Here is a 144,179-nt window from a genome sequence, read left to right on the forward strand (position 1 = left end):
CATCAATCGAATGTTCGACACAGATCATTCGAATGTTCGGCACCCATCGATCGAATGTTCGACACCGATCATTCAAATGTTCGGCACCCATCAATCGAATGTGCGACATCGATCAATCGAATGTGCGACACCGATCAATCGAATGTGCGACACCCCTCAATCGAATGTTTGGCACCTATCAATCGAATGTTCGACACCCATCAATCGAATGTTCGAAACCGATCAATCGAATGATACCCATCAATCGAATGTTCGACACAGATCATTCGAATGTTCGGCACCAATCAATCGAATGTTCGACACCGATCAATCGAATGATACCGATCAATCGAATGTGCGACACCCATCAATCGAATGTTCGGCACCGATTAATCGAATATGCGACACCGACCAAACGAATGTGCAATACCGATCAATCGAATGTTCGACACCGATCAATCGAATGTTCGACACCAATCAATCGGATATGCGACACCCAACAATCGAATGTTCGACACCAATCAATCGAATGTTCGACACCGATCAATCGAATGTGCAGTACCGATCAATCAAATGTGCGACACCCATCATTCGAATGTTCGGCACCCATCAATCGAATGTTCGGCATCGATTAATCGAATATGCGACACCGACCAAACGAATGTGCAATACCGATCAATCGAATGTTCGACACCGTTCAATCGAATGTGCGACACCCATCAATCGAATGTTCGACACCGATCATTCGAATGTTCGACACCGGTCAATGGAATGTTCGACACCCAACAGTCGAATGTGCGAAACCCATCAATCGAATGTTCGACACCGATCAATCAAATGTGCGACACCCATCAATCGAATGTTCGACACCGATCATTCGAATGTTCGGCACCCATCAATCGATTGTGCGACACCAATCAATCGAATGTGCAGTACCGATCAATCGAATGTGCGACACCCATCAATCGAATGATCGGCACCCATCAATCGAATGTTCGAAACCGATCAATCGAATGATACCCATCAATCGAATGTTCGACACAGATCATTCGAATGTTCGGCACCCATCAATCGAATGTGCGACATCGATCAATCGAATGTGCGACACCCATCAATCGAATGTTCGGCACCCATCAATCGAATGTTCGACACCCATCAATCGAATGTTCGAAACCGATCAATCGAATGATACCCATCAATCGAATGTTCGACACAGATCATTCGAATGTTCGGCACCAATCAATCGAATGTTCGACACCGATCAATCGAATGATACCGATCAATCGAATGTGCGACACCCATCAATCGAATGTTCGGCACCGATTAATCGAATATGCGACACCGACCAAACGAATGTGCAATACCGATCAATCGAATGTTCTATACCGATCAATCGAATGTTCGACACCGATCAATCGGATGTGCGACACCCAACAATCGAATGTTCGACACCAATCAATCGAATGTTCGACACCGATCAATCGAATGTGCAGTACCGATCAATTGAATGTGCGACACCCATCAATCGAATGTGCGACACCCATCAATCGAATGTTCGACACCAATCAATCGAATGTTCGACACCGATCAATAGAATGTGCAATACCGATCAATCGAATGTTCTACACCGATCAATCGAATGTGCGACACCGATCAATCGGATGTACGACACCCATCAATCGAATGTTCGACACCAATCAATCGAATGTTCGACACCGATCAATCGAATGTGCGTTACCCATCAATCGAATGTTCGACACCAATCAATCGAATGTTCGACACCGATCAATCGAATGCGCAGTACCGATCAATCGAATGTGCGACACCCATCAATCGAATGTTCGGCACCCATCAATCGAATGATCGACACCAATCAATCGAATGTTCGAAACCGATCAATCGAATGATACCCATCAATCGAATGTTCGACACAGATCATTCGAATGTTCGGCACCCATCGATCGAATGTTCGACACCGATTATACGAATGTTCGGCACCCATCAATCGAATGTTCGACACCCATCAATCGAATGTGCGACACCGATCAATCGGATGTGCGACACCGATCAATCGAATGTTCGACACCGATCAATCGAATGACACCCATCAATCGAATGTTCGACACAGATCATTCGAATGTTCGGCACCTATCAATCGAATGTTCGACACCGATCAATCGAATGATACCCATCAATCGAACGTTCGACACAGATCATTCGAATGTTCGGCACCCATCGATCGAATGTTCGACACCGATTATTCGAATGTTCGGCACCCATTAATCGAATGTTCGACACCGATCAATCATATGTTCGACACCGATTATTCGAATGTTCGGCACCAATCAATCGAATGTTCGACACCGATTATTCGAATGTGCGGCACCGATCAATAGGATGTGCGACAACAATCAATCGAATGTGCGACACCGATCAATCGAATGTGCGACACCCATCAATCGAATGTTCGCCACCGATCATTCGAATGTTCGGCACCAATCAATCGAATGTTCGACACCGATTAATCGAATGTTCGGCACCCATCAATCGAATGTTCGACACCGATCAATCGAATGTGCGACACCGATCAATCGGATGTGCGACACCGATCAATCGAATGTTCGACACCGATCAATCGAATGACACCCATCAATCGAATGTTCGACACAGATCATTCGAATGTTCGGCACAAATCAATCAAATGTTCGACACCGATCATTCGAATGTTCGGCACCCATCAATCGAATGTTCGGCACCGATTAATCGAATATGCGACACCGACCAATCGAATGTGCAATACCGATCAATCGAATGTTCGACACCGATCAATCGAATGTGCGACACCCATCAATCGAATGTTCGACACCGATCATTCGAATGTTCGACACCGATCTATCGAATGTGCAGTACCGATCAATCGAATGTGCGACACCCATCAATCGAATGTTCGACACCGATCAATCGAATGTGCGACATCTATCAATCGAATGTGCGACACCGATCAATCGAATGTGCGACACCGATCAATCGAATGTGCGACACCGGTCAATGGAATGTGCGACACCCAACAGTCGAATGTGCGAAACCCATCAATCGAATGTTCGACACCGATCAATCGAATGTGCGACACCGATCAATCGAATGTTCGACACCGATCATTCGAATGTTCGGCACCCATCAATCGAATGTTCGACACCAATCAATCGAATGTGCAGTACCGATCAATCGAATGTGCGACACCCATCAATCGAATGATCGGCACCCATCATTCCAATGTTCGGCACCCATCAATCGAATGTGCGACATCGATCAATCGAATGTGCGACACCGATCAATCGAATGTGCGACACCCATCAATCGAATGTTCGGCACCCATCAGTCGAATGTTCGACACCCATCAATCGAATGTTCGACACCGATCATTCAAATGTTCGCAACCAATCAATCGAATGTGCGACATCGATCAATCGAATGTGCGACACCGATCAATCGAATGTGCGACATCGATCATTCGAATCTTCGGCACCAATCAATCGAATGTTCGACACCGATTATTCGAATGTTCGTCACCAATCAATCGAATGTTCGACACCGATCAATCGAATGATACCGATCAATCGAATGTGCGACACCGATCAATCAGATGTGCGACACCCATCAATCGAATGTTCGGCACCGATTAATCGAATATGCGACACCGACCAAACGAATGTGCAATACCGATCAATCGAATGTTCTACACCGATCAATCGAATGTGCGACACCGATCAATCGGATGTGCGACACCCATCAATCGAATGTTCGACACCAATCAATCGAATGTTCGACACCGATCAATCGAATGTGCATTACCGATCAATCGAATGTGCGACACCCATCAATCGAATGTGCGACACCTATCAAGCGAATGTTCGACACCAATCAATCCAATGTTCGACACCGATCAATCGAATGTGCAGTACCGATCAATCGAATGTGCGACACCCATCAATCGAATGTTCGACACCCATCAATCGAATGATCGGCACCCATCAATCGAATTTTCGACACCCATCAATCGAATGTTCGAAACCGATCAATCGAATGATACCCATCAATCGAATGTTCGACACAGATCATTCGAATGTTCGGCACCCATCGATCGAATGTTCGACACCGATCATTGAAATGTTCGGCACCCATCAATCGAATTTGCGACATCGACCAAACGAATGTGCAATACCGTACATTTTACATTCTCAAGGTAACAATGCATTAACCGGCGATTCTAAATGAACACGATAGATGTCCCAGTGCGGTAAATAGTCCTCCAGGTTCGTAAGAAAAATAGTTTAAAAAAAGATCTCAGGACATATCAGGTACTTAAAGTTTCAGGTCGTGGTGATTGAGGGCGCTATTTAAGAAAAGAAAGATAAAAGGTCAATGCTACATTAACAGATTGTACATTTTACATTCTCAAGGTAACAATACATTTACCGACGATTCTTAATGAACCCAATAGATGTTTGAATGTCCCAGTGCGGTAAATTATGCTCTAGGTTGGTTAGAAAAATAGTGTAAAAAATATAGTAAATTTCATGACATCACGGGTACTTAAGTTTTCAAGTCATGGCCAACGAGGGCGCTATTAGAAAGATGAAAGGTCAATACTATATTAACAGATTGTACATTTTACATTCTAAAGGTAACAATACATTTACCGACGATTCTTTATGAACACAATAGATGTTTGAATGTCCAATGCGGTCAATTTCCTAAAAGTGGGTAAAGAAAAATATTGTTTAAAAAAAAAAAATTCAAGACATATCATGTGCTTAAAGTTTCAGGTCATGGTGATTGAGGGCGCTATTCAAGAATAGAAAGATAATAGGTCAATACTACATTAACAAATTGAACGTTTTACCTTCCAAAGGTTACAATACATTAACCGACGATACTTAATGAACACAATAAATGCATGAATGTCCCATGCGGTCAATTTTTCTCCAAGTTGGTTAGAAAAAAAGTGTTAAAAGAAATATAAAATATTTCATGACATCTCGGGTACTTAAGTTTTCAGGTCATGGTGATCGAGGGCGCTATTCAAGAATAGAAAGATAATAGGTCAATACTACATTAACAGATTGTAAATTTAACATTCTCACGGTAATAATACATATACCGACGACTCTAAATAAACACAATATGTGTTTGATTGTCCAATGCGGTCAATTATACTCCAAGTTGGTAAGAAAAAATAGTTTTAAAAAATATAAAAAAGATTTCATGACATCTCGGGTACTTTAGTTTTCAGGTCATGGTGATCGAGGACGCTATGCAAGAATAGAAAGATAATAGGTCAATACTACATTTAAAGATTGTATATTTTACATTCTCAATGTAACAATACATTTACCGACGATTCTAAATGAACACAATAGATGTTTGAATGTCCCATGCGGTCAATTTTTACTCCAAGTTGGTAAGAAAAAAAGTGTTAAAAGAAATTAAAAAGATTTCATGACATCTCGGGTACTTAAGTTTTCAGGTCATGGTAATTGAGGGCGCTAATCAAGAATAGAAAGATATTAGGTCAATACTGCATTAACAGATTGTACATTTTACATTCTCAAGGTAACAATTCATTTACCGACGATTCTTAATGAACACAATAGATGTTTGAATGTCCTATGCGGTCACTTTTTCTCCAGGTTGGTTAGAAAAATAGTGTAAAAAAAAAAAAAAAGATTTCATGACATCTCATGTACTTAAGTTTTCAGGTCATGGTGATTGAGGGCGCTATTCAAGAATAGAAAGATAATAGGTCAATACTACATTAACAGATTGTACATTTTACATTCTCAAGGTAACAATGCATTAACCGGCGATTCTAAATGAACACGATAGATGTCCCAGTGCGGTAAATAGTCCTCCAGGTTGGTAAGAAAAATAGTTTAAAAAACGATCTCAGGACATATCAGGTACTTAAAGTTTCAGGTCATGGTGATTGAGGGCGCTATTTAAGAAAAGAAAGATAAAAGGTCAATGCTACATTAACAGATTGTACATTTTACATTCTCAAGGTAACAATACATTTACCGACGATTCTTAATGAACCCAATAGTTGTTTGAATGTCCCAGTGCGGTAAATTATGCTCTAGGTTGGTTAGAAAAATAGTGTAAAAAATATAGTAAATTTCATGATATCTCGGGTACTTAAGTTTTCAGGTCATGGTTATTGAGGGCGCTATTTAAGAACAGAAAGACAATAGGTCAATACTACATTTAAAGATTGTACATTTTACATTCTCAATGTAACAATACATTTACCGACGATTCTAAATGAACACAATAGATGTTTGAATGTCCCATGCGGTCAATTTTTCTCCAGGTTGGTTAGAAAAAAAGGGTTAAAAGAAATATAAAATATTTCATGACATCTCGGGTACTTAAGTTTTCAGGTCATGGTGATTGAGGGCGCTATTTAAGAATAGAAAAGATAATAGGTCAATACTACATTAACAGATTGTAAATTTAACATTCTCACGGTAACAATACATTTACCGACGATTCTAAATGAACACAATAGATGTTTGAATGTCCCATGCGGTCAATTTTTCTCCAGGTTGGTAAGAAAAATAGTTTAAAAAAAAAAGATTTCATGACATCTCGGGTACTTAAGTTTTCAGGTCATGGTGATTGAGGGCGCTATTCAAGAATAGAAAGATAATAGGTCAATACTACATTAACAGATTGTAAATTTAACATTCTCACGGTAATATTACATATACCGACGATTCTAAATATACACAATATGTGTTTGAATGTCCAATGCGGTCACTTTTTACTCCAAGTTGGTAAGAAAAAAAGTGTTAAAAGAAATTAAAAAGATTTCATGACATCTCGGGTACTTAAGTTTTCAGGTCATGGTGATTGAGAGCGCTATTGAAGAATAGAAAGATAATAGGTCAATACTACATTTAAAGATTGTATATTTTACATTCTCAATGTAACAATACATTTACCGACGATTCTAAATGAACACAATAGATGTTTGAATGTCCCATGTGGTCACTTTTTACTCCAAGTTGGTAAGAAAAAAGTGTTAAAAAAAATTAAAAAGATTTCATGACATCTCGGGTACTTAAGTTTTCAGGTCATGGTGATTGAGGGCGCTATTCAAGAATAGAAAAATAATAGGTCAATACTACATTAACAGATTGTACATTTTACATTCTCAAGGTAACAATTCATTTACCGACGATTCTTAATGAACACAATAGATGTTTGAATGTCCCATGCGGTCACTTTTTCTCCAGGTTGGTTAGAAAAATAGTGTAAAAAAAAAAAAAAAAAAGATTTCATGACATCTCGGGTACTTAAGTTTTCAGGTCATGGTAATTGTGGGCGCTATTTAAGAATAGAAAGATAATTGGTCAATACTACATTAACAGATTGTACATTTTACATTCTCAAGGTAACAATGCATTAACCGGCGATTCTAAATGAACACGATAGATGTCCCAGTGCGGTAAATAGTCCTCCAGGTTGGTTAGAAAAATAGTTTAAAAAAAGATTTCAGGACATATCAGGTACTTAAAGTTTCAGGTCATGGTGATTGAGGGCGCTATTTAAGAAAAGAAAGATAAAAGGTCAATACTACATTAACAGATTGTACATTTTACATTCTCAAGGTATCAATACATTTACCGACGATTCTTAATGAACCCAATAGATGTTTTAATGTCCCAGTGCGGTAAATTATGCTCTAGGTTGGTTAGAAAAATAGCGTAAAAAAAATATTAAATTTCATGACATCACGGGTATTAAGTTTTCAAGTCACGGCCAATGGTGATTGAGGGCGCTATTCAAGAATAGAAAGATAATAGGTCAATACTACATTAACAGATTGTAAATTTAACATTCTCACGGTAATAATACATATACCGACGACTCTAAATAAACACAATATGTGTTTGATTGTCCAATGCGGTCAATTATACTCCAAGTTGGTAAGAAAAAATAGTTTTAAAAAATATAAAAAAGATTTCATGACATCTCGGGTACTTTAGTTTTCAGGTCATGGTGATCGAGGACGCTATGCAAGAATAGAAAGATAATAGGTCAATACTACATTTAAAGATTGTATATTTTACATTCTCAATGTAACAATACATTTACCGACGATTCTAAATGAACACAATAGATGTTTGAATGTCCCATGCGGTCAATTTTTACTCCAAGTTGGTAAGAAAAAAAGTGTTAAAAGAAATTAAAAAGATTTCATGACATCTCGGGTACTTAAGTTTTCAGGTCATGGTAATTGAGGGCGCTAATCAAGAATAGAAAGATATTAGGTCAATACTGCATTAACAGATTGTACATTTTACATTCTCAAGGTAACAATTCATTTACCGACGATTCTTAATGAACACAATAGATGTTTGAATGTCCCATGCGGTCACTTTTTCTCCAGGTTGGTTAGAAAAATAGTGTAAAAAAAAAAAAAGATTTCATGACATCTCATGTACTTAAGTTTTCAGGTCATGGTGATTGAGGGCGCTATTCAAGAATAGAAAGATAATAGGTCAATACTACATTAACAGATTGTACATTTTACATTCTCAAGGTAACAATGCATTAACCGGCGATTCTAAATGAACACGATAGATGTCCCAGTGCGGTAAATAGTCCTCCAGGTTGGTAAGAAAAATAGTTTAAAAAACGATCTCAGGACATATCAGGTACTTAAAGTTTCAGGTCATGGTGATTGAGGGCGCTATTTAAGAAAAGAAAGATAAAAGGTCAATGCTACATTAACAGATTGTACATTTTACATTCTCAAGGTAACAATACATTTACCGACGATTCTTAATGAACCCAATAGTTGTTTGAATGTCCCAGTGCGGTAAATTATGCTCTAGGTTGGTTAGAAAAATAGTGTAAAAAATATAGTAAATTTCATGATATCTCGGGTACTTAAGTTTTCAGGTCATGGTAATTGAGGGCGCTATTTAAGAACAGAAAGACAATAGGTCAATACTACATTTAAAGATTGTACATTTTACATTCTCAATGTAACAATACATTTACCGACGATTCTAAATGAACACAATAGATGTTTGAATGTCCCATGCGGTCAATTTTTCTCCAGGTTGGTTAGAAAAAAAGGGTTAAAAGAAATATAAAATATTTCATGACATCTCGGGTACTTAAGTTTTCAGGTCATGGTGATTGAGGGCGCTATTTAAGAATAGAAAAGATAATAGGTCAATACTACATTAACAGATTGTAAATTTAACATTCTCACGGTAACAATACATTTACCGACGATTCTAAATGAACACAATAGATGTTTGAATGTCCCATGCGGTCAATTTTTCTCCAGGTTGGTAAGAAAAATAGTTTAAAAAAAAAAGATTTCATGACATCTCGGGTACTTAAGTTTTCAGGTCATGGTGATTGAGGGCGCTATTCAAGAATAGAAAGATAATAGGTCAATACTACATGAACAGATTGTAAATTTAACATTCTCACGGTAATATTACATATACCGACGATTCTAAATATACACAATATGTGTTTGAATGTCCAATGCGGTCACTTTTTACTCCAAGTTGGTAAGAAAAAAAGTGTTAAAAGAAATTAAAAAGATTTCATGACATCTCGGGTACTTAAGTTTTCAGGTCATGGTGATTGAGAGCGCTATTGAAGAATAGAAAGATAATAGGTCAATACTACATTTAAAGATTGTATATTTTACATTCTCAATGTAACAATACATTTACCGACGATTCTAAATGAACACAATAGATGTTTGAATGTCCCATGTGGTCACTTTTTACTCCAAGTTGGTAAGAAAAAAGTGTTAAAAAAAATTAAAAAGATTTCATGACATCTCGGGTACTTAAGTTTTCAGGTCATGGTGATTGAGGGCGCTATTCAAGAATAGAAAAATAATAGGTCAATACTACATTAACAGATTGTACATTTTACATTCTCAAGGTAACAATTCATTTACCGACGATTCTTAATGAACACAATAGATGTTTCAATGTCCCATGCGGTCACTTTTTCTCCAGGTTGGTTAGAAAAATAGTGTAAAAAAAAAAAAAAAAAAGATTTCATGACATCTCGGGTACTTAAGTTTTCAGGTCATGGTAATTGTGGGCGCTATTTAAGAATAGAAAGATAATTGGTCAATACTACATTAACAGATTGTACATTTTACATTCTCAAGGTAACAATGCATTAACCGGCGATTCTAAATGAACACGATAGATGTCCCAGTGCGGTAAATAGTCCTCCAGGTTGGTTAGAAAAATAGTTTAAAAAAAGATTTCAGGACATATCAGGTACTTAAAGTTTCAGGTCATGGTGATTGAGGGCGCTATTTAAGAAAAGAAAGATAAAAGGTCAATACTACATTAACAGATTGTACATTTTACATTCTCAAGGTATCAATACATTTACCGACGATTCTTAATGAACCCAATAGATGTTTGAATGTCCCAGTGCGGTAAATTATGCTCTAGGTTGGTTAGAAAAATAGCGTAAAAAAAATATTAAATTTCATGACATCACGGGTATTAAGTTTTCAAGTCACGGCCAATGGTGATTGAGGGCGCTATTTAAGAATAGAAAGATAATAGGTCAATACTACATTTAAATATTGTACATTTTACATTCTCAAGGTGACAATAATACATATATCGACGATTCTAAATGAACACAATAGATGATTGAATGTCCCATGCGGTAAATTGTCCTCCAGGTTGGTAAGAAAAATAGTTTAAAAAAAAAGATTTCATGACATCTCGGGTACTTAAGTTTTCAGGTCATGGTGATTGAGGGCGCTATTTAAGAATAGAAAGATAATAGGTCAATACTACATTTAAAGATTGTATATTTTACATTCTCAATGTAACAATAAATTTACCGACGATTCTAAATGAACACAATAGATGTTTGAATGTCCCATGCGGTCAATTTTTCTCCAGGTTGGTTTGAAAAATAGTGTAAAAAAAGGATTTCATGACACTTCGGGTACTTAGGTTTTCAGGTCATGGTAATTAAGGGCACTATTCAAGAATAGAAAGATAATAGGTCAATACTACATTAACAGATTGTAAATTTAACATTCTCACGGTAATAATACATATACCGACGACTCTAAATAAACACAATATGTGTTTGATTGTCCAATGCGGTCAATTATACTCCAAGTTGGTAAGAAAAAATAGTTTTAAAAAATATAAAAAAGATTTCATGACATCTCGGGTACTTTAGTTTTCAGGTATTTAAGAACAGAAAGACAATAGGTCAATACTACATTTAAAGATTGTACATTTTACATTCTCAATGTAACAATACATTTACCGACGATTCTAAATGAACACAATAGATGTTTGAATGTCCCATGCGGTCAATTTTTCTCCAGGTTGGTTAGAAAAAAGGGTTAAAAGAAATATAAAATATTTCATGACATCTCGGATACTTAAGTTTTCAGGTCATGGTGATTGAGGGCGCTATTGAAGAATAGAAAGATAATAGGTCAATACTACATTTAAAGATTGTAAATTTAACATTCTCACGGTAACAACACATTTACCGACGATTCTAAATGAACACAATAGATGTTTGAATGTCCCATGCGGTCAATTTTTCTCCAGGTTGGTTAGAAAAATAGTTTAAAAAAAAAAGATTTCATGACATCTCGGGTACTTTAAGTTTTCAGGTCATGGTAATTGAGGGCGCTATTCAAGAATAGAAAGATAATAGGTCAATACTACATTTAAAGATTGTAAATTTAAAATTCTCACGGTAATATTACATATACCGACGATTCTAAATATACACAATATGTGTTTGAATGTCCAATGGGGTCAATTTTTACTCCAAGTTGGTAAGAAAAAATAGTTTTAAAAAATATAAAAAAGATTTCATGACATCTCGGGTACTTTAGTTTTCAGGTCATGGTGATTGAGGGCGCTAATCAAGAATAGAAAGTCAATAGGTCAATACTACATGAACAGATTGTAAATTTAACATTCTCACGGTAATATTACATATACCGACGATTCTAAATATACACAATATGTGTTTGAATGTTCAATGGGGTCAATTTTTACTTCAAGTTGGTAAGAAAAAAAGTGTTAAAAGAAATTAAAAAGATTTCATGACATCTCGGGTACTTAAGTTTTCAGGTCATGGTGATTGAGGGCGCTCTTGAAGAAAAGAAAGATAATAGGTCAATACTACATTTAATGATTGTACATTTTACATTCTCAATGTAACAATACATTTACCGACGATTCTTAATGAACACAATAGATGTCCCAGTGCGGTAAATAGTCCTCCAGGTTGGTAAGAAAAATAGTTTTAAAAAAAATTTCAGGACATATCAGGTACCGACGATTCTTTATGAACACAATAGATGTTTGAATGTCCAATGCGGTCAATTTTCCTAAAAGTTGGTAAAGAAAAATATTGTTTAAAAAAAAAATTCAAGACATATCTTGTGCTTAAGGTTTCAGGTCATGGTAATTAAGGGCGCTATTCAAGAATAGAAAGATAATAGGTCAATACTACATTAACAAATTGAACGTTTTACCGACGATTCTAAATGAACACTTATAGATGTTTGAATGTCCCATGCGTCATTTTCTCCCACTTGACGGGTTGCACACTTTGCTGCCATGTCGACAAAACGACCAAATTTCCAGAAAGTTGACGTTTAGACGAGATAAAGAATATCGTCCAATGCATAAATATCCTGCAAATTGTCGAGTTGCACATTTTTACGTGATCTCGACATAATGACCAAATTTCCAGAAAGTTGACGTTTTGACGAGACAACGAATCTCGTCCAATGCATTAATATCCTGCAAATTGACGAGTCGTACATTTTGACGTGATCTCGCCCAATGCATAAATTTCCTGCAAATTGACGAGTTGCACACTTTGACGATATATCGACAAAATCACCAAAATCCAAGAAATTTGACGAGACCAAGGGTATCGTCCAATGGGTCATTTTCTCCAAATTGACGAGTTGCACCCTTTGCTGACATCTCGACAAAACGACCAAATTTCTAGAAAGTTGACGTTTAGACGAAATAATAAAGAATATCTTGCAATGCATAAATAACCTGCACATTGTCGAGTTGCATATTTTGACGTGATCTCGACATAATGACCAAATTTCCAGAAAGTTGACGTTTTGACGAGATAACGTATCTCGCCCAATGCATAAATTACCTACAAATTGACGAGTTGCACATTATGACGTGATCTCGCCGAATGCAATAAATTTCCTGCAAATTGACGAGTTGCACATTATGACGTGATCCCGCCAAATGCGATAAACTTCCTGCAAATTCACGAGTTGCACACTTTGCTGCCATTTCGACCATCTCGTCAAAATTGGCGATAATTAACGTTTTGACGAGATAACGTACCTCGTCCACTGCATCAGATATCTGCAAATTGATGAGTTGCACATTTTGACGTGATATCGCCTAATGCAATGAATTTCCTGCAAATTGACGAGTTGCACATTTTAAAGTGATCTCACCCAATGCAATAAATTTCCTGCAAATTGACGAGTTGCACACTTTGCTGTCATCTCGACCATCTCGTCAAAATTGACGATAATAAACGTTTTGACGAGATAACGTACCTCGTCCACTGCATCAATTATCTGCAAATTGACAAGTTGCACATTTTGACGTGATCTCGCCCAATGCATAAGTTTCCTGCCTATTGACGAGTCGCACATTTTGACGTGATCTCGCCCAATGCAAAAATTTCTTGCAAATTCACGAGTTGCACATTTTGACGTGATCTCGCCTAATGCAATGAATTTCCTGCAAATTCACGAGTTGCACATTTAAAAGTGATCTGGCCCAATGCAATAAATTTCCTGCAAATTGACGAGTTGCACATTATGACGTGATCTCGCCGAATGCAATAAATTTCCTGCTAAATGACGAGTTGCACACTTTGACGCGATCTCGACATAATGACCAAAATTCCAGATAATTGACGTTTTGACGAGATAACGAATCCCGCCTAATGCATAAATTTCATACAAATTGACGAGTTGCACATTTTGACGTGATCTCGCCCAATGCATAAAAATTTCATGCAAATTGACGAGTTGCACAATTATGACGTGATCCCGCCCAATGTGATAAACTTCCTGCAAATTCACGAGTTGCACACTTTGCTGCCATCTCGACCATCTCGTCAAAATTGAAGATATTTGACGTTTTCACGAGATAAAGTATCCCGTCCACTGAATCAATTATCTGCTAATTGACGAGCTGCACATTTTGACTTGATCTCGCCCAATGCATAAATTTCCTGCAAATTGACGAGTTGCACATTAATGAAGTGATCTCGCCGAATGCAATAAATTTCCTGCGAAATGACGAGTTGCACACTTTGACGCGATCTCGACATAATGACCAAAATTCCAGATAATTGACGTTTTGACGAGATAACGAATCCCGCCTAATGCATCAATTTCATACAAATTGACGAGTTGCACATTTTGACGTGATCTCGCCCAATGCATAAACTTCCTGCAAATTCACGGATTGCACATTTTGCTGCTATCTCGACCATCTCGTCAAAATTGGCGATAAATAACGTTTTGACGAGATAACGTACCTCGTCCACTGCATCAATTATCTGCAAATTGACGAGTTGCACATTTTGACGTGCTCTCGCCTAATGCAAAAATTTCCTGCAAATTGACGAGTTGCACATTTTGACGTGATCTCGCCTAATGCAATGAATTTCCTGCAAATTGACGAGTTGCACATTTTGACGTGATCTCGCCTAATGTAATGAATTTTCTGCAAATTGACGAGTTGCACATTTTAAAGTGATCTCACCCAATGCAATAAATTTCCTGCAAATTGACGAGTCGCACATTTTGACGTGATCTCGCCTAATGCAATGAATTTCCTGCAAATTCACGAGTTGCACATTTTAAAGTGATCTGGCCCAATGCAATAAATTTCCTGCAAATTGACGAGTTGCACATTATGACGTGATCTCGCCTAATGCAATGAATTTCCTGCAAATTGACGAGTTGCACATTTTGACGTGATCTCGCCTAATGTAATGAATTTTCTGCAAATTGACGAGTTGCACATTTTGACGTGATATCGCCTAATTCAATGAATTTCCTGCAAATTGACGAGTTGCACATTTTAAAGTGATCTCACCCAATGCAATAAATTTCCTGCAAATTGACGAGTCGCACATTTTGACGTGATCTCGCCTAATGCAATGAATTTCCTGCAAATTCACGAGTTGCACATTTTAAAGTGATCTGGCCCAATGCAATAAATTTCCTGCAAATTGACGAGTTGCACATTATGACGTGATCTCGCCGAATGCAATAAATTTCCTGCTAAATGACGAGTTGCACACTTTGACGCGATCTCGACATAATGACCAAAATTCCAGATAATTGACGTTTTGACGAGATAACGAATCCCGCCTAATGCATAAATTTCATACAAATTGACGAGTTGCACATTTTGACGTGATCTCGCCCAATGCCTAAACTTCCTGCAAATTCACGAATTGCACATCATGACGTGATCCCGCCCAATGCGATAAACTTCCTGCTCATTCACGAGTTGCACACTTTGCTGCCATCTCGACCATCTCGTCAAAATTGAAGATATTTGACGTTTTGACGAGATAACGTTATCCCGTCCACTGCATCAATTATCTGCTAATTGACGAGTTGCACATTTTGACGTGATATCGCCCAATGCATAAAAATTTCCTGCATATTGACGAGTTGCACATTATGACGTGATCCCGCCCAATGCGATAAACCCTGCTAATTCACGAGTTGCACACTTTGCTGCCATCTCAACCATCTCGTCAAAATTGAAGATATTTGACGTTTTGACGAGATAACATATCCCGTCCACTGAATCAATTATCTGCTAAATGACGAGTTGCACATTTTGACTTGATCTCGCCCAATGCATAAAAATTTCATGCAAATTGACGAGTTGCACAATTATGACGTGATCCCGCCCAATGTGATAAACTTCCTGCAAATTCACGAGTTGCACACTTTGCTGCCATCTCGACCATCTCGTCAAAATTGAAGATATTTGACGTTTTCACGAGATAAAGTATCCCGTCCACTGAATCAATTATCTGCTAATTGACGAGCTGCACATTTTGACTTGATCTCGCCCAATGCATAAATTTCCTGCAAATTGACGAGTTGCACATTAATGAAGTGATCTCGCCGAATGCAATAAATTTCCTGCGAAATGACGAGTTGCACACTTTGACGCGATCTCGACATAATGACCAAAATTCCAGATAATTGACGTTTTGACGAGATAACGAATCCCGCCTAATGCATCAATTTCATACATTTACATTTTGCTGCTATCTCGACCATCTCGTCAAAATTGACGATAAGTAACATTTTGACGAGATAAAGTACCTCGTCCACTGCATCAATTATCTGCAAATTGACGAGTTGCACATTTTGACTGCAAATTAACGTGTTGCAACACCTTGCTGCCATCTCGTCATTACGTCGGTTATCTTCAATTTTGACGAGATGGTCGGAGATGGAGATAGCAGCAAAGTGTGCACATCGTGAATTTGCAGGAAATTTATCGCATTGGGCGAGATCACGTCATAATGTGCAACTCGTCAATTTGCAGATAATTGATGCAGTGGACGAGTTACGTTATCTCGTTCAATTTCGCTATCACGTGAAAGTGTGCAACTCTTTAATTTTAAGGAATCTTATGCATTGGGGAGAGATCACGTCAAAATTTGCAACTCGTCAATTTGCCGTGAATTTATATATTGAGCAGGATCACGTCAAAATGTGCAACTAGTCAATTTACAGGAAATTTATTGCATTGGGCGAAATCACGTCAAAAAGTGCAACTCATCAATTGACAGGAAATTTATTGCATTGGGCGAAATCACGTCAAAATGTGCGACTCGTCAATTTGTCGGAAATTTATGCATTGGGCGAGATACTTTATCTCGTCAAAACGCCATTTATCTTCAACTTTGGTCATTTTGTCGAGATGGCAGCAAAATGTGCACCTCGTCAATTTGCAGGAAATTTATCGCATTCGGCGAGATCTCGTCATCATGTGCAAGTCGTCAATTTGCAGAAAATTGATGCATTGGACGATATCCGTTATCTCGTTCAATTTCGCTATCACGTGAAAGTGTGCAACTCTTTAATTGTAAGGAATCTTATGCATTGGGGAGAGATCACGTCAAAATTTGCAACTCGTCAATTTGCCGTGAATTTATGTATTGAGCAGGATCACGTCAAAATGTGCAACTAGTCAACTTGCAGGAAATTTATTGCATTGGGCGAAATCACGTCAAAATGTGCAACTCGTCAATTTGCAGGAAATTTATCGCATTGGGCGAGATCACGTCAAAATGTGCAACTCGTCAATTTGCAGGAAATTTATCGCATTGGGCGAGATCACGTCAACATGTTGCAACTCGTCAATTTGCGGGGAATTTCTTGCATTAGGCGAAATCACGTCAAAATGTGCAACTAGTCAATTTACAGGAAATTTATTGCATTGGGCGAAATCACGTCAAAAAGTGCAACTCATCAATTGACAGGAAATTTATTGCATTGGGCGAAATCACGTCAAAATGTGCGACTCGTCAATTTGTCGGAAATTTATGCATTGGGCGAGATACTTTATCTCGTCAAAACGCCATTTATCTTCAACTTTGGTCATTTTGTCGAGATGGCAGCAAAATGTGCACCTCGTCAATTTGCAGGAAATTTATCGCATTCGGCGAGATCACGTCATCATGTGCAAGTCGTCAATTTGCAGAAAATTGATGCATTGGACGATATCCGTTATCTCGTTCAATTTCGCTATCACGTGAAAGTGTGCAACTCTTTAATTGTAAGGAATCTTATGCATTGGGGAGAGATCACGTCAAAATTTGCAACTCGTCAATTTGCCGTGAATTTATGTATTGAGCAGGATCACGTCAAAATGTGCAACTAGTCAACTTGCAGGAAATTTATTGCATTGGGCGAAATCACGTCAAAATGTGCAACTCGTCAATTTGCAGGAAATTTATCGCATTCGGCGAGATCACGTCAAAATGTGCAACTCGTCAATTTGCAGGAAATTTATCGCATTGGGCGAGATCACGTCAACATGTTGCAACTCGTCAATTTGCAGGAAATTTATCGCATTGGGCGAGATCACGTCAACATGTTGCAACTCGTCAATTTGCGGGGAATTTCTTGCATTGGGCGAGATCACGTCAAAATGTGCAACTCGTCAATTTGCAGGAAATTTACCGCATTGGGCGAGATCACGTCAACATGTTGCAACTCGTCAATTTGCAGGAAATTTATCGCATTGGGCGAGATCACGTCAACATGTTGCAACTCGTCAATTCGCGGGGAATTTCTGGCATTGGGCGAGATCACGACAAAATGTTGCAACTCGTCAATTTGCAGGAAATTTATGCATTGGGCGAGATCACGTCAACATGTTGCAACTCGTCAATTTGCAGGAAATTTATCGCATTCGGCGAGATCACGTCAACATGTTGCAACTCGTCAATTTGCGGGGAATTTCTTGCATTGGGCGAGATCACGTCAAAATGTGCAACTCGTAAATTTGCAGGAAATTTATCGCATTGGGCGAGATCACGTCAAAATGTGCAACTCGTCAATTTGCAGGAAATTTATCGCATTCGGCGAGATCAACGTCAACATGTTGCAACTCGTCAATTTGCAGGGAATTTCTTGCATTAGGCGAAATCACGTCAAAATGTGCAACTCGTCAATTTGTAGGAAATTTATGCATTGGGCGAGATACGTCATCTCGTCAAAACGCCAATTATCTTCAATTTTGGTCATTTTGTTGAGATGGCAGCAAAATGTGCAACTCGTCAATTTGCAGGAAATTTATCGCATTGGGCGAGATCACGTCAACATGTTGCAACTCGTCAATTTGCAGGAAATTTATCGCATTGGGCGAGATCACGTCAACATGTTGCAACTCGTCAATTTGCAGGAAATTTATCGCATTGGGCGAGATCACGTCAACATGTTGCAACTCGTCAATTTGCGGGGAATTTCTTGCATTGGGCGAGATCACGTCAACATGTGCAACCTGTAAATTTGCAGGAAATTTATCGCATTGGGCGAGATCACGTCAAAATGTGCAACTCGTCAATTTGCAGGAAATTTATCGCATTCGGCGAGATCACGTCAACATGTTGCAACTCGTCAATTTGCGGGGAATTTCTTGCATTAGGCGAAATCACGTCAAAATGTGCAACTCGTCAATTTGTAGGAAATTTATGCATTGGGCGAGATACGTCATCTCGTCAAAACGCCAATTATCTTCAATTTTGGTCATTTTGTTGAGATGGCAGCAAAATGTGCAACTCGTCAATTTGCAGGAAATTTATCGCATTGGGCGAGATCACGTCAACATGTTGCAACTCGTCAATTTGCGGGGAATTTCTTGCATTGGGCGAGATCACGACAAAATGTTGCAACTCGTCAATTCGCAGGAAATTTTTCGCATTGGGCGAGATCACGTCAACATGTTGCAACTCGTCAATTTGCAGGAAGTTTATCGCATTCGGCGAGATCACGTCAAAATGTGCAACTCGTAAATTTGCAGGAAATTTATCGCATTGGGCGAGATCACGTCAAAATGTGCAACTCGTCAATTTGCAGGAAATTTATCGCATTCGGCGAGATCAACGTCAACATGTTGCAACTCGTCAATTTGCAGGGAATTTCTTGCATTAGGCGAAATCACGTCAAAATGTGCAACTCGTCAATTTGTAGGAAATTTATGCATTGGGCGAGATACGTCATCTCGTCAAAACGCCAATTATCTTCAATTTTGGTCATATTGTTGAGATGGCAGCAAAATGTGCAACTCGTCAATTTGCAGGAAATTTATCGCATTGGGCGAGATCACGTCAACATGTTGCAACTCGTCAATTTGCAGGAAATTTATCGCATTGGGCGAGATCACGTCAACATGTTGCAACTCGTCAATTTGCAGGAAATTTATCGCATTCGGCGAGATCACGTCAACATGTTGCAACTCGTCAATTTGCGGGGAATTTCTTGCATTGGGCGAGATCACGTCAACATGTGCAACCTGTAAATTTGCAGGAAATTTATCGCATTGGGCGAGATCACGTCAAAATGTGCAACTCGTCAATTTGCAGGAAATTTATCGCATTCGGCGAGATCACGTCAACATGTTGCAACTCGTCAATTTGCGGGGAATTTCTTGCATTGGGCGAGATCACGTCAAAATGTGCAACTCGTAAATTTGCAGGAAATTTCTTGCATTAGGCGAAATCACGTCAAAATGTGCAACTCGTCAATTTGTAGGAAATTTATGCATTGGGCGAGATACGTCATCTCGTCAAAACGCCAATTATCTTCAATTTTGGTCATTTTGTTGAGATGGCAGCAAAATGTGCAACTCGTCAATTTGCAGGAAATTTATGCATTGGGCGAGATACGTCATCTCGTCAAAACGCCAATTATCTTCAATTTTGGTCATTTTGTTGAGATGGCAGCAAAATGTGCAACTCGTCAATTTGCAGGAAATTTATCGCATTGGGCGAGATCACGTCAACATGTTGCAACTCGTCAATTTGCGGGGAATTTCTTGCATTGGGCGAGATCACGTCAACATGTTGCAACTCGTCAATTTGCAGGAAATTTATCGCATTGGGCGAGATCACGTCAACATGTTGCAACTCGTCAATTTGCGGGGAATTTCTTGCATTGGGCGAGATCGCGACAAAATGTTGCAACTCGTCAATTTGCAGGAAATTTATCGCATTGGGCGAGATCACGTCAACATGTTGCAACTCGTCAATTTGCAGGAAATTTATCGCATTCGGCGAGATCACGTCAACATGTTGCAACTCGTCAATTTGCGGGGAATTTCTTGCATTGGGCGAGATCACGTCAAAATGTGCAACTCGTCAATTTGCAGGAAATTTCTTGCATTCGGCTAGATCACGTCAAAATGTGCAACTCGTCAATTTGCAGGAAATTTATCGCATTGGGCGAGATCACGTCAACATGTTGCAACTCGTCAATTCGCGGGGAATTTCTGGCATTGGGCGAGATCACGACAAAATGTTGCAACTCGTCAATTTGCAGGAAATTTATGCATTGGGCGAGATCACGTCAACATGTTGCAACTCGTCAATTTGCAGGAAATTTATCGCATTCGGCGAGATCACGTCAACATGTTGCAACTCGTCAATTTGCGGGGAATTTCTTGCATTGGGCGAGATCACGTCAAAATGTGCAACTCGTAAATTTGCAGGAAATTTATCGCATTGGGCGAGATCACGTCAAAATGTGCAACTCGTCAATTTGCAGGAAATTTATCGCATTCGGCGAGATCAACGTCAACATGTTGCAACTCGTCAATTTGCAGGGAATTTCTTGCATTAGGCGAAATCACGTCAAAATGTGCAACTCGTCAATTTGTAGGAAATTTATGCATTGGGCGAGATACGTCATCTCGTCAAAACGCCAATTATCTTCAATTTTGGTCATTTTGTTGAGATGGCAGCAAAATGTGCAACTCGTCAATTTGCAGGAAATTTATCGCATTGGGCGAGATCACGTCAACATGTTGCAACTCGTCAATTTGCAGGAAATTTATCGCATTGGGCGAGATCACGTCAACATGTTGCAACTCGTCAATTTGCAGGAAATTTATCGCATTGGGCGAGATCACGTCAACATGTTGCAACTCGTCAATTTGCGGGGAATTTCTTGCATTGGGCGAGATCACGTCAACATGTGCAACCTGTAAATTTGCAGGAAATTTATCGCATTGGGCGAGATCACGTCAAAATGTGCAACTCGTCAATTTGCAGGAAATTTATCGCATTCGGCGAGATCACGTCAACATGTTGCAACTCGTCAATTTGCGGGGAATTTCTTGCATTAGGCGAAATCACGTCAAAATGTGCAACTCGTCAATTTGTAGGAAATTTATGCATTGGGCGAGATACGTCATCTCGTCAAAACGCCAATTATCTTCAATTTTGGTCATTTTGTTGAGATGGCAGCAAAATGTGCAACTCGTCAATTTGCAGGAAATTTATCGCATTGGGCGAGATCACGTCAACATGTTGCAACTCGTCAATTTGCGGGGAATTTCTTGCATTGGGCGAGATCACGACAAAATGTTGCAACTCGTCAATTCGCAGGAAATTTTTCGCATTGGGCGAGATCACGTCAACATGTTGCAACTCGTCAATTTGCAGGAAGTTTATCGCATTCGGCGAGATCACGTCAAAATGTGCAACTCGTAAATTTGCAGGAAATTTATCGCATTGGGCGAGATCACGTCAAAATGTGCAACTCGTCAATTTGCAGGAAATTTATCGCATTCGGCGAGATCAACGTCAACATGTTGCAACTCGTCAATTTGCAGGGAATTTCTTGCATTAGGCGAAATCACGTCAAAATGTGCAACTCGTCAATTTGTAGGAAATTTATGCATTGGGCGAGATACGTCATCTCGTCAAAACGCCAATTATCTTCAATTTTGGTCATATTGTTGAGATGGCAGCAAAATGTGCAACTCGTAAATTTGCAGGAAATTTATCGCATTGGGCGAGATCACGTCAACATGTTGCAACTCGTCAATTTGCAGGAAATTTATCGCATTGGGCGAGATCACGTCAACATGTTGCAACTCGTCAATTTGCAGGAAATTTATCGCATTCGGCGAGATCACGTCAACATGTTGCAACTCGTCAATTTGCGGGGAATTTCTTGCATTGGGCGAGATCACGTCAACATGTGCAACCTGTAAATTTGCAGGAAATTTATCGCATTGGGCGAGATCACGTCAAAATGTGCAACTCGTCAATTTGCAGGAAATTTATCGCATTCGGCGAGATCACGTCAACATGTTGCAACTCGTCAATTTGCGGGGAATTTCTTGCATTGGGCGAGATCACGTCAAAATGTGCAACTCGTAAATTTGCAGGAAATTTCTTGCATTAGGCGAAATCACGTCAAAATGTGCAACTCGTCAATTTGTAGGAAATTTATGCATTGGGCGAGATACGTCATCTCGTCAAAACGCCAATTATCTTCAATTTTGGTCATTTTGTTGAGATGGCAGCAAAATGTGCAACTCGTCAATTTGCAGGAAATTTATGCATTGGGCGAGATACGTCATCTCGTCAAAACGCCAATTATCTTCAATTTTGGTCATTTTGTTGAGATGGCAGCAAAATGTGCAACTCGTCAATTTGCAGGAAATTTATCGCATTGGGCGAGATCACGTCAACATGTTGCAACTCGTCAATTTGCGGGGAATTTCTTGCATTGGGCGAGATCACGTCAACATGTTGCAACTCGTCAATTTGCAGGAAATTTATCGCATTGGGCGAGATCACGTCAACATGTTGCAACTCGTCAATTTGCGGGGAATTTCTTGCATTGGGCGAGATCGCGACAAAATGTTGCAACTCGTCAATTTGCAGGAAATTTATCGCATTGGGCGAGATCACGTCAACATGTTGCAACTCGTCAATTTGCAGGAAATTTATCGCATTCGGCGAGATCACGTCAACATGTTGCAACTCGTCAATTTGCGGGGAATTTCTTGCATTGGGCGAGATCACGTCAAAATGTGCAACTCGTCAATTTGCAGGAAATTTCTTGCATTCGGCTAGATCACGTCAAAATGTGCAACTCGTCAATTTGCAGGAAATTTATCGCATTGGGCGAGATCACGTCAACATGTTGCAACTCGTCAATTCGCGGGGAATTTCTGGCATTGGGCGAGATCACGACAAAATGTTGCAACTCGTCAATTTGCAGGAAATTTATGCATTGGGCGAGATCACGTCAACATGTTGCAACTCGTCAATTTGCAGGAAATTTATCGCATTCGGCGAGATCACGTCAACATGTTGCAACTCGTCAATTTGCGGGGAATTTCTTGCATTGGGCGAGATCACGTCAAAATGTGCAACTCGTAAATTTGCAGGAAATTTATCGCATTGGGCGAGATCACGTCAAAATGTGCAACTCGTCAATTTGCAGGAAATTTATCGCATTCGGCGAGATCAACGTCAACATGTTGCAACTCGTCAATTTGCAGGGAATTTCTTGCATTAGGCGAAATCACGTCAAAATGTGCAACTCGTCAATTTGTAGGAAATTTATGCATTGGGCGAGATACGTCATCTCGTCAAAACGCCAATTATCTTCAATTTTGGTCATTTTGTTGAGATGGCAGCAAAATGTGCAACTCGTCAATTTGCAGGAAATTTATCGCATTGGGCGAGATCACGTCAACATGTTGCAACTCGTCAATTTGCAGGAAATTTATCGCATTGGGCGAGATCACGTCAACATGTTGCAACTCGTCAATTTGCAGGAAATTTATCGCATTGGGCGAGATCACGTCAACATGTTGCAACTCGTCAATTTGCGGGGAATTTCTTGCATTGGGCGAGATCACGTCAACATGTGCAACCTGTAAATTTGCAGGAAATTTATCGCATTGGGCGAGATCACGTCAAAATGTGCAACTCGTCAATTTGCAGGAAATTTATCGCATTCGGCGAGATCACGTCAACATGTTGCAACTCGTCAATTTGCGGGGAATTTCTTGCATTAGGCGAAATCACGTCAAAATGTGCAACTCGTCAATTTGTAGGAAATTTATGCATTGGGCGAGATACGTCATCTCGTCAAAACGCCAATTATCTTCAATTTTGGTCATTTTGTTGAGATGGCAGCAAAATGTGCAACTCGTCAATTTGCAGGAAATTTATCGCATTGGGCGAGATCACGTCAACATGTTGCAACTCGTCAATTTGCGGGGAATTTCTTGCATTGGGCGAGATCACGACAAAATGTTGCAACTCGTCAATTCGCAGGAAATTTTTCGCATTGGGCGAGATCACGTCAACATGTTGCAACTCGTCAATTTGCAGGAAGTTTATCGCATTCGGCGAGATCACGTCAAAATGTGCAACTCGTAAATTTGCAGGAAATTTATCGCATTGGGCGAGATCACGTCAAAATGTGCAACTCGTCAATTTGCAGGAAATTTATCGCATTCGGCGAGATCAACGTCAACATGTTGCAACTCGTCAATTTGCAGGGAATTTCTTGCATTAGGCGAAATCACGTCAAAATGTGCAACTCGTCAATTTGTAGGAAATTTATGCATTGGGCGAGATACGTCATCTCGTCAAAACGCCAATTATCTTCAATTTTGGTCATATTGTTGAGATGGCAGCAAAATGTGCAACTCGTCAATTTGCAGGAAATTTATCGCATTGGGCGAGATCACGTCAACATGTTGCAACTCGTCAATTTGCAGGAAATTTATCGCATTGGGCGAGATCACGTCAACATGTTGCAACTCGTCAATTTGCAGGAAATTTATCGCATTCGGCGAGATCACGTCAACATGTTGCAACTCGTCAATTTGCGGGGAATTTCTTGCATTGGGCGAGATCACGTCAACATGTGCAACCTGTAAATTTGCAGGAAATTTATCGCATTGGGCGAGATCACGTCAAAATGTGCAACTCGTCAATTTGCAGGAAATTTATCGCATTCGGCGAGATCACGTCAACATGTTGCAACTCGTCAATTTGCGGGGAATTTCTTGCATTGGGCGAGATCACGTCAAAATGTGCAACTCGTAAATTTGCAGGAAATTTCTTGCATTAGGCGAAATCACGTCAAAATGTGCAACTCGTCAATTTGTAGGAAATTTATGCATTGGGCGAGATACGTCATCTCGTCAAAACGCCAATTATCTTCAATTTTGGTCATTTTGTTGAGATGGCAGCAAAATGTGCAACTCGTCAATTTGCAGGAAATTTATCGCATTGGGCGAGATCACGTCAACATGTTGCAACTCGTCAATTTGCGGGGAATTTCTTGCATTGGGCGAGATCACGTCAACATGTTGCAACTCGTCAATTTGCAGGAAATTTATCGCATTGGGCGAGATCACGTCAACATGTTGCAACTCGTCAATTTGCGGGGAATTTCTTGCATTGGGCGAGATCGCGACAAAATGTTGCAACTCGTCAATTTGCAGGAAATTTATCGCATTGGGCGAGATCACGTCAACATGTTGCAACTCGTCAATTTGCAGGAAATTTATCGCATTCGGCGAGATCACGTCAACATGTTGCAACTCGTCAATTTGCGGGGAATTTCTTGCATTGGGCGAGATCACGTCAAAATGTGCAACTCGTCAATTTGCAGGAAATTTCTTGCATTCGGCTAGATCACGTCAAAATGTGCAACTCGTCAATTTGCAGGAAATTTATCGCATTGGGCGAGATCACGTCAACATGTTGCAACTCGTCAATTTGCGGGAAATGTCTTGCATTAGGCGAAATCACGTCAAAATGTGCAACTCGTCAATTTGCAGGAAATTTATCGCATTGGGCGAGATCACGTCAACATGTTGCAACTCGTCAATTTGCGGGAAATTTATCGCATTGGGCGAGATCACGTCAACATGTTGCAACTCGTCAATTTGCAGGAAATTTATCGCATTCGGCGAGATCACGTCAACATGTTGCAACTCGTCAATTTGCAGGAAATTTCTTGCATTGGGCGAGATCACGTCAAAATGTGCAACTCGTCAATTTGCAGGAAATTTATCGCATTCGTCGAGATCACGTCAACATGTTGCTACTCGTCAATTTGCAGGAAATTTATCGCATTTGGCGAGATCACGTCAACATGTTGCAACTCGTCAATTTGCGGGGAATTTCTTGCATTAGGCGAAATCACGTCAAAATGTGCAACTCGTAAATTTGCAGGAAATTTATCGCATTCGGCGAGATCACGTCAAAATGTGCAACTCGTCAATTTGCAGGAAATTTATCGCATTGGGCGAGATCACGTCAACATGTTGCAACTCGTCAATTTGCGGGAAATTTCTGGCATTAGGCGAAATCACGTCAAAATGTGCAACTCGTCAATTTGCAGGAAATTTATCGCATTGGGCGAGATCACGTCAACATGTTGCAACTCGTCAATTTGCAGGAAATTTATCGCATTGGGCGAGATCACGTCAACATGTTGCAACTCGTCAATTTGCGGGGAATTTTTTGCATTGGGCGAGATCACGACAAAATGTTGCAACTCGTCAATTTGCAGGAAATTTATCGCATTGGGCGAGATCACGTCAACATGTTGCAACTCGTCAATTTGCGGGGAATTTCTTGCATTGGGCGAGATCGCGACAAAATGTTGCAACTCGTCAATTTGCAGGAAATTTATCGCATTGGGCGAGATCACGTCAACATGTTGCAACTCGTCAATTTGCGGGGAATTTCTTGCATTGGGCGAGATCGCGACAAAATGTTGCAACTCGTCAATTTGCAGGAAATTTATCGCATTGGGCGAGATCACGTCAACATGTTGCAACTCGTCAATTTGCGGGAAATGTCTTGCATTAGGCGAAATCACGTCAAAATGTGCAACTCGTCAATTTGCAGGAAATTTATCGCATTGGGCGAGATCACGACAAAATGTTGCAACTCGTCAATTCGCAGGAAATTTATCGCATTGGGCGAGATCACGTCAACATGTTGCAACTCGTCAATTTGCAGGAAATTTATCGCATTCGGCGAGATCACGTCAAAATGTGCAACTCGTAAATTTCCAGGAAATTTATCGCATTGGGCGAGATCACGTCAAAATGTGCAACTCGTCAATTTGCAGGAAATTTATCGCATTCGGCGAGATCAACGTCAACATGTTGCAACTCGTCAATTTGCAGGGAATTTCTTGCATTAGGCGAAATCACGTCAAAATGTGCAACTCGTCAATTTGTAGGAAATTTATGCATTGGGCGAGATACGTCATCTCGTCAAAACGCCAATTATCTTCAATTTTGGTCATTTTGTTGAGATGGCAGCAAAATGTGCAACTCGTCAATTTGCAGGAAATTTATCGCATTGGGCGAGATCACGTCAACATGTTGCAACTCGTCAATTTGCAGGAAATTTATCGCATTCGGCGAGATCACGTCAACATGTTGCAACTCGTCAATTTGCGGGGAATTTCTTGCATTGGGCGAGATCACGTCAACATGTGCAACCTGTAAATTTGCAGGAAATTTATCGCATTCGGCGAGATCACGTCAACATGTTGCAACTCGTCAATTTGCAGGAAATTTATCGCATTCGGCGAGATCACGTCAACATGTTGCAACTCGTCAATTTGCAGGAAATTTCTTGCATTAGGCGAAATCACGTCAAAATGTGCAACTCGTCAATTTGTAGGAAATTTATGCATTGGGCGAGATACGTCATCTCGTCAAAACGCCAATTATCTTCAACTTTGGTCATTTTGTTGAGATGGCAGCAAAATGTGCAACTCGTCAATTTGCAGGAAATTTATCGCATTGGGCGAGATCACGTCGACATGTTGTAACTCGTCAATTTGCGGGGAATTTCTTGCATTGGGCGAGATCACGACAAAATGTGCAACGCGTCAATTTGCGGGGAATTTCTTGCATTGGGCGAGATCACGTCAAAATGTGCAACTCGTAAATTTGCAGGAAATTTCTTGCATTAGGCGAAATCACGTCAAAATGTGCAACTCGTCAATTTGTAGGAAATTTATGCATTGGGCGAGATACGTCATCTCGTCAAAACGCCAATTATCTTCAATTTTGGTCATTTTGTTGAGATGGCAGCAAAATGTGCAACTCGTCAATTTGCAGGAAATTTATGCATTGGGCGAGATACGTCATCTCGTCAAAACGCCAATTATCTTCAATTTTGGTCATTTTGTTGAGATGGCAGCAAAATGTGCAACTCGTCAATTTGCAGGAAATTTATCGCATTGGGCGAGATCACGTCAACATGTTGCAACTCGTCAATTTGCGGGGAATTTCTTGCATTGGGCGAGATCACGTCAACATGTTGCAACTCGTCAATTTGCAGGAAATTTATCGCATTGGGCGAGATCACGTCAACATGTTGCAACTCGTCAATTTGCGGGGAATTTCTTGCATTGGGCGAGATCGCGACAAAATGTTGCAACTCGTCAATTTGCAGGAAATTTATCGCATTGGGCGAGATCACGTCAACATGTTGCAACTCGTCAATTTGCAGGAAATTTATCGCATTCGGCGAGATCACGTCAACATGTTGCAACTCGTCAATTTGCGGGGAATTTCTTGCATTGGGCGAGATCACGTCAAAATGTGCAACTCGTAAATTTGCAGGAAATTTATCGCATTCGGCTAGATCACGTCAAAATGTGCAACTCGTCAATTTGCAGGAAATTTATCGCATTGGGCGAGATCACGTCAACATGTTGCAACTCGTCAATTTGCGGGAAATGTCTTGCATTAGGCGAAATCACGTCAAAATGTGCAACTCGTCAATTTGCAGGAAATTTATCGCATTGGGCGAGATCACGTCAACATGTTGCAACTCGTCAATTTGCGGGAAATTTATCGCATTGGGCGAGATCACGTCAACATGTTGCAACTCGTCAATTTGCAGGAAATTTATCGCATTCGGCGAGATCACGTCAACATGTTGCAACTCGTCAATTTGCAGGAAATTTCTTGCATTGGGCGAGATCACGTCAAAATGTGCAAACTCGTCAATTTGCAGGAAATTTATCGCATTCGTCGAGATCACGTCAACATGTTGCTACTCGTCAATTTGCAGGAAATTTATCGCATTTGGCGAGATCACGTCAAAATGTGCAACTCGTCAATTTGCAGGAAATTTATCGCATTCGTCGAGATCACGTCAACATGTTGCTACTCGTCAATTTGCAGGAAATTTATCGCATTTGGCGAGATCACGTCAACATGTTGCAACTCGTCAATTTGCGGGGAATTTCTTGCATTAGGCGAAATCACGTCAAAATGTGCAACTCGTAAATTTGCAGGAAATTTATCGCATTCGGCGAGATCACGTCAAAATGTGCAACTCGTCAATTTGCAGGAAATTTATCGCATTGGGCGAGATCACGTCAACATGTTGCAACTCGTCAATTTGCGGGAAATTTCTCGCATTCGGCGAAATCACGTCAAAATGTGCAACTCGTCAATTTGCAGGAAATTTATCGCATTGGGCGAGATCACGTCAACATGTTGCAACTCGTCAATTTGCAGGAAATTTATCGCATTGGGCGAGATCACGTCAACATGTTGCAACTCGTCAATTTGCGGGGAATTTCTCGCATTGGGCGAGATCACGTCAACATGTTGCAACTCGTCAATTTGCAGGAAATTTATCGCATTGGGCGAGATCACGTCAACATGTTGCAACTCGTCAATTTGCGGGGAATTTCTCGCATTGGGCGAGATCACGTCAACATGTTGCAACTCGTCAATTTGCAGGAAATTTATCGCATTGGGCGAGATCACGTCAACATGTTGCAACTCGTCAATTTGCGGGGAATTTCTTGCATTAGGCGAAATCACGTCAAAATGTGCAACTCGTCAATTTGCAGGAAATTTATGCATTGGGCGAGATACGTCATCTCGTCAAAACGCCAATTATCTTTAATTTTGGTCATTTTGTTGAGATGGCAGCAAAATGTGCAACTCGTCAATTTGCAGGAAATTTATCGCATTGGGCGAGATCACGTCAACATGTTGCAACTCGTCAATTTGCGGGGAATTTCTTGCATTGGGCGAGATCGCGACAAAATGTTGCAACTCGTCAATTTGCAGGAAATTTATCGCATTCGGCTAGATCACGTCAAAATGTGCAACTCGTCAATTTGCAGGGAATTTCTTGCATTGGGCGAGATCGCGACAAAATGTTGCAACTCGTCAATTTGCAGGAAATTTATCGCATTGGGCGAGATCACGTCAACATGTTGCAACTCGTCAATTTGCGGGGAATTTCTTGCATTGGGCGAGATCGCGACAAAATGTTGCAACTCGTCAATTTGCAGGAAATTTATCGCATTGGGCGAGATCACGTCAACATGTTGCAACTCGTCAATTTGCGGGAAATGTCTTGCATTAGGCGAAATCACGTCAAAATGTGCAACTCGTCAATTTGCAGGAAATTTATCGCATTCGGCGAGATCACGTCAAAATGTGCAACTCGTCAATTTGCAGGAAATTTATCGCATTGGGCGAGATCACGTCAACATGTTGCAACTCGTCAATTTGCGGGAAATGTCTTGCTTTAGGCGAAATCACGTCAAAATGTGCAACTCGTCAATTTGCAGGAAATTTATCGCATTCGGCGAGATCACGTCAAAATGTGCAACTCGTCAATTTGCAGGAAATTTATCGCATTGGGCGAGATCACGTCAACATGTTGCAACTCGTCAATTTGCGGGAAATTTCTTGCATTAAGCGAAATCACGTCAAAATGTGCAACTCGTCAATTTGCAGGAAATTTATCGCATTGGGCGAGATCACGTCAACATGTTGCAACTCGTCAATTTGCAGGAAATTTATCGCATTGGGCGAGATCACGTCAACATGTTGCAACTCGTCAATTTGCGGGGAATTTCTTGCATTGGGCGAGATCACGACAAAATGTTGCAACTCGTCAATTTGCAGGAAATTTATCGCATTGGGCGAGATCACGTCAACATGTTGCAACTCGTCAATTTGCAGGAAATTTATCGCATTCGGCGAGATCACGTCAACATGTTGCAACTCGTCAATTTGCAGGAAATTTCTTGCATTAGGCGAAATTACGTCAAAATGTGCAACTCGTCAATTTGTAGGAAATTTATGCATTGGGCGAGATACGTCATCTCGTCAAAACGCCAATTATCTTCAACTTTGGTCATTTTGTTGAGATGGCAGCAAAATGTGCAAATCGTCAATTTGCAGGAAATTTATCGCATTGGGCGAGATCACGTCAACATGTTGCAACTCGTCAATTTGCGGGGAATTTCTTGCATTGGGCGAGATCACGACAAAATGTGCAACGCGTCAATTTGCAGAAAATGTATCTATTGGACGAGATACGTTATCTCGTCATAACGTCAATTTTGGTCATTTTGTCGAGATGGCAGCAAAGTGTGCAACTCGTCAATTTGCAGAAAATTTATGCATTAGACGAGATCACGTCAAAGTGTGCAACTTGTGAATTTGCAGGAAATTTATTGCATTGGGCGAGATCACTTTAAAATGTGCCACTCGTCAATTTGCAGGAAATTCATTACATTGGGGCGAGATCAAGTCAAAATGTGCAACTCGTCAATTTGCAAGAAATTGATTGCATTAGACGAGATCACGTCAAAATGTGCAACTCGTCAATAGGCAGGAAAGTTATGCATTGGGCGAGATCACGTCAAACGTGCAACTCGTCAATTTGCAGGAAATCTATACATTGGGCGAGATCATGTCAAAATGTGCAACTCGTTAATTTGCAGATAATTGATGCTTTGGGCGAGATCATGTTAAAATGTGCAACTCGTGAATTTGGAGATAATTCATGCATTGGGCGAGATACGTAAGGTCTTTATAACGTCATTTATCTTCAATTTTGGTCATTTTGTTGAGATGGCAGCAAAGTGTGCAACTCGCCAATTTGCAGGAAATTTATTGCATTGGGCGAGATCACATTAAAGTGTGCCACTCGTCAATTTGCGGGAAATTTATCGCATTGGGCGATATCACGTCAAAATGTGCAACTCGTCAATTTGCAGGAAATTTATCGCATTGGGCGAGATTACGTCAACATGTTGCAACTCGTCAATTTGCGGGGAATTTCTTGCATTGGGCGAGATCACGTCAAAATGTGCAACGCGTCAATTTGCAGAAAATGTATCCATTGGACGAGATACGTTATCTCGTCATCACGTCAATTTTGGTCATTTTGTCGAGATGGCAGCAAAGTGTGCAACTCGTGAATTTGCAGGAAATTCATTGCATTAGGCGAAATCACGTCAAAATGTGCAACTCGTCAATTTGCAGGAAATTTATGCATTGGGCGAGATACGTCATCTCGTCAAAACGCCAATTATCTTTAATTTTGGTCGTTTTGTTGAGATGGCAGCAAAATGTGCAACTCGTCAATTTGCAGGAAATTTATCGCATTGGGCGAGATCACGTCAACATGTTGCAACTCGTCAATTTGCGGGGAATTTCTTGCATTGGGCGAGATCGCGACAAAATGTTGCAACTCGTCAATTTGCAGGAAATTTATCGCATTCGGCTAGATCACGTCAAAATGTGCAACTCGTCAATTTGCAGGGAATTTCTTGCATTGGGCGAGATCGCGACAAAATGTTGCAACTCGTCAATTTGCAGGAAATTTATCGCATTGGGCGAGATCACGTCAACATGTTGCAACTCGTCAATTTGCGGGGAATTTCTTGCATTGGGCGAGATCGCGACAAAATGTTGCAACTCGTCAATTTGCAGGAAATTTATCGCATTGGGCGAGATCACGTCAACATGTTGCAACTCGTCAATTTGCGGGAAATGTCTTGCATTAGGCGAAATCACGTCAAAATGTGCAACTCGTCAATTTGCAGGAAATTTATCGCATTCGGCGAGATCACGTCAAAATGTGCAACTCGTCAATTTGCAGGAAATTTATCGCATTGGGCGAGATCACGTCAACATGTTGCAACTCGTCAATTTGCGGGAAATGTCTTGCTTTAGGCGAAATCACGTCAAAATGTGCAACTCGTCAATTTGCAGGAAATTTATCGCATTCGGCGAGATCACGTCAAAATGTGCAACTCGTCAATTTGCAGGAAATTTATCGCATTGGGCGAGATCACGTCAACATGTTGCAACTCGTCAATTTGCGGGAAATTTCTTGCATTAAGCGAAATCACGTCAAAATGTGCAACTCGTCAATTTGCAGGAAATTTATCGCATTGGGCGAGATCACGTCAACATGTTGCAACTCGTCAATTTGCAGGAAATTTATCGCATTGGGCGAGATCACGTCAACATGTTGCAACTCGTCAATTTGCGGGGAATTTCTTGCATTGGGCGAGATCACGACAAAATGTTGCAACTCGTCAATTTGCAGGAAATTTATCGCATTGGGCGAGATCACGTCAACATGTTGCAACTCGTCAATTTGCAGGAAATTTATCGCATTCGGCGAGATCACGTCAACATGTTGCAACTCGTCAATTTGCAGGAAATTTCTTGCATTAGGCGAAATTACGTCAAAATGTGCAACTCGTCAATTTGTAGGAAATTTATGCATTGGGCGAGATACGTCATCTCGTCAAAACGCCAATTATCTTCAACTTTGGTCATTTTGTTGAGATGGCAGCAAAATGTGCAAATCGTCAATTTGCAGGAAATTTATCGCATTGGGCGAGATCACGTCAACATGTTGCAACTCGTCAATTTGCGGGGAATTTCTTGCATTGGGCGAGATCACGACAAAATGTGCAACGCGTCAATTTGCAGAAAATGTATCTATTGGACGAGATACGTTATCTCGTCATAACGTCAATTTTGGTCATTTTGTCGAGATGGCAGCAAAGTGTGCAACTCGTCAATTTGCAGAAAATTTATGCATTAGACGAGATCACGTCAAAGTGTGCAACTTGTGAATTTGCAGGAAATTTATTGCATTGGGCGAGATCACTTTAAAATGTGCCACTCGTCAATTTGCAGGAAATTCATTACATTGGGGCGAGATCAAGTCAAAATGTGCAACTCGTCAATTTGCAAGAAATTGATTGCATTAGACGAGATCACGTCAAAATGTGCAACTCGTCAATAGGCAGGAAAGTTATGCATTGGGCGAGATCACGTCAAACGTGCAACTCGTCAATTTGCAGGAAATCTATACATTGGGCGAGATCATGTCAAAATGTGCAACTCGTTAATTTGCAGATAATTGATGCTTTGGGCGAGATCATGTTAAAATGTGCAACTCGTGAATTTGGAGATAATTCATGCATTGGGCGAGATACGTAAGGTCTTTATAACGTCATTTATCTTCAATTTTGGTCATTTTGTTGAGATGGCAGCAAAGTGTGCAACTCGCCAATTTGCAGGAAATTTATTGCATTGGGCGAGATCACATTAAAGTGTGCCACTCGTCAATTTGCGGGAAATTTATCGCATTGGGCGATATCACGTCAAAATGTGCAACTCGTCAATTTGCAGGAAATTTATCGCATTGGGCGAGATTACGTCAACATGTTGCAACTCGTCAATTTGCGGGGAATTTCTTGCATTGGGCGAGATCACGTCAAAATGTGCAACGCGTCAATTTGCAGAAAATGTATCCATTGGACGAGATACGTTATCTCGTCATCACGTCAATTTTGGTCATTTTGTCGAGATGGCAGCAAAGTGTGCAACTCGTGAATTTGCAGGAAATTCATTGCATTAGGCGAAATCTCGTCAACAATGTGCAACTCGTCAATTTGCAGGAAATTTATTGCATTGGGCGAGATCACTTTAAAATGTGCAACTCGTCAATTTGCAGGAAATTTATGCATTGGGCGAGATACGTTATCTCGTCAAAACGTCAACTTTCTGGAAATTTGGTCATTATGTCGAGATCACGTCAAAATATGCAACTCGACAATGTGCAGGTTATTTATGCATTGCAAGATATTCTTTATTATCTCGTCTAAACGTCAACTTTCTGGAAATTTGGTCGTTTTGTAGAGATGTCAGCAAAGGGTGCAACTCGTCAATTTGGAGAAAATGACGCACTTTACGATAAATGTGGTCTCGTCAAATTTCTTCGAGATACGGTAGTATCTCGCCGAATGCATAGGTTTCCTACAAATTGACGAGTTGCACATTTTGACGTGATCTTGCAATGCAATAAATTTCCTGCAAATCGACGAGTTGCTGCCATCTCGACAAAATGACCAAAATTGAAGAACCAGGTACTTTTCCTGTTGCTCCCCAACGCGAAATCAGATGCCCTCTGAACGTGCGCTTTACGTCCACCATTGAAGGCGCTGGGAACAATCCATTTTGGGGTTAACCACGGGAGTGCTTCTCTCAGCGATAGAAGCCACTTCCGTAACTATTTACGCCAACTTTCGTTTCTGTCGCAAGCGCACGGGCATTGGGGTTGTGAGTTGAACATAAGGGGCTCACCATCTTACGTCCACTTTTGAGCTCCATCAGGTCGAAAACGAACAGGAGAGCTCCTCTCCGCGAAATGAGAACCCCTTTTGGACTTGGTATTTACCACCATCGTGACCGCAAACGCCTGCCCGATACGGCGTGCCCCTCTCGGCAAAGTCGTGTGCAATCGGGCAATTGGTGCCTAGCATGAATTCTAGTCTTAACGAGAGTGCTTCCCTTGGCGAGGGCAGATTTTCCAGCGAATAGTCAGCCTTACGTTTGCTTTTAAAGACCAAATCTAACAGGGTGTTTCTCTCGGCGAAAGGAAACACCCGTTTGGAAACGGTGCAATCAATATTCAGCTTCAAGCGCAGCGGGGAACATGGCGATTTGCTCGAAAACCGGGTGCTCCTTTCATGTAGAAGCACGCTACCTTGAATTGGGGTCTTACCTCCTCTCTTGAGCACCACAAGAGGCGACAATAGGCCTTGTAAGTAAAAAGAACGGGTTTTCTCTACTCGGGTAGTAATACCACCCCCATAAACGGTGCCATCAACAATTTGCAGCCCTTCTTGTGGGGGGGAGGAAAAGTATTTTCTGCCAAAAACGAATGGGATGCTCCTCACAGGAGAGGAAACACCACTGCGGTGAACAGTCCTTACCTCCGGTTTCAACCCAACACGCGCCTTACCCTCAAAAATGCAAGAGAGCACTCTTCTCAACGAGAAATGATGACCCTTATTTAAATTGGGCTAACGACCCCATTCGTGTTAAATAAGATAGTTGGGAACATTCCATTTTATTGTCAAAAACTTTCAGTGTTTATTTGACCAAAATTGACGTTATGACGAGATAACGTATCTCGTTCAATGCATTATTTTCCTGCAAATTGACTACTTGCACATTTTAAAGTGATCACGCCGAATGCAATAAACTTCCTGCGAATTGACGAGTTGCACACTTTGCTGCCATCTCGACAAAATGACCAAAATTGAAGATAAATAACGCTATGACGATCTTACGTATCTCGTCCAATGCATAAATTATCTTCAATTTGACGAGTTGCACATTTTGACATGATCTCGCCCAAAGCATCAATTATCTGCAAATTGACGAGTTGCACATTTTGACATGATCTCGCCGAATGCATAGATTTCCTGCAAATTGACTACTTGCACATTTTAAAGTGATCTCGCCCAATGCAATAAATTTCCTGCAAATTGACGAGTTGCACCACTTTGCTGCCATCCCGACAAAATGACCAAAATTGAAGATAAATGACGTTATGACGACCCCACGTATCTCGTCCAATGCATGAATTATCTCCAAATTCACGAGTTGCACATTTTGACATGATCTCGCCCAAAGCATCAATTATCTCCAAATTCACGAGTTGCACATTTTGACATGATCTCGCCCAATGTAAAGATTTCCTGCAAATTGACGAGTTGCACATTTTGACGTGATCCCGCACCAATGCAATAAATTTCCTGCAAATTGACGAATTGCAAATTATGACGTGATCTCGCCCAATGCCATAAATTTCCAGCAAATTGACTACTGGCACATTTTAAAGTGATCTCGCCGAATGCAATAAACTTCCTGCAAATTGACGAGTGGCACACTTTGCTGCCATCTCGACAAAATGGCCAAAATTGAAGATAAATGACGAACTTACATATCTCGTCCAATGCATGAAATATCTCCAAATTCATCACGAATTGCACATTTTGACATGATCTCGCCCAAAGCATCAATTATCTGCAAATTGACGAGTTGCACATTTTCACATGATTTTGACGTGATCTCGCCTAATGCTATAAATTTCCTGAAAATCGACGAGTTGTTCACCTTGCTGCCATCTCGACAAAATGACCAAGATTGAAGATAATTGACGCTATGACGAGATAACGCATCTCTTCAGATGCATCAATAATCTGCAAATTGACGAGTTGAACATTTTGACGTGATCTCGCCTAATGCATTGAATTTCCTGCAAATTGACGAGTTGCACACTTTGCTGCCATCTCGACCATCTCGTCAAAATTGAAGATATTTGACGTTTTGACGAGATAACGTATCCCGTCCACTGCATCAATTATCTGCTAATTGACGAGTTGCACATTTTGACGTGATCTCGCCTAATGCAATAAATTTCCTGCAAATTGACGAGTTGCACATTTTGACTTGATCTCGCCCCAATGTAATGAATTTCCTGCAAATTGACGAGTGGCACATTTTAAAGTGATCTCGCCCAATGCAATAAATTTCCTGCAAATTCACAAGTTGCACACTTTGACGTGATCTCGTCTAATGCATAAATTTTCTGCAAGTTGACTAGTTGCACATTTTGACGTGATCCTGCTCAATACATAAATTCACGGCAAATTGACGAGTTGCAAATTTTGACGTGATCTCTCCCCAATGCATAAGTTTCCTTACAATTAAAGAGTTGCACACTTTCACGTGATAGCGAAATTGAACGAGATAACGGATATCGTCCAATGCATCAATTTCCTGCAAATTGACGACTTGCACATGATGACGTGATCTCGCCGAATGCATAAATTTCCTGCAAATTGACGAGTTGCACATTTTGCTGCCATCTCGACAAAATGACCAAAGTTGAAGATAAATGGCGTTTTGACGAGATAAAGTATCTCGCCCAATGCATAAATTTCCGACAAATTGACGAGTTGCACATTTTGACGTGATTTCGCCCAATGCAATAAATTTCCTGTCAATTGATGAGTTGCACTTTTTGACGTGATTTCGCCCAATGCAATAAATTTCCTGTAAATTGACTAGTTGCACATTTTGACGTGATCCTGCTCAATACATAAATTCACGGCAAATTGACGAGTTGCAAATTTTGACGTGATCTCTCCCCAATGCATAAGATTCCTTAAAATTAAAGAGTTGCACACTTTCACGTGATAGCGAAAGTGAACGAGATAACGGATATCGTCCAATGCATCAATTTTCTGCAAATTGACGAGTTGCACATTATGACGTGATCTCGCCCAATGCGATAAATTTCCTGCAAATTCACGATGTGCACACTTTGCTGCCATCTCCGACCATCTCGTCAAAATTGAAGATAACCGACGTAATGACGAGATGGCAGCAAGGTGTTGCAACACGTTAATTTGCAGTCAAAATGTGCAACTCGTCAATCTGCAGATAATTGATGCAGTGGACGAGGTACTTTATCTCGTCAAAATGTTACTTATCGTCAATTTTGACGAGATGGTCTAGATGGCAGCAAAGTGTGCAACTCGTCAATTTGCAGGACATTTATGCATTTGGCGAGATCATGTCAAAATGTGCAACTCGTCAATTTGCAGATAATTGATGCATTGGACGAGATACGGTATCTCGTCATAATAACGTCATTTATCTTCAATTTTGGTCATTTTGTCGAGATGGCAGCAAAGTGTGCAATTCGTCAATTTGCAGGAAATTTATTGCATTGGGCGAGATAAAGTCAAAATGTGCAACTCGTCAATTTGCAGGAAATTTATTGCATTGGGCGAGATCACGTCAAAATGTGGAACTCGTCAATTTGCAGGAAATTTTTGCATTAGGCGAGATCACGTCAAAATGTGCAACTCGTCAATTTGCAGATAATTGATGCAGTGGACGAGGTACGTTATCTCGTCAAAACGTTATTTATCGCCAATTTTGACGAGATGGTCGAGATAGCAGCAAAGTGTGCAATTCGTGAATTTGCAGGAAGTTTATGCATTGGGCGAGATCACGTCAAAATGTGCAACTCGTCAATTTGTATGAAATTGATGCATTAGGCGGGATTCGTTATCTCGTCAAAACGTCAATTATCTGGAATTTTGGTCATTATGTCGAGATCACGTCAAAATATGCAACTCGACAATGTGCCAGGTTATTTATGCATTGCAAGATATTCTTTATTATCTCGTCTAAACGTCAACTTTCTGGAAATTTGGTCGTTTTGTCGAGATGGCAGCAAAGTGTGCAAACTCGTCAATTTGGAGAAAATGACGCATTGGACGATAACCGTGGTCTAGTCAAATTTCTTGGATTTTGGTGATTTTGTCGAGATATCGTCAAAGTGTGCAATTCGTGAATTTGCAGGAAGTTTATGCATTGGGCGAGATCACGTCAGAATGTGCAACTCGTCAATTTGTATGAAATTGATGCATTAGGCGGGATTCGTTATCTCGTGAAAACGTCAATTATCTGGAATTTTGGTCATTATGTCGAGATCACGTAAAAATGTGCAACTCGACAATTTGCAGGATATTTATGCATTGGACGATATTCTTTATCTCGTCTAAACGTCAACTTTCTGGAAATTTGGTCGTTTTGTCGACATGGCAGCAAAGTGTGCAACCCGTCAAGTGGGAGAAAATGACGCATGGGACATTCAAACATCTATAAGTGTTCATTTAGAATCGTCGGTAAAACGTTCAATTTGTTAATGTAGTATTGACCTATTATCTTTCTATTCTTGAATAGCGCCCTTAATTACCATGACCTGAAACCTTAAGCACAAGATATGTCTTGAATTTTTTTTTTTTTTTTAAACAATATTTTTCTTTACCAACTTTTAGGAAAATTGACCGCATTGGACATTCAAACATCTATTGTGTTCATAAAGAATCGTCGGTACCTGATATGTCCTGAAATTTTTTTTAAAACTATTTTTCTTACCAACCTGGAGGACTATTTACCGCACTGGGACATCTATTGTGTTCATTAAGAATCGTCGGTAAATGTATTGTAACCTTGAGAACGTAAAATGTACAATCTGTTAATGTAGTATTGACCTATTATCTTTCTATTCTCGAAAAGCGTCCCCAATTACCATGACCTGAAACTTTAAGCACATGATACGTCATGAAATCTTTTTTTTTTTTAAACAATATTTTTCTTTACCCACTTTTAGAAAAATTGACCACATGGGACATTCAAACATCTATTGTGTTCATTAAGAATCGTCGGTAAATGTATTGTTACCGTGAGAATGTTAAATTTACAATCTTTAAATGTAGTATTGACCTATTATCTTTCTATTCTTCAATAGCGCCCTCAATTACCATGACCTGAAAATTTAAGTATCCGAGATGTCATGAAATATTTTATATTTCTTTTAACCCTTTTTTTCTAACCAACCTGGAGAAAAATTGACCGCATGGGACATTCATGCATCTATTGTGTTCATTAAGTATCGTCGGTTAATGTATTGTAACCTTTGGAAGGTAAAACGTTCAATTTGTTAATGTAGTATTGACCTATTATCTTTCTATTCTTGAATAGCGCCCTCAATCACCATGACCTGAAACTTTAAGCACATGATATGTCTTGAATTTTTTTTTTCTTAAACAATATTTTTCTTTACCCACTTTTAGGAAAATTGACCGCATTGGACATTCAAACATCTATTGTGTTCATTAAGAATCGTCGGTAAATGTATTGTTACCTTTAGAATGTAAAATGTACAATCTGTTAATATAGTATTGACCTTTCATCTTTCTAATAGCGCCCTCCTTGGCCATGACTTGAAAACTTAAGTACCCGTGATGTCATGAAATTTACTATATTTTTTACGCTATTTTTCTAACCAACCTAGAGCATAATTTACCGCACTGGGACATTCAAACATCTATTGGGTTCATTAAGAATCGTCGGTAAATGTATTGTTACCTTGAGAATGTAAAATGTACAATCTGTTAATGTAGCATTGACCTTTTATCTTTCTTTTCTTAAATAGCGCCCTAAATCACCATGACCTAAAACTTTAAGTACCTGATATGTCCTGAGATCGTTTTTTAAACTATTTTTCTTACCAACCTGGAGGACTATTTACCGCACTGGGACATCTATCGTGTTCATTTAGAATCGCCGGTTAATGCATTGTTACCTTGAGAATGTAAAATGCACAATCTGTTAATGTAGTATTGACCTATTATCTTTCTATTCTTGAATAGCGCCCTCAATCACCATGACCTGAAAACTTAAGTACCCGAGATGTCATGAAATCTTTTTTTTTTTTTTTTACACTATTTTTCTAACCAACCTGGAGAAAAAGTGACCGCATGGGACATTCAAACATCTATTGTGTTCATTAAGAATCGTCGGTAAATGAATTATTACCTTGAGAATGTAAAATGTACAATCTGTTAATGTAGTATTGACCTATTATCTTTCTATTCTTGAATAGCGCCCTCAATCACTATGACCTGAAAACTTAAGTACCCGAGATGTCATGAAATCTTTTTAATTTTTTTTAACACTTTTTTTCTTACCAACTTGGAGTAAAAATTGACCGCATGGGACATTCAAACATCTATTGTGTTCATTTAGAATCGTCGGTAAATGTATTGTTACATTGAGAATGTAAAATGTACAATCTTTAATTGTAGTATTGACCTATTATCTTTCTATTCTTAAATAGCGCCCTTAATCACCATGACCTGAAAACTTAAGTACCCGAGATGTCATGAAATATTTTATATTTCTTTTAACCCTTTTTTTCTAACCAACCTGGAGAAAAATTGACCGCATGGGACATTCAAACATCTATTGTGTTCATTTAGAATCGTCGGTAAATGTATTGTTACATTGAGAATGTAAAATGTACAATCTTTAAATGTAGTATTGACCTATTATCTTTCTATTCTTAAATAGCGCCCTTAATCACCATGACCTGAAAACTTAAGTACCCGAGATGTCATGAAATATTTTATATTTCTTTTAACCCTTTTTTTCTAACCAACCTGGAGAAAAATTGACCGCATGGGACATTCAAACATCTATTGTGTTCATTTAGAATCGTCGGTAAATGTATTGTTACATTGAGAATGTAAAATGTACAATCTTTAAATGTAGTATTGACCTATTATCTTTCTATTCTTGAATAGCGCCCTTAATTACCATGACCTGAAACCTTAAGCACAAGATATGTCTTGAATTTTTTTTTTTTTTTTTAAACAATATTTTTCTTTACCCACTTTTAGGAAAATTGACCGCATTGGACATTCAAACATCTATTGTCTTCATAAAGAATCGTCGGTACCTGATATGTCCTGAAATCTTTTTTTTAAACTATTTTTCTTACCAACCTGGAGGACTATTTACCGCACTGGGACATCTATTGTGTTCATTAAGAATCGTCGGTAAATGTATTGTTACATTGAGAATGTAAAATGTACAATCATTAAATGTAGTATTGACCTATTATCTTTCTATTCTTCAAGAGCGCCCTCAATCACCATGACCTGAAAACTTAAGTACCCGAGATGTCATGAAATCTTTTTAATTTCTTTTAACACTTTTTTTCTTACCAACTTGGAGTAAAAATTGACCCCATTGGACATTCAAACACATATTGTGTATATTTAGAATCGTCGGTATATGTAATATTACCGTGAGAATGTTAAATTTACAATCTGTTCATGTAGTATTGACCTATTGACTTTCTATTCTTGATTAGCGCCCTCAATCACCATGACCTGAAAACTAAAGTACCCGAGATGTCATGAAATCTTTTTTATATTTTTTAAAACTACTTTTTCTTACCAACTTGGAGTAAAAATTGACCCCATTGGACATTCAAACACATATTGTGTATATTTAGAATCGTCGGTATATGTAATATTACCGTGAGAATGTTAAATTTACGATCTTTAAATGTAGTATTGACCTATTATCTTTCTATTCTTGAATAGCGCCCTCAATCACCATGACCTGAAAACTTAAAGTACCCGAGATGTCATGAAATCTTTTATTTTAAACTATTTTTCTTACCAACCTGGAGAAAAATTGACCACATGGGACATTCAAACATCTATTGTGTTCATTTAGAATCGTCGGTAAATGTATTGTTACCGTGAGAATGTTAAATTTACAATCTTTAAATGTAGTATTGACCTATTATCTTTCTATTCTTCAATAGCGCCCTCAATTACCATGACCTGAAAACTTAAGTATCCGAGATGTCATGAAATATTTTATATTTCTTTTAACCCTTTTTTTCTAACCAACCTGGAGAAAAATTGACCGCATGGGACATTCAAACATCTATTGTGTTCATTTAGAATCGTCGGTAAATGTATTGTTACATTGAGAATGTAAAATGTACAATCTTTAAATGTAGTATTGACCTATTGTCTTTCTGTTCTTAAATAGCGCCCTTAATTACCATGACCTGAAAACTTATATTTCTTTTAACACTTTTTTTCTAACCAACCTGGAGAAAAATTGACCGCATGGGACATTCATGCATCTATTGTGTTCATTAAGTATCGTCGGTTAATGTATTGTAACCTTTGGAAGGTAAAACGTTCAATTTGTTAATGTAGTATTGACCTATTATCTTTCTATTCTTGAATAGCGCCCTCAATCACCATGACCTGAAACTTTAAGCACATGATATGTCTTGAATTTTTTTTTTCTTAAACAATATTTTTCTTTACCCACTTTTAGGAAAATTGACCGCATTGGACATTCAAACATCTATTGTGTTCATTAAGAATCGTCGGTAAATGTATTGTTACCTTTAGAATGTAAAATGTACAATCTGTTAATATAGTATTGACCTTTCATCTTTCTAATAGCGCCCTCCTTGACCATGACTTGAAAACTTAAGTACCCGTGATGTCATGAAATTTACTATATTTTTTACGCTATTTTTCTAACCAACCTAGAGCATAATTTACCGCACTGGGACATTCAAACATCTATTGGGTTCATTAAGAATCGTCGGTAAATGTATTGTTACCTTGAGAATGTAAAATGTACAATCTGTTAATGTAGCATTGACCTTTTATGTTTCTTTTCTTAAATAGCGCCCTAAATCACCATGACCTAAAACTTTAAGTACCTGATATGTCCTGAGATCGTTTTTTAAACTATTTTTCTTACCAACCTGGAGGACTATTTACCGCACTGGGACATCTATCGTGTTCATTTAGAATCGCCGGTTAATGCATTGTTACCTTGAGAATGTAAAATGCACAATCTGTTAATGTAGTATTGACCTATTATCTTTCTATTCTTGAATAGCGCCCTCAATCACCATGACCTGAAAACTTAAGTACCCGAGATGTCATGAAATCTTTTTTTTTTTTTTTACACTATTTTTCTAACCAACCTGGAGGACAATTTACCGCATGGGACATTCAAACATCTATTGTGTTCATTTAGAATCGTCGGTAAATGAATTGTTACCTTGAGAATGTAAAATGTACAATCTGTTAATGTTGTATTGACCTATTATCTTTCTATTCTTGAATAGCGCCCTCAATCACCATGACCTGAAAACTTAAGTACCCGAGATGTCATGAAATCTTTTTAATTTTTTTTAACACTTTTTTTCTTACCAACTTGGAGTAAAAAGTGACCGCATGGGACATTCAAACATCTATTGTGTTCATTTAGAATCGTCGGTAAATGTATTGTTACATTGAGAATGTAAAATATACAATCTTTAAATGTAGTATTGACCTATTATCTTTCTATTCTTCAATAGCGCCCTCCATCACCATGACCTGAAAACTTAAGTACCCGAGATGTCATGAAATCTTTTTAATTTCTTTTAACACTTTTTTTCTTACCAACTTGGAGTAAAAATTGACCGCATTGGACATTCAAACACATATTGTGTTTATTTAGAATCGTCGGTATATGTAATATTACCGTGAGAATGTTAAATGTACAATCTGTTAATGTAGTATTGACCTATTATCTTTCTATTCTTGAATAGAGCCCTCAATTACCATGACCTGAAAACTAAAGTACCCGAGATGTCATGAAATCTTTTTTATATTTTTTAAAACTATTTTTTCTTACCAATTTGGAGGATAATTGACCGCATTGGACAATCAAACACATATTGTGTTTATTTAGAGTCGTCGGTATATGTATTATTACATTGAGAATGTTAAATTTACAATCTGTTAATGTAGTATTGACCTATTATCTTTCTCTTCTTGAATAGTGCCCTCAATCACCATGACCTGAAAACCTAAGTACCCGAAGTGTCATGAAATCCTTTTTTTACACTATTTTTCAAACCAACCTGGAGAAAAATTGACCGCATGGGACATTCAAACATCTATTGTGTTCATTTAGAATCGTCGGTAAATTTATTGTTACAATGAGAATGTAAAATGTACAATCTTTAAATGTAGTATTGACCTATTATCTTTCTATTCTTAAATAGCGCCCTTAATCACCATGACCTGAAAACTTAAGTACCCGAGATGTCATGAAATCTTTTTTTTTTAAACTATTTTTCTTACCAACCTGGAGGACAATTTACCGCATGGGACATTCAAACATCTATTGTGTTCATTTAGAATCGTCGGTAAATGAATTGTTACCTTGAGAATGTAAAATGTACAATATTTAAATGTAGTATTGACCTATTATCTTTCTATTCTTAAATAGCGCCCTCAATCACCATTGGCCGTGACTTGAAAACTTAATGCCCGTGATCTCATGAAATTTACTATTTTTTTAACGCTATTTTTCTAACCAACCTAGAGCATAATTTACCGCACTGGGACATTCAAACATCTATTGGGTTCATTAAGTATCGTCGGTAAATGTATTGTAACCTTTGGAAGGTAAAACGTTCAATCTGTTAATATAGTATTGACCTATTATCTTTCTACGAGCGCCCTCATTGGCCATGACTTGAAAACTTAAGTACCCGTGATGTCATGAAATTTACTATATCTTTTACGCTATTTTTCTAACCAACCTAGAGCATAATTTACCGCACTGGGACATTCAAACAACTATTGGGTTCATTAAGAATCGTCGGTAAATGTATTGTTACCTTGAGAATGTAAAATGTACAATCTGTTAATGTAGCATTGACCTTTTATCTTTCTTTTCTTAAATAGCGCCCTCAATCACCATGACCTGAAACTTTAAGTACCTGATATGTCCTGAGATCTTTTTTTAAACTATTTTTCTTACCAACCTGGAGGACTATTTACCGCACTGGGACATCTATCGTGTTCATTTAGAATCGCCGGTTAATGCATTGTTACCTTGAGAATGTAAAATGCACAATCTGTTAATGTAGTATTGACCTATTATCTTTCTATTCTTGAATAGCGCCCTCAATCACCATGACCTGAAAACTTAAGTACCCGAGATGTCATGAAATCTTTTTTTTTTTTTTTTACACTATTTTTCTAACCAACCTGGAGAAAAAGTGACCGCATGGGACATTCAAACATCTATTGTGTTCATTAAGAATCGTCGGTAAATGAATTGTTACCTTGAGAATGTAAAATGTACAATCTGTTAATGTAGTATTGACCTATAATCTTTCTATTCTTGAATAGCGCCCTCAATCACCATGACCTGAAAACTTAAGTACCCGAGATGTCATGAAATCTTTTAAATTTTTTTTAACACTTTTTTTCTTACCAACTTGGAGTAAAAATTGACCGCATGGGACATTCAAACATCTATTGTGTTCATTTAGAATCGTCGGTAAATGTATTGTTACATTGAGAATGTAAAATGTACAATCTTTAAATGTAGTATTGACCTATTATCTTTCTATTCTTAAATAGCGCCCTTAATCACCATGACCTGAAAACTTAAGTACCCGAGATGTCATGAAATATTTTATATTTCTTTTAACCCTTTTTTTCTAACCAACCTGGAGAAAAATTGACCGCATGGGACATTCAAACATCTATTGTGTTCATTTAGAATCGTCGGTAAATGTATTGTTACATTGAGAATGTAAAATGTACAATCTTTAAATGTAGTATTGACCTATTATCTTTCTATTCTTAAATAGCGCCCTTAATCACCATGACCTGAAAACTTAAGTACCCGAGATGTCATGAAATATTTTATATTTCTTTTAACCATTTTTTTCTAACCAACCTGGAGAAAAATTGACCGCATGGGACATTCAAACATCTATTGTGTTCATTTAGAATCGTCGGTAAATGTATTGTTACATTGAAAATGTAAAATGTACAATCTTTAAATGTAGTATTGACCTATTATCTTTCTATTCTTAAATAGCGCCCTTAATCACCATGACCTGAAAACTTAAGTACCCGAGATGCCATGAAATATTTTATATTTCTTTTAACACTTTTTTTCTAACCAACCTGGAGAAAAATTGACCGCATGGGACATTCATGCATCTATTGTGTTCATTAAGTATCGTCGGTTAATGTATTGTAACCTTTGGAAGGTAAAACGTTCAATTTGTTAATGTAGTATTGACCTATTATCTTTCTATTCTTGAATAGCGCCCTCAATCACCATGACCTGAAACTTTAAGCACATGATATGTCTTGATTTTTTTTTTTTTTTTAAACAATATTTTTCTTTACCCAATTTTAGGAAAATTGACCGCATTGGACATTCAAACATCTTTTGTGTTCATAAAGAATCGTCGGTAAATGTATTGTTACCTTTAGAATGTAAAATGTACAATCTGTTAATATAGTATTGACCTTTCATCTTTCTAATAGCGCCCTCGTTGGCCATGACCTGAAAACTTAAGTACCCGTGATGTCATGAAATTTACTATATTTTTTACGCTATTTTTCTAACCAACCTAGAGCATAATTTACCGCACTGGGACATTCAAACAACTATTGGGTTCATTAAGAATCGTCGGTAAATGTATTGTTACCTTGAGAATGTAAAATGTACAATCTGTTAATGTAGCATTGACCTTTTATCTTTCTTTTCTTAAATAGCGCCCTTCATCACCATGACCTGAAACTTTAAGTACCTGATATGTCCTGAGATCTTTTTTTAAACTATTTTTCTTACCAACCTGGAGGACTATTTACCGCACTGGGACATCTATCGTGTTCATTTAGAATCGCCGGATAATGCATTGTTACCTTGAGAATGTAAAATGCACAATCTGTTAATGTAGTATTGACCTATTATCTTTCTATTCTTGAATAGCGCCCTCAATCACCATGACCTGAAAACTTAAGTACCCGAGATGTCATGAAATCTTTTTTTTTTTTTTTTACACTATTTTTCTAACCAACCTGGAGAAAAAGTGACCGCATGGGACATTCAAACATCTATTGTGTTCATTAAGAATCGTCGGTAAATGAATTGTTACCTTGAGAATGTAAAATGTACAATCTGTTAATGTAGTATTGACCTATTATCTTTCTATTCTTGAATAGCGCCCTCAATCACCATGACCTGAAAACTTAAGTACCCGAGATGTCATGAAATCTTTTAAATTTTTTTAACACTTTTTTTCTTACCAACTTGGAGTAAAAATTGACCGCATGGGACATTCAAACATCTTTTGTGTTCATTTAGAATCGTCGGTAAATGTATTGTTACATTGAGAATGTAAAATGTACAATCTTTAAATGTAGTATTGACCTATTATCTTTCTATTCTTAAATAGCGCCCTTAATCACCATGACCTGAAAACTTAAGTACCCGAGATGTCATGAAATATTTTATATTTCTTTTAACCCTTTTTTTCTAACCAACCTGGAGAAAAATTGACCGCATGGGACATTCAAACATCTATTGTGTTCATTAAGAATCGTCGGTAAATGAATTGTTACCTTGAGAATGTAAAATGTACAATCTGTTAATGTAGTATTGACCTATTATCTTTCTATTCTTGAATAGCGCCCTCAATCACCATGACCTGAAAACTTAAGTACCCGAGATGTCATGAAATCTTTTAAATTTTTTTTAACACTTTTTTTCTTACCAACTTGGAGTAAAAATTGACCGCATGGGACATTCAAACATGTTTTGTGTTCATTTAGAATCGTCGGTAAATGTATTGTTACATTGAGAATGTAAAATGTACAATCTTTAAATGTAGTATTGACCTATTATCTTTCTATTCTTAAATAGCGCCCTTAATCACCATGACCTGAAAACTTAAGTACCCGAGATGTCATGAAATATTTTATATTTCTTTTAACCCTTTTTTTCTAACCAACCTGGAGAAAAATTGACCGCATGGGACATTCAAACATCTATTGTGTTCATTTAGAATCGTCGGTAAATGTATTGTTACACTGAGAATGTAAAATGTACAATCTTTAAATGTAGTATTGACCTATTATCTTTCTATTCTTAAATAGCGCCCTTAATCACCATGGTCTGAAAACTTAAGTACCCGAGATGTCATGAAATATTTTATATTTCTTTTAACCCTTTTTTTCTAACCAACCTGGAGAAAAATTGACCGCATGGGACATTCAAACATCTATTGTGTTCATTTAGAATCGTCGGTAAATGTATTGTTACATTGAGAATGTAAAATGTACAATCTTTAAATGTAGTATTGACCTATTATCTTTCTATTCTTAAATAGCGCCCTTAATCACCATGACCTGAAAACTTAAGTACCCGAGATGTCATGAAATATTTTATATTTCTTTTAACCATTTTTTCTAACCAACCTGGAGAAAAATTGACCGCATGGGACATTCAAACATCTATTGTGTTCATTTAGAATCGTCGGTAAATGTATTGTTACATTGAAAATGTAAAATGTACAATCTTTAAATGTAGTATTGACCTATTATCTTTCTATTCTTAAATAGCGCCCTTAATCACCATGACCTGAAAACTTAAGTACCCGAGATGTCATGAAATATTTTATATTTCTTTTAACCCTTTTTTTCTAACCAACCTGGAGAAAAATTGACCGCATGGGACATTCAAACATCTATTGTGTTCATTTAGAATCGTCGGTAAATGTATTGTTACACTGAGAATGTAAAATGTACAATCTTTAAATGTAGTATTGACCTATTATCTTTCTATTCTTAAATAGCGCCCTTAATCACCATGACCTGAAAACTTAAGTACCCGAGATGTCATGAAATATTTTATATTTCTTTTAACCCTTTTTTTCTAACCAACCTGGAGAAAAATTGACCGCATGGGACATTCAAACATCTATTGTGTTCATTTAGAATCGTCGGTAAATGTATTGTTACATTGAGAATGTAAAATGTACAATCTTTAAATGTAGTATTGACCTATTATCTTTCTATTCTTAAATAGCGCCCTTAATCACCATGACCTGAAAACTTAAGTACCCGAGATGTCATGAAATATTTTATATTTCTTTTAACCATTTTTTCTAACCAACCTGGAGAAAAATTGACCGCATGGGACATTCAAACATCTATTGTGTTCATTTAGAATCGTCGGTAAATGTATTGTTACATTGAAAATGTAAAATGTACAATCTTTAAATGTAGTATTGACCTATTATCTTTCTATTCTTAAATAGCGCCCTTAATCACCATGACCTGAAAACTTAAGTACCCGAGATGTCATGAAATATTTTATATTTCTTTTAACCCTTTTTTTCTAACCAACCTGGAGAAAAATTGACCGCATGGGACATTCAAACATCTATTGTGTTCATTTAGAATCGTCGGTAAATGTATTGTTACACTGAGAATGTAAAATGTACAATCTTTAAATGTAGTATTGACCTATTATCTTTCTATTCTTAAATAGCGCCCTTAATCACCATGACCTGAAAACTTAAGTACCCGAGATGTCATGAAATATTTTATATTTCTTTTAACCCTTTTTTTCTAACCAACCTGGAGAAAAATTGACCGCATGGGACATTCAAACATCTATTGTGTTCATTTAGAATCGTCGGTAAATGTATTGTTACATTGAGAATGTAAAATGTACAATCTTTAAATGTAGTATTGACCTATTATCTTTCTATTCTTAAATAGCGCCCTTAATCACCATGACCTGAAAACTTAAGTACCCGAGATGTCATGAAATATTTTATATTTCTTTTAACCATTTTTTCTAACCAACCTGGAGAAAAATTGACCGCATGGGACATTCAAACATCTATTGTGTTCATTTAGAATCGTCGGTAAATGTATTGTTACATTGAAAATGTAAAATGTACAATCTTTAAATGTAGTATTGACCTATTATCTTTCTATTCTTAAATAGCGCCCTTAATCACCATGACCTGAAATCTTAAGTACCCGAGATGTCATGAAATCTTTTTTTTTTAAACTATTTTTCTTACCAACCTGGAGGACAATTTACCGCATGGGACATTCAAACATCTATTGTGTTCATTTAGAATCGTCGGTAAAATTATTGTTACCTTGAGAATGTAAAATGTACAATATTTAAATGTAGTATTGACCTATTATCTTTCTATTCTTAAATAGCGCCCTCAATCACCATTGGCCGTGACTTGAAAACTTAATACCCGTGATGTCATGAAATTTACAATTTTTTTAACGCTATTTTTCTAACCAACCTAGAGCATAATTTACCGCACTGGGACATTCAAACATCTATTGGGTTCATTAAGTATCGTCGGTAAATGTATTGTAACCTTTGGAAGGTAAAACGTTCAATCTGTTAATATAGTATTAACCTATTATCTTTCTAATAGCGCCCTCATTGGCCATGACTTGAAAACTTAAGTACCCGTGATGTCATGAAATTTACTATATCTTTTACGCTATTTTTCTAACCAACCTAGAGCATAATTTACCGCACTGGGACATTCAAACAACTATTGGGTTCATTAAGAATCGTCGGTAAATGTATTGTTACCTTGAGAATGTAAAATGTACAATCTGTTAATGTAGCATTGACCTTTTATCTTTCTTTTCTTAAATAGCGCCCTCAATCACCATGACCTGAAACTTTAAGTACCTGATATGTCCTGAGATCTTTTTTTAAACTATTTTTCTTACCAACCTGGAGGACTATTTACCGCACTGGGACATCTATCGTGTTCATTTAGAATCGCCGGTTAATGCATTGTTACCTTGAGAATGTAAAATGCACAATCTGTTAATGTAGTATTGACCTATTATCTTTCTATTCTTGAATAGCGCCCTCAATCACCATGACCTGAAAACTTAAGTACCCGAGATGTCATGAAATCTTTTTTTTTTTTTTTTACACTATTTTTCTAACCAACCTGGAGAAAAAGTGACCGCATGGGACATTCAAACATCTATTGTGTTCATTAAGAATCGTCGGTAAATGAATTGTTACCTTGAGAATGTAAAATGTACAATCTGTTAATGTAGTATTGACCTATAATCTTTCTATTCTTGAATAGCGCCCTCAATCACCATGACCTGAAAACTTAAGTACCCGAGATGTCATGAAATCTTTTAAATTTTTTTTAACACTTTTTTTCTTACCAACTTGGAGTAAAAATTGACCGCATGGGACATTCAAACATCTATTGTGTTCATTTAGAATCGTCGGTAAATGTATTGTTACATTGAGAATGTAAAATGTACAATCTTTAAATGTAGTATTGACCTATTATCTTTCTATTCTTAAATAGCGCCCTTAATCACCATGACCTGAAAACTTAAGTACCCGAGATGTCATGAAATATTTTATATTTCTTTTAACCCTTTTTTTCTAACCAACCTGGAGAAAAATTGACCGCATGGGACATTCAAACATCTATTGTGTTCATTTAGAATCGTCGGTAAATGTATTGTTACATTGAAAATGTAAAATGTACAATCTTTAAATGTAGTATTGACCTATTATCTTTCTATTCTTAAATAGCGCCCTTAATCACCATGACCTGAAAACTTAAGTACCCGAGATGCCATGAAATATTTTATATTTCTTTTAACACTTTTTTTCTAACCAACCTGGAGAAAAATTGACCGCATGGGACATTCATGCATCTATTGTGTTCATTAAGTATCGTCGGTTAATGTATTGTAACCTTTGGAAGGTAAAACGTTCAATTTGTTAATGTAGTATTGACCTATTATCTTTCTATTCTTGAATATCGCCCTAAATTACCATGACCTGAAAACTTAAGTACCCGAGATGTCATGAAATCTTTTTTTTTTTACACTATTTTTCTAATCAACCTGGAGAAAAAGTGACCGCATGGGACATTCAAACATCTATTGTGTTAATTTAGAATCGTCGGTAAATTTACTGTTACCTTGAGAATGTAAAATGTACAATCTGTTAATATAGTTAATATCTTTAATATAGTTAATATAGTTAATATCTGTTATAGTTAATATAGTTATAGTTAATATAGTTATAGTTAATATAGTTAATATCTGTTAATATATTGACCTATTATCTTTCTATTCTTAAATAGCGCCCTCAATCACCATAACCTGAAATTCTAAGTACATGATATGTCATGAATATTTTTTTTTTAAACTAATTTTCTTACCAACCTGGAGGACAATTAACCGCACTGGGACATTCAAACATCTATTGTGTTCATTAAGAATCGTCGGTAAATGTATTGTAACCTTGAGAACGTAAAATGTACAATCTGTTAATGTAGTATTATCTTTCTATTCTCGAAAAGCGTCCCCAATTACCATGACCTGAAACTTTAAGCACATGATACGTCATGAAATCTTTTTTTTTTTAAACAATATTTTTCTTTACCCACTTTTAGGAAAATTGACCGCATTGGACATTCAAACATCTATTGTGTTCATAAAGAATCGTCGGTTAATATATTGTTACCTTGAGAATGTAAAATGTACAATCTGTTAATGTAGTATTATCTTTCTTTTCTTAAATAGCGCCCTCAATCACCATGACCTGAAACTTTAAGTACCTGATATGTCCTGAAATCTTTTTTTTTAAACTATTTTTCTTACCAACCTGGAGGACAATTTACCGCACTGGGACATCTATTGTGTTCATTTAGAATCGTCGGTAAATGTATTTTACCTTGAGAATGTTAAATGTACAATCTGTTAATGTAGTATTGACGTATATCTTTCTATTCTTGAATAGCGCCCTAAAATACCATGACCTGAAAACTTTAAGTACCCGAGATGTCATGTAATCTTCCATGATGAAATTTCGGGGATTAATCGCTCATTGATTGAAGCCTGCATTGGACATATGTTATTAATGGTGAGTTGCAAACATTAAGTTGCACTGTAGGTAAAGGTGAATCACGTTTTTTTTTTAATGAGTAATCGGAAAGATTATGTGCATGTGTTATCGATCATTCGGCGTAAGCTAGGTCTTGTTATCACACTGTTGTTAACACGTGCACGTTTTTGTTGAGCGTCGGAAAATCGTTTCATTCATACTGGTTAGTAACTGTAATTTTAACTGTTTATTATATGATGCTTGGATGGCTTTGCCATGACATTTAAAGATAATTCTTGAATTATTTAAGCTACTTCTGAGAGCATGAAGCCACGATTAGGCGTTCATTGTAGGTAATTCTTTGCGGCGTACCACATAGAAATGTCCACGACACCAGTTGCTAATGGACGTCACCTCGCCAATGCTACAGTTCACTAATAAATATTCATGAGCCTCATAATATCGGCTTTATTGCACAGCGTTTATGATTTGTAACTTATTTAAATGATATATTTACTCGATTCGCGGTGGTATTCACGCTGTTTATTAAGATTTAGGCGCTGAACGTGTTTCTATGCAGTTAATTTGGCATTCAGATATGATTCAGATATTGTTAATTAGAACGCTAATTTGTTTGTTTTACAGGAAACCTACAAGCGGTGACACATTTTAACTAATTTAGCAGAGATTTGTGCCTATCTGTGTTAAAATGTTCTGTACTGGTTAAAGTGACGTATTTAACTGTTACGATCAAGATGTTGTTTCCACATTTTATGTAAATCCCTACCTTAATTCTGTCTCAGTCAGTTGTGATAGCACATTTTATTGTTAAATGTTCATGTAGTCCACAACCTCAAGGAGCAATTATTATTAGTTCTTGCTGACGTCATCGCTTTAATTATAATTGTATCAATAGTGTGTAAATTGCACTATGTGCCGGGTTTATTCACTTTGTTTTTCTTCTCTTTCTGTTTTTAGTTTTCACATTGATTTTTTAATAAACTGGAATATCATCAGTAAAGAAATCTTATTGTCACCGTTTCTGAGTCTGTAAATGCTACACTATCCTTCTAATGATGTTCGTCTGTTTGATGCTCTAAATTTCTTTAAGGAAATTAAGGCCTAGTTAATAGCAAAACGTATGCGAGACAGCGTTGTAACTTCATATTCCTAAGATACTGTGTCAATAAATAATGTATTTCCTTTCAATAGCTCAGTGTATTTTATTTTTACTCAAACGTTATATTTGTATCAAGGTATGCTGTATTGGCCCCAAATATGCCTGATATTAAATATCATCACCTTTTAGTCAAATTTCTTAAACTTTTTTTGTTATCAATCTGCAGGGAAATTTACTTCATTGGAAAATTCAAACATCTTTTGTGTTTGTTTAGAATGTCTGAAAACAGTTTGGAGAGTAAAGACATCCAGGAAATTGCTCTTTGAAAACTTGTAGCACTTATACCATGCTATAATTTGGGGCATATATACACACGTAGTATGGCAATATTAAATGTATAAATCTACAACAAATATCAGGAAATATGTTTGTGACATATACGTTTTATGTCCTTTAATACAATGTTTTACGTGAGCCAGTGCGTTTGAAGCAAAATATTTACCCTCATATTTGATACAAACAAAATCAAACAATGTACATAAATGATAATACTTGCGTACATTTCACGGGATCATTTCTTGCAGAAGCCTGTCTACGATCCCACAAGGGTACATCTGTGTCTCTCGAAGAGAGAGAAGTTGCAGAGACCATGAAGCATTCCCCACTGAAACCAGGAGGTACCAGCGTCACGTTAATCTTTGGGTACAAAGTTGAAAGGGGAAAGTTTTGATATCCATGTCTGTAATTACATGAAAGAAATAACTCTTTATGAAAATTTCAATAAAACTAGAAAAACAAATTATTTACAGAAAATCGGGGTAAAGAAAAAACTCAGGGGTACTTGTAGCAAACAAAAGAAAAACCCCGAAAAGCATCAGTATTAACTTTTTACTTCAATGGATAGAAATTCAATAAAATTAAGCTCTTCCCTATATACAGACTAGTACAGCCATATTAAAAGGAAATATTTTTATGATATACAATTTGTATTTCTCAGCTTGCCATTACCTTGAGTACTCAAAAGTGCCACAACAATTGAAGACATTTTTGGCCAAGCTGGTGTTGAGAGTAGTTAATGTATTGGTTCCCTAAAACATACTATCCTTCTAATGATGTTCGTCTGTTAGATGCTTTAACTTTCATTAAAGAAAACTAATATAGCCAAACGTATGCGAGACAGCATTGTAACTTGATATTCCCAGATACTGTGTCAATAAATAATGTATTTCTTTTCATTAGCTCAGTGCATTTTATTTGGGCTCCAAAATTATGTTTAAAGGTATGCTGTATTGCCCCAAAACACGCCAGATTTTCAAATATGGTGGTCACCTTTGGACAAACTTCTTAAACTATTTTTGTTATCACCCTGGAGGAAATTTCCTTAATGGGACATTCAAATATTTTAAAATTTTACAAAAACTGGTGTTGAAAGTAGATAACGTAATGGTTCCCTGAGAATGTAAACATTCATTAAAATTAAGCTCTTCCTGCAGACTAGTGTTATGTGACTGCTAGCTATCTATAAGAAGGATTCAACCCCTCGAGATTAACCAACATTCACGAACAAAAGAGAAGAGACGAAAGTTCTTCTTTAAAACTATTATTTAAGCAAAGGCCTAAATTAATTTAACACATACAACAAATTAATTTCATATACTTGCAATAGAATGAAGTCGCTGAGAGCAGGGCGTGGTTTCTGGTAGGTTGGCGAAAGTTGTTCTGTACAGTTGGCTAGTTAGGTTTGCAGAAGAGCGTGGTTCTGAAATTGACCACTATATATATTTTGTAGCAAAGTTCTACGTGAAAAGGTTCTAAGTAAAAGTTATAAACAACATAGTCCAAACCGAGCTCATCCAAATGAACGAGAAGAGAATATCCTCCAGGTAAATGGATGACGGAAAGTAAGTTAAACTAGCGAGAGATAGAGATATGAATCAGCATAGATGTATTCATTGCGTATGATACAGTAGCAACCACGTGGAATCAGGCTTGGGCAGAACAGAACGGCAATGTAAAATTCGGCAAAATAGAACGGCGTTGACAGATAATGAAAGATAGGCAACATGTGTAGTGAAGAGAAGACACGCTTCTTGTTGGGAGGAGTGAATTTAAAGCTACTGCCAAAGAGGAGCTTACACGGCGTAGCGATTACGTAACACTTGAATTGTATTAACTCAGCTACTGCAAATGAGGAGCTTACACGGCGTAACGATTACGTAACACTTTAATTGTATTAAAACAGCTATTGCTGAAGAGGAGCTAGCACGGCGTAGCGATTACGTAACACTTTAATTGTATTAACACATTCGTAAGGTTGACACAATCAATTAAACATAACTAGGTAATTTGTTTAAATGTATTAATTCCAGTGGCGTAGGAAGGTACTTTTGAGAGGGGGGGGGGGGCTGAAGACTTATGGCCGGCCTGGGGAGTGTGTCTAAGGGGAGTGGGTGTCCCCCTCCCCTTTGGAATTTTTTTGCATCTCCAGATGGACTCAGATGCAATTTGGTGCAATACAGCACACTTCAACACCCACTCCATTTTGTAAATAATTTTGCATTTTCACCTGGCCTTTGATGGTGCTCCAAATGAGATTTTTTATCTCCTTTGGAAATGAAAAAGGGGTTTTCTGACTTGCGAAGCCGGTTGGGGGGGGGGGGTGGTGGGGGGGGGGGCGGAATAATACTTCCGCCCCTCCATATTTTTCACTGGGGGGGGCTGGCGCCCCCAGCCCCCCGGTTCCTACGCCCTTGATTAATTCATTCACAAGGTACACAATTAAACTACGTACGACAGATGTACATTCCTTGAATAGAATGCACAGACCTCATAACACTTGTACAGCCATTTAAATGTATAAATCTACATCAATAATCAGGAAATCTCTTTTTTGACATTAGCAAATTAAAAAAAGTACTCCATAGGGCCACAACAATTGAAGAAGAATTTTTATAAAGCTGCAGTGTTGAAAGTAGTTAACGTATTGGTTCCCTGAGAATGTAAAATGTGGTCTCACGTTCGTTTGTTGTGTGATGCTTTTACTATCACTTTCAAGACGATTAAGGCCTAGTTGAATAGCAAACCGTATGCGAAACAGCATTGTAACTTCATATTCCTAAGAGACTCTGTCAATAAATCATGTTACTTTTCATTTTGCTTCTCATGTTATTTTGACTCCAACCTTATATAGGCCTATGTTTAAAGGTATGCTGCATTGGCCACAAATATGCCAGATTTTTAAATATGGTCACCTTTGGTCAAACGACTTAAACAATTTTTGTTATCACCCTGGAGGAAAGTTACCTCACTGGGCACCCGATACACATCTCTACATTTTGTACCACGGTAACAACTCGTTCGTGCTCGTAATTCCGCAGTATGTGGTATGAGATACATGGTAGATTACTTAACCCATACTATATAACTCAAAGAATTATCAGGAGTAAGTGCGTTTGTAATCAAGCAGTTCCGTCGTCTGTCAACGTGCTGGAGTTAGAACTACACCCGATATGTGATAAATTTCATTGTTATTATTGGGTAGCCTAAGCCATATGGAATAATTGTCAAAATGTTCATACTCAGTTATAGTAACAGTAGGCTATATAGCCTAGGATTAGCCTTATAGCTAGGTCATCCATAACTAGCTATACTGTAGAACAAAAATATATGCAGGCTCACTGCAACTTCTTAGGCCAGCTAGACTATGTATGCTCATGTAGTAAAATAGGCCTGGTAGTGGTAGTTCTTGCATTCAAATGTCTAGCAATATTGTTAGGGCTATATAATTATAACAACATTCTGTGAGTTAAGCATGATTTATGCATTGGCCCCAAATTATAGCCTGCTAAAAGTTCTAGGTTTCAAAATGGAGCCTACTAAGTACCTGGATCAGGCCTTTAGTTTTAAATTTGTAAGTTCGCAATGAACACACAAGATGACAATGTCCCAGCGAGGTAAAATTTTCCCCAGGGTGGTAATAAAACACTGATCAAGAATTTGGACCAATATTGGTAGTAGTTGGCATTGATTAAACTTAAAGCCCCATCTTGCATTTGGTGTAAACAAACTTCAGTGCCTGCAACCATACCTTTGATAATTCTTTCTTGAATTTTTGATGGTTTGCAAGTTCAGACCTGAACTAGCTGAAACAAGCTCTGTTTACAAACAAAACCATGTTCAAATGATATTTTGATCGATACAATCCCTGTGTGCATGTGCTTGAAAGCCCACTGGCACATTCTCTGCATGAGCACTGCACTGTAAATTAACACACCAGCTGGTCTCATTTTTTAAAGATATTTCCTCATACTTTGAATTATTGCCAAGATATGTGGAAACTGAATGAGAAGTTATGGTTCGAAATTGTGGACTATCAGTACTGAGGGAGTTTATTATTATTTGTTAAATATTGTACATTCAAACTCGTTATGTGGATTTCTAAGTTGTAACCTATATATGCATGTCCAGATAAACTGCTTAATGAAGTATGTCACCATGCATAATTGGCACCGGACAAGGAAAACAGATATTTGTTTCCACATGCATTGAGATCTGTAAGTGTTACTGTTATTTTGTCCATGCAGGTTTGTTAAACCAAAGCACCTAGTTGTTAGCCTAGGTATATCCCATGCACTTGCAACTCATAGTTTACATTTCTGAAATTTGACAGCCTCCATGGTGATATTAGACATTGAGGAAAGTTTACCTAGAACTCCAGTAATGTGTGGAAGGAGCAATTTTAATTTCAAATTATAGGGCATCTTCAAACTTGCATTAGCTCAGGGCACTTAATAATTGGGCATGACAAATTGAAAAGGGGAAGGGGCCTGGACACATTCCCCTGTTACCCTGGCAATCCACTGCCAGCTGTACATCACCCATCTATAAGTGATACTATGCATCATGATTTGATTCAGTGTAGAAGAGGATTTGTACAAAATTTCAGTTATAGAAATTAATGATCTGCTTAATTTGTTGCTATATTCCATTTACTTAATCATGAAGGATTTCATAGGCATGCCTACAGACTTTTTGGTGTGATTAAAATGACAAAAATGTATTTGTTCCTGGCACAGAAAATATGCAAAGAAATCCAAAAAAGCAGAAGCTTCTTTGTTCACTTACTACGGTGAACCCGGATGGAACAGTGACCAAAACGCCTTGAACTACTTTACTAAAAGTAGTTCATCTGTAGGTGCTGCTGAGAAGACATCATTAGACGAGACTTGTTCCAATAATGTGTTCCATCTTAAGGCTGACAAAATACAATAACCTGCCAGTATAATATAGAAAATCATAGGTGCACGTTGAATTGACCACTGCCTTATAGTGTTAATTAATTTGATATATTATATTTTCAACTTCTCCAGGTACTTCTCTTTGTTTATCCATTGTAAAAGGAATGGATGTCATGCTGCAATCTAACTAAGAGATGCAGGAGGTCTGTGCTACATGTAGGTATATCACTGGGACTATGATGTACTTAGGTGGCATACAAACTCTGTACATACATGAACATACACATGTGCAGGGCCCTTTTTTATTAAAAAATGGCATTTGTGGGTTGTGCCCTTATTTGGCGTTTCCACCATACACTACCACCTCTCCCTTGTTTTGGTATATATGTAAACACCCACACTTGTGCATGATGCCCAAATCAAATTGTAATGTTTCAACCATGTGGTTTGTGTGAGTAAGTGTTAGGAATTACATGGTTTGTGGTTCGCTTGCCCCATTAACTGTTATGGGTCTGCATTGTCAGTTTTATCCTATATGCTAACATGCACTCTGGCATCAAGATGTATCATGCCATGTCATAAGTCGTCATGACAACAAGCTATCCCAAACTTGTGCGTAATTGCCAGTCCCTTTGCTACACATGAGAGTTGTGATTTAAATAATTCTTATTGGCATTATTGTTGTTGACATTACCCTATTTCATTACCTCTATAGTTGGTGTTTCTACTGACACTATTGGGCAGTGGAGTTGTCAGGATCTTTCTGGCCCACAGAATTTCAACAAGATAGCAGGTTAGTTTCCGCACCTTCCTTTTGCTCATTTGTGATAATTGCATTTTTTAAGAATGGTACAGGTGCAGCTTTTCTCAAGAAAAATTCATTGAGGAAAGTAAACCTCCTTATATGTATAGCAGTTGATGTAAGGTAATGTAAATAATAGAACTCTCTAGATCAGGAATCTGTGTTTCTCAATAAAAGGACTTGAACAAATGTAAAAGTTACATTCAGATCCCAGTCTAATGACTGAATTAATTGGTTCAGAGTGGTACTCATATTCAATTCTTGGCATTACTCGCACATACAGGTTGGTCTTCTTGACCGGTGCTGCATATGAATCAATTTGAAGTCACCTGCAATTTATACTACATGTCATTGCAAGTGTAGGAACTGCTATACAGTTGACTAGTATACCGTTCAGTGTGGTGTTATCTTCATGCATTGTGCTGGATTATTACCACTGCGTATGGACATGCTGGTGTTGACAATGAGAAGACTTTAAACTGTATTAACAAGCGTTTTCTGCGTAGTCAAGTAATGCAGTCAAGTAATGCAGACACGGTATGTGTCTCAAGTTGCAAGATCTTCATGCATTGAACTGTAGCAGCTAGACATATTTTCCAAATAAGATTTCCAAAAATTGTCTCTTGAGTCTTCAACTTGTATTTGCCTGCAACTACAGGCAATTTAGCTGTCTTCGAGATTTAATATATCACAAAGGAATGATGGGCCAACTTCATGCATTTATCTATTTGGATGATGACTGCATGGATATGCAAAGTAGTAAATGAATTAACTCCATTATCTCTTTATAGACAAGGGATTGGCAACCCTCCTTTCTTTTTAGTAATATCATGTTCTTAGTTGACAGTCTCCAAATCCACATGGAAATATTGTCAAATTAACATCTATTAGCAACTCAGGTGTGTATTAGCTATGTTTTGTAATTTTCAAATTGTTTTACCTTTTTAGTCTTAAAGACAATGAATTATCCAAGGTCTTTATGATATTAAAACAAATCCACTTATTTTGTAATAAACACAGCCCCCTCCTCATCACAGGTGCAAGTTTTACTCATCTCCCTAGTCCAATTTGAATGAATGCAAATTTTTATTAATTTAATTCTTTCAGCCTCGAATTAGCCCTTACTGAGGATCCTGGACAAATAACTCTTCTAAATGCTCATATCACAAGGTTGGTACATTTTTACCTATTATTGAAGATCTCTTTTGCTGCATCCTAATATTATGTGCTGGGATGCCCATGTTGGTCAGTGATGTTCAAGTTTCAATGCCTACATATGTATAAGAATACTTTTGCTACTGTTGTCCACATTACCATGTGATGCACTTCATTGTTCTTACTAGCCTATATTGTAAGGCTGCTTTGGGAACTCCCTAGTATTGAAAACAACCCATGGATTTCAACCTTTTAAAAACCAGCCAACAGTTTCATCTTCACCTCAAACATGATAAATGACACCTCACAAGCTATAAAAAAGGTCAGCTTTTGTGTGCTTGCATGTTGACTGCAGCCATGCATAAAAGCTCTATGGTGTAGCACAGTTGCAAGTAATAGATAAGTATACATTTGATGACTGTTACTCAAGCGTGAAAGCACACTAATACCCCGTTCCCACGAACGCGGTCTTGCTTCAAGCAAGCATAGGTAGAGCTAAATTTGTAACCGCAGATAAGCCCTGCAATTTGAACCCGCGTTTCAACGAGTTAACTCCGGGCATAGCGGCAGGCTTGGAAAACCTTGGAAAACGTCCGAACCAGGTTATTGCAATAGAGAATATGAGCAGCGATCGACAGCTATGCAGTGAGTCTTTTCGACACGTGCATATATCATCCAAGCAGCGCACACCCGCTATTTTCTATCGGGGCTTTCCCGATACGGCCGAAGTTTACCACCTTTGAGAAAGTCAATGGGCAGGGAAATCATTGTTCGTATCTGAAGCGCAATATTTTGAGTGGTACGACTTTTCGCAGGGGTTAAGTAAAAAAAATCTTTCATAGTTTCCAAAATGAAATCAAATAACATGGAAAACCTAAAATAAAATCATATTATTTTATCAGATATGCAAGCTTTGTGTGTGTACAATTGTTCCAACAACTCTGGAAAAAAACTGTTTGCACACTTTACCCAAAAGAAATATTTAACCCCTAACACAAAATGGTTGGGTTGGGCTCAAGACATGCTGAAAGTGGTTTTGTTGGAACTAGATGTCCGCACCTGTTTGGACTTGACATAGATGTAAAAACTTTTGTTGGCAAGTTGCCAACAAGAAATTCCACTGCAGTGTATTTCGGGTAGTATTGCATCAAAGAAGTTACAGCGTGTAGACTGAAAGCTTTAAGGTGGCATATTTCCTGTTATTATTTTCTAATACAAGTTCGCAGTACTCGTAGTAAACGTATTGGTTTTGGTGTGCTTTTACGAAAATTTGGTTTATCGACTAGAATTTGTAGGTCTAGAACACTCCACCTTTGTTACTAGATCAATTCATGCTGGCTATATATACATTCATCTCAAGGGCGTAGGAACCGGGGGGCTGGGGGGCGCCAGCCCCCCAGTGAAAAATGTTGTGGGGCGGAACTATCATTCCGCCCCCCGCTTCGCAAGTCAGAAAACCCCTTTTTCATTTCCAAATGAGAAAAAAAATCTCATTTGGAGCACCAAATTGCATCTAAGGCCAGGTGAAAATAAAAAATTAAGATTACAAAACGGAGTGGGTGTTGAAGTGTGCTATATTGCACCAAATTGCATCTGAGGCCACCTGGAAATGCAAAAAAATCCAAAGGGGAGGGGGCCCCCTCCCCTTAAACCCCTCCCCCAGGCCGGCCATCGATCTTCAGCCCCCCCACTCAAAAGTACCTTCCTACGCCACTGATTCATCTCGCCTGGTAGGCCTACGCATAACTATTTGAAGAAAAAGTATATTGTGCATCCCATTATGATCAGATGTAAGATAATGTGGTAAAGTTATGACTCCTAAGCAGCGTTTATAATTTCCTACACTTTACAAATTGGCGGGAAATTAGTGCTAACCCAACGATGGTCGTGGGAATTCTTACAAGTGTATCACGTCATTTCTTCGTGTTTTGTTGTTGTAGTTTTTTGTTGTTGTTTATTTCGGGCCATAGTCTGAATGATGTGAAATGAAACTCGCCAGCCTGCCGAAATCCTGAAAATACCCCCCCCCCACCCCCCCGCAGTTAAACAACAGTATGCTATCTTTAAAAGAATTGTCTAGTAGCCCTTAGACGTTACCTTAAAAAACGATAAATAATTTTCCAAATATGCGTTTGACAGAGAAACAGATTTATAATCGTTTAGGGTGGATATTTCAAATATACTTGAACAGTGGAGAACGACGCCATTTTCGCAAATGCAGATTGCGGCATAACCCACGCTCCATACAGTTCCTGCAGTAATGACAACAAATACCTTGTTTGAGTACAGATTAATTTCTTTATTAATTTTCGGTGAAATTCAATATATATTATATATGTTTTAAAAATCATGGGGCCCTCATATATTTGTAGTGCATCAGTGTTTTCGTGATTTTTGTGCGAATACTTCATCGTTCGACCACATACCTCGCTCAGTCGACTTCTGCGACATATTGTACAGGAAAATATCGATGATAATCATAATAATAATAATAATAAGTGTTCAAACAATTATGCCTTAACAGAAAATACCGATTACCGATTATTTTTTTCATAATCGGGCCGATTCCAATTATTTGCAAAAAGAGAATATATCCCATTTATACGAAATCGACAACAAGGTATGTGATAGAAAAATTTATTGTTGTGTTTTTCCAGTGGCGTAGGAAGGTACTTTTGAGTGGGGGGGCTGAAGACTGATGGCCGGCCTGGGGGAGGGGTCTAAGTGGAGGGGGTGTCCCCCTCCCCTTTGGATTTTTTTTGCATTTCCAGGTGGCCTCAGATGCAATTTGGTGCAATATAGCACACTTCAACACCCACTCTATTTTGTAAATAATTTTGCATTTTCACCTGGCCTTAGATGCAATTTGGTGCTCCAAATGAGATTTTTTTCTGATTTGGAAATGAAAAAGGAGTTTTCTGACTTGCTGAGCGGGGGGGCGGAATGATACTTCCTCCCCACCATATTTTTCACTGGGGGGGCTGGCGCCCCCCAGCCCCCCCGGTTCCTACGCCCTTGTATTTTTCCTCTGTTTCCTTTGTGGGGCTATTTGGGAGAAGAAAAAAAATCCATCAAAAGTTTAAATGCAAATATTTGCAAGCCACCGAATATATGACGAAAAAAATAACCCATCAACTGAAATAGAAAACGCAGGTTTACTTCCGCTGTAGGTGCCCTTTCCTGTATTTCATGTATTTTTTCGTGTGTGGATAAAAATACTCACCACCAACGAAACCATTATACCGCTGAAAACTAATCAAAGTTTATAAATTTCAATCCATCACCACAACACGGTGTACGTAAAATACAACATTCCCTTTTTAAGACATAGCACATGCACCTCCAAACAACTGCCTATTTCCAACTGATTGAAAGTTGTAAACAAAGCTACGCATTTTTTTTGCGCCAACCGATGGTTAGGCTACATTTCCTATTGACTTAGTGTGGTTGTTAGGCTTACATGTGGTCGAAGGTTGCAGTATTTCATGGATATTTTAGTTCTAGCTAACTGTGTCACAAATTCAGCGAATGAAGAGATGCTTAGGCTAGATTTTCCCGTTGGCTAAGTGTGGTGTTTGGCTACCATGGGCGCGACGATAGCAGCAAAGTAATATTGTTTTGGTTCTTTTTCGTGCAAACCTATGGTTTGGCTACATTTCCTGTTGATGTAGTGTAGGTTGTTAGGGTAACATGTGGTCGAAGATTGCAGTTTTTCATGGATATTTTGTTTTTTTATTTGCGACACACCTTGAGCAGATAAACAGATGGCTTGGTAAGATTTCCATGGGGCTTAGTGTGAAGTTAGGCTACTATGTGGTCGGAGATTTGTGGGGATATTAGGTTATTGTCGCTGGTACTGAAATTGCTAGTGGAGGCCGTAATTTGCCAGTGACTAAGCGAGAAGTTCCAGGTGATTGTGCGCAACCCTCCTGCACTGCTTCAAATTTTTTGCGGGATTGTGATAACTGTTTGCGCGATTCCGGCTTCTACTGCAAACCCTAGCAAGTCACAATGAATTTTACACAGATACCTGATATGGCCAGGGCGATTTTGTTATATTTCTCTTTTCTTTTTCGCCCTCGCAATTGTGCTTCAGATGCGCCCGTCGCCCCGCTTATTGCCGACCATGGCCTATACTCAGCTAGTCAACATAGGCCTTATAATTTATATATCCAGCACATGCGAAATTGGTATTGTTACCATGCTTATTGTGCAGAGAAATATGAAGTCACTAACCACGAGGAAAGCAAAATCGGCGACCCTGGCAGCCTAATTTGATGAAATTACATAGTGAAAGATGTAAAGAGGGTGTCTTTATTTTAATGTTTCGTAGTAAAAGGACAAACCTAATAAATCAGTTGATATTTTCACCTTCCATATGTTTTTGAATCATGATATTTTCACCTTCCATATGTTTTTAATAAACGGTATTTCAAGTAATTTTTACCGATTCCGATTATGTTCCTATTCCGATTCAGTTATTCGATTGAACACTAATAATAATAATAATAATGGGCTTTCCGGTTATCTGGATGTCTTCAAGAAAGCAGTCAAACTTTATACTGTATGTATGCGGATCTAGGCGGGCAGCTACACTGTATGCCTTATGCCTTACGTAATTCCTTCATTCTCACTGCATCGGTCCTTTGTACACACAACCAATTTGAGAATAAACACACGCTGATGTCGATACAGAAATAAGCAAGCGGCGGAAACCACAACTGATAAAATCCATCGTATCTTTTACACCCCAAGGCAATAGTTTATTTATATTGGTCAATGTTTACCCGAGATTAGCAGTCCTAAGCCCACCTCTCATGAGGGGCTTGATCAAGCCCGGGCTTTCCCCGTTCCCACGGAGTAAAAGAGTGGATCAACTTGCCCTAGCCTCGATAGGTCGATCAAGAGTGAAGCAAGGTCGCGCTCGTGGGAACAGGCTAATTGAGACAGGACTAAAGGGGAAGCTGGGTATAACTTAAATAAACTAAAATTGTTTTTTCTCATCTTGAACTCAACCAACACACACATTTACTCAAAGACATTTTATTAAAGATCCAGGAAATTGCCTATTTAGACACAATGGCATACATACAATGTGTGATAGCATAGGCTGACTTGAACATCAGAGCATTTTGAGCAGTCCTATCATGATGATCTGTAACCGATGGGGTTGACTGGCCTACCTAGTGCCATGCCTGCTAATTAGGATGCATCCAAACACAAGTAAAATGCTAACAAATAGTACTCTGTTATGGCAAGCCATATGGGACAAACACCGCATAATATACCGGCGTATTAATATGAATATTTACACAAATTAATTCGAATATATACGCTTATATATTATTAGGCAATCATAAGTCTTAAATATATCCGCGCATTAATTCAAATACATATACGTATTAATTTGAATACATATAAGGCTTAATTCGAATATATACATGAATTAAAATCAAATATATCTGTGCATTAATTCAAATACATATGGGGATTAAATCAAATATATGCATGGATTAATTCGCGTATACACACATTTGCTGTGTACATACATCCGCGATAAATGTTTCCTTGGCGGGTTTAAAACATGAAACTGCATATGTACAACCTGAACGATTACGCTATTGACAAGATGGATGCGCTACCAGCAATTTTACGTGCCCAGAATAATATTAACGTAGCGATTGATGATATAGGACTCAATCGAAGCAGCTTTTTATCCTCCTTCGCTCAGCGGTAGGCAATGGTCATTTTAAATTACTCCAACCTTTGGCCTTAGTTTTGTTTATTATTAGTGAAAGCAGCTGTAAATTTGTAGGCTATGGTCTAGCTCCATGGCCACTTCAGTACTAGGCCTTACTACTACTACTGTGTACTATAGTTACTAACGTTGGGGCTTATGTTGTGGCAGTATTAATAATTCCATGGCTTAGCTACATCATGTAGCCTATGTGCTGTATGCTTATAGCAGACTTAACCCCCACCCTGAGAAGGCTATTAAGCCTCAAGTAAACATGCAGAAAATTAGAACACACACAGGTGTCAGCACTCATTAGGTTGGAGAAATACCAGTCTTGATAGTGGTGAATACACACTGATCAAGAACTTTAGAAAGTGAAAAGGATCAGTTACGGTGAATTAGTAGTATAGAGTCAGTAAGATAAGCACTAGTAGTAGTAGTATAGTAAAGGCTTCATAATTGACGCACCTTTGTAATTGACGCACTTTCAAATATTACTAGCAATGATATAGCTGGCAACCTAAACTTTTTGCAGTCAAGCAAAATTACAGTTTAATTAGTCTGAATCCATTCCTGCAGATTGCTGACCAAATTGTGTGTTTTTTTTTTAGCTTTCAACACCCTTCCACCAGTTTTGCATGTTTTTTTGGGGCATTTGGAAATCTTACACCCTAAAAATAACAACATTTATTCAATGGGACCTGACCTGTCTGAGCTTAGAGGCTCAGAGCATAGCAAACAGCATCCAAAGTCAATGGATGTGTATACTAAGGCCTACACTACAGTTAGCTTATTGACAAATGTGTCAACTTAGGGGTGTGAAAGAACTTAACACGGCAGACATTTTGTGGTCAAATTCTGCTCAATTGTACGTTCTGTAGGCACAGAACAATAAATATTTTTAAATCATTGGATTTCTGAGGAACTACATATGAAAAATGCATGCAGTTGAGTGATTTGGATTTTTCCTTGATAGACATCGTTGATCAAATCCTTAAGTGTGTCAATTATGATCGCACCATGCTACAGTACTAACCTTAGATGTCTATTCACTTCAGTTTGAGAAATTGTAATTAAGTTTTTAATGTAACTCATAGTCATACCAGCAATGGTCCATCTGTTCATATATCTGTTCAAAATTGTTCAAAATGATCAGGACTATATGCTTATATGCAATTACAGATTTTGATGAAACTTACACACAATGAACATTTGTGGATGGGCCATCAGGAGTGGTGAAAAATTTAGGTCAAAGGTCATTGAGAGGAGCTAACCAAAACCCTTAAATATACCAAGCTAGTTGTATATGCTCTTACAGCATATGTATATGTAACAATGTCCATCCAGGTGTGAAATTTATTTAAATGACAACTTCAAACTATGTGTGACTTTGGACTAACATGGATCTGTGAGTATTTGTATTTCAACAAACCATGACATGCAGGGACAGTATGTCATCTTATTGGCCCAACAGTTTTAATCCATTTATTAACTTCCAGGTTTCATGTAAACAGGACAGGGGAGAGCCCCAACCATCGATGCGTCGGCACAACATGAAGAGGCTTAAACATGGTCGCCCTGCAAAGGTTTATAAAATGAAGATCTTTGCTTTGTTTGATCCCAAAGCAACAGCAAGGCCTTCTTCATGGAAAGCACCGAATGCCTTGTCCAATGCTGGCTTAGGTTTGTTAAAATTAATCTTCAGAATTTAATGCTACTTGGACAACAGTTGTGTACAGTTTTTATGTTGGTAGTGATAGAACATTATATTTAGTTCTTGTGGTCAACAGTTAAAACCTTCAAATTGCAATAACTATAGCAACCATAAGTTGGAATTTCTTAACTTGCTATGGTGTTATTGGTAGGTAGCCTACACATGCTGGTCTCTGTTGCAATTCATATCATGCACATTTAGGAGAGCATGGCCTAGCAATTATTGGTTTGTTTACTGTTAGGCTTTCTTAAAAATATTCATATGAAACGTTTATATTGTGGTTTGACCTGGCCTCTGGTCATTTCCCTTTTAGTAAGTACTGTAAATAAAACCTCTTGCATATATAGAGTTAAAATGACTAACAACATGGACATAAACCAAAGAAGCTAATTCCAATCATCAAATAATTATTTTACATGTTATTATGCAACATCTGTTACAAATATTTCAATATCTGTAACCATGTTTATGCAATGCTTCCTCAATGATACTGTCAATTGGACACAGTAATTGTTTAGTAGTAATCCATATATGCATTGTTTGGATAATTAAGTTCAATGGTAATTTTTGAAAACATGCCCAGTACATTCTGTGCCTCCCATGTCAATGGGTCTCTTGTGATTTGGTCACAGGATTCCATGGGGGGAGGGGGTGGCAATCAGGAATTTGATTTTAAGGCATATTGTTGGGGTCAACAGTGGTGGAGAGATCTTTGTGAAACTCATAAAATTTATCTGGCAATTTGTATTCTGTATGTGTATGAGGCCTTTAGTATTTAGGACTGGAAATATTTAACATAATAACATTATAATGTCTTTTGCTTAAGAAATACTAGTCTTCTTTCAAATTCAAAATGACTTAAGCGGAAGATATATCACTTCATATTCTGTCATAATGAACTGCTTTGCTCATTAAAACAAAATTGTAACCTTTACCAAATTATTATCTACAAGAAATCAGGTGACCTTCTTTCACAAATACTAAACCTTTTCAAAGGTACGAACCGCAGCACCTTTCAATCCATTATAGACAGAAACTTACTGTAGGTAATTTTTCCCTCTTCCAATACCATTACATGTAGTTTGCTATTTCTTCAACACACTCTTCCCTCTTCCAACAGCACCATGTAAAGTTTTCTATTTTTTTCATCTATGACAGAAATTTCAATGATACATTGTTTTCAGGACATCCGCCAAGAGAAGGCACCATACCAGCTCATCTGGATAGTGATGAGTTCAAAAGTATAGTTCAAAATGTGTTCTGCCAATATCTGTACCATCCATAAATTCAGAAGTAAGTATATTTGCTTCAAGTTTTAACCTTATCAAGGTTCCAAAATATAAAGTTGAACAATTCCATGATCATGAATGTGGTGGTGGGAACTGGTGTTCCCTGGTTCAATTTGAAACCTGTTTGATTCATAGAACCATGTTGTAGATAATCATTACTTTATCAAATCTTATTCACATGACACAGTGACAATACTAATACCATGATATTTATAGTGATCATGCACTGACCATTAAAATTCCATACTCTTTTGGTATGTAGTACTTGATACACATGAACCAGACTTTCCATACTATTCTAGTGACTACACATGTGTGTCTGTTAAGTTGTGTATGTTTTAATGACACTGTGTTACTTGTCCATCATAGACCATTTGTTGGGTATGTTCAAGGACCCTCAATGGTGCAGATTGCTTGATGTTCCTGCAGCAAGATGAGGAATTTAATGAATCCCTTGCTGCAACAGAAACCAGGTTTTAATTTCTTAATGAAATAACTTCAGTAAAAAAATAAGCCTGTACTGTCTATGGCGCGAGAACGCGAAATATATTACTTACAAATATATATATATGCTGTACTTGCAAAATACATACATGGTTAACTTCAAAAATAAATTTTAGACATATTTACATATATGTATGCACATATATATTCCCTGAAATTATATTTATTCCCTTGTGGGTGTGAAGACTCTCGCAAAAAGAAACGTCTAATGCTGGTAATCTGATCTAGTTTCAAATGAGGTGTAACAGAAGTGTTAGACACCACCATTGATCCCAGAAAATACACACACAGCTTGCTACTGTCAGTAATTGGACACTAGTGTACAGTCAGTACATACTGCTGCTGCTGTTTTGCCATAGTCCTCATAGAACCGTTGGCATTCTCTTGTTTGCCTTTGCTCTTGCCACGGCCATTCCTCCATCTGTCCACTTCCTGATGTTATCGATCCATCCTGTTTTCCTACGTCCTGGCCTGGCCTTCCCTGCTACTTCTCCTTCTACTGTCATCTGAATTAGGCTATCTGATCGGCGCTTCCAATGTCCATACATAGACAGCTTCCTCTTCCTTAACTGGACAAGTAGACCTTCCTCTTCTGGAACTCCTACCCTTTGGCGGATCCATGCATTTGTCTTTCTATCTTTCCAGCTGACCTGAAGCATTCTACGCCACACCCACAGCTCAAGTGATTCTATTTTCTTCATGTCATTCTGTTTTAATGCCCAACTTTCTGCACCATAGAGAGCTACACTCCACACATGAGATTTCACCAGCTGTTTCTTCAGTTTCAGGCTGATCTCTTTTGCCTTCCACAATCCAATTAGTTGGCTGGTGGCATCTCTTGCAATTGCCAACCTAGTACAAATCTCTGGTGTAGAGTCTCCATCAATCCTTACCATTCAAAAGTTGAGCCAAGGTATTTGAAGCTGTCTACCTGGTTGATACATACAGCTGCTGTCAATACCCACAGCACAGTACATACAGCTGCTGTCAATACCCACAGCACAGTGTGCAAACGATACAGCGATGGACATCTCAGGTCCAGCTAAAGATAACAAGGTATCACGTTTCATTACTGTCTGCATTTTGTAGCGACACAAACAAAACGTCACTCATACATATTTCTTCTTACAAAGAATACAAATATATTTTTGCATAGAATATAATTTATTCTGTAGAATATATATACTTTCTGTAACAGAATATGAATAATTTCTGTAACAGAATTTATATATTTTGTTAGAGAAAAATATTTTTCTGTACCAGAATTTCAACATTTGAGAATATGCCCTTTAGAAAGACTGGCGTTCATTTTTGTCCACTGCCCACTTCTTCACATTTCAAGGTTATTAGTTTGGAACGTTAGCCGGTGTTACGTTATCAATTTTCCAAGCCTTGCTAAGATAATGAACGTGGAAAAGTCATTTGCACAGCTCAAATTTCCTGTGATCTACCGCAAGAGCCTATTAAAATGTCCAAGGCCGGTAAACGGTTGCGTCAGTGGTATTAAAGGGCGCATTTTCACTGAAAAAAAGATGTAATTTGTTCAATTCAACTCGGCTGCGCCTCGTTGAATGGAACAGATTACATCTTTCAACGAATGAAATATTTGCACTATTGCACGAATGGAAATCATTCATTATTTGTTTCATACAACATATTAATTAGATGGGTAAAATGCACTCATGCAACAAATTGTTTTGAACAGACAGGTTGCTCTGCTCTCTTACCATTGAAAAAAGTGCTACCAAAAAAGTATAACCCATGGTTCTATTTCATAGAGTGGAATAGAGTGGATTTTGCATGCAATCAACAAGCAATTGACCAATCAAATGACCAGAATACATTTAGGTGTTGTATAATATCACTAAATGAGTGGTTACAAATAAACAGTGTCACACATGAATAGGTGTACACCGTGCATCCAGACAACTGAAGAGTTTTCTCTGTGAAGATATATTTGCAACAGATGGCTAGCAAACTTAACTGTCTATTTTACCCAAGTAACCATAGAATGAAATAAATAATATCATGCAAACAGTGAGTTTGCTGCCATTATGGTCCAATTATATTTCATGACTCACTCATTAGACATTTAATTTAAATTCTTACCAATGTGCTGTTGGTACCAAATGGAAATTCTTTTCATGGCAATAAATCTATCCACATATGTCCTGAAGGGTATTGAACGGGTCCAATTGCAAAATAATAAGTATGTGTCAGTTGGGTGCATGCAAGTTTGTAGACAGGTCATTGAGCCCTGTCAAGCCGATTATGTCTTAAGATGGCTTCCTTATATATGGGATAGTACAGTTACAGATTATCCCAAGTTCCAATAATTGTTCTTTCATTTTGTGAGGATATTTCCTCAGTTTGGCAGTACTTAACATAAAATACAGTACCTTCTCCACATATAAGATCAACATGTACACTGTTAACTGGTGCAACAATCAATGTGCACATACATGTATGCAGTTTTGTGGAGCAATCTACAGGTATGTTATCATACAAAGCATGGGGAGTGTCATAACCAATTCAACAATGTACATACCAATTGAAAGATGTGTTAAATTGTAAAACCGCTTTAAATGACTATATCGGCTGTAACTTTCTTCTCTTTCAGGAACAACAGCTAGTTACACGTGAATCCACATCACGCCATCTTGCTCTGGTATGTGTTTGCTTATAAAGTGGATCTTTCCGTGGTAGAACATGGGACATTAGCAAGATATAAAATATTGTTTCAAGACTTGTTGAAACCCCAATATTCCTCACTGTTTCTATCATTTTTATAAAGTTACATATATCCGTTTCCATAAGTGGATCACAGTCAGAGATCCACAATATCATCTTTCCAGAAGTTCTTGAAAACTTTAACATTCAATCATACATTTATCTTTTATTTATAATGATCCGGATCAGATCCCCTGATGTTATCAGATGATCATCTCTTCAGGGGGTAAACTTATGCATTGATCTGGACGCATTACACTTGAGTTGTATTCTGATCCTCCCCAGCTATTCACCAGATGTTTGTAAAAAAATAATATTGGAAATGTGTCATGTGCTGAGCTGCTGATCGAATAGTATGTATACTCCAAAATGATCGTTGTCATGGTTGCATAGCCTTAGGGTAAGGTGACCAGACGTCCCCGATTTTCGGGGACAGTCCCCGATTACAGTGTGCTGTCCCCAATGAACAAGTGTCCCCGAAAATGTCCTCGATTCGTCTAAATGTTCAGGAATTTTGAAAATATCCCACATTATTAGTAAAATAATTATAAAAACAAAATTTAGTCAAGTGTGCAGGCGTAGAACGGAACAGGTGGGGCAGCGTAAAGTAGAAACACTGTTAAAAATATGCTACATCGATCTAGCCTAGCACTCTTTCGACCGTATAATTGACAACTACGGCGACACAACGACACTTATAGTGTGAGCATGAGCAACTCACAAGCTCTCAAAGAACCACGTGAAGTAAGTGAATTTCATCTAAAAAAAGCTACATTTTTGAAAATAAAATTGATTTAAAAAAGGTCCTAAGTATCACTATTTTACATCTAAGCACCTTAGGCACTTGAAAATTTTCCAAAGGGGAGGGGGACACCCCCTCCCCTTAAACCCCTCCCCCATATCAGTCACGCAATAAATGTCCCCGATTATAGTCAGGAAAATATGGTCACCTTACCTTAGGGTGGCAATACTAGACTATGCATGGCCCACACGCACGCAGTCTGCTTAGGATTTAGCACATGCATGATACAGGACTAGAATTTCACACGAGAATGCATGTGACGTAATGAGGTCACCGGATATCTCGGGTCACTGTTGATGCGGGAGTGTTCACATTGCAAATTAATCTTGACATCCGGATCAGATCCTAGTCTCTGCCATCATCAAAATAGGAGAATCAGATCCGGATCTGAACTACTGCGTTTAAGCTGCAACCGTGATCTGATCCGGATCTAGTGTAAAAGCACCCTAGTAGAACTGGCAAAATGCAAAAGAACATCTTTATGGAATGACCAGAATGATGTATTTCCAGTGAGGGCATTTGTGCATTCCCACACAAAAACTGATTAAAAAAGAATAAGCTATGTTGCCTTCATTTGTTGACTGTTTCTGTCATGTCATAAGAATGTCTCCAATTTTACTTTGTGTATTGTTTCATCACTTAATTTTGAAATCAAGTGCCGTCTCCTTAGTGGTGATATCCTTCAAAAGAAAATTTACAAAAGAGGATCCTGTGTCCGTAAGTAAATGTATCATTAATTGCAATGTGAGGTATTTCACATAATACATCACTCCAAGAACATGGCGACTAAGTGTCAAAAGATATGGCAAGATTTTTTATAGTATGTTTTTCAGTAAAGTGCAGATGGCATGAGTGATCACATGCAGAGTGCTAACCAAATTGCCATACATAATAGTCTCATTTGAATTGCTTTCCTTGTTTGCTAAATGAATCCTTGTGTATTTACCACATATATGCCTTATATACACTTTTGTTGTGTTTATTTCATGCAGGACTGGATTGGATCATCGCAAGGTACTACAGAAGACTTCACCATCAATATAATGAGGGGATATCAAATAAGGATAGCAAATTTGCATCCAACATACTACTAGACATTGGCATCATGCCTAGTAAATGTGTCATGGGTAAGTTTTAATTGCAAGCAACTTTCGTGATATCTCAATTTTTGTTATAGTTAACGACATCATTCAGTTCAACAATATGTGAATGAAAATGAAGTTGCATACTGAAAGAAGACATATTTATTAACTTGTTAAAATTATGAAGTAAAATTATGAATCAGTGAGTGCCATAACTGTTGCAGTCTTCCACTATGTGACAAGTTGCAATTAAGTAATATGAGTGACATACATATTTTATCCAGCATGCATGTTGTCTTTTTCTTTTGATACTACTGTATGTTGACATTCATTACACTGTATGGTTGAGGTTCCCCATCCCTGCTCCCCCAATTGAGTATATTGTACTGTCATTCATTGCACTATAAGGACACTGTGACCTTTTAATGGTCACATCCTTTATGGGTGTCACCACGATAACATCATAGCACCTAGAGTTCTTGAAGGAGTATCCAACAATATGGATGACCCAGCCACCAGTTCAATCATTTATTATATTGTTCTTCTGTCCATTGTTTTCTAACTTAAATATTTGATAATATGTCAAATCTTTGTATCTAGTCTACTGTTTCATATTCTATTTGTGGCTTACAGTCTCTTCTCTCACTTGGATGTACACTTACATCATTAGATTCAGCACGCTTCAAAGTCAGTTAGAACACACTACTGTCAGTCATAGTATACTACTTGTATTGTCCTCATGTTTTAGGTGCTCTTCCTATGTACATGTGCAGTCACTACCATCAGACATTAGATTCAGTATGCTTTAAAGTCAGTTAGAACACACTACTGTCAGTCATAGTATACTACTTGTATCGTCCTCATGTTTTAGGTGCTCTTCCTATGTACATGTGCAGTCACTACCATCAGACATTAGATTCAGTATGCTTTAAAGTCAGTTAGAACACACTACTGTCAGTCATAGTATACTACTTGTATTGTCCTCATGTTTTAGGTGCTCTTCCTATGTACATGTGCAGTCACTACCATCAGACATTAGATTCAGTATGCTTCAAAGTCAGCTAGAACACACTACTGTCAGTCATAGTATACTACTTGTATCGTCCTCATGTTTTAGGTGCTCTTCCCTATGTACATGTGCAGTCACTACCATCAGACATTAGATTCAGTATGCTTTAAAGTCAGTTAGAACACACTACTGTCAGTCATAGTATACTACTTGTATTGTCCTCATGTTTTAGGTGCTCTTCCTATGTACATGTGCATTCACTACCATCAGACATTAGATTCAGTATGCTTTAAAGTCAGTTAGAACACACTACTGTCAGTCATAGTATACTACTTGTATCGTCCTCATGTTTTAGGTGCTCTTCCTATGTACATGTGCATTCATTACCATCAGACATTACATTCAGTATGCTTTAAAGTCAGTTAGAACACACTACTGTCAGTCATAGTATACTACTTGTATCGTCCTCATGTTTTAGGTGCTCTTCCTATGTACATGTGCAGTCACTACCATCAGACATTAGATTCAGTATGCTTTAAAGTCAGTTAGAACACACTACTGTCAGTCATAGTATACTACTTGTATCGTCCTCATGTTTTAGGTGCTCTTCCTATGTACATGTGCAGTCACTACCATCAGACATTAGATTCAGTATGCTTTAAAGTCAGTTAGAACACACGACTGTCAGTCATAGTATACTACTTGTATCGTCCTCATGTTTTAGGTGCTCTTCCTATGTACATGTGCAGTCACTACCATCAGACATTAGATTCAGTATGCTTTAAAGTCAGTTAGAACACACTACTGTCAGTCATAGTATACTACTTGTATTGTCCTCATGTTTTAGGTGCTCTTCCTATGTACATGTGCATTCATTACCATCAGACATTACATTCAATATGCTTTAAAGTCAGTTAGAACTAGTGTTTGCACGGGTTATCCGGGTACCCGGGTACCCGCCCGACGTGATACTACCCGGTTCCTAATTTATTACCCGAATCCTAAGCAAAGTGAGATTTAAAAAAAAAAAAAAAATTGGCAAACCGATGGTTAGGTAGATTTTCCATTGACTTAGTGTGGTGTTAGGCTACAATGTGGTCAAAGATAACAGCAATAACGAAGGGGCCTGTTCGACGCGATACTACCCGGTTCCTAATTTATTACCCGAATCATAGGCCTACGCAAAGTGTGATTGTTTAAAAAAAATTGCAAACCGATGGTTAGGCTGATTTCCCATAGACTTAGTGTTGTTAAGCTACCACGTGTTCGAAGATAACAGCAATAACAAAAGCTTTCCATAGATATCTTATAACTGCGTCACAATTTCAGCTAATAAACAGATGGCTAGGCTAAACTCCCCCCATTGACTTAGTGTGGTGTTAGGCAACCATGTGGTCGAACGTAACAGCAATTACGAAAGGATTCCATGGATGTCTTATAACTGCGTCACATCTCCAGCAAACAAACAGATGGTTAGGCTTAGCTAGATTTCTCATTGACTTAGTGTGGTGTTAGGCTACCATGCGGAAGAAATTATTATTTATTCATTCGTTTATTTCAAAGAAGGAAAGGCTGACAAGAAATTTTACGCGATGTTTATGGATTATAGACTGGATAACTAAAAAATAGTAATCGCAACTGGCTTTTTACTAATCGTTTATTCCAAATGCGATCAAATTGCGCGATCTCGCGGCTAATGAGAACCCTGGGCCTGCACAATAGATAGTAGTAGTATTAAAAACTGTTTAAGAGCTAAATTGGATATCTATATGGTTTGATCCAATAGACGTGCACGAGCTAGCATAAGCAGCGGCGGCAGTGCGATGTTAGTAGTAATGCTAATTATAATTAAATAATTTATTTATTAACAAGTTAATGAAAGAAACAGAAGCATATAAAAATTATTGAGGGAGGTTTTATACCTTATCTTACACTAACTTATTTGAACATGAAAACATTGTCAGTAGAGAATATAATGCATTTATTACAGCATCCAATATGTAATATCTTGAAAATCGTGATACTGTACACGAGGGTAAACAATTTTTTCCGGGTACCCGGATACCCGACGGGTAACGGCCCTCGGGTACCCGGTTCCCGATTTTTGGACCCGTGTAAACACTAGTTAGAACACACTACTGTCAGTCATAGTATACTACTTGTATCGTCCTCATGTTTTAGGTGCTCTTCCTATGTACATGTGCAGTCACTACCATCAGACATTACATTCAGTATGCTTTAAAGTCAGTTAGAACACACTACTGTCAGTCATAGTATACTACTTGTATCGTCCTCATGTTTTAGGTGCTCTTCCTATGTACATGTGCAGTCACTACCATCAGACATTACATTCAGTATGCTTTAAAGTCAGTTAGAACACACTACTGTCAGTCATAGTATACTACTTGTATCCTCCTCATGTTTTAGGTGCTCTTCCTATGTACATGTGCAGTCACTACCATCAGACATTAGATTCAGTATGCTTTAAAGTCAGTTAGAACACACTACTGTCAGTCATAGTATACTACTTGTATTGTCCTCATGTTTTAGGTGCTCTTCCTATGTACATGTGCCGTCACTACCATCAGACATTAGATTCAGTATGCTTTAAAGTCAGTTAGAACACACTACTGTCAGTCATAGTATACTACTTGTATCGTCCTCATGTTTTAGGTGCTCTTCCTAGGTACATGTGCAGTCACTACCATCAGACATTAGATTCAGTATGCTTTAAAGTCAGTTATGCACACTACTGTCAGTCATAGTATACTACTTGTATTGTCCTCATGTTTTAGGTGCTCTTCCTATGTACATGTGCAGTCACTACCATCAGACATTAGATTCAGTACGCTTTAAAGTCAGTTAGAACACACTACTGTCAGTCATAGTATACTACTTGTATCGTCCTCATGTTTTAGGTGCTCTTCCTATGTACATGTGCCGTCACTACCATCAGACATTAGATTCAGTATGCTTTAAAGTCAGTTAGAACACACTACTGTCAGTCATAGTATACTACTTGTATCGTCCTCATGTTTTAGGTGCTCTTCCTAGGTACATGTGCAGTCACTACCATCAGACATTAGATTCAGTATGCTTTAAAGTCAGTTATGCACACTACTGTCAGTCATAGTATACTACTTGTATCGTCCTCATGTTTTAGGTGCTCTTCCTATGTACATGTGCAGTCACTACCATCAGACATTAGATTCAGTATGCTTTAAAGTCAGTTAGAACACACTACTGTCAGTCATAGTATACTACTTGTATTGTCCTCATGTTTTAGGTGCTCTTCCTATGTACATGTGCAGTCACTACCATCAGACATTAGATTCAGTACGCTTTAAAGTCAGTTAGAACACACTACTGTCAGTCATAGTATACTACTTGTATTGTCCTCATGTTTTAGGTGCAGACACTATTATCAGTCACAACTTATAGTGTCCTCACATTAAATAATCTCCTCTGTAGTACATTTGGGACACTATTGCCAGTCATAATTGTTCTTATTTAATTTATTTTGAATTTTAAAATTCTAAGCTTCATTTCATTTGTGGACATAACTGTCAGTGAAACTGTCCTTACTTATATTTCTCAGTATCTGTTGATATGTCAACAAACATATACTTATAATATTTATAGCTTGCTTTGCATGTTTGGGGTAACATGTGAGCAGGGGCAGTAGATGAAGAATCTTTTACATGGTATGTTTTATATTGCACTTCTGGACCAATTCATACATGGGTGTGTGCAGTGGCGGAGCTAGGGGTACTATTCAGGGGGGCGAGAATGGTCTGTAGGGGCGCTTTTTCGACACTATCTAAGCGGAGCGCCACCACAGATTGGCGCAGAGCGTACATAATTTTTTGAGTAAAGATACTCCCTAGATCGACGGAAATCCCCCTTCCTGGGCCTTGCTAATTTGCAGATAAACTAAGAATAAATAGGGGTTTTGTTAATTAATCCCTTTAAAAAATCCATCCAAACTATGACACTTTTTAGATGCTGCTTCTTTCAGCACCTTCCGTTTCCTATTTGCACATCCAGATGGTTTATATTTAGGCATTTTGTGATATTAGAGTTAAAACAAGAAACATGCCTATGGTATCCCGTTGTTCCGATTGTCGACTAACAAATAACCTACTGCACTAATCAACACACTGATCATGTAGCGGCATATAAGGTAGCCGCGGCGGAACGGGAAAATTGTTGGGGGGCTAAAATGTGGAGACTATCTAAGCGGAGCGCCAACATCGGTTGGCGCAGAGCGTACAATAAAATTTTGGGTTTTTCAAACCCCCCAGATGGCCGGAAACGGCACTTCCCGAGTGTTTTATGCTGCGAATACCTAGCCCTAAAACATGGGTCTCAAGCCTGCAATTTCTCAGATTGCACGTAAAAATCTGTAAAAACATTGTAATTTGTATATTCGATGGTGTTTTAAGAGAGTAGCTATTACTCGACGAGTCGACGTGTACTCGCAAAGACGTTTTTGAGTGTAGTAAATTACTACTTGCAATTAAATGCAATAATTACAAGGGCGTCGGGAGCTATTTTTGATTGGTACGGCGGTTCAGAGTGTGGCCAACTATCATAATTATCGGGGGGGACGTTTGGTAGGTCAAACAATGCTACGTGCCACCATGGTTGGCGCGTAGCGTAATTGGAGAAAATTTTGAAAATATGCCTCCCAGATTACAGGAAATGGCACTTCCCGAGCTTGAAAACAAGACCCCTGCCATGCTAGAGTAGTCACATTTAGCCTACTTGCCGTCATCATTATTGAAAATTATTGAAACATATACCTCCGAGATTTTTTTGTTTTCCACTTTTTAGTCCTACTTTTTTTTTTTTTTGCGTTGTGAATATTGGTCTGGCGTTCGCCGGACCTGCCTGTACCGGCTCCGACGCCCCTGAATTAAATAAATGTCACAAGAAAAAACAAAGCATTTCTTAATGTCAACAAATGGGTAATTCCAAAACCATGTGCAGTTGCCAACAAATTTCTATGACATAGCACTGTCATCATGTCATGTATACAGTACAGGTGAAATGCTAATATTGTGTTTTTGTTCGTTTAATAATTGATTGCGTTTAAACATAAAGCCATGTTCCACGCCTTGCTTGTACTCGTAGTGTAAACGCAAATGTTGATGAGTGTAGCGTTTAGCTTATTACCCTCTTATTTAAAACAGTAATATTCGATGAGGCATGATACAGACAATAATTATCCTATTTAATTATTACACCTAAACGTGTGCATCGGACAGATCGACAAGTATATGCATTAAAAAATGGGCAGATGCACGTTTCGGAGCCTTGGTAAATATTGGGGGGGCTTATCATGCATTTGCCCCCTCAACTTTTTCATTGGGGGGCTGAGCCCCCCCAAGCCCCCCCAGTTCCGCCACCACTGATATAACGTACACTGCATGCCAACTTAAAGTTTGGTGTTTATTAATATTTCAGCCACTGCGCTTGGCGTATTGTCTAAAACTACATGGAAACCCCGTACAGTTTTTAGAAATAGTTTTGCACAAAGGAAGTGCCGATAAATTAAAGACCGCAATTAGAGCATTTTGTCAGAAAATAACACCAACAAATGTGACAAATGTCAGTAGGTAGATAAGAGCGCAATAAAAAAGTCAATAATCGTGAATAAGTGAAAAGTGGTAAAAAGCTGAAAAGGGCGCCAGCAGTCCATTTGACTCCGTCCGGGGGGGGGGGCATCAGCCCCCTGACTGTACGGACCCTCCACCGGGTGTGTGGTCAGTATAATTGAATTTTTTTTTCAGTTGTATCATTTCCCCAAAATATCATGCATGGCCTACGTACGACAATAACAATTACAATGCAATTCCTGATACATATATATATATATAATATATATAGTTATGAATGCGGGCATATGTTTACATTGGTGGATGGTAGCTGGGGCCTATGTGTACCTTGGGCATATGTTTACCAACTTCTTGGTAAACAAAAGTCTGAGACATTACCATTTCAAATATCGTGCGTTATGTAAACAAGTTTCACTTCGAATGTAGTCAATATGATGGTATTTATCAGAAATTGACTAAGAAGTGTTTGTATGTTCTTGCTATAAAGATAAATTTTGGTGAAAATATGAGCCTCACTCAGCAGTTTATATAACGTTATTTTCGCATACTGTGTAGGTAGGGTATATGTCGACCGCAACTTTCCGCGCAATATATGGCAAAACTAGGAAATATATATCAGCGACATTCAGAAATTGTATTAAAGACACTTTAATGCTACCCTTGGTGACATTTCGGAATATCCTGGTCGTAATATAACAAAAATTGATAATTTTAGACCCTTGCAGTACGAGACTTGTAACGATATGGCGCCATCAACAGTTTACACACAGCGCAAAGGTTCGTACATGCACGAAGTAGGCTACGACTGTTGTACACAGACCTGTACGTAGTATTACATCATCTTCCCAGCAACGTAAGTATCTTATTTTAGCTGTAATTTTATCGGTGAAAGACTACTGATAAGGTGCTCACTTGAAACCAAGGCTTACGCATTACCTGTCTATCCCATATACTTCTTCATGTGAAACTTGTTGCCACTAACAGCAGTATTATTTGACCGAAACTGTGCATATTATTAGCCAGTTGTGAAGCATACCTTAGGCCAGCCTAAGCTAAAAGTATTACTAGGAGGTATCGAGTGTGCCTAGCAAGTACATATCTCATTCATTAGGTTACTCGTTTATATTTGAAGGTCATGAGTAGTCATGACCTATGAAAGGCGTACAGAATAAAACTGTAGCTAAGTGGCTGTGGGGTAGAGTTTTGGGGCTTCCTTGCTGTTCTAAAGAATGGTAGCCTAGTAGTAGCATGGTGGGCGCAAAATTGACACACTTAAGGATTTGATCAACATTGCCTATCAAGGAAAAATCCGAATTACTCAACTGTATGTGTTCAAAGGTGTAGTTCCTCAGCAATGTAATGATCTCAAAATATTTATGGTTCTGTGCTTATGTACTGTACAATTGAGCAGAATTTGACCACAAAATGTCTGCCGTGTCAAATTCTTTCATACCCCTAAATTGACACATTCGTCGATAAGCTAACCGTAGTGTAGGCCTTAGTATACATCCATTGACTTTAGATGCTTCTTGCTATGCTCTGAGCGAATAAGCTCAGACAGGTCAGGTCCCAGAAAGTAGTATTATCATATCGAGGTAATGTAGATTGTTTTTAAGGTGTAAGATTTCCAAATGCCCAAAAAATGTGCAAAACTGGGGGAGGGTGTTCAAAGCTTCAAAATTACCACAATTTGGTCAGCAGATGGCAGAAATGGATTCAAACTCATGAAATATGTAATTCTGCTTGACTGCAAAAAGTTTAGGTGGGCTGCTGTATCATTGCTAGTAATAATTGAAGGTGCGTCAATTACGGGGGTGCGTCAATTATGAAGCCTTTACTATATAAGTACTAGTTAACTTACATGTAATGTATTGTAATGGTGATACTGAGTGATAGTGATATGCTCTAAGTATCTAGTACTACGTACTACAGTACTGGTATGGTAGTCCTACAACTTACAAACTACGTGTAGGCTAATCAATTGCAAATTCAATTAATTCAATGCATAACTCACTATAAGAAAGTAAGTATCACATATAGTCAGGTGGCTTAGCAACAATTTTCAGGATTAACGTAACCTGCATGACAAAAGTACCAAATTTGACATGGAGTTTCTTTTATCTATTGATTTTATCCGTGGAACCCACTTGATCGGTTCCAATTTTCCAAGATGGTGGCCAAAATCCAAGATGGCCACCAGAAAAAAAGGAAATGTCATTTATCTGGCTGTAAAATTGGAGGTGAACAAATAAGGGGTCAATTCAGGTGTTTCCGGGGTCACTGAAACAGATGATGGTCATGGCATGTTGCTTGGGTAACCCATTTCCAAGACGGTGGCCAAAATCCAGGATGGCCGCCATCAGAGCTGTAGATGAAGTTATGTCAAAGATTAAGAAAAACTAGCCATTTGCAGGCAGCAATTAACTACTGCAAGGATAAAACAGATCACTTCATTGACATCTTGTTGGATAGATGAAGAAATAACTACAGGACACTGTTAACTTTTGTATCTATCCCAGTTAAACTTAGTACAAAGCTTTTTGTCAGAGTTTAACTTAAAGATGTTCTAGCTGTATTCCAAGTTCCAACATTCAACGTGCCAACTCTACAAGAGATATTGCTCAAGCCAAGCTGGACAATGATCTCTTGCAACCACTCAGAATCAATCAGTAAAACAACATTTATTATTTCATAGTCTTTGCCAAACTGAACTTTACCAGAAGAACACATACTAGTGAAACACTTAGGAAGAATGCTGGATTTCCAGGCAAATTTGAAGTCAGAGCTTTTTTGTCGACTACTACAGTCTACAGCTAGAATGTAATCTGATAAGCTTTGAAAGTGATAGCATGCTTAATATGTGGCCAGTAAGTACAGATCTTTAAGATACAATTAGTTGATTGGTTGTTATTTCTGTGATCATGGGAGATGTATACATCTCAATTGCTACACATACCAATTTTCTTGCAAAATTTTAAGGTTTTGTGTCATGTTATTTTGCAAAAATGGTCTTGATCCGGCTGCAATAGTCTCTTTAAAGCTTTGATATAAACTAGTGTTTGCACAAGTAACCCAGGTACCTGCCCAACCGTTCCGAACATACTACCCAGTTCTGACATAAAATGTAAAGATATAATTTTGTTCAAAATGTACAAGTTTGTTCAGGAAACTTATTGAAGCATTGCTTTTAATGTTTGCCACAATGCCCTTGAAAAATAATTTACAGTTACTGTAGAAATGTTGATCTGTCTTGAATCCATAGTCCCCATAATCACAAGCTGCCATTACATCAGAAAACACGTCTGATTCTTCTAGAATTGATGTTTGTTATGCCTAACGTTCGGTTGTAACATGAGAACAGGCCTCGGAATATGGCTAATATTTTTGATCAAGTAATGATGCAAAAGTAAGTGCAAACTTCCTAAGTTAAGAAACAACATTGGAGTAGTTTTTAGTTGTTATGATTTCTTTATGTTATGTTCTATCTGGTAATGTTCTACAGTAATTCTAGAGAAGTTATAAAAGAACCGTTAGGTACCTAACCCCCCCCCCCCCCCTCCTTTCTCCTTCATATCTCTACTAACATGAATTCTTTAAAGTGCATTGAATATATTCAAATCAATTGAGGTGTATTTGTTTCTCTTTAGCAAACAGGAAATGAAGACAAGGTCACAAAAAGTATTATCGATGAAGAACCTGTTACAGTAAGTATATTCTCTTTATTGTCAAGTGCAAGATGAAGTGCCTGAACCACCCCCCCCCCCTCACAATTCTTCATATCTCAACTAACATGAATTCTTTAAAGTTCATTGAATGTCATTTATATTCAAATCAATTGAGGTGTATTTGTTTCTCTTTAGCAATCAGAGAATGAGGAAGAACCAACAGAAAGTGATGTCAGAGATAACTCTCTAGTACCCGTAAGTTTTGTTGCACTTTGTTGCACTTGTTTTCCATTCTGTTGTTTCTGACAAATTTGTTTATAAGTCAGGTAAGTTGCAGACATTTATGGATATGATCGCACCTGTACACTAGCTCTTTTTACCACACAGAAAAAGAGATGCTCTGATAAGCCCTTTCTCTGAAGAGTTAAAGACTTTGTATTTCTTTGGAGGTGTGAGTGTGTGTGTGTGTGTGGGGGGGGGGTAGCATGGGATTGGCTGGTAATCAGTTTGTTCATGGCTGAGTGCCAGAATTTCGTGCTGGCTCACCAGTCAAAAGTTGACTGACTGCTGATTAAGTACACTGGTTTGAAACCACAAATATATTTCATATATAATACACTTATATTTAGTATTGCCCTTTATTTAAAATACTTTCATTTTACTTCATTCAAATCTACCAAATGAAATTTCTTCTAGGCAGTAACCAATGACAGTTTCAGCCTGGAATGTAATCCTTCTACTTTGTTGATCATCTAAGAAAGATTCATCAATAGAAATTAAGCTGTGTAAAACAGAGCAATATAAATCATGCTCATCTAATTAATACTGTAGTTTGTTTAACAGCCTTTACTGTACATTAACTTTGACAAAGTCTTGCTTTTATTTAACAGTTTTGATTGATTGATTAATTGATTATGTTTGACTATTTGAATATCTACTTTTATTGCAACCCCATTTAAAGAAAACATTTAATAAAATGGATAAATATTGGACTATGTAAATGTGTTAAAGACTGTAAGATATCTCTTTGCAATTGCAAAGCAAGAAAGCAAATTGAAAGTGCATCATGTGTCAATGGAGCAAATAGGATAGTGCATGACCCTAACCTGTTAGGATCACCTTAAATAAACTTAATTTTGACATTGTAATAATGTGTCAGAACTATTACATGCTTGCATGTTATTCCATACAGATAGCAATTATCCCCTATGCATAACTTTAACTTGATTCAGTCCCATGATGAAATGTTGAAAGGAATAGTATATCTTAAAGTATTCAGCAGAAAGCTGACAAGTCAATACCAAATAAATTTGAAAAGGCAAAAATGGTACTGCATAGAATCCAATATTTAAGCACTACACTGAGGTTGATCTGTATACATCTTATTGCCATTTATAATGCATTTGAGATTTCTAGTGGATAAATTTCATGTTCATAGTGTATATATATCTGATATCTGTAAATGTTTGTTCATCCATTCAATAACTTTTAGAAATTGTGTATGCCCAGTTAGAATACTCACTCTAAAACCACATTGAGAGTTGCCTCCTCTGTTGATTGCCTAATTTTGTTAATGCAGACAATACTGAATGTACAGAGGTTAACATTGACCCCTTTTTACCCTGTTTGTAATGGGGAGAAACATTGGGGCTGTAAAAATGATCCCTTGGCTTCTGTTTTACAACAGATGGCAAGGGGATGGGGAATGCCTTGTCCTCCATTGCTTTAGATAACCTGTGCATTAAGGTCAAAAGTAGCAATGCTGGACATTTCACTATTAATATAGCATACTTAATAATGTTTCCCCACTCCGAAACATCTCCCCTTTCTCTTCAATCTCCACCCTACCCCTCCTCTAAACCTGTTACGCAGACCCAATGCAAGATTACATTGAAAGTTTCCTCCCTTTTCGATTGCCTTATTATGTTATAGATAACATTCAATTTACGTCGAGGTTAACATAGACCCCAATTATCCATATTTGCAATGGGCCACAGGGATTCATTGTGGGCTATCAAATGTTCCCCCAGCTGGCTACCATTTAGAAGCAAAGGGTAGATTTCTTGGTAGTCCTGATTTATCCCCCCTCCCTCTTATCCTCCCCTCCTTGTTTGGCTAAACTACAGGAAATATCCCTACTCTACTTTTATTATCCAACCGATTTAATTTCACCCTCTCTATCTTCACCCATTCTCCATGCCCTAGTATGCATGAACCACTGTAAAATCAAATTGAGAGGTGCTTCCTTTATTGTCTAATTTGATAACTGCAATACTCAATGTATAGAGGTTAACATTGACCCCATTTTACACTGTTTCCAACGGGGGGAGCCAGGGGGGGTGGTGTTATCATTGGGGGCTGTGAAATGTACCCCCAGCTGGCATCTGGAAGCTGAGGGTAGACTTCTTGGTGATTATGTTTTAAAGTCTTCCCTGTGGATGCTGTGTCTTTCTCCCACCCCCTCCCCCCTCGTTTGTCTAAGCTACTGGGCATACTCCTGCCCTGTTTTTTCAAATGTCAGCGGTACCCAGACGAATTTAAGGCAGGAAAACCCAGGAATTCCCTGGAATATAAGCCAGGAAAAGCCTGGATTTAACCCAGGGAAATCCAGGGAAATTCCTGGGTTTGAAAATGGTAATTCGGACAGGAAAAGCCCGGTAAAGCCTGGTTTATATAACTCATTTAGAGCCAGGTAAAGGCCGGACAAGCCTGGATGGTTAACCCAGGTTTACCCCGGAAAAGCCAGGTCTCTAGTGTGTGAGTGAAGAGCCAGGAAAAACCAGGAAAAGCCTGGTATGCACACCCAGGAAAAGCCAGGTCCCTGTTTATATCAGTGAGGAGCCAGGAAAAGCCAGGTATACATACCCAGGATTACCCCGGAAAAGCCAGGTGTCCATGCTTACCCTATATAAATTATCTTGCTGGCTAGTTGGCAGTTACTTTTAGCTTATAGGAGGTTTGAGTGTGTTTGTGGTATAGGAAATTTTCATAACTTAAAATCATGAATTATATGTAAGGGTGTTTGCGACTGAAAATAAATGATTGTTCTTGATCAGAGAACTCTGGGTTTGGTGTGATGACCAAACACAGAACAAGACACATAAAAATGGAACACTCAACTGGATTGGATCAAAATAAATTATAATTATGAATAACAAACAATATACAGCTGATCTGGGCCCAGTCAAAGAATTAAATCAAATGACTTAGAGTCGTGAGGTGCACCCAAATGTTAAAGTAAATACACTTAATTTATAAATCTGTTCTGGTGAGTTGGCGTGCTGGTGACATCAGGTACAGATCTTCCACGACATCAGATCTTCCACGACATCAGTATAGTTGAACAGATTAAATTGTATGATAAATTTCCGATCCCAACAAAATAGTATCCTTTAATTAATAAGCAATAGTGTCCCAGGGTATCCTTTCAGTAAAATACTGTCAGTTAACCAAATGGTGTCCTGGAATATCCTTTATGGTAAAATAATATCCTCTAAGTAAATAATATCCTTTATAGTAAATAATGTCCTTTATAGTAAAATGCATGCCAGACTGTCTGCTGAATATCACTCCTTCCATAAAATAATAAGGACTACAGTAACTTGATTTTGTAAATTAAGGTTTAAAACAAACTATCCAGCATTTAAAACTATATTTCTCCTCTTTTACAACTGTCTTGCTCCAATACTCATGGCCAACTGCCTAACTTCCTATACCCTCACAAAACTCCTTTGTTCCTGTAATATATATGCACAGACCCTTTTTCCTGTGAGAGCTAATTTCCAGGAAGAACAACTTCCACGACATCAGTATAGTTGAACAGAATAAATTGTATGATAAATGTCCAATCCCAACAAAACAGTATCCTTTAATTAATAAGCAATAGTGTCCCAGGGTATCCTTTCAGTTAAATAATGTCAGTTAAACAAATGGTGTCCCGGAATATCCTTTACGGTAAAATAATATCCTCTAAGTAAATAATATCCTTTATAGTAAATAATGTCCTTTATAGTAAAACGCGTGCCAGACTGTCAGGTGAATATCACTCCTTCCAAAAAATAATAAGGACTACAGTAACTTGATTTTGTAAATTAAGGTTTAAAACAAACTATCCAGCATTAAAACTATATTTCTCCTCTTTTGCAACTGTCTTGCTCCAATACTCATGGCCAACTGCCTAACTGCCTATACCCTCACAAAACTCTTTTGTTCCTATAATATATATACACAGACCCCTTTTCCTGTGAGAGCTAATTTCCAGGAAGAACAAAGATAGTTGCTTAGCAACCCAGAAGAGAGAAATCTTAATCTCCCCGACCACAAAACAACTTACAAATATACTGTACAAATGTATAGCCCTCTGTACAGTGAGCACTGCACTAATAAACAAGTAAAACTATGGTACAAAAGAAAACTTTATGTAAGAGCTGACCATCTTACAACTAGCTAAATACTGGGTAAAAGGCAAGCATGGCTTTTCCTGCCTAGCCAGGACAGCATTCCACTCTCGTTTCCTGCCTATTGTGGACTTGTGAGGCTGGGTAAAGCCAGGAAAAAGGCTGGACTTTCAAAATCCTGGCTTTTCCTGCCTAGCCAGGACAGCATTGCCCTCGCTTTTCCTGCCTAGTGTGGACTTGTGAGCTTAGATGAAGCCAGGAAAAGGCTGGACTTTCAAAATCCTGGCTTTTCCTGCCTAGCCAGGACAGCATTGCCCTCGCTTTTCCTGCCTAGTGTGGACTTGATAGGCTGGGTGAAGCCAGGAAAAGGCTGGACTTTCAAAGTCCTGGCTTTTCCTGGCTACCTGAGGCAGGAATAAAGCTTGGATATCCAGGGAAACCCGGGGTTTTCTTGACTATTGCTTAAAAGCCAGGAATTATTTTCGTCTGGGCAGTGTTTAAAAAAACTTCTGTTATACCTCTACCTATATGTATATAATAATGTTACACACTACAAAATATCTTTGTCACATTTTTCTTCAATCTCCACCCATACCACTTCAGCCCAGGAAAACTGAACCAATGCAAATCAAATTGAGCAGTGCATCCTGTATAACTTTAATACTGTAATATGTAGAGGTTAACCATTGATCCATATTTGCAATTGGGGAGATCATTGGGGGCTATGAAATGTACTCCCTGCTGGCTTCCACCTGAAACCTAAGGGAATTGTGGACCTGATTTTATTTTAAATTTTTCCCTGTGAATAATCTGTCTTCTCCAGCCCCTTGTTTGGCTTAGCTACTACTGTAGGAGGTATATCCCTGCCCTACTTTTTTTCTACCTGATGAATTCATGGTAGTATTCTAGATACTTCTCTAACACCTTTTATCTCATAAGGTTACCCCAAGTGCTACATAATATCGTTGCCACGTTTTCCTTCAATCTATACCTTTACCACTCCTCCACCCCTCAGCTACGTAGCCAGGAATTTGAAAGGGGGAGAGCACTTTTTGCGACTGATATGGATTTTCAAAATTGTAGGCACGACTATCTGAGCGGAGCGCCACCATCGGTTGGCGCGGAGCGTACAAGAAAATTTTTGGTTTTACAAACCCCCCCAGATGGCCGGAAACGGCCCTTCCCGAGTGTTCATTCTGGTTCCATGGCCTCTTGCTAACTTGAGACACCTTATTCAATATCACTTTTAAACCAAAAAAAACAAACGAGTTAAAATAGTACGTAATTCAATACTACATAATCGTTCGGTATTTAAAATTATCAAAGTACATGTACAGAGTAGTCTTACTTTTCAACTGCTGATACTTGTAGATACATATATAGATAGGCCAGAAATGTCTTTGATACAACTATAGCCAGTAATTGTCTTTGATACAACTGTAAATGTTTAAGTTAGCCTAATATTAGAGAAGGCGAGAGCTATCTGACGATTGCCATCTGATGCAAATTTCTCAACTGTTTTCTCAACTGAAATATTATCTGCGTAAACGGGTTCTTAACTAGATGTTAAAAAAACTGACAAGATCGGATTCTAGACTTTTTCGGCGGGTAGAGTGTTGAATGAAACGGCATGCGATAGAAATGACAGCCTAAATTAGAAGACTAGGTCATCTAATTTAGCCATATTCTTGCTACGTTCATTTCAATAGTTATTCCTGTCTGGACTCTTAAACTCGTCCAGCAATCTTATGGATTTGAAATATGGGTGTTTTTAAAAAAGATAACTTGGCCAAAAAAAGTGTAGGCCCGGGCCTACAGTGCTACATACTGGCTACGCCCCTGATCACGGATATCATATTATCAGCAGATTTTGTTTCCTGTTTGAATTCTTTTACATGTTCTTTTACATAATATATCAGAAAGACAAACATAGTACTCTTTTACAATTTTTCCAGTAGGATGATTCTTGTTTATAGTCCAATGTCTGGACTTAAATACATTTGACGAACTTAACTGATGGACAATATAAACTTTCATATTTTGTAATATAGCCAGATATGCAGTGGCCTAAAAACAAATATCATTATCGTTAGCAGTGTAATAATTATTTAAAGGAAGTGCGTATCACGTACGATTGCTATAGCTTAGCTTCATAACATGCTGTTCGTGCACAACTTAGGACGAATCATAGAAAGGATGAAAACGAACGTTGTCGACGTTGTTGTGCATACAGTTCGTGACATTCCATAGAGTGCGGTTAGGTAGGCAATATGTATTTTATTACGCAGTGGCCAACTGTAGGCTTGTAATAGGCTATAGGCTAAATTTAGCTAATTGCATCTGCCAAACTAAGTTAGTAGTTGAATCAGTAGGCGTGAATGTTACTACGATTATAATCAAGTTAACGGAGCTGACGAGTATTCAAGATCAAAAGAGCACTGACAAAATACCATGCTAAAAAAACAACAGTTTAAAAAAAAAAATTGACACTGAAAGGGGGGAGCGGTCGCTCCCCCCTGGCTACGTCCCTGCCACCCCTGGTAAACTGTGAATCAATGCCAAATCAAATTGAGGTGCATCCTGTATTGATTCTCTAATCTTTATACTGCATTCCTAAATGTGTTAGAGGTTGACATTGACCCCATTTATCCATATTTGCAATTCAGGGAATCATTGGGGGCTCTCATCTGGAAGATAAGGGATGACTTATTGGCGGTCCTTCCACGTTGTATTTTTTTGTGGGTGGGGGAGGGGGGGGCATTCTGCCTTTACCTATCCCTCTGGCTAAGCTAAAAGGTTTGCCACACCCTACCATTTTCTCTGCCTGACTTGTACAATCAAATGACTTTTCAAATTAGGTATTAGTCCTGGGTACATATTTCATGTTTTATTTGTAGCCCCATTCCAAATTTCACCATTCTGTTCAGAACATCTCTACCCTGACCCCTCCTCCACCTCTAACATAGTACTAATGCAGATTGACATCTGTCTATGGAGTGCCTCATTTTGTTAGATCTGATAAAAGTCAATGTCTAGAGGCTGCATTGACCCCATTTTCCCTATTTGCACTGGTCCTTTGTGAATCATTGGGGAGGGGGCTGTAATGTTAAACAAACCTACTGGCTTCCATCTGGAAGCTAAGGGTATTCTTATTGGTGGTCCTGATGTTGCTTCCAACTTATCACCTGGGGATGTTCTGCCTCTGCCCCCTTCCCTTCCCTTTCCTTTTGATAAGCTATACTAGTGGTATATCTCTTTCCTCCTTTTTTGCTGCCTGACTGATAAATTAATGTTAAAGGTGGTATTTCTATATACTTACTAATACCTTTGGCTATGTACTTTAGTTACCCCAACCCAAAATATTTCTCTTCACTCTCAATGTATAGAGGTTAAAGATGTATCGGTCCCTAACTGTATGCTATATGATTTCAAACTGCACTTTTCCTGGAGGCATTACCCTCTAAACTTTTCCCATACTGCTAAATAAGCAAAGAAGATGACTGGATGTCCCAGCATAGGCGTAGGAGCCTAATTTGATTTGGGGGGGGGGGGCTGTAACGACTTGCCCGAAAAATATAACCAAATTTTTGCCACTAACCGATGAATACTATATGATATGCACATTAAGATGTTGAATTTTGGTTATATTTTCCGTGTTATTACCCTTCCATATTGGTTTTAATTATTGGGGAAGTCGTTACAATAATAACGATAATATTAAATAACAATATCAGTTTAACTATTGAAAAACACATTGCAAATTACTCTTCTTTCAGTAGGTGCCCGAAAAATTCTCAGCATATTGCCCGAATTTTCACACAAAAATCTTGGTTGGGGGGCTGCAACCCCCCAGCCCCCCGCCTCCTACGCCTATGTGTCCCAGTGAGGTAAATTACCTTCAGAGTGGTAATATGAAGAGTATAAAAATTTTGACCATATGCAATTATGGACCATATTTGAAAACTTGCATATTTGGGTCAATACCTTTAACATGGACCCTTTTTACCCTGATTGCAATGGGGAGAATCATTGGTAGAGGGCTGTGAAATATTTCCGTTCTGTCTTGAAACTAAGGATGGCGGGGGGGGGGGGTGGTTGCGGTTGCCTTGACCTCCATTGCTCTGGCTATCCTGTACTTTGATGTTAAAGGTAGCAGTAGTAGATAATTCATTTATGTACTACTTTTACCCACGTTAAAGAACCCTCCCACTTTCTGTTCAATTCCTACATTTAACATCATCTACTCCTGGTATGTATTGAACCAATGCCAAATCACATTGAGAGAAAACTCCCTTATTGATTTTGTAATTTTGTTACTATCACACAAAATGTATACCTTGAAACGTATGTACCATAACCTATAGGTTTAATATACACCCCATGAAGGGTACGGGGGAATGAGGGAATGGTGATGGCAAAGGGGCTGTAAATTTGTATCTCTTGGCTTCCACTTTGCAGCTGAAGGGAGGTGGTATATGTCCCACCTTTTTTCTCTTGCTATAAGAATTCGACTCCTCCCCCCTCCCCCTCCACTCATTCCTCTCATTCACTACTAGTATCCTAGCTCGATCTTAGATGCATTGAATACCATATTTTGTTTAATCACTTGAGAATCAAAATTTTCAACAATTATTTATTTCACTTAATACCCTCAGCCAATTTTCCTAGTAACACTGATTCTCTAATGTTTATAGTACAAAATCAAAGTGTGAAATTCAGAACATGCTCAATTTAAAGTATATATTGTCATAGCCCCTAAGGCCTTTAGGAGACAGTTTAACTGAAGGTAAACATCACTAAAAAGTCTTTTTATCACCATTTTCCTGTACAAAAAATGCAATGACTCTCTGTATAGTAAGCCATTACCCTGACATGTCACGCAATACAAACATGCTGATATAACAGCTAATCATATATGGTGTAAAATATTTTTTGAATAATCTATCATTTGATTTTAAGATGTTGAATATAAGACTTTTGACTTCATATACTATTTTAATTGTACATTACACTATCTCATTCAGCTATAGTTATGTTCAATCTTCCTGATCTTCCAAAATTATGAGGTGTTGGATATTTGTTTCACAGATACACACACAAACTGACTGCAACAACAAGCCAGAAGGAAAATATTCAGTCTCTAAATCAGATGAGGATGGTGAGTTTGACTGTTTCTCCACAGGATTGTCCTTAGCCGGCTAACTTAATGTAGTACCTTGTAAAATTCCAGCTAACTGCAACTCTGCTTGCTTTTATGTCATCTTTATGTTACTGTACATTAAACCACATATAAAAAAGTGAGGTATATGACTAGAACAGAAGAACTGTTGAAGATATAACCTTATAGGTCATACTGCTGTATTGGCCCCAAATATAGATGCTACCGCAAAAAAGTTTCCTACAATTATGTAATCCACCTGCCATGGTCGTAAAATGACCTCATTTTAACAGTTATCCTGCACTGCCTGGCTCATATCTTTCCTTGTATCAGAATCTTTGTGTAGACACTGTCTGGTAAACTACACTGTCGACATATAACAATAAATTACCACGCAGTGTTTACACGAAGAACCTCACAGTGTCAAAAAGCTGTGCAGACTACTTCATAGTGACCATAGTGAAGGTGGCAGGTTGATAACATAATTACAAAACTTTCCTAGCTATTGCCTTCTATAATTGGTCACAACACAACAGATTTTGCAATGTATGTATGTATGTATGTATGTATGTGTGCGTGTGTGTATGTATGTATGTATGTGTGTGGGTGTGTGTATGTATGTGTGTATGTATGTATGTATGTGTGTATGTGTGTATGTATGTATGTATGTATGTATGTATGTATGTATGTATGTATGTATGTATGTATGTATGTATGTATGTATGTATGTATGTATGTATGTATGTATGTATGTATGTATGTATGTATGTATGTATATGTGATCTTCCCGCAAGCAGGAACTCGCGAAAGAAGCCATGGAGGCTTGTAGACTCGCAAGCTGACCGAAGCCAATCTCTCGGCACACATCCATTTAACGTCCATGTCGGGAAGTTGTTATTGAACAACACCCTTGCCAGATGACACACATTGCTGTTGGCGGGGAATCGAACCGGGGATCTCATGACTGGGAGACGCCGGCGTTAACCACTAGGCTATACACTCCGCCTGTGTAGCATTTACACATGGAAATCACAAACTTTTCTTACTTTGGTAGATAAAAACCACTAAAATAATAAACTGGAAACAACAAGGTTATTTAGGGACCATTTTCAACTCAAGGCTAGAGGGTTCAGTTGAAATTCAAAGCCAAAGTCTGAAAACCTCAAGTTGCAGTGGGTACATTGTTTAGATATTAACTCTTTATCTTTAGACATTGATCAATTTATAAAGAAGAATTCCACTCAAAAACTTGCCTGAATTCATCCTTTCATATACAAATCTAGTCAGACTATAATCAAGCATTCACATATAAGCATGTCCGATATGACGAGGAGGGAGAGCATGGGGAAATTCATCCTCATCACAGTAAGCGGGTCTACCATTAATACTCATTTACATAAGGACAAGCACACAATCTGTAGGCATACATGACACTTAAAGAGGGGGTGAAATGACAGATTTATTCAAATCATCATTTTCTGTACACTCGTAGCTTTCCAATGATACCCAATTATTGTCAAACGAAGCTTGCATCCTCCAGGAATGAATAATCAAAAATTTGCGGGTAATAAAATTTTCCCCAAAATTGTTCTATTTATGGTAATGCGGCGTGACGTCAGTCAAGGAACCCAGTGCACTTCCGGGACGCTATTTTTACATTCTTAAACGTCTGAGTACACACAACATTACACTGTTGCAGTGCTCTATAGTTATTAAGATTTGGTGTTTAGAGTTTTGTTTTTACGTAAATATATCTCATAACTGTTAATTATATGTGCCGGGCCAATATGTGATTGCAGGTTGCTCCTACACAGGTAAAGACGGATTTCACCTGCACGCTTTTCTAAAAGATGACGGAAATCGAAGAATTTGGACATGATTTGTTCAAAACGCTATACATAGACAATGTTACGAGTGCCTGTGGGCCTAAACTATTGCCAAATTACTTGTCATGACCACAGACTAAGCCTCCTTAATGCAGCAAATGACAATTTTGTTTTATTGGTTACCTGGTATTTTGCACAGAACTTAAGGCCAATTGGATTTAGAACAGTCAATTCTAGATCTGCAATTATTCTTTTGTGGTAAAACTGGCGTTGTGTTATGATTTTAACGTAACAGTTGGATAATGCAATTACACGGGCTAGCCTGTAATACAACGCCTATTAGTTAGGTCTAGACCCATGTTACTACTACTAGTACTATAGGGTTGCACTGTAAGTAACACAATTTCTAGAAGATTTGCTACGATGTTAAAGAGGTTATGAAATGAAAAATTTTCATGTCTTGGAATGGTTTATCTACATTACTACAACACCACCCATGCACAATTTTCCATAAATACGGCTTCAAACGCCAGAAATTCACTGTCAAAGTATTCCCTAGAGACCTCTCGAGCTGCCAATCGTAAAAAAAGCAAAGCTGCCCACCGCAGTTCATCTGACGTCATCAAAGGAACCATTTCAGCCAAAGCCGACTACCCGCTGTTTACCGATACGGCGTTATACAGTTTACAACATGTAACCACAACACTCTTCTCATCAATTGTCTTCTCCCGAATCTTCCGATTCCGAGGAAATAGGACGTCACCTCTCAGGACATTCGTAAGCTTTGACTAAAATTATTTTCTTGAGGAAGAAGAGGAGTAAATAGTTTTGAGGGTGATGAAGATAATATCGGTGTTTTCCCTATCAATTGAGCCCCTTGCAGAAAAATTATAAAACGATCCTGATGGCCGAGACGCATCGCTGCCGTGCGAAGTCCCCGAGCAGAACGGTTGGACGACCCTGGTCGGTTGAGCATAAACAAAACCTCCGTTATTAAGACCTTCATATGATTTAAATTATCTCGAATGTCGATGATCCTGCTACTTAACTTCGTAGCGAAGCTTCTAGAATTTTGTGTCTTACAGTGCAAGGAAAATGTGACATTCTGTTACAGTGCAACCCTATAGTAGTACTGGTAACATGGCCCTAGACCTAACTAATAGACGTTGTATAACAGGCTAGCCCGTGTAATTGTATCATCCAAATGTTACGTAAAATCACAACACAGCGCCAGTTTTACTACAAAAGAAAACTTGCAAATCTAGAATTGATTGTTCTAAAACCAACTGGATTTAAGTTTTGTGCAAAATATAAGGTAACCAACAAAAAATCGTCATTTGCTGTATCAAGGAGGCCTAGGCTATGGTCATAACAAGTAATTTGGCAACAGTATAGGCCTACAGGCACTCATAACGTTGTGTATGTATAGTGTTTTGAGCGAGTCGTGTTCAAATTCTTCGATTCCTGTCATCTTTTGGAAAAGCTTGCAGTAGAAATCCGTCTTTACTTGTGGTGGAGCAACCTGATACCACATATCGGCTCAGCATATTTAACAGTAACGAGATAAATTTACGTAAAAACAAAACTCCAAATCTCAATTACTACGGAGCGCTTCAACAGTGTAATGTTGTGTGTTCTCACACGTTTAAGAATGTAAACATCTGACGTCACGCCGCATTACCGTAAATACAACAATTTTTCGAAAGTTTTCATTACCCTCGAATTTTTGATTATTCATTCCTGGAGGATGCAAGCTTCGTTTGACACAAATTGGGTATCATTGGAAAGCTACGAGTATACAGAATACGATGAGAAAGATTTTTTTTTCCATTTCATAACCTCTTTAAGTAGCATGATCATTGACATTTAATATTGGTGGTTTTGTTTATGCTCAACTGTCCAATTTCGGTTCAGGATAGTCCAACCTTTCTGCTCGGGGACTTCCATCAGCAACAACGCGTCTTGGCCATCGGGAACGTATTAAAATTCTTCTGCAAAGTGGCTCAATTGATAGGATAAAACACCGATATCTTCATCACCCTCAAAACTATTTCCACCTCTTTTTCCTTAAGAAAATAATTTTTGTCAAAGCTTTTGAATGTTCTGAGAGGTAAAGGCCCATTTCTTCGGAATCGGAAAATTCGGGAGGTGACTTTTTCAGTTGATGAGGAGAGTGTGTTGTAGTTATCTGTACGTAAATAAACTGTATGACGCCGTAACAGTACATATCAGGGAGTCGGCTTTGTCTGAAATGGTCCCTTTACTGACGTCATATGAACTGCAGGTTTTTATCACAAGTTTCTGCTCGGTAGTTTTGTAGGGAATACTTCGACAGCGAACTTTTGGCTTTGGCAGCTGCATTTAAGGGACATAGTGAATGGGTGGTGTTGAAGTAATGTAGATAAATAATTTTAAGACATGAAATCTACCATTTCATCCCCTCTTTAACTTCCAAGTTATGTCTCATACAAGAGTTGAAGTTCGGTTAAACAAATTTATGTGTTTTTGCACCATATTGACTGGAAAAAGCTTGCTTTGCTTTTGGAAATGTCAAGAAGTAAAACCATAGTCAACCAGGAAACTCAGGGCCCATAGTTTTTATAACTATGTTACTTCAGATTAAAGGCATTTGGCCATCTGAAGAAATTAACTTTTTGTTGCTTGCAAGTGAAGTTTTGTTTGTGTCCCTACAAAATGCAGACAGTAATGAAACGTGATACCTTGTTATCTTTAGCTGGACCTGAGATGTCCATCGCTGTATCGTTTATACACTGTGCCGTGGGTATTGACCGCAGCTGTATGTACTGACTGTACACTAGTGTCTAATTACCGACGGAAGCAAGCTGTTTGTGTATTTTATGGCATCGATGTTGGTGTCTAACACTTCTGTTACACCTTATTCGAAACTAGGTCAGATTACCGGCATTAGACGTTTCTTTTTGCGCGAGTCTTCACACCCTTTAATTGCCATCATAGTTTGTTTTGGGTCAGCCAGAATAAAAGTTTGAAACAGCTTAGTGTAGAAAAATAGAAATTAAGTATTTTGTTTTCCTTTAAAATGTAGAAGCCTGTATTATTCAATCACTTCATCGTTACTTACCGTTGCTACACAACATTGCTAATCTGTCACTCACATGTAATATTGGTTTACTTGCAATGTGAAATCAAGTGGTGGAACACACACAATGGCCAGGCCTGGATTAACTACACTGTAAAACTCCTTGTCCCTTAAATCATTCTGAACCACAATATGGCTAATGTTGATGAATAATCCAACCAGAGTTCATAAGTAATTTAAGCTGTTATCATATACACCACAGGAAAATTTACACCAAAACCGCATGAAAGAAGCATTGAACTGGGAACACTTTGTGAAAGTTGTGAAAGTGTCTTCATCTGATTTTATTGAAATATATATTTCTTTTTAATTAAAGAAGACTTCAATTTCTATATCAGTAATGATTGGCTCTGTGTACAGTGAATGTAATTGGGCAGTTAGTGGTGACCGTGGGTGTAACCAATGCATTTGCAACCCTGGTTTAAGTGCAATTTGTCATTCGTTTTACTTCTAATTTACAGCTCATTAACCGCTTCAGCAAAGACAAGGATGTCCACAGAGATTGTCACAGTGCCCATTCTGTTCAAAGACCTTGGCTGGATCTCAGCTTTCTCGACAAAAAGAAATCAAGAACCATTTCCATTAAGAATTTTGACCAAAGGTGACCATATTTGAATATATAGCATATTTGGGGCCAATAGAGCATACCTTTGATACACTGTTCATTTCCATCACTTTACCTCCATTGATTCATAATGTGAAATTTATTTCTTATCAGTACAAACTCTCATGTTTAATAAAAAGCAAAATTGACAGTCTACTGTTAATGTGATGCTCATTTGGATGAATCTCAAATAATAGTTAAAGTAAATTTCACAGGCTTTACTAATCAGCTAAGTTTTTTTATGAAATATATCATCATGATACATTGTTGTTACACGATTCACATTGCAAACATTGTACCATGGGTGATTCATTAAAATGTGTATATCAGATCATCAGGACAATCTTCCTTCTTTCATAGCATAAATCCTTTTTACTCCAGCTGTTCTCTTGTTGTTATGTGACTGTTCATTGCCAATTTTCCAAATTATTTATCAAAATTTACTTATTTTTCAACACACAATATTCACACAACACATTTTTCTTAGAGAGTTTTGTTTATTTTCCCTTCTTAATAGTGGAATGAATATGCCACATTGGAATAAGAAAAGAGACTTTAAAAAGAAATAAAAAAGAAAAAAATCTTGAACAAGTTGATGAATAACAGTCAACACCAATTAACTGTTATTAGTCACAACATTCAACAAGATACTTACAAGTTTATACAATAGAAAGCAGTAGAGGCTCCTCCTGTGTTTATCATTTAAGTCACAACAGGTTTAAACAAATTTCATTGGAATTTGCTGTATTAACGGCGAGAAACCAATCATAATCGATACCCTATTGTATGACACTTATTTTGGCTCTTGTTTGTTAATCATAAGTGTCTGCATGTGTTATGTTGAGACTCTTGTAACTGAAGCTAATTATCACCAGTATAGCTGTCTTAATTCTAAAATTTGAATTATTACATTATATTGAATTTTTTGTATTATTGTAATGAAATGACCTAATGTTAATCTTCATTTTTATTGGATCAATTTGGCCTCTGGAGTTGTTTTTGCATTGTTGACTTCAATTATTCAACAAGGATTTTCCTAAAAATATATGTTGCATTCAGTGTTGTAGCCATAAGTGCTTAAGTGGTCTTGTGGAGCCAGATTCGCTGATAAAACATTTTACCCTTAGGTTTGCAGGTTAAAGAAAGCAACCTGAAAGCTTGAAAATAAAAGATAAAATAAAAAAAATTATATAAAAGACAGAAGGAAACAACTTTGGCTCATATTCCACTATTTTGTGGTACCGGTATTATAAGATTTCAAGGCCAGAATTCTGCCTAAATTAAGCATTTCATAGTGATGCAATCCTCTGTTTCAGGTATTGTTTAAAGTGAACTGTCACAAGTTGGTATTGTCCTGTATGCATAATAGACCCAGAAATGCTCGCCCCCGCACTTGCCCCCCCAAATGGAATTATTGACTGAGAAAAAAAAACTTGAATGCACACTAAATATGTTGCTGGGCCTATGTGCATATTACCATGATTTTTGTGCAATTTTTATTCTTTACCTTTTACCTAATTCTCTATCTGCGAAATTGGGTGGCCAAAGGCTACGTTCAGTTTATGTTCACATGGTTATCCCTGATCCCTGGATTGTGTTCCGAAATGATTCACACGTGAGTGACGTGTATGGCAGAATGAATATCATAGTATTTAGAAACAATTTGCATTTTGACTGAAACTTACAACATGTTTTGCTATGCCTACGCGACCAATCGCGACATGTTTCTTGGGTTAGGTACATTCAATACAGAACAGCCTAGTAGTCTATATACGTTTGTGTTTCCGTAGTGAGCTCATAGGCCCGAGGTGACCAGACGTCCCCGATTTTCGGGGACAGTCCCCGATTACAGTGTGCTGTCCCCGATGAACAAGTGTCCCCGAAAATGTCCCCGATTCGTCAAAATGTTCAGGAATTTCGAAAATATCCCACATTATTAGTAAAATAATTGTAAAAACAAAATTTAGTCAAGTGTGCAGTCGCAGAACGGAACTTATAACCAGTATTTCAGGTGGGCCAGTGTAACGTGGAAACACTGTTAAAAATATGCTAGATCGATCTAGCCTAGCACTCTTTCGACGGTATAAATGGCAACTACGGCGACACAACGACACTTATAGTGTGAGCATGAGCAAATCACAAGCTCTCAAAGAATCATGTAAAGTAAGTTGATTTCATTTAAGAAAAAGCTACATTTTTGAAAATAAAATTGATTTAAAAAGTGCTTCAAAATCACCATTTTACATCTAAGCACCTTAGGCACTTGAAAATTTTCCAAAGGGGGAGGGGTACACCCCCTCCCCACCCCACCCCTCTCCCATATCAGTTACGCAATAAATGTGCCTGATTCCAGTCAGGTAAATATGGTCACCTTATACTAACTATGACATTAATGTACCAGTTACCAAAGACGAAAGGAAGGGTACCACACCCCTCCCCTTACTTCCATGAAAAACAAAGGGAAATGATTCACAGCCCCCACCCACCCCCCCTCCCAACAAAAATGGGGTTTATGTTAACCTCTATATATATTTTGTGTTATCAGATATCGCACTTATGTTTGTAAGGTTTAAATCTGGTGAAAAGAAACAAAATTATGCAATCGATATAAGTGGCAGCTCCCAATGTGCTTATATATGGCAGAGGTGGTTGAAGCGGGGGGGGGGGAGGGTTGGGAGTAAGGGTGGTGACTGGACACAAAGGGGAAAGTGTAGTGAAGTGTTGAAACAGTACAGTATAGGCAAAGCTATTGTAGTGAAATTTCCTGGAATACTAACTTTGATGCAATGTACAGGTAACCCATAGACAATAGGAAGGGAGGACGGTTGCTGGACATTTCCTCCCGGACAAATACCCCCCTGGAAATATACCCCCCGACTTATACCCCGGGACAAGTACCCCCCTGACAATCACCCCCCGGACAAAAAAACCTCAAGGACTTATACCTCCGAGGACAACTACCCCGGGACAACGGACCCTTGGTTCCATTATGAATATTGAACCTTTCCTCCTATTATGAATAACAAACCTTTTTGTCTATTATAGACTATGTACTCTTTGCTCTATTATGAATATCGAACCCTACGTCTTATTATGATTATCAAGCCTTTTTCACCATGATGAATATCTAACCCTTTCACCCAGTGGCGTAGGAAGGTACTTTTGAGTGGGGGGGGGGCTGAAGACTGATGGCCGGCCTGGGGGAGGGGTCTAAGGGGCGGGGGTGTTTTTTTGCATTTCCAGGTGGCCTCAGATGCAATTTGGTGCAATATAGCACACTTCAACACCCACTCCATTTTGTAAAGAATTTTGCATTTTCACCTGGCCTTAGATGCAATTTGGTGCTTCAAATGAGATTTTTTTCTCATTTGGAAATGAAAAAGGGGTATTCTGACTTGCGGAGCGGGGGCGCGGAACGATACTTCCGCCCCCCCATATTTTTCACTGGGGGGGCTGGCGCCCCCCCAGCCCCCCCGGTTCCTACGCCCTTGCTTTCACCAATTATGAACAACGAACCTTTTTCACCATTATGAATATCGAACCCTTTTACCAATTATGAACAACGAACCGTTTTTTTATTACGAAAAACCTGCAGATCCCAAGGTTTTGAAAAGTATGGTAAAGTCAGTTTAATCACTAGATTTTGTGCTAACAACAACAGTAAAAGTGGTTTGCTGTTTACTTACATTACATACCTTCTTTAGACACTTTCCTTGAATGCATGGAGTATTATGGTTCCCCAAATATCTCCATTCTCCCTTCATACCCACACTCCATGGAGCTTTGTAACTGGACAAAGTTGCTATGGGAAAGCTGAGGCCAAGAGGGTAGTAAAGACATTTGGTACTAAGTATTAAACCATGAAATTCTGGTAAACTCTGGTAATTGCTTCACAAACTTAGAAATCCATGTCAGCTGGAACTGGAGGGAGTGTATTTAGTGGGATACACAATGTTATAAATCCACTAGACAGGGGATGTCTACAATAACATCAACTATGATGACTACTTTATTTTCAATTGATATACATCTCCGTTGGAAATTGGATAGTAAAAAGTGGGGATGCACACTTTTGTAAAACCAGTAGGTATAATTTAAAATATGACAGGTAAGAATTATTGAATGACTACTGTATTGTGAAAACATGTCAGTTGGAGCATACGAAGTAAAGTGGGGATACACACTGTTTTAAAACCAATAGACTCTGTACATCTACAATAACATCAAATATGAAAGTTAAGAGTTATTAATGTTAAGAATAACTGTTATACTGTCAAGGTAACTCTTTCACTTTACCTTACTTGTACCATTTCCCTGTAAGACATCTCGTACTACATTGTAGGAATTTGCAAGTAATATCAATTCCTGTTGGGTACTTCTCTTAACACAAAGTGCCAGATTATGATTGAGCTTACATTGTTGGCCCAAAATGTAGCTACGCTAGACAAAATTTACTCAAGGGCTCACATGATGTGACATGCTGCATAGTAACCATGACAGAAGTTATTTATAGCATGCTATAGGAAGGGCCAATACAGCAGATATTTAAGTGAGAGGTTTGCTTAGCAAATGAGGTTCTTGATATTGTGAGACAGTTAAAAGTTGGCTTAAACACACTAAATGCTGTGCATTGGCTGAAGTGGTAGAATATGTCGTAGCAGACTGTAGGGGACAGTGAAGGGGTCTGATATCGATTATTATGCCATTTTTTAAATCAAATAAAATGCCCAACTTGTTTCTCACTTATCAATCTGTCCTTTGCCAACTTCTGATTTTAGCAGTATTTGCCTCAATCAGGTAGTTGAAGGGTAACACCCCAAATTTTAATCGTAAGAGCCCGGTAGTCCATCTAACTGCATTCACCAGTGACTCTGATGCGTTATCTTTATTTTTCCCTTGTTCTTTTGTAAATTAATTTACTTTCTTTGTAAAGCGCTTTGAGCAGTAACTTTTGTTTACTGATTTGGCGCTATATAAGTCTCATTTATTATTATGATTATCTTTGGCACAGGTTGTGGGATATGCAGGTCTTTGTTCAACTGTTAAGCTAATCTCTTACCTTCCTCAATGCTAGCCATCAAAAGTGTTGATCCTTGAGCATACTTATTATGATTTTCTTTCTTCATGTACAGAAGTTGCAACAGAAGGAGTCTATGAGCAAGAAGATTCTGATCAAGATGACTCAATTGATCAGCCTGGTGATATCAAGAAAGGACACTCTCTGAATGATGTTCAAAAAACAGGTGTAGAAATGTACTTGATTCAATATCTTTGAGCTCTTGTTTAAAGTTTAAAAAAAGAAGAAAAACAAAGAGTCAGCTTAAAATGCAAACAAAATTGAATGCTTTTTCTTGCATTGTGGTCCAGAAGATAACAGTTCAATAACTTGACAACTTTGTAGATTACCAGTTGGCATTAGATCTAGAACGTAGAGCTTTAAAGAGCAAATTGGAACAGTATGCTTATGAAATGGGGAGGATAAACAAATATGTTTTGAAAGAAAAAGAAAACCGTCAATGCTTTGATTTACATTAGTACTCCTTAGTAGTCATGCTGTTGAAAACACAATACTTAACAAACAGATTTTTTATTTGAAAATGTAGAAGTGCTCATATTGCTTAATATTGTCTCTCATTGTAATTGTTGGAAAGTTAAGTTTTGTTTACATTAAAACTATCTGTGTGCGCAGCATATTTATTATCTCAGTACATAACATGAAAGGAGACCTTGTCACAGTAGCCGACCACTTGAAGTGCAGCTTTAAACAATTTCTGTGTCTTGATCTGTACTATCTCATTCAACATTTTAGAGCCAATTCCCAAAGACAAACAGAAGAAAACACCATGGACTACTCAGGAGCAAGCAGCAGTCCACCGGCGCGTAGGTCAAAACATTGCATCATCAAAGTTGCATGGAAAGTCAGCAATAGTGAACTGCATGAGTCTGGAACCATGTCTTTGTAATCGAAGGTGGACTAATATTAAAGATTACATCAGAATTAAAATCTGTTCTATTGCATGAAAGGGACAGAAAAACTTTGTACAAAAGTAAGGAGTTCATATGCAGATCTATTCATTTCAGACTGCAACCTGTAAAGAAGTAATTATCAGGGAATTTGACGCAAGAGTTTTGGACACAAGTTAACTTCTCTGCGACCTTCTGTTTTGTTTGAAGTAGTTCAATCCTTGTTCAGATGGAAACTTTTACTTAATATTCCTTAGGGTTTTAAATTTATTGCTTTCTGATATGTTCCGTCAGCTTATGCTTTTTTCTTGTATACCAGAAGTAATATCTGCTCAAAAGCACAAAAATGAATGAAGTGTTTTGCAGAAGTTAAGGAATTTGTATTCATTTTAGCAAATCCTTCTGGACTTTATAACCTTCAAGGAAGAATATTTTTTGCCTATTTGTGTTTGTTGATATCATTTAAAACTGTTCAAATGGCCTTTGAGTGTTTAACAAGTTCACTGAAGAAAGCTTAACAAACAGTATTGTTAATTTTAAGGTATTGTTACAGAAGGACTATAGTTACCTTTTGAAAACTGCCGGGACCAAGCCTTGGCAGATTACCTAGAAAGTTGGCAGGTTTTGCTGTTCATAGTGGCATATACCTTAAGCTCCTCATACTGAGCAAAGCATTCACTGTACAGAAAAAATCGTTTGTTATGTGATACGTAATGTGATAGGTTGCCCAAGCATAAATGACTCTTGCCAATATTGTTATGAACTTTTTCTGTTTGTTGTTTGAAATAGTTTCATTCTTGTTCAAATGGAAATGTTTACTTAGTATGCCTTCAGCTTTAAATTTGGTTTTCTTATTTATTCTGTCCATAACATGCTTTTTCCTGTACACCAGACATAATATCTGCTCAAATTTACAAAAGTGACTGATGTAGTTTGTAGGATTTAGTTAGTGTTCATGGAAATCAGCAAGATACTTTTCACTGCAAGGAAGAAATTTTGTTTCTGTTTCTGTTTTGTTTGTTTGTTTGTTTGTTTGATGTCACTTAAAATCATTCAATGGCCTTTGAGTATTGAACAAGTTCACTCAAGTAAGCTTAAAATGTGGTATATGCCATTTTTAAGGTATTGTTACTTTTTCAATACGCGTCTGTCACCAAGCTTTGGCAGTTTATGAAGGTACATCCATGTATGGTTAGTTACTGAATGGTGACAATCAAATTGAGTTCACTCATCAGAGAACAATTTTGTCATCAGGTGATATGTCATGTGATATGCTGCTGAAGTGTAAATGACAGTAAATCCATTACCCAGTGAAAACACACGTAATGGATTTCTAGCAAGAGAAAGAAATGACATGGTTAGTGTGTATATATACTGACTCCTTGCCTGTTTCCTGCTTAAATAGCACTCGAACCACCAGTGGTTTCTGTATTTCTATAAATCTGGCACCTTTGGGCCAGACCATTACCAGCTACTAACACTGTTCACCATTGCTTCCCCCTTTTTATTACCACAGGTCCCCTCAGAACATTTACAAATATTTATAAACCTCAACATCTCGTCAGCAAGATTCCATCAACACAATCATAAGAGGATGGGAGATAAATTGTCTTTCCATATGAACTTGGAAGGAAAATTGCTTGGTTGTACTGATATAAAAGAAAGGAAGCTTTTTATAATCGTCATTTGACACCCTAATTGATCACAGTCACTGTAGGCCACGCATTCTTCCATGGACCCCACATGCTTTCACAAACCCCACTTTCTCTAGAAGGGTCCGAAATACCAGGTTCAATACCACTGGTGCAGACCTGTTACGTTATGATCTCTTGGAAAGCCGAAGTACCTCGCTATGTTGTTCAATTTGTTAAAGAAAATTAACTGTTATCAGTCATTTTGTCAGATTTATGAAGAAAACTGCTCATGTTACATCATCGAAACCACAATGCAATTTTTGCATTCTGGCTGTTACATTTTTCTCTTGGATGATTGATAGATGCTTTAATGAAAGACTTACATGTTGCACTGGTACACGGGTACTTACGTTTTGTGGAATTGAACATTTTTACCCAATCAAAGGAAATAATCTGGCATCTTATTCTAAATCATGTAGCTCAGTCGACAGTTAACACCGTGTTTCTAAACAACTCATAATACACCAACCCATAATACCATCTATCCCACTTAAATAATACAGGATGGAAGTGTGAGCACCCATGTAAAACCTGTTAAGTCAACTTGGGATATGTCAGTTTATTCCTCACAGTTACATTGGGGATATATATGTATATCCCCAGTCCCATCTCAAACACAAAAAAATGTGTTATCCCCACTTTGCACATACAGGTTCACACCAAGAAAACAAAGCTTCCCGTCCTTCTCAATATAATAACCTGCAATGCCAGCCTGTATTCGTCATAAAACATGAAAAACATCATTCAAAAGTTGCTTAGAGCAGAAGTCCCCAGTTTGCATTAATACAACTTGCCTCCCCATGATCTCGGATTTTTTAACCCGGTGGGCCAGTGAATTACTTTCTAAGCGGAGCGCCACCACCGGTTGGTGCGCAGCGTACAAGAAAATTTCTGGTTTCGTTTCCCCCCCAGATCATCGGAAATGGCACTTCTCGGGCTTGAAAAGGACCAACCAGATGTATATGTTTGCCTGCGAACCAACTTTTTCCAAATAGTTTTTTTTCCCATCCATACCATTTTGAAGATTGTAACCAGCCACACATCATGTTCGACCTCATCGCATCTCCTGTGGATCATTGCTTTTGTAGGTGATTCTACGTCGCCGCCCACAATACCCGTCAGCCCTACTTTTCAAGGTTTTCAGCCTATTATTTATTTAGAATTTGAAAATTCACATTTCTTGTGAATAAATTCACATCAAAACATACCCATAATGTTGCACAAAATTTCATCTATGGACAATCACTATAGAAAAAACCTCCTCCAACCCCTAACAGACCGGTCAAAATTGCACGAGTAGAGGGAAGTATGATGAAGAATGTTGGTCAGGGAATTTTCGAAAATTCAGACACAGTTAATTTATTGGTGTACAAATATTAAAACCTCTTATAACGATTACCATAAACTTCTTGAACGAAATGAAAAATACCAGATATTTCCGAAACTGAACACTATACACATAGACAGTTTGTAGGCTGTTCATCCTGGAACGCCATTTTCATGCTCACTGATATGATGTGATTTCTGCTGTTTGCTTTACAAATTCGAAGAATTGATATAAGACAGAAATAAATAACTTTTATCGGTTTATTGTGCAATGCCCCACATTCTTTTTGATTTCAAAAGACGCACAGTTTCAATTTCATAACACACTGAAGGCTTCGATTCTCTATCTGCCTTCAGTTTAGGAAAGATCTTGGGATTTTGATCCCTTAAGATATCGCTAAATATTGCTAGATGTCCATACAGTACAGTGTCCTTTGCATTTCTTGGGATTTTTCAGGATCTTCGGGAATTGCAAAATCGGGAATGGTCACACTTCATGTAGGTCAGTGCACTATGAGCGCAGATCAGTCTTGGATAATGGTGGGGACGCGTGTCTGTTCTCTGATACCATCTAAGCTGAGCGCGACCATAGGTTCGCGCGTAGCTTACACAATATTTTTGGCCAATATACCTCCTAGATTGCCGTAAATAACACTTCCCAGACCCAATGATGCTCTCAAACCTCCTTAAGTTTTTGATCTCATGGCTTAGAAATTTAGTTTGGGGAAATACATGGTCGTCTGCAGATATAAAAATCAGCGGAAAAATAATCCAAGTAGACTTTTGTATACAATGAGTATGGGGTCCTTTCCCAGAAAACAATTATAGACTGCCGTAAATGCGATTTCCGTTCTATATTTAACAACTGTGGATAAATATGATAAAATTAGAACTAGTGATAATATGAGTTACATGAGTTATATGAATGCAGCTTCCTGCATGCTGGTATATTCATCTTAGAAAGTTCATACGTCTCACAGTACGATGAAAAGTGTACTACAGTGTAGCAGGTATTAAAGCCCAGTTTATTCGTAATTCAGAGACATATAATGAGAAACATCCAAATACTTTCCTTCGAAAATTTTATCTTCTCAAACTATCTCCCGAAATTGACCAAAACTTCAGGTAATTCAACTGAAAGTGTAAACACCGCAGGACGTGAAGCTAGCTCAAATTGAGTTGATAATAATTGTTTTGTTCGCACTCAGTCCGTTTTGCTGACCACAATTTATCAGTCTCGTGTATAGATTATGTCTCACATGATTGAACGTGTTAATTCTTCAGAGAAGTCACGCCTAACAGTGTCAATAGAAATAATTCTTGTCTCTTATAGCATGTCATTTGAACAATGCTGGATCAAACTGCGCCAAAGTTCAGTACAGGGGAATTTGAAATGCGTTTGTTCAAGAAAAATTGGTGGGGACACGGTATATCATGTCCCCACCACTGAAAAAGTTAGTGGGCCTGCGCCTATGCAGTGCACGACCTCTGGACGTCACTAATAAACAACTCGAACACTTGTTATGAAGTGGTGTGTTGCCGGATTTTGTTAAGGTCTTGGTACTATAATAATAATAATAATAAATGAGACTTATATAGCGCCAAATCAGTAAACAAAAGTTACTGCTCAAAGCGCTATGGACGAAGGTCATTAATTTTCGTAACTCATCAGGAAGTGGTGTAACAATCTCAAGAAGTGATGGGTGCACACCCCCTCCCCCCCCCCCCGCCCATGATATGCCCTTGGATCCACTACATGATATTCACAGCTGTGCTCAATTCTCGATCCAATCGCCTGCGGAATTTATTTTTAGATTCATTGTTAGAGTTACGGTGCTAGGTTTGGGGTAACAATTAGTATTCAGGTCAGAGTGTATAACATTTTATCTCTGGATGGCGGTGTTGCATCAAAAGACATAGATCTAGTGCAGTTCGCATAGAGATCCAGGTCTAATACCGAAATGCGTCATGTTGCCCGACGACTCGGTCGAGTTCGAGACCTGCCAAAGTTGGTTTCATAGCACAATTGTTTAAGGCGTCCATACACACACACGCGTTATGATAGACCTTATATATATATATATATATATATATATATATATATATATATATATATATATATATATATATATATATAATAGGGATCAGCACTGTAATTATGTTACTGTTCCTCTTTCTCTTCCCAGTGTCTTGGCGTTTTTCTTCTTCTCCCTCCTTTTCTCCTTTTTCTCTCTTCTTTTTCTTTTCCCTTCTTCCTCTCCTTCCTCTTCCCCCCCCCTCTTTTTTCCCTTTTTTCTTCTCTTTTTCTCTCTCCCCTTTTTCTTATCCAGGGGGGCCCCCAACTCCTCCCCCTGGATATGCGCCTGATCAATAGGTCAATTTTGTATAACACTGTCAAAGTGATTGTTTGACTTCTAATAATAACAATGAAGGCATCTACTGTGGGCTGCAAGTTAGATGCATTAAGGTATATTGATATCTCAGTTAAGTTCTGTACCTCACATACTACACTGGTACTCATATAATATTTTGTAGGTCCTACAATGCCAATTATAAATTTACCATACAGATTACAGCTGTCAATTCGATGAATTCATATCATTGAACTTCCATTGTTTGCTACGTAGAAGGTTTTAGTTCTCAATAGACAAATTGAAATTTTATTCCGTTGTCTGTATCCCACAAGGTATCCTGCCACTCATACAACATGACCAAAATATAGCATTAATAGGCTAATTTTCATATTCCTCTAGTCAAAGTTATTGTTTGGCTTCTAATAGCGATGAAAGCATCTACTGTAGGCTGCATATTAGATGCATTAAGGTATATTTTGTATCACATATAAGTTCTGTACCCCACAAGCTACACTGGTATCTACATTAGGCTGTCACTTAGATGCATGAAGGTATATTGAAGCCAAACAATAACTTTGACCAGTGGAATATGAAAATTCACCTATTGGTGCTGTATTCTGATCATGTTGTTCTGTACCCAATAGCTACATTGTTACTCAATATTTAGCCTAAACTCATTGGTTTGAAGGGATCAAAATATCCGAACTAACCTTGTAGCTCCTCAATTTTTCCCCCCTTATTTGACTAGATTCCAAGCAATCGTTGTCTGCCCCTGATCCGTAATTCAATGCAAGGTATGTTGTTTAACCTTGAACTTAATTAGTTTTTCTTTAACACCACCATCATTATGTTTTTTGTCCGTGGTACAGCTTAAAACCCTTTCAAGTATACTTAAAGCAAATCAGGATTGAACAGCACCACACAATAGAACATGATCCGAAAAGTTTCATTCAATTTAATTAACTGTTCAATCGGTAATTAAGGAATAATTGAGACACAAATGTGTATGCTAGCCACCATGATTGTTCCTCGCAAGGTATTTTCTTCCTCACTGTTACCCCTAAGGTATCCTCATGCTCATTGCTGTTCCTCACAAGGTGTTCCCAATAATTTACGTATTAAGTGTCTGTGTGCGTGTGTGTGTGTGAGTGCGGTTGTTATGCCCAGATTTTAAACAAGATATCTCAAGAAGGGAAGGTCAGACAAATTTTATATTTGGTGTGTAGAAGTACCACATTAAGTACAAGAAGCGTATTATTTTTGGTGGAAGTCAAAGGTCATTTGGGGTCACCAGCGGTCAAATTATGAAAACCTTTTAATCACTATATTTCAAGAAGGGAAGGTCAGACTAATATCATATTTGATGTGTAGAAGTATAACATTAAGTACAAAAAGTATTGTTTTTGGTGGAGGTCAAAGGTAATTTGGAGTCACCAAGGGTCAAAATTTGAAAACCTCGAAAACATAATATCTCAAGAAGGGAATCATGGGCAGACCTCATACTCGGTGTGTAGAAGTACCACATTGTGTAAAAGAAGCATATGGTTTTTAGTGGAAGTCAGAGGTCATTTGGGGTCATAAGGGGTCAAATTGTGAAAACCTTGTAATCATGATATCTCAATAATGGAAGATTAGGCAGACCTCTAATTTAATGTATAGAAGTACCACATTGAGTTGAAGCCTATCGATTTTGGCGGAGGTCAAAGGTCATTTGGGGTCATCATAGGTCAAATCGTGAAACGCTTGTATGCCTTCACTATACATTACATCAGACTCATGAAGAAAACTGCTCATGTTACATCATCGAAACCACAATGCATTTTTACATTCTGGTTTATTTATATTTTTGTACTCATTAATATTAGGTTCAAACTCACATTCATTTAAGGAACTTAGGACTGAAAGATAACAACTTGACCTTGCTGAAGTGAGATGGTGTTACTTTTATTTAAAGGAAATGCCAGTTTCCAACCTAGTGTTTAAGCACGGAATGGAGGGCTCTGTTATATATACCAAGTGGCGCTACTAGGAGGGTGCGGCCCTGGCAAGAGAAATATGGAGAGGTCCTGCTTGATGAATGAGACTGCATTTATCAAAACTATCGTTATGGCAGACCTTGTTATATATAATAAAAGTAGACCCAACCTCTGCAGTTACCTCTGTATGTGTTTGAAAATTAGTATCAAACAAATTGAAGTAAGGAACCTTAATCAATACATATTGTTATATGATGCACATCACTAAACTATTTTCTTCAGTATTATATTTAATCAGGCCTTACCAGAACTCACATGGATATTTGATGTAAACAATCTTATATAGTTAACACTAACTACATGGAATGGGTATGTCCCAGACTAAATTTTGAAAACTAATACATTAAACCACTTCTCTAGCAAAAAATCTGCTTTATCGAGGGGTGGGTATGTTGTTTCATACTTCTCAAATCCCCCTGCACCCAATCTTGTGCCCATCATATGTCAAGTTACCCCATTGTGTATTCTCCTGAATGCATGATCCCTTCGATATTCTTCACGTAGTCGTACATTGTCTTTCTTTAAATTTTTCATATTATGTTTATATGCCAGGCATGTCATGCTTATGTAAAGTACTAACTACATTCCATTTACAGTTTCACATGATCATTCAATTCATAGTTATATTTATTTAACATACAATTGTCCATACATTACCCTCTGCCATTTGTGGAGTTGAATGTCATGTGCTTTTCATTCTCGATCAATACTCTATTATATTTTAAAAACTTGCCATAAGTTTTATAGTAGTTTACATGTGGATATAAAGATTAAATATTCTCTACATTGACTTCTTGGAGGGTAAACACATCATTGATTCATATAGTGGTCATTTCCTTTGACTTCAATTTTGTATTATATTTGTTCTAAGTATATTCTGTACATACACATGTTTATCTGTTAACAGTACTTTTAACTGAATCATTCACCAAGTCTAATGACTTAGCAGTGGTATAGTCAAATATTCTATCTCATTCAAGACTTCCATAATATTTTTAAAATCATGCCATAAGTTTTAAAGTTTTAAAGTAGTTTAGCATGTAGATATAAAGATTATATATTCTCTATGTTGACTTTTTTGAGGGTAAACACATTGATTCATAAAGTGATCATTTCCTTTGACTTTTTAGACATCAAGTTTGTATTATATTTGTTCTAAGTATATTCTGTACGTACACATATTTATCTGTTAACAGTACTTTTAACTTAATCATTCACCAAGTCTAATGGTATAGTCAAACATTCTATCTCATTCAAGACTTCTATAATATTTTTAAAATCATGCCATAAGTTTTAAAGTAGTTTAGCATGTAGATATAAAGATTATATATTCTCTATGTTGACTTCTTTGAGGGTAAACACATTGATTCATAAAGTGATCATTTCCTTTGACTTTTTAGACATCAAGTTTGTATTATATTTGTTTTAAGTATATTCATCACATATTTATCTGTTAACAGCAACTTTGACTTAATCATTCACCAAGTTTAATGACTTAGCAGTGGTATAGCTTCACTTCTTCTTCTGTGGAGCCGGGGGGGGGGGGGGGCTGAGGGACCCCCTCAGCCTTGTAGCTTGATTTGTGATTCTGATCAACCACGATTTCTTATTCACCCAACATAATTTATGGGTGGCATTTATTTCCCGCTGAATTTCCAACCCCATGTTAAAACAAGTCTGAAATGCTTTTTAAAAGTAAGTTAACCTGAGCCACCTAACATTTAGAGACCAATGGCAAAATTAGCTTCTGATGGGGTGTCTGTAGTCTGATGGGATCATTAAAATTTCAGGTATAATTTTAGTCTGTTAGTACTTAATAAATTCTGGCAATGTGCAAAGGTCTAATTAACTCAATCCAGTCACAAACTATTTCATTGACATAATGTTATATTTACCGAATCAGTTTGTGGTGTCCGTCCAAATGCCAGAGGGAACTGGGCCTTTTAACTCTATAAACTCTCCTCCTCAGCACCTTCCTTGAAGGGAGAGCTACCCCAGCAGCATCTACTCTGCACACAGCCTTCCTTACTCTGTCTCTCTGAATCTTAAGCCCGTGATTTTGAAGGCGAGTTCTTACTTCATTTGCACCGATTCTTCTGTTACCATTGATCAGTGACCTCACTGCCAGTGACCTCACATTGATCAGTGACCTCAGTGACCTCACTGCTTCATCACTGAGTAAACTATAGCCAGTCTCCTCCAAAAACTGAATTCCTTGTAAAAAAGAGACAGTTATTCTTTATATACTTAGCATGCCAACCATATGCTACAATTTATTTCACTGAGGAGGTTTAACATACATTTTGCATTTGTAATAGACATGATAATAGCAGGAGAAGTACAGCAACCATTAATAAGTGAAACAAACCTTGAATAAGCATACAGCATGCACTGTAGGTCTTGAACTCAATGACAATTATAAGCAGATTACAGTGGTTGCACTCGCTTGAGTATAGTAAGTGTTCCAGCCTGGATTCGTTTTTAGTACCTAGACAAATTCCTTAACATTTACCAACAAAAATGTTCACTCTTTTATATTTTTATTTACAAAGTTTAATGAATATGCAGCATCTGCTTTTCAAATGAGGGGCACATACGGTGTAAGACAAGGCATGACTGACAACACTTTTGCCCAAACCGTGCCTCCCATTTATAATGCCAGGAATGGCATTTCCCAGGCATTGTAATTTGCATCTACATAAAATTTCTCAATTTTGAGATCTCATAGATATTTTCACTTAAAACAATGTATTGTAAATCTTTGGTTTACTTGCAGCTGCTCTACAATAACAGTTTTCACACCCTAAATTGATGGTAGCAGAGAGATTTGCTTGGATAAATAAAGGCAGATTGAGATTAAGTAGGCCGTGTAGGGTGGTGGGGAGTGTAGCCCAGTTTAGTATGTAGAAAAGTCCCTGTGTGTTATTTTCTGGAGTAACCTGTATTTTGTCATCAAATGTATGCCTATGGTGTGAGGTACATATAGCAGTCCTATGGGGGCTAAGGTGGCCCCAGGGGCCTCAAAGGGTCAAGTCTTCTCCATGTAAAATGCTAATACGATGATTGACAATGGGAATCTTTGGATATAAATGTTTTGCTTCAAAGTTTATATCATGCCAACTTACAATGAACAGGGTCACTTATCACAGCTACACCATTCGCATGTTAATTCTGCTAAACAGAACAGTATGAGTTGGCCATCTCTGCATAGATAATATACCACAGGTATGATATTAAACCTTTAGCAACCTCTGCAACATTGGACAAACTTGAAAGTTTGAAATTTATGATTATAAAATAATTGGTAGTGCATAATATATCCCATCATACGAAAGACCAATGTGGCTAAGCAAAAAACCAACATAAAATAACCATTAAAAACAAAAAAACAAATATTTAAAACAAAAACCATCTGCATACAGTAGAATGTACCAACCATAAAAATTGATATCACACAAATTCTGCAGTACCGACTGGCACAGCTAGCTATGCACTCATGTTTTCTTGTCAACACAGTTACTATGAATCTATAGCCCAGGCCCACATTGATTCTTTTGGTTTTCGTTTAAAATATTTTTTTCGTTCTTAATTTTTGGTTTCAATGATAATCGTAACCTATGCATTCATGCAGGCGAAGATTGTGTGTGTGTGTGTGTGTAGGTGTGCGTGTGTGCGTTTGTTTTTCTATCTGACCGAGGACTTGAACAAAAGAATTCCAGGTCCTCAGTTGTAATTTCTAAAGAATCACCACATCCTCGGAAGAATTTCTATTGTATGGGGTATTGTTAAGGTTAGGGTACGTGGATTTGAACAATGGAAAATACAATGGGGTCCTCGGTTGGAATGTAAAACTAACATGTGCGTGTGGGTGTGTGTGTGACGCCTTGCTTGTAAACATGATATCTCAAGAAGGGAAGCTTGGACCAGTCTAATATTTGGTGTATGAGTACCACATTGAGTAGAAGAACCCTCTTGTTTTGTGGGAGGGGGGGGGGAGGGGTCAAAGGTCATTTAGGGTCACCAGGGGCCAAATAGTGAAAACTTGTAAACACGGTATCTCAAAGAGGTAAATTTAGATCAATCTCATATTTCGTGAGTAGGAGGACCACATTTAGGAGCAACAGCCTATAGTTTTTTTTGTGGAGATCAAAGGTCATTTGGGGTCACAATGGGTCTAAGTGAGTCAACCTTGTAAACACGATATCTGAAGAAGAAAAGCTGGGATCAATCTCGCATTTTGTGTGAAGGAGTACCACATTGAGTTTAAGATTGCTTCTGTTTTTGGTGGAGGTCCAAGTCCTACTTGGGTCACTAGAGGTCAAATTGTGAAAACCTTGTAAACTCTATAACTCAAGAAGGTCAGTTGGACGACTCTCATATTTAGTATGTAGTTGGTACACGTTCAGTACAAGATTTTATTGAGGTCAAAGGTCAGTTGGAGTCACCAGACGCCAAATTGTTGAAACATTGTTTAATAAGCTACCGTATCTCCCACAGACCAGCCTATTAGATAAAATGTGCGTTACGCCTCATACGAATAGGAGGCAATTGGCAATTGGAAATGAGCTTATGGGCATCCATAGAATCTAAAACTGAAAAGACAAACAAACTCGCATTGGCTTCAAAGCTCGGAAGCTATATTTTGTGTGCAAAAAGGTGTACTTTGTAGTACAGCGGTTCTATTGGACGTTTTCCGTCGTATTTACTTAAGGTTGGATGTAGTTTCTAGGCCAGCAACGGTCGGGTAGAATAGGGTTCGTTAAACCGCTAATAAACTAAAATTTTCAAGAAAGGAGACAATACTATCGCTGAGAACTACCGGTCAATCAGTCTATCACCCTAATAATATTTCAGACGCAATCTTTGACGTCAGTTTGACATACCAGGTGCGTATCCAGGGGGGGGGCGTTGGGGGCGCGCGCCCCCCGGGTAAGGAAAAGAGGAGAGAAAAAAAAGAGAAGAAAAAAGGGAAAAGGAGGGGAAAAAAGAAAAGGAGGAGAGGAAGGAAGGGAAAAGAAAAAGAAAAAAGAGAGAAAAAGGAGAAAAGGAGGGAGTAGAAGAGAGCCAAGACCTCGGGAAGAGAAAGATCCCTATTATATACACAGGGTAGCCAGTGACAGATCAAGGATTACGGAGGGGGTGTGCGCCTCACCCTACCCCTTACCCCGACAACTCCATTTTTGACGTTTCCGTTTTTCCTCTCTCACTAATGTACTTGAGCTCGACCGAGTCGTCGGGGAACATAACGCATTTCGGGAAGGGGGCGACCGCCCCCCCCCGAGCAAATTTTCTTTATGACATCGCTAGTAATTTCAAAATAGACAATGCTTAGATGCAACTTACACGGCCTGGGAAGTGTCATTTCCAGCGATCTGGGAGGCATTTTCGGCCAAAATTTTTATTGTACGCTTCGCGCCAACTCATGGTGGCGCTTCGCTTAGATAGTTTGCCCACAGGCTTCGCCCTCCCTTGGCAATTACTCGCTACACGCCTGTTCGAATTTGTAAAGCAAAGAGCAGATATAACATCATATCAATGAGCATTGAAATGCATGTTCCACGATGTACAGCCTCAAAAACTGTCAATGTGTGTAGTCAAAGGCGTAGGAGCCAGATTGGATTTGGGGGCTGTAATGACTTGCCCGAAAAAAAAAGCCAAAATTTCAGAACGTGGCCACAGATACATTCTAGTTGTCGTGGACTATGCGACACGTTATCCAGTATGGCGGACCATCAGTCTCAAATCATGGGGAATCGGCTTATACCGATTTAAATCGACATATACCAATTTCCTCCGACTTATATTTCCAGTTTCCAGCAGCTTAAATTGACTTCTACCGATTTAAATCGACATATTCTAGTTTAACTCGACATATCTTCGATTTAAATTGACATTTACCAAATTATATCGATATACACCAATTTGAACCGACATATACCAGTTTAAATCGATGATATGTCAATTTAAATCGGTATATGTCAATTTAAATCGACATATATCCTGCAGTTTAATTCGACTTATACCAGTTTATTGTGCGGTACCGAACAATCGAATGTGCGGTACCGATCAATCGAATGTGCGGTACCGATCAATCGAATGTGCAGTACCGATGAATCGAATTTGCGGTGCCGATCAGTCGAATAAGCGGGTACCGATGAATCGAATGTGCGATACCGATCGATCGAATGTTGTGTACCGATCGATCGAATGTGTGATACCGATCAATCGAATGTGCGATACCGATCAATCGAATGTTCGATAACGATCAATCGAATGTGCAGTAACGATGAATCGAATGTGCGGTGCCAATCAATCAAATGTGCGGTACCGATCAATCGAATGTGCGGTACCGATCAATCGACTGTGCTGTATCGATCAATCGAATGTGCGGGGCCAATCAATCGAATGTGCGGTACCGATCCATCGAATGTTCGGTACCGATCCATCGAATGTGCATTACCCATCAATCGAAAGTGCGGTACCAATCAATCGAATGTGCGGTACCGATCCATCGAATGTTCGGTACCGATCCTTCGAATGTGCAGTACCCATGAATCGAATGTGCGGTACCGATCAATCGAATGTTCGGTACCGATCCTTCGAATGTGCAGTACCCATGAATCCAATGTGCGGTACCGATCAATCGAATGTTCGGTAACGATCAATTGATTGTGCGGTACCGATCAATCGAATGTTCGGTACCGATCCTTCGAATGTGCAGTACCCATGAATCGAATGTGCGGTACCGATCAATCGAATGTTCGGTACCGATCCTTCGAATGTGCAGTACCCATGAATCCAATGTGCGGTACCGATCAATCGAATGTTCGGTAACGATCAATTGAGTGTGCGGTACCGATCAATCGAATGTGCGGTATCGATCAATCGAAAGTGAGGTACCGATCAATCGAATGTGCGATACCGATCAATCGAATGTGCAGTACGGATCAAACGAATGTGCGATGCCGATCAATCGAATGTGCGGTACCGATCAATCGAATGTGCAGTGTACCCATCAATGGAATGTTCGGTACCGATCAATCGAATGTGCGGTACCGATCAATCGACTGTGCTGTATCGATCAATCGAATGTGCGGTGCCAATCAATCGAATGTGCGGTACCGATCCATCGAATGTTTAGTACCGATCAATCAAATGTTCGTGACCGATTAATCGAATGTGAGGTACCGATCAATCGACTGTGCTGTATCGATCAATCGAATGCTCGTTACCGATCAGTCGAATGAGCGGTACCGATCAAATGAATTTTCGATACCGATCAAACGAATGTACGGTACCGATCAATCGAATGTGTGGTACCGATCAATCGAATGCACAGTATACCGATCAATCAAATGTTCGTTACCGATCAATCGAATTAGCGGTACCGATCAATCGAATGTGCTGTATCGATCAATCGAATGGGCGGTACCAATCAATCGAATGTGCGGTACCGATCCATCGAATGTTCGGTACCGATCCATCGAATGTGCATTACCCATCAATCGAAAGTGCGGTACCAATCAATCGAATGTGCGGTACCGATCCATCGAATGTTCGGTACCGATCCATCGAATGTGCAGTACCCACCAAATCAATGTTCGATACCGATCAAACGAATGTACGGTACCGATCAATCGAATGTGTGGTACCGATCAATCGAATGTGCGGTAGCGATCAATCGAATTTGCGGTGCCGATCAGTCGAATTAGCGGGTACCGATTAATCGAATGTGCAGTACCCATCAATGGAATTTCGGTACCGATCAATCGAATGTGCGGTACCGATCAATCGAATTTGAGGTACCGAACAATCGAATGTGCTGTAACGATCAATCGAATGTTCGGTACCGATCAATGGAATATGCGGTACCGATCAATCGAATGTTCCGTACCGGTTAATGGAATGTGCGGTACCGATCAATCGAATGTACGATAACGATCAATCGAATGTGCATTATTGATCAATCTTATGTTCGGTACCGATCAATCGAATGTGCGATACCGATCAACCAAATGTTCGATACCGATGAATCAAATGTTCGGTACCGATCAATCGAATGTGCGGTACCGATCAATCGAATTTGCGGTGCCGATCAGTCGAATAAGCGGGTACCGATTAATCGAGTGTGCGATACCGATCGATCGAATGTTGTGTACCGATCAATCGAATGTGCGATACCGATCAGTCGATGTTCGGTAACGATCAATCGATACCGATCAAATGAATGTTTGGTGCCAATCAATCAAATGAGCGGTACCGATCAATTGAAAGTGAAGTACCGATTAATCGAATGTTTGGTACCGATCAATCGAATGTTCGGTGCCGATCAATCGGATGTGCGATACCGATCAATCGAATGTGCGGTACCGATCAATCGAATAAGCGGTACCGATCAAATGAATGTGCAATACCGATCAAACGAATGTGCAATACCGATCAAACGAATGTACGATACCGATCAATCGAATGTGTGATACCGATCAATCGAATATGCGGTACCGATCAAACGAATATACGGTACCGATCAATCGAATTATCGTTACCGATCAATCGAATGTGCGGTACCGATCAATCGAATGTTCGGTACCGATCAATGGAATGTGCGGTACCGAACAACGAATGTGCGATACCGATCAATCGAATGTTCGGTTCCGATCAATCCAATGTTCGGTTCCGATCAATCGAATGTGCAGTACCGATCAATCGAATGTGCGGTCCCGATCAATCGAATGTGCGGTACCGATCAATTGAAAGTGAGGTACCGATCAATCGAAAGCTCGATACCGATAAATCGAATGTGCAGTACCCATCAATGGAATGTGCGGTACCGATCGAACGAATGTGCGGTACCGATCAATCGAAAGTGAGGTACCGATCAATCGAATGTGCGATACCAAAAAATCGAGTGTGCGATACCGATCAATCGTATGTGCGGTACCGATCAATCTAAAGTGAGGTATCGATCAATCGAATGTGCGATACCGATAAATCGAACGTGCAGTACGGATTAAATGAATGTGCAATACCGATCAATCGAATGTTCGGTACCGATCCATCGAATGTGCAGTATACCCATCAATGGAATGTTCGGTACCGATCAATCGAATGTGCGATACCGATCCTTCGAATGTTTGGTACCGATCCATCGAATGTGTAGTATACCCATTAATCGAATATTCCGTACGGATTAATGGATTATGCTGTACCGATCAATCGAATGTACGATACCGATCAATCGAATGTGCGATACCGATCAATCGAATTTGCAGTACGGATCAAACGAATGTGCGATAACGAAAAATCGAATGTGCGGTACCGATCAATCGAATGTGCGGTACCGATCAATCGAAAGTGCGGTACCGAACAATCGAATGTGCGATATCGATCAATCGAATGTGCAGAACGGAATAAACGAATATGCGATACCGATCAATCGAATGTGCATTATACCCATCAATGGAATGTTCGGTACCGATCAATCGAATGTTTGGTACCGATCAATCGAATTTTCAGTACCGATCAAACGAATGTGCGATACCGATCAATCGAATATTCGGTATCGATCCTTCGAATGTTGCGTATCGGTTAATGGAATGTGCGGTACAGATCAACGAATGTGCGAAACCGATCAATCGGATGTTCGGTTCCGATCAATCGAATGTTCGGTTCCGATCAATCAAATGTGCAGTACCGATCAATCGAATGTTTGGTATCGATCAATCTAATTTGAGGTACCGATCAATCGAATGTGCGGTACCGATCAATCGAATATTCGGTACCGATCAATCGAATGTGCGGTACCGATCAACGAATGTGCGATACCGATCAATCGAATGTTCGGTTCCGATCAATCAAATGTTCGGTTCCGATCAATCAAATGTGCAGTACCGATCAATCGAGTTTGCGGTCCAGATCAATCGAATGTGCGGTACCGATCAATTGAAAGTGAAGTACCGATCAATCGAATGCGCGATACCGATCAATCGAATGTGCGGAATCGATCCATCGAATGTTTAGAACCGATCAATCAAATGTTCGGTAACGATCAATCGAATGAGCGGTACCGATCAAATGAATGTTCGATAACGATCAAACGAAAGAACGATACCGATCAATCGAATGTATGGTACCAATCAATCAATGTACAGTATACCGATCAATCGAATGTTCGTTACCGATCCATCGAATGTTCGGTACCGATCAATTGAATGTGCGGTAACGATCAAACGAATGTGCGGTTCCAATGAATCGAATGTGCAGTACCCATCAATGGAATGTTCGTTACCGATCAATCGAATGTGCGGTATCGATCAATCGAATTTGAGGTACCGATCAATCGATGTGCAGTACCCATCAATGGAATGTTCGGTTCCGATCAATCGAACGTGCGGTACCGATGAATCGAATGTGCGGTACCAATGAATCGAATGTGCGGTGTCGATCAATTGAATGTTCGCTACCGATCAATCGAATGTGCGGTACCGATCAAGAATGTGCGATACCGATCAATCGAATATTGGGTTCCGATCAATCGAATGTAAAGTACCGATCAATCGAATGTGCGGTACCAAGCAATCGAATGCGCGGTACCGATCCATCGAATGTTCGGTACCGATCAATCGAATGTTTCGTACCGATCAATCGAATTTGCGGTACCGATCAATCGAATTTGCGATACCGATCAATGGAATGTGCGGTACCGATCAATCGATTGTTTCGTACTGGTCAATGGAATGTGCGGTACCGATCAATCGAATGTACGACACCGATCAATCGAATATGCAGTATCGATCAATCTTATGTTCGGTACCCATCAATCGAAAGTGAGGTACCGATCAATCGAATGTTCGATAACCGAAGAATCGAATGTTCGGTACCCACCAATGGAATGTGCAGCACCGATCAATCGAATGTGCGATACCGATCATATGAATTTGCAGTACGGATCAAATAAATGTGCGGTACCGATCAATCGAATGTTAGGTACCGATCCATAGAATGTGCAGTATACCCATCAATGAATCGAATGTTTGGTACCGATCAATCGAATTTGAGGTACCGATCGAACGAATGTGCGATACCGATCAATCGAATGTGCGGTACCGATCAATCAAATGTGCGGTACCGATCAATAGAATGTTCCGTACCGATTAATGGAATGTGCGGTACCGATCAATCGAATGTTCGGTACTTATCAATGGTATGTGCGGTACCGATCAATCGATTGTTCCGTACTGGTCAATGGAATGTGCAGTACCGATTAATCGAATGTGCAATACCGATTAATCGAATGTGCAGTACGGATCAAACGAATGTGCGATACCGAAAAATCGATTGTGCGGTACCGATCAATCGAATGAGCGGTACCGATCAATCGAATGTGCGATACCGATTAATCGAATGTGCGGTACCTATCAAACGAATGTGCAGTATACCGATCGATCGAATGATCGGTACCGATCCATCGAATGTTTAGTACCGATCAATCGAATGTTCGTGACCGATCAATCAAATGTTCGGTAACGATCAAACGAATGAGCGGTACCGATCAAATGAATGTTCGATACCGATCAAACGAATGTACGATACCGATCAATCGAATGTGTGGTACCGATCAATCGAATGTATAGTATGCCGATCAATCGAATGTTCATTACCGATCAATCGAATGTGCGTTACCGATCAAACGAATGTGCGATACCGATCAATCGAACTTTCGGTACCGATCCATCGAATATTTAGTACCGATCAATCAAATGTTCGTGACTGATCAATCAAATGTGCGGTACCGATCAATCGAATGTTCCGTACCGGTTAATGGAATGTGCGGTACCGATCAACGAATGTGCGATACCGATCAATCGAATGTTCGGTTCCGATCAATCGAATGTTCGGTTCCGATCAATAAAATGTGCAGTACCGCACAATCGAGTGTGCGGTCCCGATCAATCGAATGTGCGGTACCGATCAATCGAATGTGCGGTACGGATCCATCGAATTTGAGGTACCGATCAATCGAATGTGCAGTACCCATCAATGGAATGTTCGGTTCCGATGAATCGAACGTGCGGTACCGATGAATCGAATGTGCGGTACCGATGAATCGAATGTGCGGTACGGATCAATCGATTTTGAGGTACCGATCAATCGAATGTGCAGTACCCATCAATGGAATGTTCGGTTCCGATGAATCGAACGTGCGGTACCGATGAATCGAATGTGCGGTACCGATCAATCGAATGTGCGGTGTCGATCAATTGAATGTTCGCTACCGATCCTTCGAATGTGCGGTACCGATCAAGAATGTGCGATACCGATCAATCGAATATTCGGTTCCGATCAATCGAATGTGAAGTACCGATCAATCGAATGTGCGGTACCGATCAATAGAATGTTCCGTACCGATTAATGGAATGTGCGGTACCGATCAATCGAATGTTCGGTACTTATCAATGGTATGTGCGGTACCGATCAATCGATTGTTCCGTACTGGTCAATGGAATGTGCAGTACCGATTAATCGAATGTGCAATACCGATTAATCGAATGTGCAGTACGGATCAAACGAATGTGCGATACCGAAAAATCGATTGTGCGGTACCGATCAATCGAATGAGCGGTACCGATCAATCGAATGTGCGATACCGATTAATCGAATGTGCGGTACCTATCAAACGAATGTGCAGTATACCGATCGATCGAATGATCGGTACCGATCCATCGAATGTTTAGTACCGATCAATCGAATGTTCGTGACCGATCAATCAAATGTTCGGTAACGATCAAACGAATGAGCGGTACCGATCAAATGAATGTTCGATACCGATCAAACGAATGTACGATACCGATCAATCGAATGTGTGGTACCGATCAATCGAATGTATAGTATGCCGATCAATCGAATGTTCATTACCGATCAATCGAATGTGCGTTACCGATCAAACGAATGTGCGATACCGATCAATCGAATGTTCGGTACCGATCCATCGAATATTTAGTACCGATCAATCAAATGTTCGTGACTGATCAATCAAATGTGCGGTACCGATCAATCGAATGTTCCGTACCGGTTAATGGAATGTGCGGTACCGATCAACGAATGTGCGATACCGATCAATCGAATGTTCGGTTCCGATCAATCGAATGTTCGGTTCCGATCAATAAAATGTGCAGTACCGCACAATCGAGTGTGCGGTCCCGATCAATCGAATGTGCGGTACCGATCAATCGAATGTGCGGTACGGATCCATCGAATTTGAGGTACCGATCAATCGAATGTGCAGTACCCATCAATGGAATGTTCGGTTCCGATGAATCGAACGTGCGGTACCGATGAATCGAATGTGCGGTACCGATGAATCGAATGTGCGGTACGGATCAATCGATTTTGAGGTACCGATCAATCGAATGTGCAGTACCCATCAATGGAATGTTCGGTTCCGATGAATCGAACGTGCGGTACCGATGAATCGAATGTGCGGTACCGATCAATCGAATGTGCGGTGTCGATCAATTGAATGTTCGCTACCGATCCTTCGAATGTGCGGTTCCGATCAAGAATGTGCGATACCGATCAATCGAATATTCGGTTCCGATCAATCGAATGTTCAGTACCGATCAATCGAATGTGCGGTACCAAGCAATCGAATGTGCGGTACCGATCCATCGAATGTTCGGTACCGATCCATCGAATGTGCAGTACCCATCAATGGAATTTTCGGTACCGATCAATCGAATGTTTCGTACCGATCAATCGAATTTGCGGTACCGATCAATGGAATGTGCGGTACCGATCAATCGATTGTTTCGTACTGGTCATTGGAATGTGCGGTACCGATCAATCGAATGTACGACACCGATTAATCGAATATGCAGTATCGATCAATCTAATGTTCGGTACCCATGAATCGAAAGTGAGGTACCGATCAACCGTATGTTCGATACCGAAGAATCGAATGTTCGGTACCGATCTATCGAATGTGCAGCACCGATGAATCGAATGTGCGATACCGATCATTCGAATTTGCAGTACGGATCAAATAGTTGTGCGATACCGATCAATCGAATGTTCGGTACCGATCCATCGAATGTGCAGTATACCCACCAATGGAATGTTCGGTACCGATCATTGGAATTTGCGGTACCGATCAATGGAATGTTTAGTATCGGTTAATGGAATGTGCGGTACCGATCAATCGATTTTTGCGATACCGATCAATCGAATCTGCAGTATTGATCAATCTATGGATCAGTAAGATCAATTGAATGTGCGATAACGATCAACCAAATGTTCGGTACCGAACAATCGAATGTGCGGTACCGATCCATCGAATTTGCGATACCGATCAATCGAATGTGCGGTACCTATCAAACGAATATGCAGTATACCGATCAATCGAATGGTCGGTACCGATCCATCAAATGTTTAGTACCGATCAATCGAATGTTCGTGACCGATCAATCAAATATTCGGTACCGATCAATCGAATGAGCGGTACCGATCAAATGAATGTTCCATAACGATCAAACGAATGTACGACACCGATCAATCGAATGTGTGGTACCGATTAAATCGAATGTACAGTATACCGATGAATCGAATGTTCATTACCGATCAATCGAATGTGCGTTACCGATCAAACGAATTTTCAGTACCGATCAATGGAATGTTTGGTATCGATCAATCGAATTTGAGGTACCGATCAATGGAATGTTCCGTACCGGTTAATGGAATGTGCGGTACCGATCAACGAATGTGCGATACCGATCAATCGAGTGTGCGGTACCAATCAATCGAATGTGCGGTACCGATCAATTAAAAGTGATGTACCGATCAATCGAATGCGCGATACCGATCAATCGAATGTGCGATACCGATCAATCGAGTGTGCGGTACCGATCAATCGAATGTGGGGTACCGATCAATTAAAAGTGATGTACCGATCAATCGAATGCGCGATACCGATCAATCGAATGTGCGGAATCGATCCATCGAATGTATGGTACCGATCAATGAAATGTGCGGTACCGATCAATCGAATGTTCCGTACCGGTTAATGGAATGTGCGGTACCGATCAACGAATGTGCGATACCGATCAATCGAGTGTGCGGTACCGATCAATCGAATGTGCGGTACCGATCAATTAAAAGTGATGTACCGATCAATCGAATGCGCGATACCGATCAATCGAATGTGCGATACCGATCAATCGAGTGTGCGGTACCGATCAATCGAATGTGCGGTACCGATCAATTAAAAGTGATGTACCGATCAATCGAATGCGCGATACCGATCAATCGAATGTGCGGAATCGATCCATCGAATGTATGGTACCGATCAATGAAATGTGCGGTACCGATCAATCGAATGTTCCGTACCGGATAATGGAATGTGCGGTACCGATCAATCGAATGCGCGATACCGATCATTCGAATGTGCAGTAAGGATCAATGGAATGTTCGGTACCGATCAATCGAATGTGCAGTATACCCATCAATGGAATGTTCGGTACCGATCAATCGAATGTGCGATACCGATGAATCGATTGTTCGGTACCGATAGATCGAATGTGCAGCACCGTTAAATCGAATGTGCAGTACTCATCAATGGAATGTTCGATATCGATGAATCGAATGTGCAGTACCCATCAATGGAATGTGCGGTACCGATCGATCGAATGTGCGGTACCGATCAATCGAATGTTCCGTACCGATTAATGGAAAGTGCGGTACCGATCAATAGAATGTACGATACCGATCAATCGAATGTGCACTATTGATCAATATACTGTTCGATACCGATCAATCGAATGTGCGATACCGATCAACCAAATGTTCGGTACCGATCCATCGAATGTGCAGTATAACTATCAATGGAATGTTCGGTACCGATCAATCAAATGTGCAGTATACCCATCAATGGAATGTTCGGTACCAATCAATCGAATGTGAAATACCGATGAATCGAATGTGCGGTACCGATAAATCGAATGTGCAGTACCCATCAATGGAATGTGCGGTACCGATCGAACGAATGTGCGGTACCGATCAATCGAATGTTCCCTACCGATTAATGGAATGTGCGGTACCGATCAATCGAATGTTCGGTACCGATCCATCGAATGTGCAGTACCCATCAATGGAATGTTCGATACCGATCAATCGAATGTTTGGTACCGATCAATCGAATTTGCGATACCAATCAATCGAATGTGCTATATCAATCAATCGAATGTGCAGCACCGTTAAATGGAATGTGCGGTACCGATGAATCGAATGTGCAGTACCCATCAATGGAATGTTCGATATCGATGAATCGAATGGATTGAATGTTCGATACCGATCCTTCGAATATGCGGTACCGATCAACGAATGAGCGATACCGATCAATCGAAATTTCGGTTCCGATCAATCAAATGTGCAGTACCCATCAATGGAATGTTCGATATCGATGAATCGAAAGGATTGAATGTTCGCTACCGATCTTTCGAATATGCGGTACCGATCAACGAATGGGCGATACCGATCAATCGAAATTTCGGTTCCGATCAATCAAATGTGCAGTACCGATCAATCATGTGTGCGGTACCAATCAATCGAATGTGCGGTACCAATTAATCGAAAGTGAGGTACCGATCAATCGATTGTAAGATACCGATCAATCGAATGTGCAGTACGGATTAAACGAATGTGCGGTACCGATCAATCGAGTGTGCGATACCGATCAATCGAGTGTGCCATACCGATCAATGGAATGTGCGGTACCGATCAATCGAAAGTGAGGTACCGATCAATCGAATGTGCGATACCGATCATTCGAATGTGCAGTACGGATCAAATAAATGTGCGATACCGATCAATCGAATGTTCGGTACCGATCCATCGAATGTGCAGTATACCCATCAATGGAATGTTCGGTACCGATCAATCGAATGTGAAATACCGATGAATCGAATGTGCGGTACCGATGAATCGAATGTGCAGTACCCATCAATGGAATGTGCGGTACCGATCGATCGAATGTGCGGTACCGATCAATCGAATGTTCCGTACCGATTAATGGAATGTGCGGTACCGATCAATCGAATGTACGATACCGATCAATCGAATGTGCACTATTGATCAATATAATGTTCGATACCGATGAATCGAATGTGCGATACCGATCAACCAAATGTTCGGTACCGATCCATCGAATTTGCAGTATACCCATCAATGGAATGTTCGGTACCGATCAATCAAATGTGCAGTATACCCATCAATGGAATGTTCGGTACCGATCAATCGAATGTGCGATACCGATCAATCGAATGTGCAGTACGGATCAAACGAATGTGTAGTATACCCATCAATGGAATGTTCGGTACCGATCAATCGAATGATAAATATCGATGAATCGAATGTGCGGTACCGATCCATCGAATGTGCAGTATAACTATCAATGGAATGTTCGGTACCGATCAATCAAATGTGCAGTATACCCATCAATGGAATGTTCGGTACCAATCAATCGAATGTGAAATACCGATGAATCGAATGTGCGGTACCGATAAATCGAATGTGCAGTACCCATCAATGGAATGTGCGGTACCGATCGAACGAATGTGCGGTACCGATCAATCGAATGTTCCCTACCGATTAATGGAATGTGCGGTACCGATCAATCGAATGTTCGGTACCGATCCATCGAATGTGCAGTACCCATCAATGGAATGTTCGATACCGATCAATCGAATGTTTGGTACCGATCAATCGAATTTGCGATACCAATCAATCGAATGTGCTATATCAATCAATCGAATGTGCAGCACCGTTAAATGGAATGTGCGGTACCGATGAATCGAATGTGCAGTACCCATCAATGGAATGTTCGATATCGATGAATCGAATGGATTGAATGTTCGATACCGATCCTTCGAATATGCGGTACCGATCAACGAATGAGCGATACCGATCAATCGAAATTTCGGTTCCGATCAATCAAATGTGCAGTACCCATCAATGGAATGTTCGATATCGATGAATCGAAAGGATTGAATGTTCGCTACCGATCTTTCGAATATGCGGTACCGATCAACGAATGGGCGATACCGATCAATCGAAATTTCGGTTCCGATCAATCAAATGTGCAGTACCGATCAATCATGTGTGCGGTACCAATCAATCGAATGTGCGGTACCAATTAATCGAAAGTGAGGTACCGATCAATCGATTGTAAGATACCGATCAATCGAATGTGCAGTACGGATTAAACGAATGTGCGGTACCGATCAATCGAGTGTGCGATACCGATCAATCGAGTGTGCCATACCGATCAATGGAATGTGCGGTACCGATCAATCGAAAGTGAGGTACCGATCAATCGAATGTGCGATACCGATCATTCGAATGTGCAGTACGGATCAAATAAATGTGCGATACCGATCAATCGAATGTTCGGTACCGATCCATCGAATGTGCAGTATACCCATCAATGGAATGTTCGGTACCGATCAATCGAATGTGAAATACCGATGAATCGAATGTGCGGTACCGATGAATCGAATGTGCAGTACCCATCAATGGAATGTGCGGTACCGATCGATCGAATGTGCGGTACCGATCAATCGAATGTTCCGTACCGATTAATGGAATGTGCGGTACCGATCAATCGAATGTACGATACCGATCAATCGAATGTGCACTATTGATCAATATAATGTTCGATACCGATGAATCGAATGTGCGATACCGATCAACCAAATGTTCGGTACCGATCCATCGAATTTGCAGTATACCCATCAATGGAATGTTCGGTACCGATCAATCAAATGTGCAGTATACCCATCAATGGAATGTTCGGTACCGATCAATCGAATGTGCGATACCGATCAATCGAATGTGCAGTACGGATCAAACGAATGTGTAGTATACCCATCAATGGAATGTTCGGTACCGATCAATCGAATGATAAATATCGATGAATCGAATGTGCGGTACCGATCAATCGAATGTGCAGTACCCATCTATGTAGTGTGCGGTACCGATCGAACGAATGTGCGGTCCCGATCAATCGAATGTTCCGTACCGATTAATGGAATGTGCGGTACCGATCAATGGAATGTTCGGTACCGATCAGTCGAATGTGCAGTATTGATCAATCTAATGTTCGGTACCGATCCATCGAATGTGCAGTACCCATCAATGGAATGTTCGGTACCGATCAATCGAATGTTTGGTACCGATCAATCGAATGTGCGATACCGATCAATCGAATGTGCGATACCGATCAATCGAATATGCGGTACCAATCAATCGAATGTGCAGCACCGTTAAATCGAATGTGCGGTACCGATGAATCGAATGTGCACTACCCATCAATGGAATGTTCGATATCGATGAATCGAATGGATTGAATGTTCGCTACCGATCCTTCGAATATGCGGTACCGATCAACGAATGAGCGATACCGATCAATCGAAATTTCGGTTCCGATCAATCAAATGTGCAGTACCGATCAATCATATGTGCGGTACCAATCAATCGAATGTGCGGTACCGATTAATCGGGTGTGCGATACCGATCAATCGAATGTGCGATACCGATCATTCGAATGTGCAGTACGGATCAAATAAATGTGCGATACCGATCAATCGAATGTTCGGTACCGATCCATTGAATGTGCAGTATATCCATCAATGGAATATTCGGTACCGATCAATCGAATGTGCAGTACACCCATCAATGGAATGTTCGGTACCGATCAATCGAATGTGCGATACCGATGGATCGATTGTTCGGTACCGATCTATCGAATGTGCAGCACCGTTAAATCGAATGTGCGGTACCGATGAATCGAATGTGCACTACCCATCAATGGAATGTTCGATATCGATGAATCGAAAGAATTGAATGTTCGCTACCGATCCTTCGAATATGCGGTACCGATCAACGAATGAGCGATACCGATCAATCGAAATTTCGGTTCCGATCAATCAAATGTGCAGTACCGAGCAATCATGTGTGCGGTACCAATCAATCGAATGTGCGGTACCGATTAATCGAAAGTGAGGTACCGATCAATCGAATATGCGATACCGATCAATCGAATGTGCAGAACGGATTAAACGAATGTGCGGTACCGATCAATCGAGTGTGCGATACCGATCAATCCAAATTTCGGTTCCGATCAATCAAATGTGCAGTACCGATCAATCATATGTGCGGTACCAATCAATCAAATGTGCGGTACCGATCAATCAAAAGTGAGGTACCGATCAATCGAATGTGCGGTACCGATCAATCGAATGTGCAGTACGGATCAAACGAATGTGCGGTACCGATCAATCAAATGTTCGGTACCGATCCATCGAATGTGCAGTACATCCATCAATGGAATATTCGGTACCGATCAATCGAATGTGCAGTATACCCATCAATGGAATGTTCGGTACCGATCAATCGAATGTGCGATACCGATGGATCGATTGTTCGGTACCGATCTATCGAATGTGCAGCACCGTTAAATCAAATGTTCGGTACCGATGAATCGAATGTGCACTACCCATCAATGGAATGTTCGATATCGATGAATCGAAAGGATTGAATGTTCGCTACCGATCCTTCGAATATGCGGTACCGATCAACGAATGAGCGATACCGATCAATCGAAATTTCGGTTCCGATCAATCAAATGTGCAGTACCGATCAATCATGTGTACGGTACCAATCAATCGAATGTGCGGTACCGATTAATCGAAAGTGAGGTACCGATCAATCGAATGAGCGATACCGATCAATCGAATGTGCAGTACGGATTAAACGAATGTGCGGTACCGATCAATCGAGTGTGCGATACCGATCAATCGAGTGTGGTACCGATCCATCGAATGTACAGTATACCGATCAATCGAATATTCATTACCGATCAATCCAATGTTCGTTACCGATCAATCGAATGTGTGGTAACGATCAATCGAATGTTCGGTACCGATCAATGGAATTTGCGGTACCGATCAATGGAATGTTTCGTATCGGTGAATGGAATGTGCGGTACCGATCAATCGAATGTTTGTGACCGATCAATCGAATGTGCAGTATTGATCAATCTATGGTTTAGTAAGATCAATCGAATGTGCGATACCGATCAACCAAATGTTCGATACCAATGAATCAAATGTGCGGTACCGATCATTCGAATGTGCGATACCGATCAATCGAATGTTTGGTACCGATCCATCGAATGTGCAGTACCCAACAATGGAATGTTCGGTACCGAACAATCGAATGTGCGGTACCGATCAATCGAATTTACGATACCGATCAATCGAATTTGCGATACCGATCAATCGAATGTGCGATACCGATCAATCGAATGTGCGGTACCTATCAAACGGATGTGCAGTATACCGATCAATCGTATGATCGGTACCGATCCATCAAATGTTTAGTACCGATCAATCGAATGTTCGTCACCGATCAATCAAATGTTCGGTACCGATCAATCGAATGAGCGGTACCGATCAAATGAATGTTCGATGCCGATCAAACGAATGTACGATACCGATCAATCGAATAGGTGGTACCGATCAAACGAATGTACAGTATACCGATCAATCGAATGTTCATTACCGATCAATCGAATGTGCGATACCGATCAAACGAATTTTCGGTACCGATCAATGGAATGTTTGGTATCTATCAATCGAATTTGAGGTACCGATCAATCGAATGTGCGGTACCGATCAATCGAATGTTCGGTACCGATCAATGAAAAGTGCGGTACCGATCAATCGAATGTTTCGTACCGGTTAATGGAATGTGCGGTATCGATCAACGAATGCGCGATACCGATCAATCGAATGTTCTGTTCCGATTAATCAAATGTGCAGTACCGATCAATCGAGTGTGCGGTATCGATCAATCGAATATGCGGTACCGATCAATTGAAAGTGAGGTACCGATTAATTGAATGCGCGATACCGATCAATCGAATGTGCGGAATCGATCCATCGAAAGTTTAGTACCGATCAATCGAATGTTCGTGACCGATCAATCAAATGTTCGGTAACGATCAATCGAATGAGCGGTACCGATCAAATGAATGTTCGATACCGATCAAACGAAAGAACGTTACCGATCAATCGAATGTATGGTATTGATCAATCGAATATACAGTATACCGATCAATCGAATGTTCGTTACCGATGGATAGAATGTGCGGTACCGATCAATCGAATGTTTAGGACCGATCAATCGAATGTTCGTGACCGATCAATCAAATGTTCGGTAACGATCAATCGAATGAGCGGTACTGATAAATCGAATGTATGGTATTGATCAATCGAATGTACAGTATACCGATCAATCGAATGTTCGCTACCGATGAATAGAATGTTCGTTTCCGATCAATCGAATGTGCGGTACCGATCAAACGAATGTGCTGTACGAATGAATCGAATGTGCAGTACCCATCAATGGAATGTTCGGTACCGATCAATCGAATGTGCGGTATCGATCAATCGAATTTGAGGTACCGATCATTCGAATGTGCAGTACCCATCAATGGAATGTTCGGTACCGATCAATCGAATTTGCGGTACCGATGAATCGAATGTGCTGTACGAATGAATCGAATGTGCAGTACCCATCAATGGAATGTTCGGTACCGATCAATCGAATGTGCGGTATCGATCAATCGAATTTGAGGTACCGATCATTCGAATGTGCAGTACCCATCAATGGAATGTTCGGTACCGATCAATCGAATTTGCGGTACCGATGAATCGAATGTGTGGTACAGATTAAACGATTTTGCGGGACCAATCAATCGAATGTGCGTTACCGATCAAACGGATTTTCGGTACCGATCAATCGAATGTTTGGTATCTATCAATCGAATTTGAGGTACAGATCAATTGAATATGCGGTACCGATCAATCGAATGTTCGGTACCGATCAATGAAATGTGCGGTACCGATCAACGAATGTGCGATACCGATCAATCGAATGTTCGGTTCCGAACAATCAAATGTGCAGTACCGATCAATCGAGTGTGCGGTACCGATCAATCAATATGCGGTACCGATCAATTGAAAGTGAGGTACCGATTAATCGAATTTGCGGTACCGATAAATCGAATGTGCGGTACCGATCAATCGATTGTTTCGTACTGGTCAATGGAATGTGCGGTACCGATCAATCGAATGTACGACACAGATCAATCGAATATGCAGTATCGATCAATCTAATGTTCGGTACCCATGAATCGAAAGTGAGGTACCGATGAATCGAATGTTCGATACCGATGAATCGAATGTTCGGTACCGATCTATCGAATGTGCAGCACCGTTAAATCGAAAGTGCGGTACCGATGAATCGAATGCGCAGTACCCATCAATGGAATGTTCGATATCGATGAATCGAATGGATATCGCACATTCGATTTATCGGTATCGCACTTTCGATTTATCGGTACCGCACATTCGATTTATCGGTATCGCACATTCGATTTATCGGTATCGCACAATCTATTTATCGGTACCGCACATTCGATTTATCGGTATCGCACATTCGATTTATCGGTATCGCACAATCTATTTATCGGTACCGCACATTCGATTTATCGGTATCGCACATTCTATTTATCGGTACCGCACATTCGATTTATCTGTATCGCACATTCGATTCATCGGTATCCCACATTCGATTTATTTGTATCGCTTATTCGATTTATCGGTATCGCATATTCGATTTATCGGTATCGCACATTCAATTAATAGGTATCGTTAATTCGATTTATCGGTACCGTACATTCTATAAATCGGTATCGTAAATTCAATTAATCGTTATCGCGCATTCGATTTATCGGTATCGCACCTTCGATTAATCGGTACCGCACAATCGATTTATCGGTACCGCACATTCGACTTATCGGTATCGTAAATTCGATTTATCGGTATCGCACATTCGATTTATCGGTATCGCACATTCGATTAATCGGTATCGCACGTTCGATTTATCGGTACCGCATTTTTTAATTATCGGTACCGCACAATCGATTTATCGTTATCGCACTTTCGATTAATCGGTACCGCACATTCGATTTATCGGTACCGCTCATTCGATTTATCGGTATCGCACATTCGATTAATCGGTATCGCACGTTCGATTATCGGTATCCAACATTCGATTTATTTGTATAGCTTATTCGATTTATCGGTACCGCACATTCGATCTATCGGTATTGCACATTCGATTTATCGGTATCGCACGTTCGATTATCGGTATCCAACATTCGATTTATTTGTATAGCTTATTCGATTTATCGGTACCGCACATTCGATCTATCGGTATTGCACATTCGATTTATCGGTATCGCACGTTCGATTTATCGGTATCCAACATTCGATTTATTTGTATAGCTTATTCGATTTATCGGTACCGCACATTCGATCTATCGGTATTGCACATTCGATTTATCGGTATCGCACGTTCGATTTATCGGTATCCAACATTCGATTTACTTGTATAGCTTATTCGATTTATCGGTACCGCACATTCGATCTATCGGTATTGCACATTCGATTTATCGGTACCGCACATTCGATTTATCGGTATCGCACGTTCGATTTATCGGTACCGCACTTTCGATTTATCGGTACCGCACAATCGATTTATCGGTATCGCAAAATCGATTTATCGGTACCCCACATTCAATTCATCGGTTTCGTAAATTCGATTTATCGGTATCGCACGTTCGATTTATCGGTACCGCACTTTCGATTTATCGGTATCGCAAAATCGATTTATCGGTACCGCACATTCAATTTATCGGTTTCGTAAATTCGATTTATCGGTACCGCAAAATCGATTGATCGGTATCGCATAATCGATTTATCGGTACCGCACAATCGATTTCTCGGTCCCGCACATACAATTCATCGGTATCGTAAATTCGATTGATGGGTACCGCAAAATCGATTGATCGGTATCGCACATTCGATTTTTCGGTACCGCACATTCGATTTATCGGTTACGCACATTCAATTGATCGGTCCCGCAAAATCGATTTATCGGTACCACACATTAGATTTATCGATACCGCACATTAGCTTTATCGGTACCGCACATTCGATTCATCGGTATCGCACATTCGATTAATGGGTATCGTAAATTCGATTTATCGGTACCGCAAATTCTATAAATCGGTATCGTAAATTCAATTAATCGTTATCGCGCATTCGATTTATCGGTATCGCACCTTCGATTTATCGGTATCGAACATTCGATTAATCGGTACCGCACGTTTGATTTATCGATATCGCACATTCGATTTATCGGTATCGCACAATCGATTTATCGGTCTTGCACATTCGATTTATCAGTATCGCACATTCGATTGATCGGTATTGCACATTCGATTTATCGGTACCACACATTCGATTTATCGGTCCGTACATCGATTTATCGGTAAAGCACATTCGATTGATCGGTCCCGCAAAATCGTTTTATCGGTACCGCACATTCGATTTATCGGTTTTGCAAATTCTATTTATCGGTACCGCACATTCGATTGATCCGTCCCGCAAAATCGAATTATCGGTACCACACATTCGATTTATCGGTATCGCAAATTCGATTGATCGGTACCGCACAATCGATTTATCGGTCTCTTCAATCGATTTATAGGTACCGCGCATTCGATTGATCGTTATCGCAATATCGATTTATCGGTACCGCACAATCGATTTATCGGTACCGCACATTCGATTTATCAGTATCGCACATTCGATCTATCGGTATTGCACATTCGATTTATCGGTACCGCACATTCGATTTATCGGTCCGCACATCAATTTATCGGTAAAGCACGTTCGATTGATCAGTCCCGCAAAATCGTTTATCGGTCCCGGACAATCGATTTATCGGTACCACACATTCGATTATCGGTACCGCAATATCTATTTATCGGTATCGCACATTCGATTTTTCGGTCCCGCACAAACAACTTATCGGTACCGCACATTCGACTTATCGGTACCGCAAAATCGAATTATCGGTACCACACATTCGATATATCGGTATCGCAAATTCGATTGATCGGTACCGCACAATCGATTTATCGGTACCGCACAATCGATTTATAGGTACCGCGCATTCGATTGATCGTTATCGCAATATCGATATATCGGTACCGCATAAACGATTTATCGGTACCGCACATTCGATTTATCGGTAAAGCACATTCGATTTATCGGTACCGCACATTCGATGTATCAGTTTCGCACATCCGATTGATCGGTCCCGCAAAATCGATTTATCGGTACCGCAAAATCGATTTATCGGTACCGCACATTCGATTTTTCGGTACCGCACATTCGATTTATCGGTATCGCACATTCGATTAATCGGTATCGCACAATCGATTTATCGGTACCACACATTCGATTTATCGGTATCGCAAATTCAATTTATCGGTACCGCACATTCGATATATCGGTATCGCAAATTCGATTGATCGGTACCGCACAATCGATTTATCGGTACCGCACAATCGATTTATAGGTACCGCGCATTCGATTGATCGTTACCGCAATATCGATATATCGGTACCGCACAATCGATTTATCGGTACCGCACATTCGATTTATCGGTATCGTACGTTCGATTTATCGGTACCGCACAATCGATTTATCGGTATCGCACATTCGATTTATCGGTACCGCACAATCGATTTATCGCTACCGCACATTCGACTTATCGGTATCGTTAATTCGAAATATTGGTATCGCACTGTCGATTTATCGGTATCGCACTGTCTACTTATCGGCATCGCACTTTCGATTTATCGGTACCGCACATTCGATTTATCGGTACCGCACATTCGATTTATCAGTATCGCACAATCGATTTTTCGGTACCGTACATTCGATTTATCGGTACCGCACATTCGATTTATCGGTACGGTACATCTATTTATCGGTAAAGCATATTCGATTGATCGGTACCGCACATTCGATGTATCAGTGTCGCACATTCGATTGATCGGTCCCGCAAAATCGATTTATCGGTACCGCAAAATCGATTTATCGGTATCGCACATTCTATTTTTCGGTACCGCACATTCGATTTATCGGTACCACACATTCGATTTATCGGTATCGCACATTCGATTTATCGGTATCGCACTTTCGATTTTTCGGTACCGCACATTCGATTTATCGGTATCGCACATTCGATTTATCGGTATCCCACATTCGATTTATTTGTATCGCTTATTCGATTTATCGGTATCGCACATTCGATTTATCGGTATCGTAATTTCGATTTATCGGTACCGCACATTCTATGAATCGGTATCGTAAATTCAATTAATCGTTATCGCGCATTCGATTTATCGGTATCGCACCTTCGATTAATCGGTACCGCACAATCGATTTATCGGTACCGCACATTCGACTTATCGGTATCGTAAATTCGATTTATCGGTATCGCACATTCGATTTATCGGTATCGCACATTCGATTAATCGGTATCGCACGTTCGATTTATCGGTACCGCATTTTTTATTTATCGGTACCGCACAATCGATTTATCGTTATCGCACTTTCGATTAATCGGTACCGCACATTCGATTTATCGGTACCGCTCATTCGATTTATCGGTATCGCACATTCGATTAATCGGTATCGCACGTTCGATTATCGGTATCCAACATTCGATTTATTTGTATAGCTTATTCGATTTATCGGTACCGCACATTCGATCTATCGGTATTGCACATTCGATTTATCGGTATCGCACGTTCGATTATCGGTATCCAACATTCGATTTATTTGTATAGCTTATTCGATTTATCGGTACCGCACATTCGATCTATCGGTATTGCACATTCGATTTATCGGTATCGCACGTTCGATTTATCGGTATCCAACATTCGATTTATTTGTATAGCTTATTCGATTTATCGGTACCGCACATTCGATCTATCGGTATTGCACATTCGATTTATCGGTATCGCACGTTCGATTTATCGGTATCCAACATTCGATTTATTTGTATAGCTTATTCGATTTATCGGTACCGCACATTCGATCTATCGGTATTGCACATTCGATTTATCGGTATCGCACGTTCGATTTATCGGTATCCAACATTCGATTTACTTGTATAGCTTATTCGATTTATCGGTACCGCACATTCGATCTATCGGTATTGCACATTCGATTTATCGGTACCGCACGTTCGATTTATCGGTATCGCACGTTCGATTTATCGGTACCGCACTTTCGATTTATCGGTACCG

At 38.9% G+C, this 144,179-nt stretch overlaps 1 protein-coding gene and 1 long non-coding RNA gene across 14 annotated transcripts; one reads left to right on the plus strand and one right to left on the minus strand.

Moving 5' to 3' along the window:
• Positions 1-8,518: 8,518 nt before the first annotated feature.
• Positions 8,519-58,165, minus strand: LOC139971838 (uncharacterized). 2 transcript variants are annotated; one of them, XR_011794506.1, is made up of 3 exons: positions 57,729-58,165; positions 56,628-56,763; positions 8,519-8,737 (listed from the first exon to the last, which is right to left on the minus strand). It is a non-coding gene; the product is annotated as an uncharacterized lncRNA (long non-coding RNA). The 2 variants fall into 2 exon arrangements; XR_011794507.1 differs by lacking the exon at positions 8,519-8,737 and adding an exon at positions 10,096-10,348.
• Positions 58,166-59,300: 1,135 nt separating this feature from the next.
• LOC139971061 (uncharacterized) lies at positions 59,301-109,581 on the plus strand. 12 transcript variants are annotated; one of them, XM_071977239.1, is made up of 16 exons: positions 59,318-59,464; positions 61,437-61,520; positions 62,020-62,097; positions 63,214-63,276; positions 70,498-70,681; positions 71,897-72,005; positions 73,288-73,561; positions 75,126-75,173; positions 77,030-77,164; positions 84,465-84,602; positions 87,397-87,453; positions 87,610-87,669; positions 96,900-96,969; positions 102,375-102,514; positions 107,650-107,770; positions 108,327-109,581. In XM_071977239.1, the coding sequence occupies exons 14-16, from the start codon at positions 102,403-102,405 to the stop codon at positions 108,478-108,480; spliced, it is 387 nt and encodes a 128-aa protein (XP_071833340.1). In that variant the 5' UTR covers positions 59,318-59,464; positions 61,437-61,520; positions 62,020-62,097; positions 63,214-63,276; positions 70,498-70,681; positions 71,897-72,005; positions 73,288-73,561; positions 75,126-75,173; positions 77,030-77,164; positions 84,465-84,602; positions 87,397-87,453; positions 87,610-87,669; positions 96,900-96,969; positions 102,375-102,402; the 3' UTR covers positions 108,481-109,581. The 12 variants fall into 12 exon arrangements, 11 of the variants coding, with proteins under 11 accessions (XP_071833330.1, XP_071833335.1, XP_071833336.1 ...); XR_011794304.1 differs by lacking the exon at positions 73,288-73,561 and having other exon boundaries at positions 59,317-59,464; positions 107,650-107,760; positions 108,327-108,464; XM_071977236.1 differs by lacking the exon at positions 73,288-73,561.
• The last annotated feature ends 34,598 nt before the right edge of the window (positions 109,582-144,179 follow it).

This window comes from Apostichopus japonicus, chromosome 8, assembly GCF_037975245.1.
Source record: "Apostichopus japonicus isolate 1M-3 chromosome 8, ASM3797524v1, whole genome shotgun sequence".
Taxonomy (NCBI): domain Eukaryota; kingdom Metazoa; phylum Echinodermata; class Holothuroidea; order Aspidochirotida; family Stichopodidae; genus Apostichopus; species Apostichopus japonicus.

Coding starts and splice junctions, on each gene's coding strand:
- LOC139971061 (XM_071977227.1), top strand. Junction 87,670..96,899: donor GAGATAACTCTCTAGTACCC/GTAAGTTTTGTT, acceptor TTTGTTTCACAG/ATACACACACAAACTGACTG. Junction 96,970..107,649: donor CTCTAAATCAGATGAGGATG/GTGAGTTTGACT, acceptor CTTCATGTACAG/AAGTTGCAACAGAAGGAGTC.